At 40.3% G+C, this 144,179-nt stretch overlaps 7 protein-coding genes and 1 long non-coding RNA gene across 17 annotated transcripts; 2 read left to right on the top strand and 6 right to left on the bottom strand.

Annotated features, from left to right (window-relative positions):
• Positions 1-1,084: 1,084 nt before the first annotated feature.
• Positions 1,085-5,141, bottom strand: LOC120543892 (collagenase 3-like). Its single transcript, XM_039777258.1, has 10 exons — positions 4,983-5,141; positions 4,520-4,767; positions 3,802-3,950; positions 3,407-3,535; positions 3,153-3,314; positions 2,525-2,654; positions 2,278-2,411; positions 2,022-2,181; positions 1,797-1,900; positions 1,085-1,698 (listed from the first exon to the last, which is right to left on the bottom strand). The coding sequence occupies exons 1-10, from the start codon at positions 5,079-5,081 to the stop codon at positions 1,589-1,591; spliced, it is 1,425 nt and encodes a 474-aa protein (XP_039633192.1). The 5' UTR covers positions 5,082-5,141; the 3' UTR covers positions 1,085-1,588.
• A 2,501-nt stretch (positions 5,142-7,642) lies between these two features.
• On the bottom strand, positions 7,643-11,307 carry LOC120543889 (collagenase 3-like). Its single transcript, XM_039777251.1, has 10 exons — positions 11,150-11,307; positions 10,687-10,934; positions 10,449-10,597; positions 10,054-10,182; positions 9,800-9,961; positions 9,092-9,221; positions 8,846-8,979; positions 8,570-8,729; positions 8,358-8,461; positions 7,643-8,260 (listed from the first exon to the last, which is right to left on the bottom strand). Exons 1-10 carry the CDS (start codon positions 11,246-11,248, stop codon positions 8,151-8,153), a joined length of 1,425 nt encoding a protein of 474 aa, XP_039633185.1. The 5' UTR covers positions 11,249-11,307; the 3' UTR covers positions 7,643-8,150.
• A 2,380-nt stretch (positions 11,308-13,687) lies between these two features.
• Positions 13,688-29,847, bottom strand: LOC120543607 (collagenase 3-like). Its single transcript, XM_039776748.1, has 9 exons — positions 29,699-29,847; positions 28,579-28,727; positions 28,370-28,507; positions 27,424-27,585; positions 26,485-26,614; positions 26,212-26,348; positions 25,984-26,143; positions 19,178-19,278; positions 13,688-13,827 (listed from the first exon to the last, which is right to left on the bottom strand). The coding sequence occupies exons 1-9, from the start codon at positions 29,839-29,841 to the stop codon at positions 13,688-13,690; spliced, it is 1,260 nt and encodes a 419-aa protein (XP_039632682.1). The 5' UTR covers positions 29,842-29,847.
• A 14,731-nt stretch (positions 29,848-44,578) lies between these two features.
• On the bottom strand, positions 44,579-55,648 carry acer3 (alkaline ceramidase 3). The gene is made up of 11 exons (XM_039778152.1): positions 55,454-55,648; positions 52,382-52,492; positions 52,131-52,183; positions 51,875-51,927; positions 49,582-49,663; positions 49,433-49,468; positions 46,198-46,256; positions 45,971-46,072; positions 45,431-45,535; positions 45,299-45,344; positions 44,579-45,185 (listed from the first exon to the last, which is right to left on the bottom strand). The coding sequence occupies exons 1-11, from the start codon at positions 55,554-55,556 to the stop codon at positions 45,132-45,134; spliced, it is 804 nt and encodes a 267-aa protein (XP_039634086.1). The 5' UTR covers positions 55,557-55,648; the 3' UTR covers positions 44,579-45,131.
• Positions 55,649-57,717: 2,069 nt separating this feature from the next.
• Positions 57,718-64,451, bottom strand: serpinh1a (serpin peptidase inhibitor, clade H (heat shock protein 47), member 1a). Its single transcript, XM_039778679.1, has 5 exons — positions 64,284-64,451; positions 62,190-62,799; positions 61,998-62,096; positions 59,649-59,881; positions 57,718-58,794 (listed from the first exon to the last, which is right to left on the bottom strand). The coding sequence occupies exons 2-5, from the start codon at positions 62,785-62,787 to the stop codon at positions 58,492-58,494; spliced, it is 1,233 nt and encodes a 410-aa protein (XP_039634613.1). The 5' UTR covers positions 62,788-62,799; positions 64,284-64,451; the 3' UTR covers positions 57,718-58,491.
• A 13,368-nt stretch (positions 64,452-77,819) lies between these two features.
• Positions 77,820-118,920, top strand: gdpd5a (glycerophosphodiester phosphodiesterase domain containing 5a). Of its 5 annotated transcripts, none has more exons than XM_039777547.1 (17): positions 77,820-78,200; positions 88,017-88,191; positions 100,536-100,639; positions 100,877-100,970; positions 101,062-101,121; positions 101,202-101,300; positions 102,645-102,738; positions 102,924-103,069; positions 105,986-106,068; positions 106,776-106,926; positions 108,775-108,996; positions 109,569-109,714; positions 111,677-111,824; positions 112,236-112,318; positions 115,191-115,205; positions 115,465-115,577; positions 117,543-117,672. In XM_039777547.1, the coding sequence occupies exons 2-17, from the start codon at positions 88,075-88,077 to the stop codon at positions 117,632-117,634; spliced, it is 1,767 nt and encodes a 588-aa protein (XP_039633481.1). In that variant the 5' UTR covers positions 77,820-78,200; positions 88,017-88,074; the 3' UTR covers positions 117,635-117,672. The 5 variants fall into 5 exon arrangements, with proteins under 5 accessions (XP_039633481.1, XP_039633483.1, XP_039633480.1 ...); XM_039777546.1 differs by having other exon boundaries at positions 77,821-78,200; positions 108,775-109,005; positions 117,543-118,920; XM_039777545.1 differs by having other exon boundaries at positions 77,821-78,195; positions 108,775-109,005.
• Positions 118,921-120,717: 1,797 nt separating this feature from the next.
• samsn1b (SAM domain, SH3 domain and nuclear localisation signals 1b) lies at positions 120,718-142,664 on the bottom strand. 6 transcript variants are annotated; one of them, XM_039777993.1, is made up of 14 exons: positions 142,513-142,664; positions 137,316-137,453; positions 136,039-136,082; positions 135,854-135,894; positions 135,614-135,676; positions 135,274-135,356; positions 132,077-132,652; positions 127,367-127,444; positions 126,375-126,488; positions 123,758-123,971; positions 123,335-123,486; positions 122,617-122,817; positions 122,375-122,525; positions 120,718-120,990 (listed from the first exon to the last, which is right to left on the bottom strand). In XM_039777993.1, exons 1-14 carry the CDS (start codon positions 142,534-142,536, stop codon positions 120,797-120,799), a joined length of 2,073 nt encoding a protein of 690 aa, XP_039633927.1. In that variant the 5' UTR covers positions 142,537-142,664; the 3' UTR covers positions 120,718-120,796. The 6 variants fall into 6 exon arrangements, with proteins under 6 accessions (XP_039633927.1, XP_039633929.1, XP_039633926.1 ...); XM_039777995.1 differs by lacking the exon at positions 142,513-142,664 and adding an exon at positions 138,709-139,025 and having other exon boundaries at positions 123,758-123,890; positions 126,375-126,485; XM_039777992.1 differs by lacking the exon at positions 142,513-142,664 and adding an exon at positions 138,709-139,025 and having other exon boundaries at positions 126,375-126,485.
• Positions 125,481-127,498, top strand: LOC120544343. The gene is made up of 2 exons (XR_005636481.1): positions 125,481-125,775; positions 127,305-127,498. It is a non-coding gene; the product is annotated as an uncharacterized LOC120544343 (long non-coding RNA).
• Positions 142,665-144,179: the final 1,515 nt, after the last annotated feature.

Consider the following 144,179-nt stretch of genomic DNA (forward strand, 5'->3'; position numbering starts at 1 on the left):
CCATAAAGGCCAGATTTGTGCAGTATACGACTGATTGTTGTCCTATGGACAGAGTCTCCCACCTCAGCTGTAGATCTCTGCAGTTCATCCAGAGTGATCATGGGCCTCTTGGCTGCATCTCTGATCAGTCTTCTCATTGTATGAGCTGAAAGTTTAGAGGGACGGTCGGGTCTTCGTAGATTTGTAGTGGTCTGATACTCCTTCCATTTCAATATTATCGCTTGCACAGTGCTCCTTGGGATGTTTAAAGCTTGGGAAATCTTTTTGTATCCAAATCCGGCTTTAAACTTCTCCACAACAGTATCTCGGACCTGCCTGGTGTGTTCCTTGTTCTTCATGATGCTCTCTGCGCTTTAAACGGACCTCTGAGACTATCACAGAGCAGGTGCATTTATACGGAGACTTGATTACACACAGCTGGATTCTATTTATCATCATTAGTCATTTAGGTCAACATTGGATCATTCAGAGATCCTCACTGAACTTCTGGAGAGAGTTTGCTGCACTGAAAGTAAAGGGGCTGAATAATTTTGCCAGCCCACTTTTTCAGTTTTTTATTTGTTAAAAAAAAAACTAGCTATTCGTTGCTCATTCATTTAACAGTAAATGCCGTAAATGGGGCATTCTCGCCAGACCCCCCCAGGGTTTGGGCTGAATGTTTACAAATGTCTGGCTCTGCCCCTGCTCGAACCTCCTACTTTACCCCAGTGGAAAAATACATATCAATAATGTGTATGAGGAATATAAAGATGTATTTACAGAGCAATTCTGGGGATTACGAGGAAGAGGGGCCATCCTCTTCCACAGTCCAACTTGGCTTTATAAGATGTTCAGCATTGGCCCATGACTTTCCTAGCTCCCTTTGAAACAACTGTACAACGTGTACTTAGAGAAAAAGATTACAAAAGCCAATCTAGAAATGGACCCCATAAGGTTGCAGATGAAATACTGCACAGAAAATGTATATTACTGCATTTTTTTCAGATTTCTACTGATAAATTAAATGTCGGTGTGGTTGAGAAGTTGCCAAAGTAATATCATGGCAAACAGGATTGAACTGCATGCAAAATAAGAACAAAACAAAAATGTGTTAAAAAACCTTTATTTGCCAATTCATGGTGGCAATTTCTTTTCACTTTGTCCTATTTGTTTTTTTATATTTGTGTACAAACATACAATCATATGTGTTTTTACAGTGACGTACAAATCTGTGTAGACATGTGCAATTGTAACAATGTTAATATTTGAAAATACATTTACGTAACAAGTTCCACACACTACATTAAACACAAAAATAAAACAAAAACAAGAACAGTAATTAAATTATGACTATGGCATAAATAAACTTAGATAAAATAAAGTTAAACTAAATAAAAAAAAGCAATCGCTGACATCACAAAAATACCATTTTAAAAAACATATAAGGTGATGTTCTCAGGAAGGGCATATATCCAGTATGAACCCATACGTGTGTACAAATACAATTCTATATTATAAGGTATATTATTGCATATGCATGGACACTTTACTCTGTTTCCTTCATTCTCATTCAGAGTGGCTAAATAAACAGCTTGGCCAGTAAACTGCTCTAGAAGTTAGGGCAGCGCAGGAAGTAGCTGTTCCTCAGCACACGGAACAACCTCCCGGTGCTCAGGCTGTACTCAAACATGTACGATCCGCTGTAGATGTAAGTATAACCTGCAGAACAGAGACTCAATGTTAGTTCATCTGCAAAAAATATCTAATTTCAGTTGTTTTGACTTGGAATTCTCAGGTCAGCTTTGAATGTGACTCACCTTTGACCTGGAGAGCTGCAGTCACCTTGCCGGTCAGGCCGGAGAATGTCTGATCCACTGGCTTGGGGAATCCCTGGTCCATGGTCTTCTTGGCCTCATCATAACTGAGGAAACACAGACAATAATTAGACTGATTAAAAATTTGTAAACCATCTTGTAAAACATCATCACACCTACGTCACGTCACCTGAATTGATTTCACATCATCTGATCATTTGAACGCACCTGTAGTAAGAGGTGCCTACAAAGAACAGAGTCTTGGCAGATTCCACGTCATAGAGGGCCGCATCGATTTTCTTCACACTTGTGGGCAGACCAAAACTGGAAATTGGTTTAGGATAGCCTCTCACAAGATCATAGCCACTGAAAGCCCACACTCTCTGATCTGTATCGAGATCAAAAGAAAATAATTTTTTATATATGCATGTACATAAGATACAGTCTTGACAATGTTGTTAGATTAGATAAGGAGAACACATACCTCTAAAGAGAAGGACTCTGTCTGACTGTAGGCTTTCATAAGCAGCGTCGATGTGGGTGGGGGCTTTGGGCCAGAAGTTTGTGATGAGAGTTTGCTGAGGTGTATTGCTCTGAGGGTAGCTCCGCCAGAAGAAGCTGAGAACACACAAGAACATAAAGTAGTTTATAATTCATATTGTGTACAGAGAAAACACTCTTAACGGACTTCAGCATTCACATTTTTTTTTTCTACTGTATGTCTGCATTACTTGTCCTTGAAGAAGAGCATCTCTCCTCGCAGGGTGGCAACAGCATCCAGGACCAGGGTTGAATCACAGGCATCGGGGGTGGTGGGGGGCTGAGGTTTATTTATATCTCCATCCGTATCAGGGTTTGGACCTGGAGGTTAAATAAAATCAGAATCTCATTACAACAATGTCATAAAACCAAGTGTTATCAAGTGCTGTGTGTACAACAGGCTGTTCTTTTGAACCATTCGTGCATACAGCTATGAAAAGTAATGCACTGTAATTTGTATGTATTCCATGTATTTATTACTGTATGCACCATGTTGAGTGCTGCTGTATAAGACCACTCTGGTGAGACTTTCACCCAGGAAACGTGTGTTCGTGTCCCTGGAGTACTACTTAAGGGGACAGGTTTTGAAACCAAAACCACAGTCTTTTTTTCTAATCTGGACTACCGATTTGCAGTAACCTTTATGCAGATAAATTTAACTGGCCGCTAACCTTAATCGTCACGTGACCAGCCAGCAGTCATAATTTCGTAGGATATCAAACAAATTGGTGTGCATACATTTTCGTAGGATATGATACCAACCGGTTAATGAGAATGCGTTGCAAACAGGCATGGATGATCCAGCCAGTTAGTACTAACCATAGAGAGACTGGATGCCGTTGACATCATCCCGTGGCAGAACAAAGGTGTCTGGGTTATTGTATGAGTACACAGGGTACATGAGAGCACCAGGATCATCAGAGTGAGACAAGCCCAGGGAGTGGCCAAACTCATGGGCAGCCACCAGGAAGAGGACGTAGCCTACAGCAGGAAACACCGAAGTACAGGTTAGTTACAGCTCTCAAAACATACACTGACAGTAGCAGTTAGTGAACACAAGAGAACAAACTGACCGGTATTTGAGCGGAAAGTGAAGGCCTCATCATCATCAAAATGAGCATCTCCTCCAATGCCAGTGCCCGGGGCGAAGGCATGGGCAAGAGTGCCATCAGGGCCATCAAAGGGGTAATAATCACCATGTTCTGTTGACAAGAAATCATACTCATGTCAGGTTTTCCAAACCAAATAGAGCTACAAGCCGTGAATTAGTGTAAAAGAACGCAAATCAGAACGGGGTTTTTAAAATGCATCTTAGCGCTATTATTGATCAGCTGCCCAATGTGATACAAGACACAGCAAACACATGTAGTTACAGCATAGACGCTTTATGGGACGTCACAACCAATAACCTGAGCACAGAGAGAGTATATAACTGGGAAAGGAAAAGGAAAAGTTATTGAGCACTCACCTTGGCGACCAAAGGAGATCATGATGTCAGCGGTGCCACTTTGGATTCTTGTGAATCTCAGAGGAGTGACTTTGGCCCAAACCTGCAGCGCTTTCTCTATGGAGTCATCTACCTCTGACGCAGACATGTCAGGTGTGTAGTTCTCTATCCTGTAGGACAGAAAAGGGTTAGTTATGTTTAAATAATTAACGACATGTACTGCCTACATTAAAGGTGCCCTGCCACACGTATTTCATGACTTTGTGGTAATGTCTGAAGTTCTACCATGGACTCTGTAACATTTTTTGTTGAAAAAATGCCTTGGTTACCTTGTTTCAAGCCATTCTAGCGTGGTATAGAAAGCCTACAGGAAGACAGCTCAATTTATGCCAGTTCTCATTAATATTCAACAAGCTAAGCTGCTTGACTCTGATTGGCTAACAGCTAGCCAATGAGAGCCTGGCTATCAGCATCCTTTACCCAGCGCAACTGGGTGAGCTCATGAATAGTAATGAGCTCAGGCAACACCACGTCAGACTTTTGTAATTGGCCTGATTTCTCCGCTTATTTCTTTTCAGTGGCTAGAGCTGACAGAGGAGGTAGCAGTTCATTTTCACATTCACCACATAACACAAACACATATGGACCTAACAGATTTCAAAAAATGCAAGTAAAAACGGTTTTATATGGCAGGGCACCTTTAAGTTTCTCTCACACATTTTCTCTTCAGATCAGTCACCTGTAGGTAAGGCTGTTTTTCTCCCACTTGAGGTTACTTCCAAACGTGGAGAAACTGGCAATGTTGGTGTCTGGGACGCCACAGCGGGGCTTCTTCATCATCGTCATGGTGTCAGCATCCAGAGTCCCGGTGATATGGAGGCCAAAGAATCTCTGCATCTCACTCAGCTTCCTGCTCACCGCGCTGACCCCACGTCTGCTAGTGGGACCTTTCTCCTCTGTTAGGTTGAAGAATTTCTTCAGGTAGCTCTGTAAAAAAGAACAGGTGTTTGATACTTAAACATGCATCAGCTGCAGGATGTACATAATACGCTCTATATAGTAAGAAGAGATCTGTTTGTTAATATGCAGAACTGTTTACAGCAGCTTCCCACATTTTTTTCCTGTACAGCGTAACATTAAGATATCTGGATAAATTCAAGTTTCCACATGCTTGAAGAACAAGGCAAAGCAAGAATACATACCTCTGCAAAATCCTCATCTTGCCCAGTAACATGCGATATTGGCACGCAGTAAACTGCGACAGCCAGGCTCACTAGAATGCACAGATTGAAAGTCTTCATGTTTCGTTGAATACAACCTGTGTTTCTGAGCTGCAGGCAGCTGTTATAAAGGCTGAGGAGAGGGCGTGTTAAACAACTACGTCCTTGAATCAGAGACTCAATATTCCTTTTATGGATACGAGAGGAAGTTGTGCTTTGATTGCTCACCCAACAAAAAAGTTTCCCAAAACAAGACACTAATTAGGATACTTAACACATGTTGGTACGTGTAACAGACTATGCCTGGTGAAACTTTCATCAAATAAAGATTACATTACAACAATCTCATGAATGTGCAATAGGGTTAGGGGTTGTACTACTACTTGTACATCTTCTTCAGGGCCACTTATTTTTCACGAGTTCTCAGTTTTCTAACAGTCATATTGCTCATGGCTTCAAAAGATGAGGGGTATCTGGAAAATTTGTTTCACAAAAAATCTAATGAAAAACCAATAAAACATTGTTAAGTTGTATTTGGATCCAGATTTGCCTGAAATAGTTCATTTAACATTTGGTCAGAAAGATGCCTTATCTTAAAATGTTTCCATTTGTTGAGGAAGCTTGTGTAAAATGTTTAAAAGCTCCAGGACAGCTACTAAATGGAGCTGATGATGACATTGTTTTGTCAACCTTGAAAAATATGTTGGAATCTGCAAATTGATCATCAAGATGTGCAGAAAAACAAATCATATATTCCTGGTGTCATCTCCCAACCTTTCATTAAATGTAAAGTAGCCTAGTTATTAAAATAACAAAGAAATAATCAGAACCAAAGATATAACCCTCTTGGCAGTGATAACAGCTGAGAATGATCACTTTTTTTACATTACATTTTAGATACTTAAATATTGGAATAAACTCTCAAATGAACGATGATTAGGGTGTCAACATCTTAATCTGTGTTTTACTTCATCCCAAAGACCTGTATGCATTCTGAGCCACGCAGTCTTTTTAAAGTATCTCCTCTGAGAGGTTTGACAGAAATGCTTGCCATTTTGTACGTCTTTGACAATTCTTTTTCATATTTTGTTCAGGTGTTCTCTCATCAATAGGCTATACCTCTGACTCACAAAGTGTCTTCCCCAGCCCGCATGCTGTTGCTTCTGGTAAGACAGTGACGTGCTTTGTGACCAAACAGCGACATGTCGTGTCATGTCATTGTGAACAAAATGTGTGCTTATAGATGCCTACTGTAGAGTCATGTATTATGCTGTGCCATAATAATTATTCATTCATTCATTTGGGCCTAATCATATTTCCTACTGTAACTCCCCAAGTCAGTTTATTTTATAACATATTTATGGGTCTTTTACTGCATAAAAAACATATAGGGTCTTTCACTTGATGGAGGATCAATCAATCCAGATGTGTCTATCGTAATCTACAACCACTTTGTACATCAATGATGTGGAAAGCTACATTTTGGTCACTGTTACCCAATAGTGAATAAGGAGGAGGAGTAGTCTCTCTTGCAAATTGTCTCAGGTACATTGATCAACACCAGTATATGAAGACACTCAGAGAGAATGAATGTGTTGCAATAACAAGGCAACAATTCATGTTTTATAGATATACAAGAGAACATTGTCACAGTGCTGGTAGGATCACAGAGATATGTTTTATATGTTGTTAAGTGTCTTGAAATGGAGGTATCATCTAAAATGTTTAAAAAAGAAACTACACATCCAGCAGCAACATTTGAATAAAACAAATATTTGTAAGATTAAATTTAAAATAATACAAATACAAAAAATGTACTTTGATACAAGGCACAAATGCCATTATTACAACATGGTATTACACACTGAGGTACTGTAACACTTAAACAATGTCGTGGATTCATCAGTTACCCAATTTGGTATTGGGTACATTGTGGTTACTACTGAATCTAGGTGTTTTGTAACACTTTGTATACATATGGTTTGGATGAGTGTTATTCAAAGCGCAGTGAAGACAGAAGCTCTCAAAAGGCCGTAGAATTATCTCTGCCCAGTCTGTTTATCAGTAACTAATCCTTTGTGCTTGAGTCCTTCATTCAGTAACTAATCATTAAATAATCAGTAGTTCCTCATTCATTAGTCATTAATTTAACAGTAAATGCCATAAATGGGGCATTCCCGCCGGACCCCCGCAGGTTTGGGCTGAGCCCCGAATGTTTACAATGTCTGGCTCTGCCCCTGCTCGAACCTCCTACTTTACCCCAGTGGAAATATAAATATAAATAAAAGTGTATGAGGAATATAAAGATTTATTTATAGAAAAATTCTGAGGATTACGAGGAAGAGGGGCCATCCTCTTCCACAGCCCAACTTGGCTTTGTAAGATGTTCAGCATTGGCCCATGACTTTCATATAGCTCCCTTTGAAACAACTGTACAACGTGTACTTAGAGAAAAACATTTTTTTTTAAATGATCTAAAAATGGACCACATAAGGTTGCAGATGAAATACTGCACAGAAAATGTATATTACTGCATTTCTTTTCAGATTTCTACTGATAAATTAAATGTCAGTGTTGCGAAAGCAATATCATGGCAAACAGGATTGATCTGCATGCAAAATGAGAACAAAACATACTTAAAAATGTATTAAAAAACCTTTATTTGCCAAATCATGGTGGCAATTTCTTTTCACTTTGTCCTATTTGGTTGTTTTTTTATATTTGTGTACAAATATACAATCACGTTTCATCACAGTGACGTACAAATCTGTGTAGACATGTGCAATTGTAATAATGTTAATATTTGAAAATACATTTACGTAATATGCTCCAAAGTTCCAAACTTAAACTACATTAAATACAAAAATAAAACAGCAGTAATTAAAAGAGGACTATGACATAAATAAACTTAGATAAAATAAAGTTAAATTAAATGAAAAAAGCAATCGCTGACATCACAAAAATACCATTTTAAAAAACATATAAGGTGCTGTTCTCAGGAAGGGCATATGTCCAGTATGAACCCATACGTGTGTACAAATACAATTCTATATTTTAAGATATATTATTGCATAGGTATTGACAATTTAACTATGTTTCCTTCATTCTCATTCAGAGTGGCTAAATAAAAGGCTTCGCCAGTAAACTTCTCTAGAAGTTGGAGCAGCGCAGGAAGTAGCTGTTCCTCAGCACACGGAACAACCTCCCGGTGCTCAGGCTGTACTCAAACATGTACGATCCACTGTAGATGTAAGTATAACCTGCAGAACAGAGACTCAATGTTAGTTCATGTACAAAAAATTCTCATTTCAGTTGTTTTGACTTGGAATTCTCAGGTCAGCTTTGAATGTGACTCACCTTTGACCTGGAGAGCTGCAGTCACCTTGCTGGTCAGGCCGGAGAATGTCTCATCCAGTCGCTTGGGGAATCCCTGGTCCATGGTCTTCTTGGCCTCATCATAACTGAGGAAACACAGACAATAATTAGACTGATTAAAAATTTGTAAACCATCTTGTAAAATATCATCACACCTACGTCACCTGAATTCATTTCACATCATTTGAACGCACCTGTAGTAAGAGGTGCCTACAAAGAACAGAGTCTTGGCAGATTCCACGTCATAGAGGGCCGCATCGATTTTCTTCACACTTGTGGGCAGACCAAAACTGGAAATTGGTTTAGGATAGCCTCTCACAAGATCATAGCCACTGAAAGCCCACACTCTCCGACCTGTATCGAGATCAAAAGAAAATACTTTTTAATATATGCATGTACATAAGATACATAAGGTAGTCTTGACAATGTTGTCAGATTAGGAACCTCAGGTAGATAAGGAGAACACATACCTTTAAAGAGAAGGACACTGTCTGACTGTTGGCTTTCATAAGCAGCGTCGATGTGGGTGGGGGCTTCGGGCCAGAAGTTTGTGATGAGAGTTTGCTGAGGTGTATTGCTCTGAGGGTAGCTCCGCCAGAAGAAGCTGAGAACACACAAGAACATAAAGTAGTTTATAATTCATACTGTGTGCAGAGAAAACAGTCTTAATGGACTTCAGCATTCACATTTTTTTTTCTACTGTATGTCTGCATTACTTGTCCTTGAAGAAGAGCATCTCTCCTCGCAGGGTGGCGACAGCATCCAGGACCAGGGTTGAATCACAGGCATCGGGGGTGGTGGGGGGCTGAGGTTTATCTATATCTCCATCCGTATCAGGGTTTGGACCTGGAGGTTAAATAACATCAGAATCTCATTACAACAATGTCATAAAACCAAGTGTTATCAAGTGCTGTGTACAACAGGCTGTTCTTTTGAACCATTCGTGCATACAGCTATGAAAAGTAATGCACAGTAATGTATTCCATGTATTTATTATCATGTTGAGTGCTGCTGTATAAGACCGCTCTGGTGAGACTTTCACCCAGGAAACGTGTTCATGTCCCTGGAGTACTACTTAAGGCGACAGGTGTTTAAACCAAAACCACAGTCTTTTTTTCTAATCTGGACTAATTTTTTTGGTGCCGGAACTTAACTGACGTTAATATTTTGTTGGCTAAACTCAACTGCAACAGCCCCTGAAAGGACCGTCTCCTCACTGTTCCCTGTACCCAGCTTACAGTAACCTTTATGCAGATAAACTTAACTGGCCGCTAAACTTAATCGTCACGTGACCAGCCAGCAGTCGTAATTTCGTAGGATATCAAACAAATTGGTGTGCATACATTTTCGTAGGATATGATACAAACTGGTTAATGAGAATGCGTTGCAAACAGGCATGGATGATCCAGCCAGTTAGTACTAACCATAGAGAGACTGGATGCCGTTGACATCATCCCGTGGCAGAACAAAGGTGTCTGGGTTATTGTATGAGTACACAGGGTACATGAGAGCACCAGGATCATCAGAGTGAGACAAGCCCAGGGAGTGGCCAAACTCATGGGCAGCCACCAGGAAGAGGACGTAGCCTACAGCAGGAAACACAGAAGTACAGGTTAGTTACAGCTCTCAAAACATACACTGACAGTAGCAGTTAGTGAATACAAGAGAACAAACTGACCGGTATTTGAGCTGAAAGTGAAGGACTCATCATCATCAAAATGAGCATCTCCTCCAATGCCAGTGCCCGGGGCGAAGGCATGGGCAAGAGTGCCATCAGGGCCATCAAAGGGGTAAAAATCACCATGTTCTGTTGACAAGAAATCACACTCATGTCAGGTTTTCCAAACCAAATAGAGCTACAAGCCGTGAATTAGTGTAAAAGAACGCAAATCAGAACGGGGTTTTTAAAATGCATCTTAGCGCTATTATTGATCAGCTGCCCAATGTGATACAAGACACAGCAAACACATGTAGTTACAGCAAAGACACTTTATGGGACGTCACAACCAATAACCTGAGCACAGAGAGAGTATATAACTGGGAAAGACACAGGAAAAGTTATTGAGCACTCACCTTGGCGGCCAAAGGAGATCATGATGTCAGCGGTGCCACTGTGGATTCTTGTGAATCTCAGAGGAGTGACTTTGGCCCAAACCTGCAGCGCTTTCTCTATGGAGTCATCTACCTCTGGCGCAGACATGTCAGGTGTGTAGTTCTCTATCCTGTAGGACAGAAAAATATACTTAATAATTAACGACATGCACTGCCAACATTAAGTTTCTCTCACACATTTTCTCTTCAGATCAGTCACCTGTAGGTAAGGCTGTTTTTCTCCCACTTGAGGTTTCTGTCAAACGTGGAGAAACTGGCAATGTTGGTGTCTGGGACGCCACAGCGGGGCTTCTTCATCGTCGCAATGGTGTCAGCATCCAGCGTCCCGGTGATATGGAGGCCAAAGAATCTCTGCATCTCACTCAGCTTCCTGCTCACCGCGCTGACCCCTCGTCTGCTAGTGGGACCTTTCTCCTCTTTTAGGTTGAAGAATTTCTTCAGGTAGCTCTATAAAAAAGAACAGGAGTTTGATACTTAAACATGCATCAGCTGCAGGATGTACATAATACGCTCTATATAGTAAGAAGAGATCTGTTTGTTAATATGCAGAACTGTTTACAGCAGCTTCCCACATTTTTTTCCTGTACAGCGTAACATTAAGATATCTGGATAAATTCAAGTTTCCGCATGCTTGAAGAACAAGGCAAAGCAAGAATACATACCTCTGCAAAATCCTCATCTTGCCCAGTAACATGCGATATTGGCACGCAGTAAACTGCGACAGCCAGGCTCACTAGAATGCACAGATTGAAAGTCTTCATGTTTCGTTGAATACAACCTGTGTTTCTGAGCTGCAGGCAGCTGTTATAAAGGCTGAGGAGAGGGCGTGTTAAACAACTACGTCCTTGAATCAGAGACTCAATATTCCTTTTATGGATACGAGAGGAAGTTGTGCTTTGATTGCTCACCAACAAAAAAGTTTCCCAAAACAAGACACTAATTATGATGACATAACACATGACACTTATTTTGCACAAGTTCTCAGTTTTCTAACAGTCATATTGCTCATGGCTTCAAAAAATTAGGGGTATCTGGAAAATTTGTTTCACAAAAACATCTAATGAAAAAGCCAATATAACATTTAGAATTTGTATTTGGATCCAGATTTGCCTGAAATAGTTCATTTAACATTTGGTCAGAAAGATGCCTTATCTTAAAATGTTAAGAAATCTTTTTAAAAAATGCCCAAATTCCATTTGCTGAGGAAGCTTGTGTAATATGTTTATAAGCTCCAGGACAGCTACTAAATGGAGTTGATGATGACATTGTTTTTTCAACCTTTAAAAATATGTCGGAATCTGAAAATTGATCATCAAGATGTGCAAAGAAACAAATCATACAGTGGGGAGAACAAGTATTTGATACACTGCCGATTTTGCAGGTTTTCCTACTTACATAGCATCCCCAAAGAATGATGTTTCCATGGTGTTCTTAGGGTTGTACTCATCCTTCTTCTTCCTCCAAACATGGTGAGTGGAGTTTAGACCAAAAAGCTCTATTTTTGTCTCATCAGACCACATGTCCTTACTCAGCTCTCTGGTCTTGGCCATTGTGGAGAGGTTGGAGTCTGTTTGATTGAGTGTGTGGACAGGTGTCTTTTATGCAGGTATCGAGTTCAAACAAGTGCAGTACAGGTAATGAGTGGAGAACAGGAGGGCTTCTCAGAAAAACTAGCAGGTCTGTGAGAGCCGGAATTCTTACTGGTTGTTAGGTGATCAAATACTTATGTCATGCAATAAAATGCAAATTAATTATTTAAAAATAATACAATGTGATTTTCTGGACTTTTGTTTTAGATTCCGTCTCTCACAGTTGAAGTGTACCTATGATACAGACCTCTACATGCTTTGTAAGTAGGAAAACCTGCAAACTCTGCAGTGTATCAAATACTTGTTCTCCCCACTGTATATCCCTGGTGTCATCTCCCAACCTTCCATCAAATGTAAAGTAGCCTAGTTATTAAAATAACAAAGAAATAACCAGGACCCAATATATAACCCTCTTGGCAGTGATAACATCTGAGAATGAACACTTTATTTACATTACATTTTAGATACTTAAATATTGGAATAAAGTGTCAAATGAATGATGATTAGGGTGTCAACATCTTGATCTGTGTTTTAATTCATCCCAAAGACATGTATGCATTCTGAGCCATGCAGTCTTTTTAAAGGTCCAGTGTGTAACGTGTTTAGTTGTTCATTATCAAAATCTGTGTTGCCCATTCACAAACTTGTCCTTTTTCATTAATATTTACCTCCACCATCAATTCCAAGTATTCCTTTTGGCTTGAAATTTTACATTTGCATTCGCATGAACTGGGGTAGACGCTCCATATTCATGCTCATCTTGAAATACGTTAGCCGGTAAGGGACATACAGGACATACTGCTCCGCCGTTACCCTAAAGAACATTTTAAATTAAAAGTTCTGACACGTGGAGTACTATTATGCTGTGCCATAATAATTATTCATGAATTAATTTTGGCCTAATCCTATTTTCTACTGTAACTCCCCAAGTCAGTTTATTTTATAACATATTTGTGGGTGTTTTACTGCATAAAAAACATATAGGGTCTTTCACTTGATGGAGGATCTGCGTGCATTGGTTGGTGGTTATTTTCAATCCAGATGTGTCTATCGTAATCTACAACCACTTTGTACATCAATGATGTGGAAAGCTACATTTTGGTCACTGTTACCCAATAGTGAACTAGGAGGAGGAGTAGTCTCTCTTGCAAATTGTCTCAGGTACATTGATTAACACCATATATATAATAAAAAAGGCAACAATTCATGTTTTATAGATATACAAGAGAACATTGTCACAGTGCATATGTTTCATATGTTGTTAAGTGTCTTGAAATGGAGGTATCATCTAAGATGTAAAAAAAAAAAAAATAATACACATCCAGCAGCAACATTTGAATGAAACAAATATTTGTAAGATCAACTTTACAATCAAATACAACACAAAAATGTACTTTGATACAAGGTAAAAATGCCATTATTACAACACTGTATTACACACTGAGGTACTGTAACACAGGTTACTGAGGTACTGGATTCATCAGTTACCCAATTTGGTATTGGGTACATAGTGGTTATTACTGAATCTAGGAGTTTCGCAACACTTTGTATACACACACATCAAATACACAGCACCATCGGCTTCAAGCTACATGGTGTGCTTTCCTTTAATTATCTCCTCCCTGTCAGTATTTCATTGTCGTCATTCTTCTTGCATTCCAGCAGCTCATTAGCAGGGCCGGTGGACAAGACATGTTTGGAGTTGGAGTCGAATTTGTAGTGGATGTTTCCCTTAAAGAGGTGGACAACCCCTGTTGGGAATGAAGATTCATTATTGTGATACATAAAATGTACATTTTTGAGCTCAGTGCTCAAATTACATGGCCCTTAGTATGGTTGGGTATCGTTTGGGTTTTTTCCGATACCGGTGCTAAAACAATACTTTTAAAACGGTGCCGGTGCCTGAATGGTGCCTTAAAAAAATAGGGTAATATGGAATAGGGTATTTTACAATAATTTTGAATGCACCACAAAGCTTACTAGTTTAAAGTGAACTGTGTTTTTTTTTCCGAGAAAGGCAGCTGCACACTGCTTAACGTCCCGCTGTTGGAATCCTAATCCGAATCCGAATCCGAATCCGAATCCGAATCCTAATTGGCACCAAAATGAGGCTCCAAAATCCGCGTTGCTATTCGGTACGGTAAATACCGGTCGATTCTTGGTACCCAACCCTAGCCATTAGTGATCCATCAATCTGTTATGGACTAATACTAGCACCGATAAGGACCTTTTTAAATGGATCTAATAAAAAAGTTCTCTCAGGTTCAGTGGCAGGTTCGGATGAATGTTATTCACTGCGCAGTGGAGACAGAAGTTCTCAAGAAGCTGATGAATTCTCTCTGCCCAGGAAGAGTTTCTAGTAGAGATGCACCGATTACAACTTTCAAGGCCGATTCTGATTTCCAATTTTTCATTGAGTTTGACCAGCCGATACCGATTTTAGCCGATTCTGATAAAAAAAAATTCTAACCACTTTACAACACACACAAATATTTATTTTCTATCTTTTCTTTAATAGAAAATTTTACATTTTGCATAGAACATAGAAAATGTTTTGAATAGATAATCGATCACTATAAAATAGAACTATATAAATTATTCCTGGTGTGGGAAATTAACAAACATCCAAAGTGCAATGTTATGGAAGAACCATTTTTCACATCCAATATCCAACTACAAAAATTTGATATATTTAGCAAACTAAACTTCTGTATGTATGAAAACAGGGAAAACTACGGTGGCCGGGAAGTGCAATGCAACATTACAAAGAATGAAACACTTTTACATTTTGGAAAACAAATTTACATTTTGGAAAACAAAATAACATTTTGGAAAACAAATTTACATTTTGGAAAACAAAATAACATTTTGGAAACAAATTTAATTTGGAAAAAAATAAATTTTAGAAAAAATTTACATTTTGGAAAAAATAATTTTAGAAAAAAATTTACATTTTAGAAATTAATTTTGGAAAAAAATTTACATTTGAAAAAATAATTTTAGAAAAAATTTAATTTTGGAAAAAAAATAAATTTTAGAAAAAATTAATTTTGGAAAACAATAAATTTTGAAAATTTAATTTTAAAAAATTTAATTTTGGAAAAAAATAATTTTAGAAAAAATAATTTTAAATTAACAAGATAAACTTTTACCAGCAAAAAATTTACAAAACAGTTCGAAGGAGTAATACCGAGTTGAGGTTTTGTATAATGTCTTGACTCGAGTTATGGATCGAATCGTAATAGAGCCTTGGAACAACTCTTATAACTGTCTTGGGCGTTAATGATCAAGTAGAGTTAAGAATATACTATATGAAATGATGTTGTTTAAACAAACAAATTAATGTGTTATAAAGAATTTTATTATAATTTAAGTATGGTAAAATTACCCTTCTACTAAGGGTTTTTGTGTTAATGGCTCCTCCCCACTATGATTCATTTATTTCTGCATGTATTTATTTATTTAGCTTTAGTGTGTTTGTGTCACAGTCGAGTCCGCCAGACTCCCTTTAGAAACCTGTGATTTAAACTTCAGCAGGCTGTGACAGTCCTCGTAGTCTGGATCTGATTCTCCCGGGCTTCCCTTCCTCCAGGGGCCAGCAATACGCCTGGGTTCAGCTGCGTGGTGTGGTTTGGCTCCCAGGAATGGGCAGTGAGCTCCAGGTTGCAGCTGAGACGGACTCAGCCCCTGCTCCCGTGTCGTTTCCCTGTTTTTAATGTTTCCGTGTGTATATAAATCAAAACCCAATACTAACTTCATCCTATACTCCTCACAACTTGTCGTAAAACACCTCATACTCGTAGTGGTATTTTTCGAAGAATCATTTGTAAATTGTTTGGACTGGTAAAAGGTTTGATTTGTTATTTGTTTTAAAATGTAAATTTGTTAAAGTAATGTTTTAAAAGTAATTGTTTTCTAAAATTTTTTTGTTTTCAAAATGTAAATTTGTTTCTAAAATAATTTGTTTTAAAATTTTTTGTTTAATTTTTTGTTTAATTTTATTTTTAAAATGTATTTTGTTTTAAAATGTATTTGTTTTTAAACGTAAATTTGTTTTAAAATGTTTTTGTTTCCAAAATTAAATTTGTTTTCTAAAATTTATTTTGTTTTCAAAATGTAAATTTGTTTTCTAATTTTTGTTTAAATGTAATTTGTTTTCAAAGTAAATTGTTTTCCAAAATGTAAATTTGTCTCGAGCTTTGTAAAAGTGTTTCATTCTTTGTAATGTTGCATTGCACTTCCCGGCCACCGTAGAAAACAGGTAATGGCAATAAAATAATATATAAATAATAAATAATAAGATATTTCTCAAAACACACACAGGCCTTTTTGAACATCAACAGTAATGTTACCTGAAAACAGCGTGTAGTTCCTTTTTTTGCAATTTTGCTTTATGTGTCATTGTGCATAAATATGAACACTACCGTTGCTGTCAACAGGGTTATCTGCTAACGTTAACGATACCCTAGAGTGCCATTACCTGAAATAGATGATTTAACGTCACCGCTCATTTAACACACAGTTTAGCAACAAAACTAAACACTGAGGGAAGATTACTACGTTTTTAATGTTGGTTTTGAGCGGTATGCATCCCCACTAACCTGGAAAGCGTTTTAAACATTAACGTTAATACAGCGTGTCAGAGGAATACAGCGTCCTACAGCGGCCAGCGGGGCGTCAGAGGCAGAGGGACCACAGCGTTTGCTAACGTTAGCTTCTTGTCTCATCTGGGGTCTGATAAACAGTAAATTCATCAAAGTCAGGGTGCCCAACACTATTTTCCAATCAACTGTAGCTGTCATATTTCACTCAACCCGTGTAAGTGCGGTTTTTCTGTTTCCAGTTTTTCAGCCTCAGAGGGGAGAGAGAGAGAGAGCTGACTGTTCGCCTGAGATCAGTAGAGCAGACGGCTCTTCAGAGCCGTGTAAAATTACGACTTTATGACATTTCATAAACAGCTGATTAAGCAGCAGTGCGCCGCTGCTACATGCATATAGCGAAAACCCTGCATGTGCACGTGTGGTGCTGATGTTGCGCGATGTAAATCATGCGGCGCCTGAGTAAATTTGACTAGCATAAAATCGGCATATGTCAGACTGACCGGCAGGTCACCGGTCATGGCCGAATGAAGTGAAAATCAGCCAATTCCGGTCACCGGCCGGTCAATCGGTGCATCTCTAGTTTCTAGCCAGGGTTTTATACAGGAACCCTGTTACAGGAAACAACAGAATCAACTAAATCTGAGAAGACAGTCAACTCAAGTCTGCCTGAGTAGATTTGCATGGTCTCAATGCTGTCTGCTTCAACTGATCAAAAGTGTTTTGATTTGTTAATGTGTGAATTTCTTTTGGAGCCAACCTGGGTTTTAAATAAAATGTCTCCCTCACAGTGACCCAAAGTAAAATGCTTTGTTCTACTTTTTCAAGGTTGGGCTGGAAGTCATGTCAATATATATATACATACCAAAGTTTTAGAACACCCCAATTTTTCCAGGTTTTTATTGAAATTCATGCAGTTCAATGTCTTATTGTACTCTGAAATGAAATAATAGAACAAATGAACAATTTAAGTTAAAAAAGAAATCATGGAATCAATTTATAAACCAAAATGTATTCTACATTTTTGACTCATCAAAATAGCCCCCTTTGGCAGATATAACAGCTGAACACACTCGTGGCATTCTTTCTACAATGGAAATCAAATATTCTTCAGAAAGTTCTTCCCAGCTCTGTTGCAGAAGTTCCCATAAATGTGTGCCACTTATAGGTTGCTTTGCTTTCACTTTTCTGTCCAGTTCATCCCAAACCAGCTCAATGGGGTTTAAGTCTGGTGACTGTGCTGGCCACTCCATGTTTTTAAGCTTACCATCTTGTTCTTTTTTACTAAGGTAGTTCTGGCATAGCTTGGACTTATGTTATGGGTCATTATCTTGCTGTAGGATGAACCCCTGACCAACTAGGCCCATACCAGAGGGTACTGCATGGCGCTGCAAAATGCTGTGGTAGCCGTTTTGGTTCAGAGTGCCTTTTACTCATCACCGACCCTGGATCCAGCTAAACAGCCCCAGACCATCACGCTTCCTCCTCCATGTTTGACAGTTGATGTCACACACTGAGGAACCATCCTTTCGCCTACTCGACAGCGTACAAAAATCCTGCATGATGAACCGAAGATTTCAAATTTTGATTCATCAGTCCATAGCACCTTCTTCTCTCTTTTTCTTATTCTGACATCTTAGCAATGGCTTTCTTGCTGCAACTCGACCTATCAAACCTGCAGCTCGAAGTCTTCTCTTTCCAGTTGAAACTGACGCTTGCTTATTACGACCACTATTAAGCTTTGCTTGAAGCTGTTGTCCTGTGAGCCGCCTATCACGCAAGCTGTTGACTCTCAGAAACTTGTCTTCTGATTCTGTTTGGTTCTGCCAGACCTCTTCCTGTCAGAGTTTCCTCCAGTTTCTAAGTGCCTTTTGATGGTGAAGAATACTGTACTCACTGACACCTTGACTTTCTTCGCAATTTCTCTGTAGGAAAGACCAACGTTCTTAAGCGTCATGATGGTCTGTCTCTCTTCCATTTTGCCTTTTTCCCGCCATTTTTATAGCAACACACTACTTTCTGCAGTACAATACTGTTCAAATAATGCTCCCGAGGGTACGGTACCACAGTGTGTTCCAACAATACTTTTATACTAACAGAGGGGGTTGTAAATAATCCAGACAAGTGTGAACACCTGTGGGAATTGGTAGCACCAACTTTCAAAGCTGATCAACCTCTATTGCTGCAGAACAGCTTTACGTTGTTTACCCATTTCTTGTTCCCTGAAAAAGGCCTTTTGTAAAATACTGAAATGTACATTATTTTTCAGTTTTGGGTAACCTTAATTTTTTTTTAACATCCGGCAGTTCACCACTTACCTTTGTACCATTTCAAGCTATTCATTGGACTTGAACTGCTAAAATTTCAATAAAAAACAAAAAAATTGGGGTGTTCCAAAACTTTTGACCAGTAGTGTATGTACATACATTTCATTAAATGAAAGCATGTTGTTGAAATGCTATGCTATGAAACTAAAGGCAAAAATGGAAGGTGATGTAACTACCCTCATAGAAGACAGCCGCATCTATGGGAGTTGGAATCCCCGGCCACTGCTGCTCTATAAGTGTCGGTGATCCCTCCAACGTCTTCTGCTGCTCATTGTACCTACATATCAGACACACGGAAAACATGGTAAAGCTTTGTCTCTACGTTTTCCTCGTAGGTTACACTGTTGCAGGGCATACCACAGTGCATGTTGTGTCTAATGATGCCAGCAAAGTCACCCAGACTAATTAGCTTAAAACCCACATTGGATGAGACATAGAGTAGCAAAGCCAATGACAGTAAGCCATTCTGCTTCATGACATTTGTAAATTGTCATTACATCAAAACCTAAGGAAGTAGTCCAGGGGCATTACATTCTGTACAGCATATGACACCCTCTGTCCCTTGACCCCCAATTCAAAACTATAGATAGAGTCTAATCATATATGAAGAATATGGACTTGGAAAGAGGACGTACTACACAAACAAACGAGGCCCACCATTCACACAGATAGGAGAAAGAAAACCAACACACAATACAAGGAGGTATAGGCAGATTAAGATCCAAACATCTAAAATGAGAAACTGACAGGCTGGGGGGGAAGAGAGAGAGAGAGAGAGAGAGAGAGAGAGAGAGAGAGGTCCCAGGACGGCCGATGGTCCGAGTGAAAGAATTTTAGTGATCAGAATCTGAATCATTAATGTGCTAATCATAACAGAGGGTAGGATGACGTAACACCGAGATTATTTGTGAAATTACACAGTGGTCTGGAATTACTGTTACTGGTGTCTATGTTGAGCAGGGCCACTGACCAGCATCTCAGCTTTATCTGCGTCTAGGAGCAAAAAAATGATGTGACTTCCAGTCTGGTCTGGTTTACAACATAAGAGTTACTCATATTGCTAATGCAATATGACAGCAAATTTGAAAAGGACAAAATCTAAGACTGTTAGAATATAGATTTGTATTTGTTGTTGCTGATCTAAATACTTCACTGTCATTGAGCACATTTCAACAGACTAATGATGAAACAATAGAAAGAGGATGTTGTGGTTTTTAAGCTTTGGGGGCTGGTTGCCACACACACTGTGGGAACAAATCTTTTTTCTCAACGACAAATTACTGTTTGATTACAAATGTGTCACACTCATTTTGTGCCTGTAACCAAACTGACATGTAAATATTTTATATGCAATAACTACGTATACAAAATACAGTACTGTGCAAATATCGTAGGCAGGTGTGGAAAAAATGCTGTAAACTAAGAATGCTTTCAGAAATATAAAGAATGATTATTTATTTTTATCAATTTACAAAATGCAAAGTGAGGGACCAAAAAAAACATCTAAATCACATCAATATTTGGTGTTACTACCCTTTGCCTTCAAACCAGCATCAATTCAATTGCAAAAGGTCAGGGAACGTTGAGGATCGGCCAAGGAAACTTAGTGCAGCAGATGAAAAACACATCAAGCTTATTTCCCTTCGAAATCGGAAGATGTCCAGCAGTGCCATTAGCTCAGAACTGGCAGAAACCAGTGGGACCCAGGTACACCCATCTACTGTCCGGAGAAGTCTGGCCAGAAGTGGTCTTCATGGAAGCACGAAAACATAGGAACTGGGGTGCAGAAAAATGGCAGCAGATGCTCTGGACTGATGAGTCAAAATTAGAAATATTTGGCTGTAGCAGAAGGCAGGTTGTTCGCCGAAGGGCTGTAGAGTGGTACAATAATGAGTGTCTGCAGGCAACAGTGAAGCATAGTGGAGGTTCCTTGCAAATTTGGGGCTGCATTTCTGCAAATGGAATTGGAGATTTGGTCAGGATTAATGGTGTCCTCAATGCTGAGAAATACAGGCAGATACTTATCCATCATGCAATACCATCAGGGAGGCATACGATTGGCCCAAAATTTATTCTGCAGCAGGACAACGACCCCAAACATACAGCCAAGGTCATTAAGAACTATCTTCAGCGTAAAGAAGAACAAGAAGTCCTGGAAGTGATGGCATGGCCCCCCACAGAGCCCTGATCTCAGCATCACCGAGTCTGTCTGGGATAACATGAAGAGACAGAAGGATTTGAGGAAGCCTCCATCCACAGAAGATCTGTGGTTAGTTCTCCAAGATGTTGGGATTACCTTCCAGCTGAGTTCCTTCAAAAACTGTGTGCAAGTGTACCTCGAAGAATTGATGCTGTCTTGAAGGCAAATGGTGGTCACACCAAATATTAATTTGATTTAGAGTCCTCTTCTGTTCATTCACTGCATTTTGTTAATTGATGAAAATAAACTATTAACACTTCCATTTTTGAAAGCATTTAGTTTACAGCATTTTTTCATACCTGCCTAAAACATTAGCACAGTATTGTATGTGTCTATTCAATTTTGTACATATCTGAATTTAACAATAACAACGTTTTCACTCAGTTGTTATTACACACATCACACACAGGCCTGAATTACACACACAAACTCAGTACCTATACATGCACTAATGGAGAGATGTCAGAGTGAGGGCGCTGCCCACAGAAAGGCGCACCGAGCAGTTGGGGCTTCGGTGCTTTGCTCAAGAGCACCTTGGCAGTGCCCAGGAAGTGAACCTCTATCTTCTATTTTCTATATAATCTATTGATCATTTGAGAAATTACACAGTGGTCTGGAATTACTGTTACTGGTGTCTATGTCGAGAAGGGCCACTGACCAGCATCTCAGCTTTATCTGCGTCTAGGAGCAAAAAATGATGTGACTTCCAGTCTGGTCTGGTTTACAACATAAGAGTTACTCATAGTTCTAATGCAATATTAGAATCTTCCAAGAGCATTAAAGAACTGTGGCATTACAATAACAGTTAATGAACGATTCAATACATGACATTTATTTTTATAGTGCACCAGATGATGTTTTTCAAAGAAATAGTTTATATCTCATTATTATAGGCTTAATATTACTTGGGGGCTTTTAGCAAAGTATTGCCTGTTTATCTTTACTGAAGAGAGACTTTAGTTTAATCTATACAATTCGCCCATACATAAACCTGCTTACTCCCAGCTCTTCATCATTTTGATCACACACATAGGGCCCTATTTTAACGATCTAAGAGCACGGCGTGAAGCGCCTGGCGCAGGTGCGTTTAGGGCAGTGTTCGAGCTATACCGTGGCCTTCGGGGGAGCCCACTTTTTTTCCATGTGGGGGTCCGTGCGCTTGCGACTTACAATGACTTTTACAAAGATACATAACAGCTACAAGTGTATGCACTAAAGGATTTACCCTATTATACTTTATCGACAGGAGTAGATAGGTCAAATAGCAAACAGCCAGCCACAAATAGTCTTTAAATAAAGCATCAGGCTGTATTTGAGATTTCACATGAACAACGGTTAAAGCTACTCAGGCTACCGAAGAATACCAGAATTCCTCCATTCAATTACACCTTAGCGACGCACCCCAAGCTTCCATCCTTAACAAACAGCCATGTATATGGGCTCTTCCAGTCTCTCCACTGCTGGCTGTTCCAATTTAAAGGGAAAGAGAGGATCAAGAGGGGTTAGGATCATCTTCAGCCAGAGAGGACATTATTTCTTCAGCTTCTTCTTGCGTTGTCACCCCGGGGGGAGGTGTGCTAACAGGGCTTGCAGCAGGTGAATTAGTCGTGCTATTAACGTCATCGCTACACAATTTCTTAGTAAAACCAAAATTACTTAAACTGCCTTGTTTTCTTTTTGCCATGGCTATATGATGCTTACTGCAGAATGGATTTCAAGGATTTTGCCGCACGATTAATGGCCTCCAACGTTTATATTTTTTCTACGAATCTTTGAGTTAACATCTTCTTATATACTGTCTATGGTTAACATGAGTTGAATTTGCACCAAGCGCCGCCACGCCTTGATGCTCTAGCGACGAATAGCATTTATAGTTATCTTTATTGACGTGAATTAGGTTCAAATGCGCACCGCACCATGAATGATATTTTTGCAGTTTTACACATAATAATCCACGATGATCACATTACAAAAAACTGAAATTGCACGTCAAAATGACACATTGTCAATATTTTTAGAGACCCCCCAAAATTTCACAAATCGCGTTTTCAGGGGAGCCCATGTCTTATTAAGGGGAGCCAAGCTCCCCCTAGCTCCCCCGTAGTTTGCACCCTGGTTTAGGGCATGTATGAATCCACTTTTGCTAGTTTAACGGCGTGAAAAAAGGGTCCGTGTGGCAGGCGCATGGTTCAAAAGGGTTGTACTTAGTGTCTTAATTAATCATAGGTGTGTAACATGCAATAAACCAATCAGAGTGTCATCTCCCATTCCCTTTAAAAGCCAGGCGCGTTTGTACCTTGGCGCATTGCTATTATGAGGATTTGCTAAGCAGGAAGGAGAGACTTTCAGGGGAAGAAGCTGATCTGCTCGTGCGTGAAGTGAAAGCGCGCGAGACAGGGGCGGATCTACAGGGGGGCAAGGGGGGGCAGCTGCCCCCCCACTGTAGGGCCTTGCCCCCCCAGCTGCCCCCCTAACTTTGGCATTCAAAAAACTTTGCTTGTAAAACAAACTGCCACTATGTGCACAGGCTTCTTAAAACATTGAAACAAACAATTAATTTATATTAATTCATAATAAATAATAATTGTAGATGTAATCTTAGCCCCCTGCCCCTCAAATAGCTACGTCCCTGCATCAAACGTGCAGAGCAGCATTCGCACATTCAGGCTCGCACACAGCAAGTCTGCTGCCGTGTTGGGGCCCTGCATCCGGACAAAGACTGGAGCCGACTGAGCTGCCCCCCTCCCCGAGCCTCTCAAAGTGAAGTCTGTTTCCCAGGTGAAGTTAAAAACACGCGTTTCATCTGAAGTTAAATTTGTAATAATTATAATGTCTGCTAAAGGCCAGTCAGTATCAACAACAGCGGCGTATGTTAGCCAAAAGTCAAATTGCTCCCTCGTGGGTTGTAAAGCGCATTCTGCTGTTTGATTAGTTTGATTTCAGTAAAGACAAGAAGAGCATAATACAGAATATTACAAACTGGCATGTTTGAATTCATAACGTTTACAGAGGGTCGCCGTTTCGGTGAGTTACGTTACAACACACTACACAGTGCTTGCTGAGACCGATCATTTGTATATGATTAGTTAAGGAGTAGGCTACTATAAAATCCACTTCCTCTCACATATCACGGCAATACGGCTGCACAAATTAAACCAGGCAACATACTTTACTGTCAAACTGGGAAAACAACAAATACAACGGGATTAAGAAGGCTAGTCTAAACATAACTGATGTGTGCATGTAATAAATCTCGTCTGATGTTATGTTTTTAGGCTACTTATTAGCTACAGGGCCCCTACAGTGTAATGTAATACAAGAATAACAAGAGGTTTTTCACATCTTGACTTTTGCAGGCCAGAGTAGCTGGAGATATTAGCTGAAGCCTAAAAGTGGGGATATTGCCAGCCAAGAAAATCCTGAGTAGTGCACAGGAGGAAGAGGAGGAGGGAAATGAAGAAGGAGAAGACAGTAAACTGGAGAGACCAGGCAGGTCAGAGCAGGAGAAGACCACAGAAGGAGATGCAGAAATGAGTGAAAGAGAAGAGGGAAAGGAAGAATTGACAGTGAGGGATGAAGAGGAGGCTGCAGGTTCAGAGAGAGGGACAGAGGCAGAGAGTGATCAGGAGGATGAAGATGACAGAGAGGAAGAGGAGGCTGCAGTAACCCCTGGACCATATGGTTGGTTTATATTCTCCTTACATATAAATTGCAGTACAGTAACATAACATGTCCTGTGACATGATGTGTTTTCAGTTTTTGGCTATTTCCATTCTGTTGTATATTTTAGGGTTAGATATGTAAATATTTACATATACAACAACAGTTCACTCTTCTCAAGACACTTTACAGATAGAGTAGGTCTAGACCACACTCTTTAAGTTACAATGACCCAACAATTCTCCCAAGAGCAAGCATTTGGTGCAACAGAAACATCAGACATATCCAGGGTCTTGGTGGTCGCTGGTTACATACAGATGGATACAGATATAGAGAATTATGATTCATAATAATGGTAATTATAGTAACAAAAAAGATAATGGAACTATGAATAGAAATAATAGTTGTAGCAGTTTAGGGCGTAGCAGGGCGTTGCGGGGCGTAGTAGGGCATATCAGTTTATGTATGAGGGTCTCCATGTACCGTCTTCCCCTGCCACCCTACCAAGATCTCTTGCTACCCCTTTGCCCCCCCATGTAAAATTTTCTAGATCCGCCACTGGCGCGAGATCATATCATAATACTATTTCACATTGTAATATTTTTATTTTTAATCTCCTGTATGTTTGTGTGCTGCTGCATGTCCCTTTGTGTGTAACACGCATAGTGTGCGTGCGCTGTACACGAGCCTAGGCGCACTACTAATGCGCTGTTAAAATAACAATGAAATGCTGCGTCATTGACTTTAGACCAGGTTTTTGTTGGTCAATGGCGTTATCACTTTCCGTTGCCTCAAGATAGTAATACGCCAAGAATGCACCTGAACACACCTCCCTGTAAGCCCATGGGCGCGCAGATGGGCTATTTACACGACGTGGGCGCTGGACAGGAAATTGACAACTGCGTCGGTCTTAAACTAACAAAGACACTTGCGTCGGGCTTTGTACTGCGCTGCACCGGGTGCAAGATAGGGCCCATCATTTTTACCCCAATTGCTGTTAGCCATGCCCCATCCAAGACTAACAGAAAACATTCAATACAAGAGTGCAGCCAGCAGGCAGTTAGCTTAGCATAAAGACTGGAAGAAGGGGGAAGCTGTGGGAAACTGTCAGATCTCAAATACCTCCAACACTCATGGCCAGTGAAGAACACAGTGTAATGCTCATTTCTGAAGTGAAGAGCAGCATCTACAGATTTTATTCTGGAGGGGAAGCCCAAGTCTGAGATGTTTCTTGGAAAACCCTCCTCAAGATTGAACTGCCTCAGCACCCAGTATTGATGACCTGAAACAAAAACATTACTGTCTCACATTTACAGATACATTATATTTTAGGATATTACTTTATTTTACCTTTGAAAAACACGTTAACATTCCTCTCCACATTCTCATAGACAGCATCCAAGTAGGGAGGTACTGTGTCTTGCCACAGACTGCTACTCAGGGTGATTCCAATTTCATCAAACTGTGGATGTTTGCGCCACATAAATCTGAAAAGGCATAAAGTTATCTCAAAAACCTTTTTAAATTATTGTTTTGTCCAGTATCAAAGGAGACACCAGGTGAGAAGCAAGTCTGTCTGTCACCCTGCATGGTGTAGATATATGGTCTGGACAGTTCACTCACCTATCTTTGAAAAACAGGACCTCCTGTTGTAATTCTGTTACCGCATCAAAGGACAAATCTGGATCACATTTGTCAGGTGTTCTTGGAGGAGGTTGTTTTGAGAATAGTGAAGCAAAATTGGGACTGATACCTGCAGGCAACAGAAGTAAACAGTTTAGGACCCTGCCCTTTGAAATGTACCAGCTCAGTATATTCTCTTTAAAAAGAAGCTGCTGGAAGTGCAAGGATACTGTGATTCACACAAGTATATCATCTGCAAATAATTTAATCAATTCCAAACCAAAGCCTGCAGGAAGTAAAATTTGCATAACTTAGTTGGAACACATTTTATGATGAAGATAAACATTGATAACTACTGTACCTTTGAGTGTAGTGTGTGTTATGCTTACTATCAAACATGAATTATAGCAAAACTCTTGACAGAAACCATTTTACGCTCTGTGCCATTTTGATTATTCCTTCCTCCACATCTACATCTACTGAAATGCAAGAAAATATGACAGCAAATTTGAAAAGGTGAAAATCTAAGACTGTTAGAACTTAGATTTGTATTTGTTGTTGCTGATCCAAATACTACACTGTAATTGAGCACATTTCAACAGAATAATTATGAAACAATAGAAAGAGGATGTTGTGGTTTTTAAGCTTTGGGGGCTGGTTGCCACACCACTGCTGTGGGAACAAATCTTTTTGTGCATTCACACTCATTTTGTGCATGTAACTAAACTGACATGTAAATATTTTATATGCAATAACTATGTATCCAATATATGTGTGTATTCAATTTTGTACATTAGAGATAAGAATATCTGAATTTAGCACGTTACACGCTATCTCACAATGCAGTCACAGTGTATGACATGTATTACATTTTCTATTTGTCTGCTTTGGAAAATAATCAGCAACCTTTCTGAATCCAAGTGAATCTAGTTAACTCACCATACAGGTGTTGGACATCTTTCACATCGCGGAAGGAGAGCTGAAGTTCATAATTGGGGGCAAAGTTGTATGTTGGGTACATGATAGCTCCAGGGTCAGATGAGTGGGGCAGGCCAAGCGCATGGCCAAATTCATGGACTGCTACAGCAAATAGGTTGAAACCTAGAGCAAGAACACAAGCCTTGTGAGCGTTTTATGGCACAGAAAGGTTGTCATAATGCACAAAACTGTTTACATAAATGTCAGTGAGAGAAAAAAGGACTTCTCAATATAGAAATCAGTTCATCTGTCAGGACAGCAGGGGGCTGAGATGATTTTTGCCTTGGACGGAAAAAAGTGGTACGCTAAATGGGATATGGAAATGCCTTTGTCGATTAAGTTCTGATGAACAAACTTTTCATCGACATGACTGATTAGCTGTTTCCACTGTTGGTGCCGTCCAGGATATTCTTATAACGTGTCTTCGTCTCTGGACAGCATGAAACATGGCCAATACTGGCTGACATTAAAAAAAACTAAAAAAACTTGCACAATTGAACCAAATTCCTGTAGCCCTTCCTCCATTTTTCTCTCGTAAATGGGTAAGATGGCCAAGGTGATTGTTTTGTTTCCAGGTAGCAACATTTACTTCTTCTAGTCTGTTTACTGGATGATTACAGCCATGTGTAGCCTATAGCGCCAACTTCTGACTTCTGCTCCAAACAAGTTGTTGGAAGCGCCTAATTTGCATTTGTTTTTTGCGATTTCAAAATGTACAATTGATAATTGAATGGAAAACACAACTCCCTCACTCCCTCGTACTGTACCAGTACTAAATGTAGCCTGTCTTGAATGTCGTTTTTATATAATATCGTTTTTTTTAAATATATTTTAAATGTCCATGGTGAAAACGTTGTTTCGTTTCACTATATACAGTGTATATGTTTGAAATGACAATAAAACCCACTTGACTTGACTTGACTTGACTTAAGGCTCCAGTCTTCATCGGCATCAAAGTGCACGTCTCCACCAATACCAAACCCAGGCGGAAAGGCATGAGCCAGGATTCCTCCTGTGCCATCAAAAGGTGAGCCGTCCTCATGGTCTGCAACAAACAGTGCAGTTAATCATTACATTCAATAAATAATGTATGCCATGCGTTTCTTGAAAGCTCACCGCCACTGTGAAAGGAGATGACAATATCAGCCTCCTTCCTGCTCCGCTTGCGAAATTTTATTGGTGCAACATTGGACCAGAGCTTCCACGCTGCTCTGAAGACTTTGTTAACCTTCGAGGTTGGGATAGGGAGGTTGTAGCTAGCGATCCTGAGGATAGAAGATAGAATTTTACTACTACTTAATTCATCTTTACTAATCTGACATGGGACATCCCCGTCTCTGTTGGCTGCTGGGATGTCTATCTGTTTGTGTTCCATGTTTCAGACGCCAGTAGGTGTGGTCAAGTCATCAATTATTGGAGACACACCGGGCCCAGTGTTCTCCAGTATAAGAGCACACCCCATGTGTTGCACTTTGGGCTACAGAGGAGGGAAACGCTGTTCCCTATGCTCCACGCTCCCTGTGGTTTTTGTTTTCTTTACCACACAACACTCCACTTACTATTCCTTCATTCATGCATACACACTGACACCACTGACTTACTGACTGCCACACTTTGCCAACAGTTGTTTTTTTTAAGTCGAAAATAAATTAATGGTACCTTTGCTGCAGCTTTGTGTCATCTTCTGGTTATTTTTGTCGTTAGGGTTTTGAGCTGACCTTGACAGACACACTTAGTGGGGTAGAATAATGTACTTGCCATGCTGGTGGCATGGGTCTTTGGATGGCAATGTCCTTCTGTTGGTCGGTCAGTCGGTCAGCACTTTGGTCCAGACTAAAATATCTCAAAAAATATTAAATGGATGGCCATGGAATTGTGTACAGACATTCATGGTCCTCAGAGGACGAATCGTACTGACTTTGGTCATTTTCTCTGACTGCTAACATTACGTTCATTAGGTTCACATTTGTGGTATTGAGTGAAAAGTCGACAACTATTGAATGGATTGCCATGAAATTTGGTACACACATTCATGACCACCTCATAATGAATTGTAATAAGCAACATCATCAGGTCAGATTTTTTAATTCGTCCAAAGCTTTTACTATGACCAAATAGCTGCAAAACTAATAACACTCCCTCCAGCCTCAGCTGTAGAGCTGTTTTCAGTGCTAATTAGTAAATGTTAACTAAGATGGTGAACATGGAAAAGCCCTGCTTCCTGATCATTCCTAACCTGTAGCTGAGGGTGCTCTTCTTCCAGCGAATTGTCTCTCCAAATGGTTCCACGTCTGACAGACCACAGCGCGGCCTCTTCATAACTGCCAGAGTCTCATTGGTCAGCTCTCCACTTGGAAGCAAACCAAAGAAGCGCTGCATCTTCCGGACCTTATCACAGAGTCTAGTCGTCCAATCAGATTCTACATCACGTATGTCTGCAGTCCTCTTCTGTCTCTCTGACCTGGGCTTGTAGCCATAGAAGTCCTGTAGATATTGCTGGAGAAGATAATTCAGTGAGCATGCCATGCATTACTGCAGTCAGCTGAAAGGATATGCATGTATGGAGAGCTGATGTACACCATTCAAATGCTAAACACTGTGCCTTCACCAACTGTATTTTGGCCTAAGCCAATTCAGTGCCTTATCCTGAAGCCAGTTTAAAGATCTGATGACTGGAGTGATGTGATCCACTCTTGTGGTCTCAGTGAGGACTCAGCAGCAGCGTTCTGAATCAGCTGTTGTCTGATCTGATCTACTTTTCTTATTGCTGCTGAGACATGAGTCCTTATAATACTTAATATATTCCTTAGGTGATATAAGGCGGATTTAGTAATTGTCTAAATATGGATGTTTAAATGTAGGTCTGTGCCATACTGTACCTGTCCCTGCGCAATGACCCCTCTATAAATGCATGTGTGTGGTCTGGTATCTAAAGTCCCTTTCACACATGGACCGCAAACCCTAACTTCTCTATAGGCATTACCACCATTACACAAATGTCCTAATCAGTTGGACCGGACATTAAACAGACTTTACCCTCTCAGATCCCCGAGTCTGTGTAATGTCTGATTGAGCCCATGTGTGAATAGAGCCGCTCGTTGTGCGAAGTATTCACAGTGAGTGAGTGGCCGTGTTGATGGCATTTTTATCATGCGGCTCGAAAAACCGGCAACTGCCTTGTTAAACTTGCCTTGTGTTGACTGACAATTAAAGGTCCCATGGCATGAAAATTTCTTTTTTTAACACTAATATGAGTTCCCCCAGCCTGCCTATGGTCCCCAATTGGCTAGAAATGGTGACAGGTGTATCCTGCTCTGACTTTGAGAAAATGAAAGCTCAGATGAGCTGTTCTGGAATCTTGCTTGTTATGAGGTCATAACAAGCGAGGTTACATCCCCTTTCTCTGCTTTGCCCGCTCAGAGAATTTGGCCAACCAATGAGAGAGAGAGAGAGAGAGAGAGAGAGAGAGAGAGAGAGAGAGAGAGAGAGAGAGAGAGAGAGACATTATGGCTTTCAAACGAGCAAAGTGGCAGTTGGTCAAGGCCACACCCCCACCCTCCACCTTGCCCCTCCCTCTCTTCCTCAATAGCTACAGACACAGAAATGGCACATCCTAAGGAAAGCTCATTGTGGGACTGGCTCTAGTGTCTGTAATTCTGCACCAAGGCTGAATTTCAGGAAAGAGACTTCAGATACAGTATTAGGGGACCACTAAGGTCTATATAAAAGAGACTTCAGATACAGTATTAGGGGACCACTAAGGTCTATATAAAAGAGACTTCAGATACAGTATTAGGGGATCACTAAGGTCTATATAAAAGAGACTTCAGATACAGTATTAGGGGACCACTAAGGTCTATATAAAAGAGACTTCAGATACAGTATTAGGGGACCACTAAGGTCTATATAAAAGAGACTTCAGATACAGTATTAGGGGACCACTAAGGTCTATATAAAAGAGACTTCAGATACAGTATTAGGGGACCACTAAGGTCTATATAAAAGAGACTTCAGATACAGTATTAGGGGATCACTAAGGTCTATATAAAAGAGACTTCAGATACAGTATTAGGGGACCACTAAGGTCTATATAAAAGAGACTTCAGATACAGTATTAGGGGACCACTAAGGTCTATATAAAAGAGACTTCAGATACAGTATTAGGGGACCACTAAGGTCTATATAAAAGAGACTTCAGATAAAAGAGACTTCAGATACAGTATTAGGGGACCACTAAGGTCTATATAAAAGCATCCAAAAAGCACCATGTCATCGGACCTTTAAAGCATTTTTCTTTTTTGTTCTTTTCTGTCTCATGTTAAGCACTTTGATTTGCTTGTTAAAAATAAACTTGCCTTACCTTGCCACACATTAAACATTCCAAACATTTCTCAAACCTTCAATAATAGTACAGTGCACAAACGTTGCTGTACTGTAATTGTATACATACATGCATGTGGTATGTATGTCAGTGGTATGTAATTGCAGGTGTCCATAGTTGGTTTACAGATACTGTAGCCTCTGACTTATAGGATCACTGCAGCTCTATAGATATGTGTACTTATCTCCATGGCCAGATATTTATGTAAGACTTCTGTGAAGTGATGAGATTGATTGTGTACATGAACTCAAAGTTTTTTTTAATAAAATGTAATACAGACATAACAAAGCACAGCCACAAGTATTATTGTTAAAGGTCTATCTAAGGTCACCAGTAGCTGTCCACATACTGATACACCCTTCAGTTTAAAGCAGATACCAATATGTTTAGACAATATATATAATGTACCAAAAATATAGTTCTAATAAACAAAAAAATACTTTTTAGAGAAGTATCATAGGGTATCATTATTGGTATCTATACTGAACAAAATTATAAAAGCAACACCTTTGTTTTTGCCACCATTTTCATGAGCTAAACTCAAAGATCAAAGACTTTTTTCTATGTACACAAAAGGCCTATTTCTCTCAAATATTGTTCACAAATCTGTCTAAATCTGTGTTAGTGAGCCCTTCTTTGCTGAGAAAATCCATCCACCTCACAGGTGTGGCATATCAAGATGCTGATTAGACAGCATGATTATTGCACAGGTGTGCCTTAGGTTGGCCACAAGAAAAGGCCACTCTAAAATGTGCAGTTTTACTGTATTAAAGGGGGTCCGTCAGTATCTGGTGTTAGGTTTGGGTTAAAACGCAGCGCCCAGGATGGGTGCTACGAGGGGCATGGGCACAAGGGGACCACTGGTGTGAATAAAACACTTTAAATAACTCCTTAAAAAACTGGGTTCGGTTATATAAAAAAAGAGGGGGCTGTTTAAAAGACGGCCAGATATTAAAAGAAGGTTAAAAGAACCACTGGACAGGAAGGACAGCGGGAAATTAAAAACTTTAAATAAAAGGTCAACTCCACAACTACCCTGGTATCTCTCCTAGATAAATAACAAAGTAAATACATAAAATAAATAAATATACACACATATATATATATATATATATATATATATATATATATATATATATACATACATACATACATACATACATACATACATGCATACATATATATATATACACATATACACATATATATATACACATACATACATATACATACATTCACACACATACATACATACACACACATACACATACATATACATTCACACACACATATACACACATATACATAGAGTTACGTAATGAATGAATAAATAAATAAAAAGCCCGGCGTCCCAATACAAAATAAATTCTATCCTAATATTAAAAAAATCTTTAAAGGGGTCATAAATACTGTCTGAGTTACTTGCCCTTGAGGTTAAGAAAATAAATATACACATACCATTAAAAGTTAGTAATAAGTGCTATATTTAAAAGTGCTTTAAGAAGTACCACACAATAAATAACCATAAATAATTTAAAATACATCATAGAATAAAACCACACTGTTAGTAAAAATGCATCAAACCAATGGCATGTGTATCATTATGTTAAAATCTTGAGGCAAGCAATTCAATTTGTAATAAGAATAAAACAATAATAATAAGTTAGGGTTCATCCGTGAAGAGAACACCTCTCCAAAGTGCCGGACGCCATCGAGCATTTGCCCACTCAAGTCGGTTACGACGACAAACTGCAGTTAGGTTGAGAGAGAGAGAGAGAGAGAGAGAGAGAGAGAGAGAGAGAGATATGAATACTAACCCTAACCCTAGCACCAGATACTGACTGGTTTTCGGACCCCCTGGATCCCCCCAATACAGTAAAACTGCACATTTTAGAGTGGCCTTTTATTGTGGCCAGCCTAAGGCACACCTGTGCAATAATCATGCTGTCCAATCAGAGATATGCCACACCTGTGAGGTGGATGGATTTTATTTTGATCAAGATCATTCCATCATCAAGTTGACATTAAGCACAGTGTAATGCAGTCATGAAATATGTTTTACTTGGCAAATAACAGTGTCTGTGTGGCTGTGGTTGCTCACATATTTTGACTCCTGTTTTATCTTCCGACTTAAAAACCTGTCACCACAAGAATACAGCTGGCTCTGTTACCGCCTTCTTGATAAGCGAGTCTAGTCAGACTGATGCTGGAGCCAAGTGGCAGACACTCAGACGGAGAGCTCCTGAACAGTCATTAATGCGTCACATTAAACTTCAGTTGAGTTATATAACTTAGTTATAAATCTTTCTTTTCCTGTTTTCACATCGTAAGAAATCAAAGTTGTGTATTATAATATAATAATTATAATAAAATGATTAAGCAGCTGTCATATGTTTTCTTAACTTCCAGCAGAACAAGTCTCAAGAACTCATCACTGATAGATGATTGAAACTGATAGATTTTACAAGGTGCAATTTTATCACTAATACACAAAATTCATATATATATATATATATATATATATATATATATAGAATTTTGTGTATTAGTGATCGAAACCTGTTTTTTTTCTCATACTATGTTGGAGTAGAGTTTACAGAATGACTGGAGATATTTCCCCAGTAATATTACTTTTGCTCCATTGATTTGCCTGTCCAACCAGAGAGAAAAAAGTTGAAGTTATTTTGAAACTTATTATTATTTTAGTGCTGGATTTGAACCTGATTTGCTCCACTGTTAAAACCAAAACCAGAGGGAAAATAACAATAACAACAATGAAAAGAAAATGAATTTTACTTCTAGAGAAATGTCTTTCGATGTAAAATTAGAGACGTTTTTCTTTCAGTATTCCTTTTATGTGTGTATATCCCCACATAAACATTTCTACGCTTTATTTTAGCCTGCCATGAACTTCCGAAAGCTGTAGAACAGGATCTCTGTCACCATATGAACACAGATCCTATCAGTGGGTCAACAATATGGTTAAGCTTTTAGGGAAATCTTCAGCACTTAGCTGAACTAACAAATCACAGCCATTCCTGAGCAAAGCTCCACTCAGGTCAAGTTAGTGGAGCTATAAAGCTGTCCAGAGTCCACTCCCATGAATAAAGCAACACTATCCCAGCTAAGAGACCTGCAAATGTAGCTGGCTGTAAATCATACAGGGGTCATATATCATCCCATGTATGAACTGGTAAATACCTCTGCAAACTCCTGGTCAGCTTCAGATGGTCCAGCACAGGGTTGGGTAGGCAGGTCTGCGGTCCGGAGAGGCAAGGCTGTGACAGGAGGGTGGCTGGGTGTCAGAAGGGTCAGAAGACTCAGCCAGAGCATGTTCATGGTTGACAGGCAGACTCGCAGCAAGTCAGCCAGTGTCTGACATGTGCAGCTACTGATCCAGCTGCAGTGGGGACCAGCTGTTAATTATGACTGAGTGCTCCTGTCCCAACAAGAAAAGCAAGGTGGAAACAGCTTTTCTTTTATGTCTCTCCAAAGAAACACCATATACATTCTCAGATTAGGAAAACAGTCCTAACTGGCACAAAATTCAGAAAGATTTCTGGTCTTCTTCAAGGTTTAGGAGAAACATTTGCTCAACATTGCTACAATGTAGGACACTGTCCCTGTATCCTGCAGGGTTCATGGGAGACAATGACGAAGTACATTATCATGTCTACTCTGCAAAAACAACTCCTTTCATTTCACACTTGTATGAAAACATACATTGAATCACATTTTCAAACATGCCAATTTAGGATCTGCTGTGCATCCTTTAATTGCATCTCAAAAATAACATTTTCTCAGCACTATATGAGATAGAAGGAATCAACACAAATTGATTATGCATGTACAGTGTTGTGGCCAAAAAGCTCAGACCAAGCAGACCAACAAAAAAGAAAGCATTTCAGTTATTGAAACCAACTGTAATGTTATGTGTCATTTCTGTTGTTGACGTAAAGTATAGCTATGGTGCATGGATTTGTATATTTGAAATGTCACAGTCATTCCAAATAGTTCCCAATTTCACGCGGCTTATATATGATCATTGTACCTTATGAAATTGTATTTAATGATACATTGATGACGTGTGAAATAAACGTGTATAAACGTATACAGTGTCATTTTATGATGGCGAATAATAGAGGCGTTAAAAACATAGACAGGCACTCTGGTTTGCAACCCACACACATACATTAATTATTGTATTTAGCTGTCTGCAAGGTGAAAAACTGTCAGGGCTGGGGAATAGCAGGCTTGGACCCAAAGTACAGAATGTGGAGGCGAGGAGGCAGCAGGCAGAGTTAGAAGATCTATTAAACAAAAAGGGCTGACATCCAAAGGAATCCTGAGGCAGGCAGTTAACTCCAGAATCACACAAATTCAATTCAATTTTATTTATAGTATCAAATCATAACACGAGTTATCTCGAGACACTTTACAGAGAGTAGGCCTAGACCACACTCTATAATTTACAAAGCCCCAACGATTACAGTAATTCCCTCAAGAGCAAGCAGTGCGACAGTGGCGAGGAAAAACTCCCTCTTGGGAAGAAACCTGGGACAGACCCAGGCTCTTGGTAGGCGGTGTCTGACGGTGCCGGTTGGGGATGTGATGAACAGTGGCAATAATAGTCACATTAATAATATGAACAGATCCAAATGAAACGAAAGATCCAAACCAAAAACCAAAGCACGCTGGTGGAGAACTCAAAAACTCACAACCACTGGGAAGGATCAACGCAGGGAGAAACGACGACGAACCGACAAGCGACAAAGAAAGCTCGGAGACTAAATACACGAGGTAACGAGGGTAGTAACGAGGGACAGGTGACATGAGGGCTGAGGTGAGACACATCAGGGCGGGGCAGACAATCACAGAGGCGGGAAAACACACAAGGCAGGAAGTAAAATCAGACCTGACACAGGAGAAACAGAGAGACTACAAAATAAAACAGGAAATGGAAGCATGAGACAGTACATAACAAGGAAACAGGGAATGAATAACACAATAAAACAAGGAAAACTGCAACTGAAAACCACAACCATGACAAAAACAATATAACTGATTTATTGTGCTGCATCCTTTCATTCTTTCTTTCTTTCTTTCTCTCTCTCTTTTCTGCCAAATGAGGTAGGTCTCGCCACATTCTGCTTCATGATGAATCATGCACAGGTTGAAGAAGCTGACATGTCACTGGAATTGTACCTTGTACGATTTCATGTGATGTGACAAATGCATTACTAATACTCTGGTGCAGTTCTTTGTACAAGCTCTCCTAATAGACAGGTGTGCGCACCATTGCAGTAGTTGACCATCACCACAGGACGATGAGCACTGAAATCTCAATTTCAATCTCAAGAGCAAAAAAATCTGTATTAGTAAATGAAACCAAAGTAGGTAGGAAGTAGACTTAATTAGCATTAAGAAAATAAAGCTCAGCTACACGTAACCCTTCTACGTTGTATGTCTTCACTTGCATTGTAAAAACTGCCAACAACTAACGCTGGAAGCTAAAGTGCAATTATAGAAGAGAAACAAAGATACATTAAAGTGCTCATATTCTGCTCATTTTCAGGTTCATAATTGTATTTAGAGGTTGTATCAGAATAGGTTTACATGGTTTAATAAAAAATAAAAATAAACATATTTTGTTGTACTACATATTGCTGCAGCTCCTCTTTTCACCCTGTGTGTTGAGCTCTCTGTGAGAGTGAGGCTTCACACGTCTATTACATCTTAGTTGCAGTGACGTCAGAACCAGCAGCCTTTGCTTAGGTCAGCCTCTTCAGCAACTCGAGCATTCCCAACCTGAGTCATCTCAGACTGCATGTGTTTTACAGCTTGGGCACCAAACTGAACTGGACCAAAACCAAAATGTGTCAGTGAATACAACTAACGCTGAGTCAGAGGAAGTGGGAACACTGACAAAAACCTGCTAATGATAGCCCTCAATGAATCAGTTTATTTTTCACATGAAATTGTTACAACTCCAGTGAGCTGTAATCCCATCAGCTCCTTCAACTTGTGCATGATTCATCACAGCCAGGGGTGTCGGACTGGGTGGGTTGGGGGAGGATGGAAGGGGACTGAGTGCCCAGGGCCATCATGTGAGGAGGGCCCAAAAAAATATGCTAAGATGAACAGCTGTGGATGCGGGCAGGGGCCCGTAGAGAATGCCTTTCTACAGGGCCCAGAATATTGTGCTACGCGCCTGATCACAGCGCCCCCATTTAAGATCCTCGTGGCCTGAGGGTAGAAGCTCTTCCTGAGGACTCCATCACACACAGCTTGACACTGACTCATAACAGACTGGATTGGATCAAACCCTCCTTTTGTCAGTATGAGGTGGAAATGCCAAATAATTTCTGACTAACCAGACAACTTTTAAACAGATTTAAGTATTGCATTAAACAGTTCCATAAATGTTTAACAGAAAGAACAGTAACGAGTTGTTCAGATGCCAGACAATTGAAGAAAGAAGGGGATTTTTACGGCTTGGTAAGCCCATTATTAAGGAGGTACTTTCTTCCTTTTCTCAATAAACCAATAAAGTTGTGTTGTTGGGAAGTCCATAAAGCTGTGCCAAGAGTGAAACGTGTGTGTGTTTGTGTGTGCGTGCGTGCGTGCGTGCGTCCGTGCGTGTGTTTTGCAAAGGTTTGAGCCAGAGCTCTGTGTTTTGAGTTTATGACAGTTTATGATCTCTGTTAAGTTCAGGATTCCTGCCTCTGCTGCTCTGATCGACACCGTTGGTGTTTGTATACTACAGTATGTACAGTATGCTAAGCCTGACGGATGTGTGTACAGCAAAATGACATCATCTGGATCACTGACTGACAGGATCTGTTTCTACAGCACACCGAATACCCAAATCATGTGTAAAAAGAAGGCGTTTGTGTTCATACAGGGACTGGCGAGAACATGACATTTCTTGAACATTCAGCATCGGCTGCCTTTACATAACACTGTCTATGTTACCCAGAGAGGAATGTGTTGAAGCCTGTGGATGTTGGAAAGATTCTTTTTAAGAATAATTTTTTGGGCATTTCCGGCCTTTATTTTGACAGGACAGCTGAAGACATGAAAGGGGAGAGAGAGAGAGGAAGCGCACGCAAAGGGCCACAGGTGGTCCGGACGACGCCCTCTGCGTCGAGGAGTGAACCTCTATATATGGGCGCCCGCTCTACCAACTGAGCTATCCGGGCGCACATGTCAGAATTATCCTTTTCTAAACTTGCTCTTTTTTTACCATACAAATATGTCAACAAAAACAAGTGTTTTGAAAGCCAGATGAGGATTTGATTACAACTATTGTAAATGTGTTGATTGTACTGATCTGACAAGTCCTCAGTTGACAAACCAGTATTAGCAATGGGCAGAAGTCCACATCATAGAATACATTGTATTCTAACCCTAACAACATACAAATAACACACTTAGATACTTATATAATATAGAGATACTATTGATATTCACCAACAAAAAAAAAGACAGAGTCAAACCAATATAAAACATGGACATGCAGGAACACAAAATACAATACAAAACAAACAAAAAACACATAAAACTAAACTATGACACAGGATGAAATCACAAATATGAAATAACTATAAATAATATTATTTCCATAGAGGTCCAGGCCACAACACAGACTGATGTGAAAGTTGGGACATACAGAGTTAATTTGAGTAGATACAGAATTCATACAAATTGTACATTTTTTAATAAAAGTATATTCATCCCGTCCTTCCATTTCATTAAATTAAAGGTTTTTATAGCTGATTTAAAAAACTGTAACAGATTCTAAGTATATCATGTCATCTGGTAATCTGTTGCAATTTTAGCCCCACACATTAAAAAGGATTTAGATCCAAAAGAGCCATATCTATTCATTTTGGCTGAATGTTAACTGTGCCTATATGGTATACTACTTGGTCTCTAGTACAGTCAAGCACCTGCATATAGTCTGGTGCCTGGCTGTTTGGGCATTTATACAGATTACCTGCTGCTAAATACTGAACCCTGTTAGCAATGTTTTTGGTGATTTAAGGTCAGACACTGCAGACAAAAGCACTGTTTTTCATATAGGCCTACTGGTCAATGTTGAGATTTTGGGCTATTCTGCTTTCATAAGATGTCTCGTTCCAGACTAGTGGAAAGAAAACAACCCAAATACACATTTTGGTGTATTTTCTCAAAATGAGTTCTGAGCTAGAAATATCCACTTACATTCATCACCAAACTTTCCAGTTTTATTCTTATCTATATATTGAAGGTTTTTACAGAAGGATTTGTTCATATATGAGGCTATCCACAGCCTGATTTATACAACATTTTATCCCTAAAAACATGGGAGAAAAATGTATTTTGTTATGGCTGTTGACAGTATTTTATGATTTATGGAGTGATAAAAAGAGATATCCAAAACCCCCTCTGTAAAAACCTTTGACTCTAATATGTCAACAAAATGAAACAAGAATTTTGTACCAATTCATCCAATGTTCACATTTCTGTTCTGGAAATGTATGCATATTAGCACATATTTAATTAGATAATGCCTAATTTGCACATTTAAACATACCATTTCAGAAAACTGGTAATACAAAAAAGAATTGTCTTAATGTTAGTAATGAACTGTAGAAGTGCCATGGTGATATCTATTAGTTAATCTACCTGTAGTGGCTTGCCTGGGCTCTTTTATTGTAATCAAAGATGTAATATATCATCTTAAACAGGTATGTCAAAAACCAAACCAGACCGTGAGGTTTGAAACTTAATAAACATATAAAATAAGTATCAAAATGATCATTACTGTCAATATGCCCAGTCCTTGTGACACGTTTGTGAGCTGTCTTTGTCTCAACATGCTCGACTGCACATACAGCAGCACAGACAGCATACACACACACCGTCATCACCTCTGAAGCCTGCGGGCAGCTCCTGGTGTACGAACCCAAGTAACTAACAAAGGACTCAGGGACCACAGGAGCATATCAGTAACTAAATGCTTGAATGAAAAGTCCAGGTGATGCACATTTTGAGCTCTGTCTAACACAAACAAGTAGTTTCAGCTTGGAACAAGCCTTCTGCGGGCTGTGATTGTTATGGTCTACACTACAGTGATGCAAAATACAGTGACGCAAAATACAGTTCCTCAATGTCTGCATGGGTTGGGTTACACTGTTGAGTCAGTGGGTTTCACAGTAGTGCTGAATGTCATAATGTGATGTTTGGTCACACTCAGTGACGACACATGAAGCACTGTCATTTTAGCCCAGGTGAATGTCCTACATCTTTTCTCTAAAGCTCTGTCGTTAAAACCTTACTCTTGAGAAATATCTGAATCCACTCTACAAATGGAAGCCATTAAATGACCGCCACACTCTGGAGTTGCATGACTCAATCCAAACCCCTAACAAAAGATTAGCTGTGACAGGATGCACTAGAAACTGTTGATAAAGAATTAAGGAGTGGCATGTTAGTATTGCAATGGTTATTGACACTACAGCCTTCATGTCCTAAACTGCATACTTTTATTATACACACTGGGTGTGTGTCGTGAGTGTGCGTGGCGTTTCTGTTGCATCTCAGCTGCGTGGATTTTTCTATGTCTTTACACACCAGAAACGTGTCTGAGTCAGCGCTGCTGCTGCTAGCCTTGTCTAGACACATGGATGTTTCCCATTGATTTACTGCCCTCAAGCAGTAGTATACTTCATGTTAAACATAAATATATACTGATCTGATAACAGCAAAGAGGTCGGCAGTATTGACAACATAATAGGCTACAGAATAGGTGCAATATTTGAAAATCAATTTTTTTTTTATTACATTTATATCAAAACCTAGAGACTTTCAAACATCATGTCATTTATTAATATGTATTAGTGTCTAAATGACGTATAAGCATCTTTTCCTATTCTATTTTGCCTGGAAACGCTTCCAACACGCTTGCGTGTCGCGTGAAAAATAGGCATCGGTACTATTTCTAGCGTGCATGCCTTTTCGGCGTGGCTCAAGCGTGTCACGCAGGCAGCGTGTAAGCTCTAACCTGTTAACATGGGAGCCGAAATAAAAACGGACGCCACGCAGCTGACACGCTCGCGCGACGCAGCCAGTGTGTAGCCGGCCTAAGTGGCACCTTCCAAAAATCAAAACATGTTATACACATGAAGTGAAATACAGTGTATGGCTTCAGAAAGGATTAAGACAAAGTAAAGTTCTTCTGTAGACAAATAGCTTGACACATGTTCTTTTATTTGACAATACAGGACATCAATAAAGACTGGCACATGAACAAAGTTCAAAAGAAATGATAACAGTTTGCTCCTCTGGCCTCAACACATTAATGTTTTTTTGTTTTTTTTCTTTTTTAACTTAAAGCTACAGTTGCAGTTAGGAACAACCTAACAAATTAAGATTCAGGTGCAGACTTTGCATTCGAAGCCGGTATTGTGTGTCCTGATGCGTTAACTGCTTAGAACCAGGGGAAGGGCAGCCTGCACAACACAAGGGACAGTTGGGAATGGTTTTGTTTATCACGAACATCAAGGCCACTTGGATTACTTGGGACTGCAACGATAACATTAAGGCACCCTCTTTGACAACTGCTCACCTCTACCGATGAGCAGGGATTTCAAAAAAACAACATACATTGAAGATTCCACACAGACATTTGAACAATGTTAATACTTATCTTTCATACATTGTGCTTATGAATGTGTGTAATACTGGGTTCACGCAATTGTTATACCCAAGCATATGAGAGTTAGTGGCATAGCGTGTATGCATAATGAACTATGGATGGGTAATGTGTTGTTTCAGGGGATAATCCAGCACACAGCAGTTCGGGAGGCCACACACACATATGTCCATACAACCATTATGTTGTGCATCTTCCAACAAGTTATTTCAAGCTCCAGGTTCTTTTGTTACCATTACATGTCCACAATTTTACAGCAGCAAAAAAACAAATTGCAAATAAAAAGCCCTTCATTTCACACCACAGATCCAGTACATGAGAACTGATTCAAAGATCCGAAGAGTTCTACAGTAGTTAGCTAGTAGTTCCTCCATCCACAATATGTTTGGCAATGTCTGAAATAAGCTGGAAAGGTATGCCACCTAGTGGTTGTATCATAAACTGTTACTTAAAGATATTCCCTACAGGTGTCATTTGACTATTTGACCTTGATGCCATGGTGTTAATAAATGAAACTAAAAAAGGGACTACTAAATGAGAGTGGGATTAATCAAATGTAGTAGCATAGTAGGTTCAATATCTGTAGATAAAGAGTCTACTCTTGACTGAAATTGAGTATTTTTCTATTAAGGGAGGGCACTTAACTACCAATACTGTTCTCCAGTGACAACAGGTGGAGGTTCAGTGCAGCGATGCAGGAGGACAAAATAACTGCCTGTGACTTGTTCCCATAACCTTCAGCTTACGAGCCTGAAATGAGTTAGACGTTTTCCATTTATTCACTTGGTCCTTGGAGTGAATGTTAACAATTACAAATAGAAAACCCTCCAAGCTTGCGCACACATCAGTCGCAAGTTGGTCCGATACATGATGTTTCTGCATGTTTGCATTATTTGTGCCTATCAGAGCCTCCAAATGCTGGTCACCCCCCCAACAAATGGGTTTCTTAAAAGGAACACACCGACTTATTGGGAATTTAGCTTATTCACCGTAACCCCCAGAGTAATACAAGTCGATACATACCCTTCTCATCTCCGTGCGTGCTGTAAGGCTGTCTGACGGCTCCAGTGGCATCAGCCCATCACAGAACATGCAGGTGAATGGTTCCAGTAATCCTACTGAGTCGAATAAAATGCGCTATCGATAGTCCTATTTACATGTTGTGATTTAGAGTACATGCGGTAACAAAAAAACGTAACATGAGACACAGCCGCCTTCTAACCGTAAACAAACCGGGAACTATATTCTCAGGCGGAAGAATATAGTACTTGGGCGGAGTCATTAATCGCAGCAAGACTGTCTGAGAATATAGTTCCCGGTTTGTTTACTGTTAGGAGATGGCTGTGTCTCATGTTACGTTGTTTTTTGTACACGCTGTGAATCTACAAATCACAACATGTAAATAGGAACATGTTGGCGTTATTTTGTCACTTTTGTCACAATTCGGAGCAGTAGGCTAGTTGGAACCAGTTAACTGCAGGATCTGTGCTGGGCTAAGCTAAGGCTGGAGCCGTCAGACAGCGTTACAGCACGCACGGAGATGAGAAGGGTATGTATCGACTTGTCTAACTCTGGGGGTTACGGTGAATAAGCTAAATTCCCAATAAGTCGGCATGTTCCTTTAACATAACGCACCCTGATGGAGGCTTTAGCTGTGGTTGTAAAAGTTTAGACCTTCGCAGAGCACACATTTGTGTGCAGCATTGCTTTAAAGACTGAAAGTGTTTCTGTCTACAGAAACTTGAGCTTTCAAAAGTGGTTCAAATTGCTTTGCAGGAAAAATGTTAACCCTGTCCTAAACAAAATTTAAATTCAGTGCAATAATAAAAGCAACATTATGACCATTGGATCTCTTGCTTGATTATAACGAGGTAAAACAGTAACATGTTTCACACATTTCATTACTTTTTTTTAAATCCCAGAGCAACTTTGGCACTGATAGAAAAATAAATTAATAATTCCAGTTGTGGCATATTTTGATAGGAACATTTCAAGTAATGGAGATGCAGCCATATGTAAAAGCAAATAACAAAACAAAAAAAACTACTTAAAAGGGATAGGACAACACTGTGTTTTAAGTATTGTAAGCTAAAGTCTTAGTTAGACTTTAGTTTAGGGATCTATTTAAATATCTTTAGGCTTAGGAGATTCAAATATCTACAGAATGAAATACAATTAATATGCTAGTAGAAATTTTGGAATAATTACTTTCCCTTTTCCCAAACCCTAATTAAGATAACACCCATACCCCCTTCAACATTTACAGCTGCAGTGGACTACATCATATTTGCATTGAAAATGAATGAGCAAATAAAATCATTACACTTCAATAAGATTACAGAAAAGCTAGTCTAATAACTTATGATTAATGAAAAGAAAATCTTCCATTTCTTTAAACTGTACTCAGTGCTATACTGTTTAGTAAATCCCCACAGTGCAGAACCAAAGGGTCCCTGGGGTGGTGCCTTGGGGTGCACCTGTGCCCTAGCTGTGGGCTGATTGCGCAGCAGTAGGCATTGGCAGGTCCCTGTGCCGATGGTGTCTGGATATGGCTGTCCCCATCCTTCAGTTGGTCTCCATCCCTTCATTTCAACTCGTCTTCTGTGGTTCGATGTGCAATGTAGGCCAAACTCCACAAAGAAACTGAATAAAGTTAGGATAAGACAGGACAAATAGTTAAATTAATGAACAAATACATTAATGAATGCAATTACATAAAAGCTATAATATATACAAAGGCTAAGGGCTAGACATACCTTTACATTTGGTCTGTACTTGAGGTAGGTTGACCTGATCTGCAGGCTAAAAGAAGATGACCCTTAGATTTAGATGGGAATGAACATGTCTCATCACAATTAAACTCACTTTGGCTGTCTCCAGGAGCTTACCTAAGAAGTATGTGCAGGTAGGATCCAAGGCCTGTGAAGATATGCCACCAGGCATGGAACTGTGTTACTACTCCAACACCAGAGGGCAGCGTTTGTCTACTGGCTCTGAGGGACCAAAAAAAGTGTTGACCCGACAACTTCAATTAATAACAAAAAATAGTATCTCCAACAGTATGGGATTCTCCAGAAGAGGATGCTAAAAAATTGTCTTTATAAATGTTTTATTTTCTAAATGTTTGTACTTTTAGATACAAAATATAAAGTTATTCCACAGTAAATGAGAGGATACATTTCCAGGGATTGACATGACTTTGAGTTTGCCTGACTTCACCTTGACATGAGAAAAATGATTTACAATATTGTTGTGATGTCACATAAAAGGTTAATGTCCCTGTCACTGTTTAAGTGAACATTTTCCACACCACTGCTTTTAAAAAGGAAGATAACGAACTTTGCTCTCAGGATTCCAAAATTAGGCAAGTTAATACATAATAATAAAAACATTATTAATAATAATATTTGTCCAATGCTAATACTCACCTTAATGTGTCACAGAATATGTTGTCAATGTTCCACAGTAGGAACCCAAACAAAAAGATTCCTAAGGAGGTGTAACACAGCGGTCTGAGCCATGGGTACACCCTGACATTGAAACCAAAACCACATGGAAAGCCTTTAGCAAGTGGTTACTTCATTGAATTTAATGAACAACCATTCCTTAGATATGTTAATATTTTTTATTTTAACAGTCATCTTGGCAAACTTACCATGTAACGATGAAGACAGATCGCATCACTAGGCAAGCTACTAGAGCACCATACATGACCTAAAAGAAGACACAATTATTTATTTGGCTTTGAAACACAGCAAGGGCTTGTGGAGCAAGACAAATACAATTTTTGACTACTAAATATTTAAAAATGTTCATCAACACATTGAGCTCTGGTGACTACCAATTGCTGAATTCCAGGCGGCCTAAACTCTACATTGAGATTATTGATTACATAACCTGCTAATACGGTCTGCTGCCATAGCAAAGTTGCAAGGTTTTCTCTCGAATGTTTCTATTAAACCTTTCCTTTCGAGTGTGATGCTCATTTACTGCCAGTCACTTTTAGAGCTATATACTTTTATTTATTTTTTACAGGATAAATGCTTTTAACTATTTACTTTTTTTACTTTTACCTATTCAGGTATAACAATTCTTAAAATGAAACAATATTTTGAATGAAGCTAAAAGGGATGGGATTCACTGTGCTAGATAACAGTAAACACGCACGTTCTATATCCATCTGTTGCTTTGTTACATTCCACAAATCCACATAAATGAGGAAACTCAACACAAACGGCTACAGGCATTCAGTACAATCTCATAAAAAAAGTAGAACACTACTCATACTTAAGTTGCCATTTGAACCCCACTCTATGTACTGGTTTACTGTGCTCCAACTGGGGCATTATCAGTCTCACTATGAGCCACCATAGAGCAGTGTGATCAGTAAACAAAGCCTGTTCCAAAGAGTAAACAAAGGCAGCTTTGTCACATTGTCCTTAAAGTGCTGACACACCAAGGAGATCGGCGGCCATCGGTCCAACTTAGGCCAACGGAGAGAGTCCGTCACCCTAGTTTTTGCGGTGTGTAACGCACCGTCGCTACACGTCGACCCTTTTTTTTTGGCCAATTCAACATTCAATTGGCACCTGAGACGTCAGTGAGAGGAATCCATCTGATTGACTATTCAACTTAAGGAGATTAGTGCACGTGAAGAAAAAAGGTAGTCAGGAAAACAAGTAAACGACTGTGAGGGCACACACAGAAGGGTCTTCTCATTTTTCATCTTGATCTGATCAATCCAATACATGATATGGCTGTAAAACTGGCCAAAAATGGCATTCCAATATTACTTCTAAAAAAGAAACATAGGTTTGAACTATTCAGGTATCTATTTTTGCCAATGCCCATGAGAGGGCAAACGTACAATGAGATACATAACTACTCGAGTAAGTCTATGTATTTTAAAATAAACATATATTTTTACAAGATCTAGTTGTAGGTATCATAGCAACGGTTTGTATATCCGGTTTCCCTTTTTGAATGACTAATCGATTACTGCCAGCACGGAGAGTTATTTCCTCTCACGCAGGCGTAGAGATGGCCCGATACCATTTTTTGCTTCCCGATACTGATTCTGATACCTGAACTTGCGTATCGGCCGATACCGATACTGATCCGATACCAGTGTGTCATATATTTTATTATGTTTTAACAACTCTATACTAGTACTATCCCTGTATGGATGTGATGTGATTTCTATCTTTGTTGTCTGTCTGGCTCAGGTTAAACTCTTTGTGAAACATGAACAAACACAATGAATGCCGTAGAACTTGCTTTTTTTATCCAGTTTGACAGTCAGTTATAATGGAAAAAGAACAAATAAACTACTTTAACGTAGATTTTCTTTAAGGCTTTATTATGTGGTATCGGATCGGTGCATAAATTCCAGTACTTCCCATTACCGATACTAGCGTTTTAGGCAGCATCGGAAGCGATACCGATACTGGTATCGGTATCGGAACATCTCTACGCAGGCGCAGATCATGTGGTAGATGGCCGCCGGCTGTAGTCTGTGCGGTGTGTTCAAGTGCAACTTTTTGGCAAAGACACAAGCGATGTGAGGCGACGCCACAGTTGGCCTTCACTGTCACTGTCTGCCTGGTGATTCAGCAGCTTTACTGTTGTAAAGCAACGCATAGACAATGTGAGACCCTAAATACGTACAGATAAACTCTGGGTATAACAGAAGTGGCTGAGCATATCTTCAAGTGTTTATACAATATGTTTACTGTATTTGTTTAGGGTTATGAGATTTTTCTTCTTCTTGGCAACAAATTATATATTTTTGATCCCACAGTTGAGGATTCAGTGCTCAGTCTAGACCCTAGTATCTGTGTGTTTTTGTTTTTTTTAAATGCTACACCTTAATAAACATTTAACTGATCATCAGCAAACAGTAACATAACAGGTGTTGCAGAATTTTGCTTTGGTATGAAATGCTTCTTTATGTTTAACAACCAGCAAGCACCAAACTCAGCGACTACGTTTACAAGCTGTCAATTTTCGGGTTATGGTCGGGTTAAGGTCACTATTCGGGTTTCTGAAACATTCGGAATAACCCGTTTACATGCGTGAGCAGAGAGAGTTACTCCTGTATACATGGAATTTGTAATCAAATGGCAATATCCCGACGTAAACGGGCGGCCACGGTTAGCGTCTGGACGTAGCCTACGGACAACCTTAAGACGCAATAACTTTTCGGTCATCTTCTTATAAATCTCCCTATCTCGGTACTTTCTGCCGTCAACAAAAGACATTATATTCATGGTTTTCACCACACTAATAAAGAAATTGGTTTCCTCCTCGCTCCAAAAGTGTGGTGCTGTGCTGCGTCTCGCCATGTTTACCTCTACTTCTTGTTTACTTCCGGTATACTGCGCGCAGGTTTTCTGCATTGACATATATATATATATATATATATATATATAACTATATTATTATAGTATATAATTATTATTATAACTATGTTTTCTGGCGCATACAAGAAGTTCCTCTACTCAAAAGACCAAGATTCCTTGCGAATAGTACATGCACAGAACACAAATCAATGTTCCTTTTGATGGGGATATGCCGATACGCGTTTACATGACCAAAATTTCGGGTTAGAAAAGGGGTAACCCAGGGATCATATTCGGGTTTTTAAAAACCGGAATATGAGCATATTCGGGTTTTTGCAGGTGTTTACATGGCCGTGTGCGACCGGGTTATTGCTAATATTCCGGTTTTGAACGGGTTATTGGGTGCATGTAAACGTAGTCCGTGTTGCATGCTGTCTTGGCAAACCCAATGTTTACACAAAGTAATACATGACTTAAGGCACACTGAGCCCTAATAGCAAACACTGAGCAATCTGAGCCAGCTGAGCATGACACCGAGCACTCCCTTACCTGATGAAAGACTGGCTCCTTCCACTGTAAGTATACCTGCAAGGATAAAAAAAACACAAACTACTCAAGAGGATATGATGGATTGTATGCCTTATTTACATTATTGTTCAAACTAAATGATCACTGTTATAGTGAAAATGGATACTCACCACAGTGACTGAGACACTGAAGATCAATAACAATGCAATCAGAAATAAACTGATGCTCTTCTCTTGTTTAAAACACTCATATCTGAAAAAAAGAAGCACATGTGTTTATATTTATGTCCAGCTTGGATAACCATAAAGAATCAAAAAAGAGAATAACAGAAGGTTAACGTGTAACTAAGTTTCTCCTCTTAAGACTATCCTAACCCTGATTGGAACATGTTTTGAAGTGGTCTGGAGTTGGAGAGATAGTCTCTCCATTCAGAGAACCTTGGGCTACACATGTAACCTTCTATTCTCTATCGTCTCTCGACTAGGTCTGTCGCTGTTATTGCATTACCGCAGTGTCCCGTCACGCCCACAATACAGTCAAGCTTATTACCGCATCACTACTGTTTTGTTTTGTTACTGTCAATATACAGTGTTCAGTAAACCGTGTAATACGGCCGTGACAGCCCTACTCTCCACCCTACATGTTCCATATGTACGGGGACACTGAAAGACACACCTCGACCCACCAGAGTGCTCACCCATGTGCAGCGATGAAGGAACTTTTTATTAATATACATTATGTATACACCCATGGCCTAGGTGCAAGGTTGCACTAATGCATAGCTTAGATGCTCAGATGTGTGGATGACACCACCTAAAGACACACTTCCCCCAGCACGTCACCCTGTGTAAAGTTAACTGGCTACTCTTACCAACAGCTGTCCCTGGATTGAAACAGCTCTTGCATTCTTTCGAGCATGGCATCCATCATTTTAGTGTTCCTGCTTGGGCTGCTCTGCTTTCCCAAGACGGAATTGGAGGGGAACACCAAGGCCCGTAAAGTATGATCTACAGGAGGCAGTGGTTCATAGGCCTGTCACGATAGTCAATAAATCAATTAATCGCACGATAAAAAAAATGAGCTCGATAATTTTTCCGGCCGCGATAATTTCCATTTGCATGCTTGTTTGTTTTTCTCGTCTCTCTCTACCAAAGAGACTGGAGGACCACTCGGTTCCTTAGCGTAACGAGGAGTGAACCCTCTTGTCAGTCGCATGGTCTTTGTGGGGGCGGGACTCCTGGCGGAGAGAGAGAGACAGAAAACGCTAGTTGAGAGTTGGGGCAGGGTTTTCCGCAGCACTTTGCAGTTAAGGCGCTGTCAAAAAACTAAAAAGTATATGAGCAATATCAACCGTGTTACTCGGCGTCCCGTTTTTCTCCCTTTCATTCCAAAGCACACAGCTGACAACCTGCAGGTGGAGGCGGTGGAGACAGGCTCGGACATACAAGCGGTTTCAGGAAAGTGGCTGCATGTGTCCGACAATGATCAGAGCATTAACGGTACAAGCCTACAGCTGTCCACGGACACAAAGTGTGTGTGTGTGTGTGTGTGTGTGTGTGTGTGTGTGTGTGTGTGTGTGGGCCCGCCCCCACGAAGCTCAGACCTGCAGAGGAGCAGAAGCCGCACCTTCGCCAAAATGAAGACTGAAAAACAGAACTATTTTGGCACAGACATTTACTCGCCGTGTGGCAGATAGCCATATAGATAGATAGATTAAATTTATTAATTATATATTATTTAAATTTAATATTTTGTGTTAAATAATTGTAAAATGTAGTACAGAGTCTGTAGTCTATTGCACAAACACTCGAGGAATGCAGCAAACTTTTGACAGCCAGTAGGCTATGAATTGCCTGGGAGAACATGCGTGTCACAAACGGCAATTCCACAACTGTACATCAGCATGAAAGACGACATACTAAAGGAGATCAAAGACATATTGTGGATATTTAAAATGTCTTCCAGTTCCAGTGTTAAATATTCTTTAGAAATAAAAGTGTATTGATCTTTGAAAAAGTGTACCTGCATTATTATGCCATTATCATTAGATGCAAATTGGTCTCTCAACGACGATATTATCGTTTATCGCAATAATTTCTGGGACAATTTATCGTCCAGCAAAATTTGTTATCGTGACAGGCCTAGTGGTTCACAGCCAATTCTCTCCCAATCATGCTAACCATCTTCATAGACATGATCAGTGATGAGCATCAAATGGTTTAACAGTTAAACAAGCTGTAGAATGTGGAAGATATACTCATATCCTTTTAGAATCAATAGTACCATCGCATACAGTACACTCTACAGCCACAATAAGAAAATACACTGCTTTCTTGGAATGGATCAAGCGATCAGTAAGGAATTTGATGGTTCATTTAACAGCCAAAATCCCACTAAATATGTTTTCAGTGACCATCAGTCAAGGCTTCAACAGCAATAAATCCAAAAGGTTGAGCCACTTACAGACAGTAGACAAAGATGCATGTACTGTAAATCATTGGCAACTCGTCCAGTAACTGCAAATGAGAATACAAAGAAAAGATATATTAATTCATCACTATAGGATTACATTACATTTCCCAAAGAAACAAATCTGATTCATGCAGTTTCAGCAAGAAATTGATATCCAAAATCAAAAACTCTCAGCGGTCACCCCGTCATGATTATGTACCCACTTTTTGCTGACATATTAACATTTCAATGTAACACTGTAGCCCACCTGCATCTCATATAGCAGCGTCATGTGGAAGCACCAGGAACCAACACCAACAGCTGGGCGATGCACAGACAACCCCATAAAACATTAAAACTAAAAGTCAGGACATTCTCAATGTGATTGACGGCATCAGCAGTACACTGTACAAATGGAAAGTCTGTTGTCAATAACTACGATAAGTAAACAAGAGCTGTGTTTGCTTCATTATTGTCACTAATCTAGAGCTAGGTCATTTGTGGTTTTAACAGACTAACCTGCCAGTCCGAGGAAAGAGCAGACGTAGCGAAACTCAAGGCCATCTCGAAACGTCTGGATGGCCCCACAAATAGGAGGAAGAATCATAATCAAGTTGCTGACAGTGTTCCCTGTTCGAAAAGACAACATAGACAAATTAGAGCCAGGGGCGTAGCACAAAATTCTGTAGAAAGGCATTCTCTATGGGCCCCTCCCCGCATCCACAGCTATTCATTGTAGCATCTTTTTGGGCCCTCCTCACATGAGGGCCCTGGGTACTCAGTCCCCAGAAGACATTAATCTGTGTAACATCTGAGCATCTTTGAATGATCACCTCTGTGATTGGGTGACATGACAGCAGTGGGAGTTCTGTGGGACAGCCCGGGTTACATGTTGTCATTATTATAACCTGCATGAATGGTATCTTTTTACAGAAACCTGATCACTGCACTAGGAATTCATGCACATGTGACTGCTGCTATGTTTGCTGCCACCATACGTGAATTTTCTATTTAATTACATAGCATACACATATAACACAGCAATGATATGCCCCTCCCCCTCTCACACTGAGTGAGCAGTGAGCAGGACCAGAGAACGGGCAAGGTGGGTAACGCATTGCCATGAGTCCATGAGGCTAATGTCTGATTACTCCACATTGTCATTGTGATATTTTGTGATGACATTCTGATTCTGTCAGGTAAATATAGTAGTACAATGTCTTCCTCTGATGTAGAAGTAGCCTACGCTGTAAGTCAGTAGTAGGGTATACAGGGGAGTTGCATGTGAAGTGGTTTGGGGGTATTTCTGTAAGTAAGTTTGGGGTACAATTTGGTTTTGAAGAATTCTACAAGCAGCAATACCACAGGCCAAGCAATCGGTCCGTTCCAAACAGGCACATTTTCAACGGGCACTGCACTAGTTAAAAAAATGACACAAAATGAATCAGCAACTATTTTGATTGACTAATCATTTCAGTCATTTTTCAAGTAGTATCTAATAATTCCAAATACTCAAATGTGTCAATTTGCAACTTTTTTAGTCTTACATTGTAGTAAATTGAATATTATTGGCGTTGTGTTGCAGTTGTCACCGCATAGCAAGAGGGTTTGGGGTTCTAATTGTGTTGCTTGTTTGTAATGTTGTTATTTTCATTTATTTGTAAGAGATTAGTTTATTAATTCTACCCTATAAAGTGGCCTATGGTTGAGCTGGAGTCAGTGTTCCTGCCTTAAGCCATTGCTGTGTACTTACTGTACAGTTAGTACATCATCAGGCCCAAAGTGAACCTGATAAAACAGAGGTCAACACTGATCCTGATGTTGAACTTTCTGGGCGTGATGATGTACAAACAATTGGGCTTACCAGGATGTTAAGTAGTTTGAAAACTAATACTGCTTTATCTGCAGGTGTCTGATAAAAGACAAGGTGTTTCCACAAGTCCTTAGTTCATAATGTGTGGACTTTGGTTACTGATAATAAATCCACACACCAAGATTACTACAGCAAGCGAGTGGTTTGTTTTTCCACATTTCAATGAAAGCTGCAATCACATGAATGTGATGAGACCCCTGACCCGAGATACGTTTTATCCTTTATGACCTCCCTTTGTGTCTGCTTTCTGTCGTCACCATGTGCTGATGTTTTAAAAAAAGAGAGATAATTCACAAAAGCACAGATTAACAATGCCACATTCCAGCCATTGTAACCTGAATCAATGTTTAAATGCCAAACAAATCTCCTGCGGCAAAAAAAGCTAGACCAACGTGTGTCATTTGTGCAAACAAAAGCTTCAACTGTCAGTATCCTTGATATGCGGCATTCACACCAGGGCCAATGTTTAGGAACGTTTCAATGAAATGAATACAGTATGCTAAATACAGTAGACCTACAACATGTAATCCACAACTTACTTTTTAGGACAATAAAATGAAGTGTGTATCACTACAAAAGCCTCTTGGTGTGGACTCAACTCTGACCCACTTGGCTTCAGTTTACCTTGGACTAGGCTGATGCTGTTGCATCACTTAGTACCCTGAACACCACTGACAATAAGACAACAGCATCTGGAAGGTCCCCTAACATACAGTGAAAATTGTACTTGAAAGAGTTTACATTGTTTCTACAATGAATCTGTGAGGTAGGCCAAATTAATTTATGAATTCTGCAAACTAGAGTAGAATATTGGATTTATATCCGAATAACAAGTTTGGCAGGTATTAATTGAAAAAGGCTTGCTTTGCATTACAACTCTTTTGAATACATTCCCTTGTTATCACTTCCACAAGTTTAAATTGCCTGCACAATAATGAGTAACCTCAAAGTACTATTTTCAGTTAAATGTTTGTCCTATCTTGTTTGGCCAAATACTTTTGAAGGAATGCATGTGTCACTGCATGTCAGAAAAAGCTGACGTCTCATTTTCAGCATGGAGTCCTGCTGACATGAACAGTTTGACACTAACAATCTTTAAATCTAAGATAATGGGTCCCGAGGAACCTGTTGTTATCGTTAGACAAAGCAACGAGGCGCCCTGATAGTGTGGAGGAAATGTTTCAAGTTTCAAGTGTTGCCTTTGAATGACTAGCTAGTCTCACATTGCTAGACCTACCTACTAGTGATTGCACCTTGTAAAGGGAAACATTTAAGTCCACGTTCCATAGTCGATACAAATGAGAGCATATGGGGAATACTGTTAAACTGTGATGTGTCTATGATGACGTTCGCTAACACTTGATCGTGCGGAATAATAACATAGCTAACGTTACAGTAAAGCTGTAGCTATGCAAAACAGCTGAACGGGTTGACTAACGTTACAGCTTTTCTTTTTCCTCATTAACGTTACAGCTCTAGCTAATAACGTTAGTTGTTAACATGCCGTATGAGCTAGCTAAACATTTATCAGCCGAGCTAACACGATAACATAAATCACTAGCTACTTAATGTTTACGTTATTCAGTAGCGACTGTACGTACCATGGGGGTACGTGACGTTACACAGTATGGCTGTGTCCTCCCCCCCAAACGTCTCCTTAAACGAACCACAAAATTGACAATTTTCAGGAAAAAGCGACGTAATTATATTTCACTTACAAAATTCCGCAATGTAAAATGAGGCAACATAATTTTCTTCGCACCAGTCCAGCGTTGAGGTCGGCCGCCCCCAGTATCCCTGCCTGTCTGCCGAGGGAGCCATGATGGAAGAGCAGGAGGCTGTTGGTACTAACGGATTTGTAGTCCCATCACAGCACGAGCAGTCCTCGCACGAGTCGACCCCTCCTCCTTACGAGCGATGGGAAGACAATAAGTCCAGTAAGACTGCAGCAACCGTTGTTATACTAGCTAGCTAAACTACAGATAACAGTGAAAGGGTTGTGCATTTCACTCATATTGATTTCACTACTGCCTAGTACCGTTAGCAGTTAGCACTAAAGAAAAGTGTAAGGCTATATTCAGCTATATTTCAAGCTTGTATCATTCTAAATGCAGATTATGGGTACAATTTAGGAAGGTTTTTATTTTATTTTTTATGCTAAACTTAACTCAACCCTATGTAACTGTGCAATACATGTACATTTAAGAATCCTGAATGCTGTGTAATTTGAAATATTTTATGTTTTATTTAGTTTTATATATGAGTTACACTTATGCGATGTTTAGTGTCTAGGGGTTTAGTGTCCCCTGGTGACATAGCCTATTGTTATTAGTGCATACCCTACTAAAGTAGCATAATTACAACTGAAAAACCTTAATGGTTCTTTTTCTGCCTAGCCTACATTAGGTATCCGTTTATGAAGCAACCAATAGCCGAAATAAAATAGTTTCAGTTTAGTACTTTATTGCCATGTGAGCAATAATTTGACAGAATTGTCTCTCAGACAAAAGAGGAACACAGGACAAATAAGCCTACATCATCACAATACAGTCAAGTGGACACAAAAAAACAGGATGTAGACCTATTCAAGTGATACAAACAACAGGATATGAGAAAAAAAGCTCAATATATATAGTCAGTTTGTTGAATTATAAAATGAAGGATTGCTTTATAAGCGTTAACTCTGAAGCAGTCCTGCATGTCATGTCCCTTTATCTCCTTATCACCCTGTTGCAAGAAACTGCATTCACTACTTTGTTTTGGGGAGGTTAGGTACAAGACTGTATACATCGCAAACATAGCCACCTCCACCATATCTCTACAGTTGGCTGAGTCATCAATAAACATCTACAGCTCTTATGAGTCTTTCTTCAAGTAATGCAGTTTAAGTATGCACTATAATCACCAGGCTTTGGATAGTGATGCCTTAATGTTAACAGCATATTTTCAAGGGAAATAAACACTTAAAAGAAGCACCTCCTTTTATTACATACAGGACTCAACCTCTTCCAACTGTAGAATAATGTACGTGTTTCACTTGAGTCCTAGGAATGTCTTGCATTACAGTTATTTTGAATGTATAGTAATCGAGGCATTTCTAACAAATACATATTATTTCTAAGAAAAAATGTTGCAGAGCAATTTGCCAACTGTATTGGATTTTACTAAGATTTCACTTAATGCTGTAACTCATAATTTATAGTGTTATTATCTTTTTTACCCATTATGTACCCATAATTAACAGTGTTGAACCTCTGAACAGTATATTTGTAGCAATGTAAAGGCACATAAGTACATTTTATGTCTACCATAGTTCCCCCTTTTTAATTTTTATGATTAAATACAACTATTTAGATTGCACATTCTTTATGTACTGCTCCAATAAATATATCATTATTGATTGTTGTATAAATTATACAATTTGTCCACTATATGGAAGACAATTTTCTGTAATAAATCCATATACCCTCTAGGTGGTGTGATACTCCACACTACACTACTAGCTCTTTTCGTTAATTTATGAAATGAATCGCTCATTATTGACTGTTTTTCTAGAAGTTTTGTCTCTGAACCTAATGCAAACACTAATGAGGGAGCTTTGATGATGTTGCTTTTAGCAAGTGCTTTTCTCATTGGACCAGCTGCAGAACCCATCTGGATGCACCAAAATATTTAGTTTTGTCTGCGTATTTACAGTTTAATTTGCAATGTTTACCATAAAGTGTATACCTTTGCAACTCTATCACATTCCTTGCTGAAGTAGGGCTGCCCAGGAGGTCACACAATCACTCTGTGGAATTTCCCCATGTTATTCAGCTGGAAAATCCCACTAGAGGCCTGGGCTCAAAAGACCTGCCCAAGGCTAAACTTCTATGGCAAACAGACAACAGACAGATCAAGACTGGCTGAATGAGTCAGAGTCTTCTAATACATGAAAGTAAATGTCAGCAGCAAATATCAAAAAATCTAATTGACAATGTTGTTTGGTTTTTCTCACACTTTTATTGCAAAATAATTGGAAAATTTCTAACAGTCTAAAACCATATTTTGAAATTGTCAAATCATGTGTGCACACATTGTATCATAGATAGTTCTTATTAAATCAGCCATAATTTGGTTTGTTTGCCAGTGCAGATCAGTGCATTCAGGGAGGGTCAATAATAAGAAAAACAGCAATGTAGCCTTTTGGTTAAAAATATATATGCTTGTGGTGGAAAGCAGTGCAAATGATGGGCAAACAATTGTGAAGATCCTTTGAGTTAACAAATTGAAAGCAGCCGTGCTTGACAAACTAAAACGTATTGTTAAATTAAACAACAGGCACCATAAAATCTCTACAAAAGTAAGATTGTTGTACACCTTTTACAAAGACTGTTAAGACTTGTCAACAGAAACCTTTTTTGTGCTGGCACAGGTATTGTCTTCCTGCATTTACATTTTAGGCATTAATCAGGGAAATTATACTTAATGTAAGTCTTAAGTCCATAATGTGATCTGCCAATGCAAAAAGAAGCCACATAGTGATATCAAATAATCTTCAAGTTAAAAAGGAAGGGTGTGCACAATGCGTTGCTCACTAAAACACAGGATAAAATGTTTAAACACATCTCTTCAGCCGTGTATTGTGGAATGCTGTTGGCATGTGAGGTAAAGGAATGCACTCGTGCGATATGACACCTGCATTTGCACTTCTCTCGGCATATTGCAATAGAAAATTTACACTCACACACGCATTCAGCCTGTTAACTTAATGTGGTTACAATTCATCTCTCATCTTATCGCCCTTTGGCCTAACCATCCTGCCAATGAACAGGATGGAGTTTGTTTTCTGGTCCTTCACTAGGAAGATGAAAGGGTGGTCGGCGTAGAACAGTTTAGGGTTTTTCAGCTTGTCTGTGCTGAAGACGCTCATGTCCATTTCGTTGCCATCAGTTCCCCATTCCAAGGCAGAGGCGTGGAACACACTGGCCAGGTAGAGACCCTTCTTCCCGGAGATCTTGGACAAGTCAGCTTTGGATTTGTCCACAGCCTCTGTCAGGCCCAACTCCCCAAGGCTTTTCTAAATAGGAGCAGAACATTAAGATGAGAATCAGATTATATAAAAGTAGTTGAAGTTAAGACTGAGGTAGTTGAATTTCACTCATTTTGGCCGGTTGTCCGTTACCTTCCTCTTTCTTTGTGTAGCCATTTTAAACTTTGGTGGATTTGTGAGGACTATGGTTAACTGCTCCTCAGATCTCTGCAGGGTAAATCCAGACAGCTAGTTAGACTATCTGTCCAATCTGAGTTTTCTGTTGCACGACTAAAACTACTTTTGAATGTACACATATTCCACCAAAACAAGTTCCTTCCCAAGGCTATTTTGCAGCGGCAAAGAAATGCCAATAAACCAGAGCACATTTTTCTCCCATCCTGGAATGCTATGTGGACTAGCCAGACCCTCCTTCGCAGCCCTGTGAAGGAAAGTCTGGCAAAGTGAGTGTAGCATTCAGTGATGGGAGAAAAACGTGCTCTGGTTTATTGTCATATCTTAAAACCAATCACAAGTGTCTTGGGCGGAGCTAGGCGCCAGACAGATCAACGGTACCTCTGCAAAATAGCCTCGGGAAGGAACTTGTTTTGGTGGAACATGTGTACGTTCAAAAGTTGTTTTAGTCGTGCAACAGAAAACTCAGATTGGACAGATAGTCTAGCTAGCTGTCTGGATTTACCCTGCAGAGATCTGAGGAGCAGTTAACCATAGTCCTCATAAATCCACTGCAGTTTAGAATGCCAACACAAAGAAAGAGGAAGGTGAGGGAAATAAGGGACATCCTGCGGAATTTTCGGCGGCACCTGAACAATCCCGGAAATGAAACTTTGTGGATACAGACTAAGACTGAGGTGTCATTTTTAGTCTCTTGCATCTTTTACCTGCAGGTTGTGACTGACTTCCATGCTGACTTTGGGCAGAGACACGGCTATTGCTGTCTGTTGCAGCTTGCCCATCCACGTATCCAGCTGCTTCTTGGTCAGCATCTTCTCCACTCTGTCCAGAGGTTCCGTATGGTAAGGCATGATGAACACCACAGTGGACTTCTTATGAGCCAGAGGCATGCTCAGGATATTTAACTTATTGGTCGTGTCATCATAGAAGCCATAGAGACCTGGGGAAACAAATGAAATGTATTACAAATATTAACAATCTCTGCCTTATAATACACTTTAGGGAAGCTCTTAACTTTCTCCCTGTCCTATACCACAGGTATGTTTATTGCGTTACAAGTTACATTTAGTATTGCAGAGACACCTATCAAACCAACACAGGGCTTGAATAAGGATGAATGTAAAGCTGTCATGAAGCAGCTGTTGTTTCTATGAGCAACACGTAGAGTATTCTGAAAGTAATTGTTCAAAATTGTGGGAAATATCCTGCTTTGTTTTCTTGTCGGATTAAATGAGACGATTCATAGCGCTCTCGTGTCAGTGTGTTAATATAAAGCTGGAGCTGGTTAGCTTGGATATTTTAAACAAGGGGAATTAGCTAGCAAAATAACACAGCTTAATAATTAACACTTTATATCCGGACAAAAATGTAGAATGACAGTTGGTCACTTTACGCATGTTCTTGTCATTCTGCTTCATCTTTTCATCTATAAGATGCATATGTTTGCATTGTGGAATTGTTAGCAGAAAGTAGAGCACATGCCATGGACTCTCCTAATTTTGTTCCATTTTAGGAATTTGGGCACTATTTTATCAAGCCCTGATGTTTGACCTGCAATGATCTCGGGAAATCATATTTACTAAAAACAAAAACATAGAATGAACAACAATATTTGATTAAAATACCATTTAGTGAGGTTATATTGCTAAACTGGATTTTTGTTATTTTGTATTATTACAGGTGTCAATATGATTGTAAAAATGAAGTTGTTTTACTTTTGGAACAGAACCTGAAAGCTCCAGTTTCACTCTGGCTCTCTATATAGTTATATTTATATAGCACAGATACTTTTTTGACATGAATTTGGACATTCAAAATGGCAAGTGATAAATATATTGTATATACGGAGGGATTTCTGACATAGGCCATTAAGTTAGTGCTCAGAGCCCAGAAATAGTCCAGCACGTCAGTAACCCACCATAAGAAAGACAATTTGTTGTTTTACAGTTCAGCATATTTCCCACAATGTTGATCTGTTCCTTTAAGTGTCACAAATGTTGCTTCTGAACATACTAACAAAGAGTTTCTGCGGGGGCCTTAAAAAGTCTTAAAGTGCTCATATTATGCTCATTTTCAAGTTCATAATTGTATTTAGAGGTTATATCAGAATAGGTTTACATGGTTTAATTTTCGAAAAACACCATATTTTTGTTGTACTGCACATTGCTGCAGCTCCTCTTTTCACCCTGTGTGTTGAGCTCTCTGTTTTAGCTACAGAGTGAGGCATCTCACTTCTGTTCCATCTTTGTTGGGAGTTGCACATGCTCAGTACCTAGGTAAGGACTACTAGCCAGTCAGAAGCGAAGAAGCAGAGTATGAGGGCGTGTCCTGACAGTAGCTACTGTAGGTAATGACTACTAGCCAGTCAGAAGCAGAGTATGAGGGCGTGCCATGCTAGCAGCTAGGCGAGCATTATAACGTGTGTTACAAAGTGACCACGTTTGTCTCTGAAGTAAAAGCTGGACTACTATAGAGCTGTTTGGGAACAGTGTTTTCTGTTGGAGATGGTAAGTCCCTTTGGGGGGGACTTTGGGCTTTTTCACTTAGTAAACCTATAACATACACAAAAATATATATATAACACAATAAAGGAAAGGGAAAAAGCCAAAAAGCATAATATGAACACTTTAAATTCACTGAAGTATTGTGGTGTAGTTCTTAAATAATTTTAAACAGGTCTTAAATTTCCTACGTCCATGCAACGCTACCTCTAAGGCTCATTAGCATGTTTTGTTTGATTCTGTGGTGTTGTAGTTTTTTTCTTTCGCTAGTCCAAATATAACAGCTTACATTGCAGCCAATCAGCTTTTGTGTTATTGCAGTGAGTCTCTTTCAGATTGTACCACTGTCATAAACATGGCTCTAACCTGTGTTCAGTACACAGCAATGTTCAATTTGAAAAAAAGAACTTCCTTTTTGCGTTTTTGTTGTTGTTGTTTGACGTCGTGATATAGGTCTTGAATTTCATTCATATTCGTCTCAAAAAGGTCTTAAAAAGTCTGAAATAAACTTGTTGAAACCTACAGACACCCCTCAACAGGACTGTCTCGACCTACCGGTGCGGTGCATCATCTGTACTGAAACAGTGTAGCTACGGGACACCATGAAGCCACGGTTGTCCACCATCTTATGATGGAACTGCTCATCCCAGTGAGCTGTGAGAAATAAAAAAAAAAAAAAAAACAATTCATTTTGAGAAAAACGTAAAGTAATATTACTGCACATACCCAGGTTTTGTACACACTCACGTTTGAAAAACATAGCATTGATGATCATGGCCCCGTCGGTCTTTTCTACATCCTTGGTGACCTCGGGCAGTTTGCCATCAGTAGAACTGGCCGCCCACTCGTTGATGGAGCTCACCGCGCTCTTCTTATCGCTGAAGTTGATCTTGGAGTGGTCACAATTATAGTGCTTCTTGCTGCTCTTGACAAAATCTTCCACAAAGGTGACCGAGCTGGGTCCATACAGGCGGTTGCTAATCTTCCAGGTGACGTTGCGGGTCTTTGGGTCGCTCACCTCAGTCAGGAGCTCGGCCAGACCAGCGTGCAGCTGCTCATCTTTAACCTTAGCTGCATTCAGAATGCTTTTTACCTGAGAGGCGGTGGAGGCTTTGCCCCCGAGAGCCACCAGACCCAGAGAGGAAGCCACTACTACAGGGGAAAAGAGGATGTTTTCTACATCTTTTTCCTTAGCAATGTTCTGGTAGAGACCAAAAGCCAACTCGGCACTGTTGTCAGCCAGGATGGTGGCGTGGTTACTCAGCACTTTGTCTGGTGAAGCCGAGGTGGCAGCTGAAGCTGAAGTGGCCACGAGGACCAGGGCTACCAGGTTTGTCACCCACATCTCTGTGTAGTGCTACTCAGAGAAAACAGAAGACATGAAGACAAACATTAGTCAATAATGTAATCTACTGGCCAAAGGAGAGAGACAAAGTCTTGCCTGGGTTGATGTTTGTTCCGTTTCAGTTTGAAATATCTTGTTCACCTTACTTTTTTTAAACTCAGGGAGACAATTTTGCAGCATATTTAGGGTTTACTCTGCCTGTTTTTAAGTATAATAATAGGGGAGTTGGGTTAGCCAGTATCATTCAAATGACATCTCTCCCAGTAGACCTTAAGGCAAGACTTACATAACAGCCACGTAGGCAGCTGCAGGATGTAATTAGGCTGAAATAATGCCCAGCTGGGTCTGGGTTCTTCATGTCTTGGCAACACAAAAGATTTAAGAATTCAAAAATGTTCTATAGAGGAATACGTCTTGTTGATGCTGATCGGTTACAGGTGGGATTGGAAGAAGTGACGACGTGCTGACACACATGCAACAAATGTCAGGTTTTTACTCCAGTCCACGTATGTAGAGGGGATGTGTGCTTCCAGAAGGTTCTGTGCATACGGCCAGTTACGGTTATAGAGTTACAGTAGGGTCTTTTAAACTCTAAAAATCTGTTTGTGTGCTGACAGATGATTAGGACAAGTATCAGCCTCTTTATAAAATGCATTAAGAAAACCACCATCTACTTAAAAGAGATGGATGGTATTCATCAAGAGTCTCCTCTCAGCAGCTTCCTAGACATTTTTTACAGGCTCACACAAGCCCACACAGAAAGATGGAGCGATATCTGAACTCCATGTGCATGATAGAGATCACTTTTTTTTTTAAAAGGCTTAGAGTTTACATTTTTTTTGTCTAGGCTACAATACCGTATAAGTATGGTCTTAGCGCTTTTTAAAATAAGTACTTGAAGATGAATCTTTCCTGTTTTGCAAGTTCAGAACAGAATAAATAGGGATACATGAATCAAATGCTGCTGATGTGATCTAAATAGCATTCATAAAGAGCTGCATGTGACATTTTGAAATCAGTAAATGTGTATGTTCTGCAGCTACGAATAGTTATTCTAACTGGACATGAGACTTTGAATGAATGAATGAATGATGAGAAATTCTCTTGTGCAGTTTTAATGCTCAAGAGGCACTGTGTATATCATCACTCAAATGAATATATGTTTTTTTTATCGTTGTGTAATACTGCAATAAGTACACAAAGAAAAGAGACATGTCACAGATGTATTAGGGTAAAAAGTTGCAGCCAACTCCCTAAATGTCTAAACTCTCATGCATTTCTAATACTTTGACATTTTCTTCAACTTATTTTAATTTTTTTAAACCTATCCAACAACACACATGAACCACACTGATTATATCTACAATGGAATCTTAAGCCGCATATCACAGATCTGACTTTGTGGCCTCTTTTCACATGCCTGGGCATTTCCCACCGGTTGAACACTACACTGCAAACTCTCCCTTCCCCCCTTACTCCCAGTACTTTCATCTTACCTTATTAGCCTCTTTCAATAATTCAGATGGTTACCCTCAAGCTGCTCGCAAATAGATCCCCCAGCGCTGACCTCCTCTATGTAAAGTTACCGTATGTAATGGTCAGAAACAGAGTTGTCTGAGACAGCTGCAGTAAAATCTCTGCACTGGAATCTTCCATCCAGGCCAGTCCCGCCCATAGTATTCAGGGGACAACAATCCTCCCCCTCCAGGTCCTAAAGCCTGAAATTGTAGTCCAGTTGGATCACTCAGCCCCCTACCAGTCAGTGACCCATAATAAAGTTAGCCCTCATTACTTTTACTAATTATGGCTGCGCTTCAAAACATACAAGGGAAAAATTCCCTTTAGTATTTCATCAGTATTTCCCTCAGCTCATCCAATTAAATAATCAAGATAGTTGTATTTGGGATACACAAAGTAAAGGTGTTATCACTTTTTTGTCCCAGATTCACTGTATTAAAGGAACACTCCAGTGATTCATCAGGGTTATTTTTTCAGACTTTAAAAAGCTCCTCAAGAGCCACAGAAAACATTTTACAGCTGTTTTCCCGTGCTTAAATTGCCCATATTATGAAAAAAATCACTTTTTCTGGGATTTGGGGTGTTTTTTTGTGTCTCTGGTGCCTCCACACGCATACAAACTTGGAAAAAAAAAACATCCATGCTGTTTTGAGTGAGATACGGTTTCTGAATGTCCTCCCTTCAGTCTCTTCAGTCAAAATCTGCAGGGCTTTCTACATCATTAGCCCCCTCGTTCTCAATGGCAAAACCCTGCTACAACACACACAAGCTCACCATAATCTACAAAAGAACTACTTCCATGTCCCTGTTCTGCAGGTATTCCACGTAAAGTTGGAAGTGCGCCCTCGTTTAGAAGAAGTCTAAATCTAATCCTGCCTTGTACTGACTGAAGTTGGAGAAACAGCTAGCTAGCTGATGTGAGCCTTACCTAGCTACTGCGCATGTGCAACTCTCAACAAAGATGGAACAGAAGTGAGATGTCTCACTCTGTAGCTAAAACAGAGAGCTCAACACACAGGGTGAAAAGAGGAGCTGCAGCAATGTGCAGTACAACAAAAATATGGTGTTTTCTGAAAATTAAACCATGTAAACCTATTCTGATTATAACCTCTAAATACAATTATGAACCTGAAAATGAGCAGAATATGGTCGCTTTAATAGTACTCTCCGGGATGAGTAAACTGAGCTTCATGTGTGACTCTGCAGGGCATCAGGTCACATGATGCGTGTTAGCCGCACAGCCCCATCACCAGGAGAACCAACAGTAAACTGCAGGAGACAACATGATGTTCTTTGAAACCATAGCAGTCCATCTGACAATCACACAAATGAAACATGACCTCGAGCTACATGTCTGATACCTCAGTGTTACATAACAAAAAAGTGCTAATGTGTCAGTTTAGCGGTTCGGTCGGATTGTGGTAAGCACCCTTCTGACACAAATGTGGTGAACTTGGCAGCAACAGTATGTTTAGTCCCTAGAGAGGCAGACAGGATCTGGTGTTTTTTTTTTTTTTCTGCCTGATTCTTCCTGGTAACTGTATCAGCACCCTTATTGTCTTAAGCCTGTGGGAGTTTGACTCAAGCTCTCCATAACAACAGGGAGCTCCAAAGGCAAACTCGCTAGTTCAGCAACTTTTGCAGCTATATTCAGTAGTATAGAAACCTTTTACTTATTACTTTTAAATATGTATGCATATGGATTCTTGACAAAGGGAATATGGGAACTCCCTTTGTGAAAAGAGTATGGGAACTGAATTCTCTGGTTGCATATTTTCCCATGAATGCTTCCTTCTCTTCTTCCTGGTGGTATGTGCATCCCCCCCCCCGCTTGGGGAGTGGTGTTTATATGTGATCAGGCAGCAGGAAGTTACAGAAGAAGCGGATGCACGTCCGCTTTAACACTGCCTCTGTTACAGTAAATCAAGTTAAATTTATTTATACATGTATAGCCCAACATCACAGATCACAAAGGGCCTTTACAATCTGTACAACATGCAACACTCTCTATCCCTAGTCCCTCATTTTGAATAAGGAAAACTCCACCCTAAGAAGTGGAATAAACCTCAGGAAGAGCAACTGACATAACAATAGTACAGTATACACAATCCACATGACAAAAACATACATAGAATGTGAACATATCGTCAGAAAGTCAGAAAAGGTTTTCTTGCCACAATAAGTACACTTATGTGGAATTTGCCTTGGTGAAAGGGGCATACATAAACAAACAAACAAACATATTAAACATTAATATGAAATAAACAATAAATACAGAAAAACAAATATATACATACAGAGTAACTGTTGCAAGAAAATAAGAGGCTGAATGGGTTGAGTGCAAAATTTGCAAAGAATATATAGTAATAATTGATATCAGAATCAGAAATACTTTAATAATCCCAGGGGGAAATTATTTTCGTTACCACTCCAGATATACAAACAACAAATAAAAACAACATATATTATCAATACTTTAAACATATATAATAAAAACAAATATACAGTAATAATATATAAAATATGAAATGTACAGCGATAATGTGCAAATAGTGCAATAAAAAAGAGAAAATGAATTGTCTGTTGAGAATAAAAAAAGAGAAAATGAATTGTCTGTTGAGAATATATGAAGAAGATGGATCCGGTATTATGTCAGGCAGCTTCTAGGTGTGAGGAGAGGACACACAATCACACAGGACGCAAAACTAAAGCACATAATTCACACAGATAAGAGAATGAAACAAAAACACAACAACACAACAACAGAATTGCACACTGCCCGTTGTATGAGACACGAGGAGGACAGCTGATGGTCCAGCACAGGGGTAGTTACTGTAAAAGAGATTGCGATGCAGTGGCCTTCAGAAAGCAGGATAAAGAGGATATAAAAATTATACATTGAGACTGAGAATGGCCCGCCAACTGGTTAATGAAAGAATGCACATTTCATTGAAAGTTAAAGCAGTAGGTTTGAATTTTGAGTTTGGATTTAAAGGCCTCAACACAATCAGACTGATGTCTACAGGGAGGTTATTCCAGAAGAAGAGGGCACGATAGGAAAAGGCCCTGTGGCCTGCTGACAGACAGGAGCCCTGTATTCTGAGAGCGGAGAGTCCTGATTGGACGAGAGTCCTGATTGGGAAGGGACATTTACAATTTTGTGAGTCATCAGAAGTTTATCTGGCTTGGATCGGTTGCCAATGAAGGGAAGTTAAAACTTATGTAATATGGTCACATTTTCTAATTTTAGTTAAAGTGCTCATATTATGTGGTTTGGCTTTTTTCCTTTCCTTTATTGTGTTTTATATCTTTTTTGTGCACCTTATAGGTTTACAAAGTGAAAAAGCCCAAAGTCCCCCCCAAAGGGACTTACCATCTCCAACAGAAAACACTGTTCACCAACTGCTCCAAACAGCTCTATAGTAGTCCAGCCTTTACTTCAGAGACAAACATGGTCACTTTGGAACACACGTTATAATGCTCGCCTAGCTGCTAGATGGCACGCCCTCATACTCTGCTTCTGACTGGCTAGTAGTCCTTACCTAGGTACTGTCAGGGAACGCCCTCATACTCTGCTTCTGACTGGCTAGTAGTCATTACCTAGGTACTGTCACGGCACGCCCTCATACTCTGCTTCTGACTGGCTAGTAGTCCTTACCTAGGTACTGTCACGGCACGCCCTCATACTCTGCTTCTGCCTGGCTAGTAGTCCTTACCTAGGTACTGTCACGGCACACCCTCATACTCTGCTTCTGACTGGCTAGTAGTCCTTACCTAGGTACTGTCAGGGCACGCCTTCATACTCTGCTTCTGACTGGCTAGTAGTCCTCATACGCTGCTTCTGACTGGCTAGTAGTCCTTACCTAGCTACTGTCAGGGCACGCCCTCATACTGTGCTTCTGACTGGCTAGCAGAGATGCTCACAAGTCTCTGAGCTAGAGTCCAAGTCAAGTCTCAAGTCTCTGAGCTAGAGTCCAAGTCAAGTCTCAAGTCTCTTGTGGTTATAATAAGTGTTGCATCACGTACAGCGACCTATCCAGGCTGCTTAGAACACTGCATAGCTATATATAAGGAATTCAAAGCATGTAATGTTTTATTATGACTCCTTTATCTATCAGTATACAGTATCAGCTTTGATTTTGGTATATAATCAGTGTAAACAGACTATTGCAACATGACAAAAACACCAAGAATGCTTTACTTTTAAGTTAATATCTGTATTTTGTTTCTATTCTTGTAGCTTGAACATACAGTACAGTACAGGCCAAAAATTGAGGTTCTGAAGAAAAAGGACTCCCTTGTCTGTCGATAAATTATAATAAAAGGCCTTGGCTCCTATTGTGCTGTCTCTGTGGGCCCATAAGACCAAATATAGAAAATGTTATAACTCACAACACTAAAATTGACATACTCCTATTTAGTGCAAAACTGCAAAACAGCACAGTGTAGCTAAATGCAAAACACTATTGCAACCAAATGAAATTTTTAACACACTACAGTGCACTTCCTTATGATAGAGAATCCTCAATTATTTGTTATTTACTTAGTGGCAGATCCATGTAATGTGCACTGCCTATACAACTAATCATACCTTATAAACTACTGTAAGTCAACACATCCCAGACTCTCAAACCAGTGTAACGTTATGACTAAATGAAACTGTAATTATTGTTATATGATCAACAATAATCCTGTAACCTGTTTGCAGACAACGTTAATAATTAACGTGATGGCAGACAGCGGCACGTAAATGATTAACGTAACGTTAATCGACCACCACATGTTTGGCAATTAAACAAACGCTCATTTATATTTGATAAGGAAGACAGTCGGAGTTAACCTCCCGTAACGTTAGGTCATAGCTAAAGCAAGAAGCAAGCTAACGGTAGATGGTCAATGCTGAGCTCAACATGTTTACTCACCTATCAGGGTGCGTTTTCAGATGCCTGATAAAATTAGATGTGGTTGAGCCAGAATCTTTTACCGTGATACCACATATTTTGCATTGAGCGCTTCTTTTGTTTGGGCCGTCTTGTTTAAAGTTTTTGAACCCAAAGCTTACAAAGATGTGTGTCATTTGGACAAGGCTTTATGTTCTGATCCTTGCAGGTTATGTTAAAGTGCTCATATTATGCTTTTGGGCTTTTTTCCTTTCCTTTATTGTGTTATATATCTTTTTGTGCACGTTATAAGTTTACAAAGTGAAAAAGCCCAAAGTCCCCCCCAAAGGGACTTACCATCTCCAACAGAAAACACTGTTCACCAACTGCTCCAAACAGCTCTGTTGTAGTCCAGCCTTTACTTCAGAGACAGACGTGGTCACTTTGGAACACACGTTATAATGCTCGCCTAGCTGCTAGCATGGCAGGCCCTCATACTCTGCTTCTGACTGGCTAGTAGTCCTTACCTAGGTACTGTCAGGGCACGCCCTCATACTCTGCTTCTGACTGGCTAGTAGTCCTTACCTAATTACTGTCAGGGCACGCCCTCATACTCTGCTTCTGACTGGCTAGTAGTCCTTACCTAGGTACTGTCAGGGTACGCCCTCATACTCTGCTTATTCGCTTCTGACTGGCTAGTAGTCCTTACCTAGGTACTGCACATGTGCAACTCCCAACAAAGATGGAACAGAAGTGAGATGTCTCACTCTGTAGCTAAAACAGAGAGCTCAACACACAGGGTGAAAAGAGGAGCTGCAGCAATGTGCAGTACAACAAATATATGGTGTTTTTTGAAAATGAAACCATGTAAACCTATTATGGTACAACCTTTAAATACAATTATGAACCTGAAAATGAGCAGAATATGAGTACGTTAAGATTCTTGCTGCAGCATTCTGAACCATCTGAAGACTTTAGTAAAAGCTTGCGGCAGGCCTGGCAGGAAAACATTCCAGTCTGGATGATACAGGCTTGAATTACAATCTCTGCATCAGCCGTTGATAAAAAAGATCTGATTTGAGCTATGTTGCGTCAGTGAAAGAGGGATGTGCTGATAAAAACAAAGGGTTGTATCGCACGTAACACCTTGGTTCTTAACTGTTGAACTTTGGGATATCACACAGATGTCTAGAGTTACTGCTATGTGATCAAACTGGTGTCTATGCCGAGCACGGCCAATGACCAGCATATCAGTTTTATCTCAGTTCAGGAGCAAGAAAGCACTTAACATCCAGTCTTTCACAGCAGACATAATTATGAATCTGTTATTATAGAAATGCAGCAATAGTTTAGTATGTTGTTTTGTCTTTCTGCCATACATTAGTAAGATGTACAGTAAGTCTTAAGAGGTAGGCTATACAAAACCAGATTTGATATATCTTCAGTAGAATTTCTGTTAGTCTGATTAATTAAAGTGACTTTATCTCTGTTTCTGTAACATCATGATTTGCAAATCCGCCATAGACCAGGACATTCATTTAATGACCAGTGATTTGAATTCACTGTTGCAATATTTGCAACTACGTAACTATCATCTTACCCAGATATTATATGATGTAATAGCTCAGAGGGAAAGATATTAATCAGATTTGATTTTGTTTCTTACTTTTGTTAGTAAGTAAGTTTTTAAGTCTGTTCCACAAAACACTGTACAATTCTAGCAATGCGAGAGTGTGCTAGATAACCTGATGTTATGTCTCTGTTGTTCTGTGTTTTGACTACAGGAAGTACAGGCATCATTTTGTAAAGGAGTACTCCACGATCATTTGGTTCTGCTCTTGATCAAAGTTGAGTGGCTTGAAAGAAACCCATTTTAAAAATCCTGCCTGTTTTTCCCTCGTATAGGTCAAGCTCCCAAAACTAAAAGTTCTTTCAAACTCCATGATGACCCAGTGTAGCCTAGAAATCTAGACGCACCCTAGAGGCAGCAAATGTAATTTGCAGTCAGGGGGTCTAGCAACTCTCTGTTGGCTTGCGAGCTGGAAAAACCAAACTCTGGTCAGGCCAATCACATCGTGTCTAGAGTCTGCTGGGAACAGCGGTCTTCTGGAAGAATTGGAGTTAAGCTTTTCTTTGAGAAAAGAACAAAGAACGGCACTGAAATCATTCTTAAAAAAGGAAGATGTGTTTGAAAGTTGAATCTATCAACTAGCGTTGCTCTGGTTGGTTGTAGAGCTATCCTATTGCGTGCAGAGGGAATTTGAAAGACAACTGTTTATCCCGCCCCTCGGATTGAGCCCTGCCAATGGGGAGTTCCCAGACCCAACATCTTGATGTGGGTCTGGCTTGTCAGGCTAGACCCAGTGTGTAACACAGGCTTTCCCACAGTAACCCTGATGACATCATTATCCCCAAGGCACATGTTCATTTATTAATCTAATATTGCATATACATTTCGTGAAAGGTTTGTTGCAATGCTTCTCTGATTTAATGTTCAAACACTCAAGAGTCAAACCGTGTTGTGTATGTATTATAAGGTTGTAGTATAGTAGTATAGTATACTGTAGTGTAATGTTTAGTGTTATTAAAATGAACATTAGAAAAATGCATTTTGAATCCTTGCTTTCATGTGTGGTTTAATACATTCTTGTCTGGTGTGTTTACATAACTTTTGATTGGTAATAACAGCTTTTGATTTAACTTGATTGCTGTGTAATGACAGCCCACATATTTCATTATGACTTCCTCTTCCTGACATATCTCTGAATGAACTCCCCAAAGGGTTCAGTCTTTCCCCACAGTCTTCATTCATGTATTCACTGTTTTTGGCCTACATTTAAGCCTTCCACCGAGCCTTTTCTGTGCATTTTAATCTAAAGTTCATTTGAATTCACTCTAAATCAAATACCTTATTTTTGGTACAGCAGTGTCTGGCTCCAGTTTCTCTGAGTCTTTATCTGAGCATTGCTTCACACAGAAGAACTACAATACCCAGATATAACAAATTAATTTAGAATTATGTCCATGTTCACATCTTTGGCTTTTCTCACAATCACTCAAAAGAGAGACAAGTAACCAACAGTACAGCAGGCGTCCAGGCACCCTCTGCTGGCTGACATACTGACTGTCTGAGCACTGGTAGTACTTCCTACGACCACTAGAAGTCGACAAAAAGCTGACATAAAAACAGGAAGCAAAAGAGCATTGTCTTTTTACTGCTGTTGGTACTGGTGCTACTACTAGGTTACTGTTACTAAGATAAGATAGATTTTTATTATCCCGAAGGAAATTTGTCTTGGACAAACAAACACTATCTGCTGTTTAATGAATTCAACACGACATAGTGCATACATACATACACATATACATAAAATACACAGGCTGTTGCATCACTCTGCATGGACATGCTCATGTTGCATGGAGAGACTGCCACTGGCCAACAAAATTGCACACTGCCCGCTGTACAACACATCACAATCATACTATCACCACCACGGCCACCTTCACTATCATCATCATCATACTTGATTTACACCAAGCAATGAAATTACCTTAGCAACACTGTGGTGAGTTGAATTGCAAGTAGGCTACACATTTCAATTCATTTCAATTCATTCGTGTATGCATGTGTTTTTCCCACTAACAAACCACAGGACCAGTGTTGAGTAAAATAAAGTTGTCACAGTGCTGATTTTAATAACCATGTATGTTTTATGCTTTAAGTAATAAATTGTATGCTGCAACCGGGTTATGAAAATAGGAATGAATCTATATAACTGCTGATGTCGAGACTGATTTGGTTATCACAGTCACCACCTTTTGTCTCTGTAAACAATAGTCAAAGACAGACCCTTCCTTTCCCCCTCTCTTCCTGTCTCTTGCAGATAGATTAGATTAAAACCAACTATTATCATATCTTATAAAGAGAAACCTTCTGCTACACAGCAGGAAATAACCTTCTGCTTCCTTCAGTCTCCAACCTCCTGGTGCCTTAGTCTGGGTTAGGACAATAGAATTTTAATTCATGTAAACTTGTAAGACTTAACATCTGCATGATAGAACCTATTGATCTGTGGGTGCAAATGACCCCTAGGGGGCAGAGTTTAGAGCATGTCCTTCCTAATTGGACAGCGAAGAAACCAACAAGATGCGTCCAACCTGTCACCATGCCAACAAAGAGCCTATGAGGAAGGCTCTTACTCACGAAGGAGAAAAGTAACCGCTCCTGGGATTGGAGGAATAAAGCAGGGGGCCGACAGGGGTTCGGGGCGAAATAGATGTGGGAACTTTAGGGTTAAGCAACTATTTTCAAGGCCCGCTGCAGCGTAATTCTCTGTATTTTGACTTATCATTTTTATTAATAAATCTTTGTGTTAACCCTCCATTTGGACCCCAGCCTCTCCTTCTTCAGAGATTCTGAAACACGTAAATTCTCAACACCAGCATGCATTTCACCTGTTAGAGAAGTTCTAGTTGAGGGACCGTCTCCCTGCCACTGCTAAATAGTGTGGGATTAAATGGATCTGACGTAATGAGCCCAGGCCAGGGGTTAATCTCTGACTGCTGGGCCTGGAATAGATCTCTTACAAGACCTTACTCATCTGCTCTACCTTTGTGCCAGGTTTTGGTCATGCAAGGGCGTAACTTTGGGTTCAACATTGGGGGTTGATATGCTTAAAGTTTTGAGCATATCAAACACTTAAATTCCTGCATTGTGGTGAATTTTTCTGGACAGTTTTGATTATTGGGATGGTTGTAACCCCCATCCCCCCTGTGAATAAATGCATACCCCCTATGTGGTAATGCAAGGCCTCTATGGGTCTTGTACTGGGAAGTACAACCAAGTGTTAATTATTACAACAACCAATCAAAATGCCTAAATATGATAAATATGAGAGCCTTTTTCTGACCACCTATAGGCCTTTGAAAAGCGTTCATAGCTGTTGTCTGCTCCGTGGAAACTCTCCATCATAGTGTGCGACTCCATAAAGCCCATCCAAAACCTCTTCACCTCCGCCCTTGTAGTTCGGCTTGGGACATTCCAGGAAACACTAACATTTCCTAGAGATGGGGCCAATGCCGACCCTCCATGGCGACTTCAGCATCCCCCGCCCCCCACCCACAGAGAAGTTTAATTAAATTATTTCTCTCTTATCCCCCTTTGATCTCTCCTTCCTGAAATATCCAGCCACACTTGAAACTGGCACTTGATTTCACCCCTCTCAACTCCAGCACACGAGACACTGTATCGAGTATCATGTCCAAAATGGGACAAACAAGGCTGGAGACAGCCAACAGGAAGAGGGACAAATCTCAGATCTCCTCCAGATAACTTCTCATACGTCACTTCTCTTCTCTCCTGTCTACATCTCTCCCCTCTGTTTCAGCTGTCTTATCCGCCTGCAATTTTAATATCCGTAATGTCAAATTGACTGCGTAACATTTATGTCTGCAGAAAGGACTGAAACTGAATTTCGATGCCCCCTATGTTTGCAGTGATGTTTCCTCACGCTGCATTAACCATACATTTTATCAAGTGAGTCTTAAAATCTTGTGAAAATACCGAACAAGAATATGGTATGGGGATTGGAAAACTGTCACATGTCCATACTGTTTGATACAAGTAGACCGTGTCTCTAGAAAGAAAATCCTATCTTATTTCTACAATGTTCCTGAAGGAAAGGAAGCTGTGTTTAGAATACATTTACAAATGAGTTCTTCACTTTATTTAAGAATAGCATTGATTCAAAGTGAGCCATCAACCTGTACAAATTGACTTTTTTTATTTATTTTTTTTGCAGCGGGATTATTTTAAACAAATCAATAGCTTTTGAATTTGATACCTTCAACAGAAAAAATTAAATGATAAAATATATATATATATGGTACCCTTTATAAGGATGTGTGCATTGGAACTGGAAGGTGTCAGTAATTATTAATAAACCATTTACTAATGATTTGTGGAGGAGTTATAAGTCATTAATAAGAACACGTTTGGGGTTGGCAGGTTGTGATAAATTCCTTTGGCTGGTGTCCGTCCTCTCTATTTTTGTAGCAATTTAATTATTAATGTTGGTTATCCGTTAATAAATGCTTACTCAGTCATTAGTACGTGGGTTTTATACCGGATGCCCTGCAGCTCTTTTTCCAGAGGGTAAGTGGCCATATGCCAAACAGAGGGATTTACTGTTGTACACGTTTACTCATCAGGATAAACCCCTTGAGATAAACCATCTCGTCTCCGAGGGGGGGTCCTACCATACAACACCGACACAAGTGAGTAACAAGAACCTAAACAAAGACATTAAAGTAATAGGAAAGACAAAATTGTACAGACACACTACGGTCAATGTCAACATCAGAAAGAGAGAAAGAAGAGTACATTGAAACAAGTACAATTTACATTAGATAAAGAAGACAAACCGCTTTTAAACGTGAAATTATGTTAAGGCGCAATGGCTTTTCGGACAGTAAGAATGCAGTAGTGTGCAGAGTTACTTTAATGATATAGCCCCGAGATCTTCAACAGGGGGTCCAGGACTCTGAGGGGGTCCTCAGAGGCAATGCACTGGGGGTTAATATGTAAGCAAATATACATAAACATGAGTCCAACATATTATTAGCAAAGATAAATCGTTTAACGTTGATGACAGGCTTATTGGCCTGTAGGTAAGGTAGCCACTAAGGTCGCCATCCACAGATACAGTTAGGGCCTTTTTATGGTTCTGCGGGCAAAATTACGAATCCCACTATGGCCACGCCAAGACCCACTTGGCGTGGCCATAGTGGTCGATTGGTTGGGGTTAGGCATTTGACCTCGAGTGGTTAAGGTTAGGATAGCCGATTGGTCAGGGGATAGGACCTGAACAAATCAGGTTACGTTACCTTGCGTAAGCATGGACGCCTGGCCAATAGTAGCTATTGAAGGGCGGGTCTCGGCGTGGCCATAGTGAAACAAAACATTGCGTTCTGCGGAGGCTCCACGCAGAGCTTTCGCCGTAGCCTACGTAAGTGGCCTGGTGTGCGCTGGTGTGTGCGTCAAGCCACCGTGTGTGTGTAGGGGGGAGTGTGTTAGCGAGGGAGAAGTGAGAGAGTGAGGGTGATTATCTTCGGAGGGAGTAGTGACTCTAGAGTCCTAGTAAGAGAAACAAAGTGTCTCCCCTGTTCTTTCTGACCACGGTGGGAAATCTGGAGCAGGAAAAGTTAACCCTCTCCTTGATCTCATGTTGTTGAAGACTGGTTCCTGGTTCTCCGAGAAGGAGAACCAGGAAATGAGTCGGGGGAAATGCAACGCTACCAAGACACGACCGAGGGGTGCGTTGCCACGACATGTAGTTACATTTTTCGAGAGGTGCACGTCAGGCTACAGCGTAGAGTCCGGCGTAGACGCAGAGGTATAAAATGGCCTTTAGGCTTAAGGATTTACTGTGAAACATCTATCTTTAACATTAAAACATGATGTATAAATATGTGAATGTCAATATACTGTATATTTTAATAGCTTAGTGTTGTATGCATCACAAAAAGGCCACCCTACATATTATTGTAGGCCTAGTTTAATACGCAACTCAATTTCATACAATATGTAGTATATAGTATATATGAGACTCTGTCTCTCTTTCAGCTAAGGGGTCCTTGGCCTAAAACATGTTGAAGACATCCTGAAGAGTCCAAAAGGAGAGGATAGCTGGAATGTAAAGAATGTACATTTAAAGCCGAGTTTCAGCAAATTAATGATTTAATGATCATTCATTAGCCATTCATTCGTAATGAATAAAACCTATAGTTATCATTTACAGTACAGGCCAAAAGTTTGGACACACCTTCTCATTCAATGTGTTTCTTTATTTTCATGACCATTTACATTGTAGATTCTCACTGAAGGCATCAAAACTATGAATGAACACATATGGAATTATGTACTTAACAGAAAAGTGTGAAATAACTGAAAACATGTCTTATATTTTAGATTCCTCAAAGTAGCCACCCTTTGCTTTTTTTGATAACTCTGCAAACCCTTGGTGTTCTCTCAATGAGCTTCATGAGGTAGTCACCTGAAATGGTTTTCACTTCACAGGTGTGCTTTGTCAGGGTTAATTAGTGGGATTTTTCCCCCTTATTAATAAAAAAACAAAGGGTGGCTACTTTGAGGAATCTAAAATATAAGACATGTTTTCAGTTATTTCACACTTTTTTTGTTAAGTACATAATTCCATATGTGTTCATTCATAGTTTTGATGCCTTCAGTGATAATCTACAATGTAAATAGTCATGAAAATAAAAAGGAAACGCATTGAATGAGGTGTGTCCAAACTTTTGGCCTGTACTATATAAACCCTTTATAAAGTGTGCATTGTTAGAACGTGGCATTGACATATTTTTGTTGTGCTTAATGATACTACTCGAGTAGTATCATTATCATGATCATGATCATTCATTGCAGAAAAAAACTACAAACAGCGTTACGACCATGTCCACCTGCAGAAGGACAACTGCAGGTCCATTTACCTGCGACAGAGACACCACGCACGCTGTAAAAAAGTACACACGAGTTGGCCCTGCGGTCGGTCCAAACCAAACGCTCAGATGGAGTATTTTTTGCAGTGTGCAGCTCCGCGCAGCTCCGCCCACTCCGTGTCAGACGGATTACAGCTTTGAACTCTTCTATGAACACTGACAGTACGTCTTAATTCAAGAGGAAACTATCCCACGAGTTATTATTACAACATTCACGATTTTAAAAAAAAACGTCCGGCGCGTTGCGTTGCGGTTCGCTGTCGGAGTAGCCTACCCCAGGACAGGAGGCCGATGTGTGCCATCGGTCCGCCTCCCACGGCCGCTCAAAGTTACTTTAGAGACTTGTATGAATCCGTAAAGTCCAACAGTGAAGAGACGACATTATGTCAACATCCATGGAAATAACTGATTAACCGAGAGCTTCTGACGCTCCCAACACTGTCCAAGGATTTAAAAAAGAAAAAAGAAATAAAAAAAAAAGGCTGTCGTGGAGGTAAGGTACGTGTTTGTGCGCACTTTATCGGATTATCTTGATATAATCTGAGTTAACTGTCACAATCGATGTGTCATGTTTGTGGAATTAAGTTGAGTGATCTGTCCTCACTGGGTGCGTTTTTGTGTGTGAATGCATTGTTTTTCTTTTTACGACACTCTTTCATAGTTTTCAGTTGTTACAACTGTTATAGCCAATCTCCGCACAGGCTGTTATGACTGTCTAATGACCCCCTACTGTCTCCAAAAGGGCGCATAGGCTACATTGTGATACTGTAGACCTGAAAGATTGCAGAACATGTTACATGTTTTTCATGTGTTCTTCTGCATGGTGGTTGATTGACAGTTGTGAAATAAGTGAAACTGAATGTGTTTGCTGAGCAGCTTTAGTGACACCTGCTGCAGAAAGAAATAGTATTAGGTACAAATACAGACATGCGATATCAATGTTTGGAAACACAAAATCATCAAAAAAATGGTTACACTGGCACACACTGAACTGGGTGACTTTCATCGGACTCCATTTCCCATCATGCATTCAACTTAACAACTGGATAATGAGACCTTTTTTTCTGGCATGATAAACACTGAACTGATGAGGTAGATATTAGGGCTGTGTATTGGCAAGAATCTGGAGATACGATGCTTATCACGATACATGGGTCACAATTCAATATATTGCAATATATTTCAATACGGTAAGGCGATATATTGGGTTTTTTTAAGTATAATTTTAGAAAACCTAATATTTAAAAAAGACATCATGTTCATAAAAGTCAAAGAAGTTTACTTAAGGTAAACAATTCAGTACACAGAAAATCAAACTGGCAGTTTGGGATTGTGGTTCCCAGGTTCTTAGTGAGCTAATTTGTATATGCTAAAGTAGGCAAGTTCAGCCATAGCTACATTGTTAGCTTCTAACAAAAAGTCAGGCACTGTTAGGCACTGCTAGGCACTGTTAGGCACTGTTAGGCACTGTTAGGCAAAGACACTAGTGGTGCGTCTCAGCATAGCCATCTAGTAGTAGGGGCTTTAAACACAACATAAACGTGAACCACTGTCTTACATGAATATTTTTGAACATTTAAAAAAGAAAAACAGAATCGATATTGTCTTTTTGAAAATCGATACAGTATTGCAAAATAAAATATCGCGATACTCAAGTGTATCGATTTTTTCTTACACACCTAGCAGATATGTAGAGGCTCTTCGGTTCATTTAACGATTACTGAAAATATGAACTAGTCATTTTCTACTGCATATAATCCAGTTGTCCCCATAAACATAGTTGACTGAATGCTATATGTAATGAATGTATTTCAGTGTTTGTGGAAGACTTAGGTGCACGTATTTGGCGGGGAGATGGGATCTTACCCTAAGAAAATGTTAGTTTTTTTTAATATAAAATAAAATAAAAAGCAATTTCACATCATTTTGGTCCATTATCATTCCCATATATGTGTCTAAAACGTTGATAGAGCAAATAATGAATAAATAACAATCATACAGCTTAAAGACAGAACTTCCACTGGGGGGCCGACAACCCTCATATTGATGTTACATTCATTCGGCTTAGGTTGGCTGCTCTGCCTAAAGCTTGATTTAATACTTCGGCGTAAAATCTACACCGTTGCTACGTACATAGGTACGTGGAGACACAAACCTACGCCGGACCCTACGCCGTAGCCTGACGCGCACCTCTCGATAAATGTAACTACACGTCGCAGCGACGCACGTCGTTTGGCCGTGGCTTGGTAGCGTTGCATTTCCCCAGACTCATTTGCTGGTTCTCCTTCTCTGATGTCACTACCCGATGTGAGTCGAGTGCAGATGTCAGTCGCGCATATGTAGTTGCGCATAACGCCAAGGGATCCGGATCCGGCAAACGTTTTAGCTATCTATGATTGTTTGATTGCTAACGTTCAAGCTCAAAACTCCATTCAAGTGACAGCCTTTGTTGTGTTTGATTGCTAACTTGTAGCCGGCAGTGAACGAACTTCGTTATGTAGGTCCATTTTTATTGTATTGACATTACAGAAGTCTCCCGTTAGCAGGTTCTGGTAGGCTACTTCAGCCTCTAATCTAGAACTGACATCAGGCATCATGCCGTGAAAATGTGATGCCTTACGCTAAATAATAAATTACTGCTATGTAATGTACCTACAGTATCTCATTATTCTGTGGCTAACAGCAAAACAGATCTGCGTGAAGTCGCAAAGTGACACATGCGCAACTCACATCTGCACTCGACTCACATCGGGTAGTGACAACATGAAATCAAGGTGAGAGTTAACTTTTCCTGCTACAGATTTCCCACCGTGGTCAGAAAGCACTAGCCTGGTCCTCTGGTTCTCAGCCACTCCCTCTGTTCGCTGATTGGACCGGTAAAGATTGGCTAAAGATTGAGCGGAAGTACATAGGAGGGCGGAGCCAGGCTAAGAAAGCAAAGGGTACACTCTTCGTTTCTCTCACCATGACTCTAGATTCGGCACTCGCTGCGAAGCTAATCGCCGGCACTCTCTCACTTTCTCCCTCGCTCTATCACACACTCCCCACACACACACACACACATGCCGGCTCGACGCACACACTAACGTAGTACAAACATCAGGTCACTTACGTAGGCTACGGTGAAAGCTCTGTGTGGCGCCTCCGCAGAACCATAAATCAAGCTTAAAAGCCTTATAATGGTAGAGAAAACGCTATATTTAAAGGCTGAGTTATTGACCTGTAGTGGGTTTCTTGAAGTCTTCGACAAACAAGTTGTGATGTCACCGTCTTTGCAAAGCAAATTAATGAAGCTTTAATCACATTGGTCTCCACCTTTTGTCCTCTCACATCTGATTTGAAGAAGGCATGTCTGACTCCCAATTATCATCTGTGTCTGTACCCCGGCCTTCCTGCAGCGCCGCTCACTGCATCTGCCAGACTAATATCACCTTTAATAAATCAGAGGTTGCTTTCAGAACTGGCAGGTGTTGCTTGGCTAATAATGTGCAGCCAGGCAGGAGGACAGGGTGGAACTTTAACAAGCAGAAGCTCGCGTCTTATGACCAATGATGGATGTAGTTTAGCACAGAGAAAACATCAACATTTCGGGAAATAAAGTCATTGGCTTCAACAGCAACTTTGTTTCCACTCCGTGCCCTTTTACTCCTGCGGGGAAATGCAATGAGCGCGTGGCACTAATGGAAACTCTATTTTTGGCTAAATCCACTGAAATATTAAGGATACTATTAATGCATGCATATATAAATTTCATGAAGGAGTGAACGATGGAAGCCTGGAAAGATGCGACAGTGACCGAGATAAAAGGCTAATAATAGACGCATATGGCAGATTTGGCTGACACTTAGTGGATTATTGTATTATTATTCAATGAGCACATAAATCTATCTCCACTGACAACTTGGACACAGTGAGGTGCCTGAACCAGGGTACTTCTGGCAGTTGGCAAGGCGGTGAGGAGAGTAGTGAAGGCCTCTCCGGTAGATGGCAGGTTCGTGAGAGGGAAGTGGTCTAAAGCCAGCTGAGTGTGAGGCCAGCTGGAAGCCCCACAAGAGAGAGCTTTGTCGTAGGCTGAGCACAGGTGAACCTGGTTGAGTAATATTTGGACAGCTTGCTCCACAAAGTTGCAAGGTGCTGGTTGTAAATGCAACAATTAGGGGTGGGTGTGTGTGTGTGATTCACGTACGTGTGATTTATTTTGCGACTATTTTTAAGATTGATTTTTTTCCCTATCAATATTTTATATTTATTGTTTTACCAATGATTCCCCTAAATATGTTCTGTTTATGTGGAAGCGCTGATCATCATATCTGTTTCTAGCAAAACGGACAGAAAAGAAGAACATAACATGGATTCTCTGCAGAAAATGCAGAGAATCCATGTTATGTTCTTCTTTACAAATGAAATAAATGTTAGACTGACTGACTGACTGACTGACTTTTGATCTGCATTCTTCTTAGAAAAATCTGTTTTTAGAAATGCCTCATGAGATATTGTCTCTAGAAGTGTATTATTCAACTTTTGTTTTTGTTAAAGAAGGAAAAGAAAATCGCAGTACTCAATACTATTGAATCGCAATACTTCTAGAATCGCAATACAAATCAAATCGGCGCCCATGCATCGTGAAATCATCAAATTGGGACTAAAGCGTATCGTCCCAGCCCTAGCGACAATGACAGACTCAAAGTTCTTGTCCAGAAAATGAGGAGAGACTATACTGTACACAGCATGAAACGGAAGCTAAAAGACACAGTATAAAATGCATCAAAAATGAACAGCACACTACACCCAGGAGTCCAGTCAACAGCACAGTCCCTGCTACTGTACACCACAAAAACAGCTGACACGGCTGACTCCCTACAACCCATATACTGTAGGACATTTCATAAACAACGTTGAACTTGTACTACTACTAATGTGCATTTCCATCAGGTCAATGCAGGCTCATTCAAACTCGCGTTCATTGAGGTCAAAAGCTTCTGCGTCTGGTGTTCTCAGAATTGCCTGTGTGTGGTTGCGCACAGTGGTTTCCCTGCAAATACCACCAGTTGTGTTGAAAGACATTCCTTCAAAGGCCACGGTAGTTTAGGCAGCACATATTTTATTAGCAGATTCATCTTTTCTGTCAAATGTTGATGGAAGTCCTGCATCGGGAATACTTAGGAATAATACTAACTAAATATAATATAAATAAGAAGTTGGATTTGGTTCCTATTTTGTGTTGCAACAAGCATTGCCTTTGTTCTTTGCACAGCTCCGCTCCATCAAAAACTTGACTACTGACTAGCATGGCATTAACGCTGATGTCAGACAGAGACTTGTAGGCCATCAATCAAATCAGCTGTATTCCCTTTAGTCCAGTTTACACCCACTGGGAAAGAAAGATAAAATATGGGAAGACAAATCTTTAATGGTTGCATCCTTTCTTAATACATATTGTACCAGACATCATTTATGTGGAGTAATGTCCAGTTCACTCGGTAAAGAAGCTTGAAATCACACAGGAATAGAGGACTGAAGCATCTCAATCCTGACTGGGCCTAGTTTACCTCATGATGACCACAGCTCTTCTACGGTAGCACCATGGTAGAGAGCCACAATGAGACAATAGGCTAACCTGGCTGGAATAAGGCCCATGTGATTTCAGCTCCAGTTGGCTCTTGTTTGACGATGGAGTCAGGATGTGAATGCTGGGAATCTGCCAACTCCTCTGAATTTAGGAGAAGGCTTCCTCAGGCCTGGGAGTTCCCATATAATAACCAGTCAACAGTGAAAGGATTCAAATCTGCATGGTGGACGCATGACAATTTCCCCCTTTTGAAGATTGTTGTATAGATTTGGCAGTGGATCCTAAACAAACTTTCACACTTATCCCCTGGGAACACCTGAATAGGAAACACAACTTAAGTACTGTACAGCACGCCACACACAATACCCAACACAATTGTATTGTATTTTCCTGCAACTATGGAGTACATATACAGTTAGACAGATAGCATGCAGTTGCTTTCAATTATGTTATTCTTTTAAAGGTTTTTAAGTAATTAGAGCAGTTTCTGTCAGACAGTAAAAAGACCCTGACACACCAGGGAGACGGTCGGCTGTCAGCCAAAGTTGGGCCGATGGTAAACGTCCATCGCTTTAATTTTTGCAGTGTTTTTGTTTTGTTGAATCGGCGTCAGAGCTGTCGGTCAGAGGAATCACTCTGATTGTTCAGATTAAGCGAATCAGTGCACGAGAAGAAAAACGGAAGTGACGGAAGCAAGCAAACGACTTAAGTCAACACACAGAAGGCACACACAGAGGACTCTTTTCATTTTGCATCATTACGTTCATCTGTTCTGATCAATCCAATACATGACAGGGCTGTCAAAATTGTTCATAAATGACGTCTGAATATTCCTTTGAATTTTGGTATGACATGGAAACTGAGTGTTAGCGGTAAAAAAGACGCAGCCAGACAAATTTAGCATGTTGGTATTTCTCTGCTCAGCGATAAGGACAAAGGAGCAGTTTGTTTTGTTAAGGACCGTTGACAAGGTTACATGCTCTTATCTACCGCCACAGTATCTGGCTGAGACATTGCTGTTCATTGCCGCCTTTTCTGTTCAGTTGGAGATAGTGTTTTTTCTGTCTAGAAAAACCTCATCTTCATGGTCCAGTCCAGGAAATTAACCATGGTCATGGCAGGAGTTACAGTGGGGCCCACAGAGCCATATGGCTCTGTTTTCTTAAGTGGTGTGAGGATCATGGGTGGGCTTGTGAAATGTCCCCACTAGGCAACCATCTGCAGTAATACAGTGCCTTGCGAAAGTATTCGGCCCCCTTGAACTTTTCGACCTTTTGCCACATTTCAGGCCTCAAACATAAAGAAATAAAACTGTAATTTTTTGTGAAGAATCAACAACAAGTGGGACACAATCATGAAGTGGAACGAAATTTCTTTGATATTTCAACCTTTTAAACAAATAAAAAACTGAAATATTGGGCGTGCAAAATTATTCAGCCCCCTTAAGTTAATACTTTGTAGCGCCACCTTTTGCTGCGATTACAGCTGTAAGTCGCTTGGGGTATGTCTCTATCAGTTTTGCACATCGAGAGACTGACATTTTTGCCCATTCCTCCTTGCAAAACAGCTCAAGCTCAGTGAGGTTGGATGGAGAGCGTTTGTGAACAGCAGTTTTCAGTTCTTTCCACAGATTCTCGATTGGATTCAGGTCTGGACTTTGACTTGGCCATTCTAACACCTGGATATGTTTATTTGTGAACCATTCCATTGTAGATTTTGCTTTATGTTTTGGATCATTGTCTTGTTGGAAGACTAATCTTCGTCCCAGTCTCAGGTCTTTTGCAGACTCCATCAGGTTTTCTTCCAGAATGGTCCTGTATTTGGCTCCATCCATCTTCCCATCAATTTTAACCATCTTCCCTGTCCCTGCTGAAGAAAAGCAGGCCCAAACCATGATGCTGCCACCACCATGTTTGACAGTGGGGATGGTGTGTTCAGGGTGATGAGCTGTGTTGCTTTTACGCCAAACATAACGTTTTGCATTGTTGCCAAAAAGTTCGATTTTGGTTTCATCTGACCACAGCACCTTCTTCCACATGTTTGGTGTGTCTCCCATGTGGCTTTTGGCAAACTTTAAACGACACTTTTAATGGATATCTTTAAGAAATGGCTTTCTTCTTGCCACTCTTCCATAAAGGCCAGATTTGTGCAGTATACAACTGATTGTTGTCCTATGGACAGAGTCTCCCACCTCAGCTGTAGATCTCTGCAGTTCATCCAGAGTGATCATGGGCCTCTTGGCTGCATCTCTGATCAGTCTTCTCCTTGTATGAGCTGAAAGTTTAGAGGGATGGCCGGGTCTTCGTAGATTTGCAGTGGTCTGACACTCCTTCCATTTCAATATTATCGCTTGCACAGTGCTCCTTGGGATGTTTAAAACTTGGGAAATCTTTTTGTATCCAAATCCGGCTTTAAACTTCTCCACAACAGTATCTCGGACCTGCCTGGTGTGTTCCTTGTTCTTCATGATGCTCTCTGCGCTTTACACGGACCTCTGAGACTATCACAGAACAGATGCATTTATACGGAGACTTGATTACACACAGCTGGATTCTATTTATCATCATTAGTCATTTAGGTCAACATTGGATCATTCAGAGATCCTCACTGAACTTCTGGAGAGAGTTTGCTGCACTGAAAGTAAAGGGGCTGAATAATTTTGCACCCCACTTTTTCAGTTTTTTATTTGTTAAAAAAGTTTGAAATAGCCAATGAATTTCGTTCCACTTCATAATTGGGACCCACTTGTTGTTGATTCTTCACAAAAAATTACAGTTTTATATCTTTATGTTTGAGGCCTGAAATGTGGCAAAAGGTCGAAACGTTCAAGGGGGCCGAATACTTTCGCAAGGCACTGTATGTGCTGGACCAAAGCAGTAGTCTCACTGAATAAGGAGGCCTCATGTTTTTTGACACTGTGCTATCGTCGATCTGACTATAACCTCAAGGGTGTATGTATGTAAAAATCCACCAACAGTGGATTCAAACTTGAAATGCGGCCGAAAATAAGGACATACGGCGGATTTTCCAGCGCTAACAGGGCAATGCTGGAAGTGGAAGGTCGAGGATATAGACTATCAGCCAGGTAACCCGACAATGAATGAAGTTCACTAAATTCAAACTAAAAAAGACCAATATTCTACAGCCATGCTATCAGCTCTGAGGCTGTACTTGGGCACAGCAGTGCTTTGAGCTAAAAGCTAACAACTATCAGCATACTAACATGCTCACAGTGACAATGCTTACATGCTGATGTTTAGGTTATATTTACCAGGTTCACCATCTTTGTTAAGTGTGTTAGCATGCTAACATTTGATAAACACAATGTACAGCTGACGCTGATGGCTAATTGGACAATGCTAATATCTGTAGGAAATTGCATGGCAATCCATGCAATAGTTGTCAAGGTATTGAAAATAGAACCAAAAATAGCATCCTCTTGGGACCATGAATTCCGGTACAATTTCTTTCAGCCATCCGACCATTATTCCCTATGCGTACTGTTGCCATTGCAAAGAACTGTGAACATTGTAGTGGGTTAACTTCCGCATAAACCTCCGTATAAACCGACTTGCGGCAAGTCATGGACTCACTGAGGTAGTACGAAGCATGGACAGGCGTCTTTTTTGCACTATGTCCATTGCCTTGCTGCCAGAGAGGAATTGAGGATTGCTGGATTTAATTGCTTCAACAAGAGACAGACAAAAGGAAAAGGCCGGCTTATTGTGGACGGTTGGGCAAGTTCTCAAACTAGGGAGGGTGACACACTTATCAGCCCCGCTGACGTGTGTTGTCACCATGACAACTAACAAAAAATGCCATTTTCTCTTGAACTGATGTCAAATGACCACGGCAACCATTTCAGTGTCTGTTCTACTTTCATTCTATTCCATAATACTGTGTCACCATGGACCAAAGAGGTAGAATCGCATTGCCATCCATAGAGCCATGCACATAAAAAATGCAATGATCCTTTAAAAGTCAACATTATCTTAGGATCTGTCACTTACCCCGGTCACCAAGGTTGTTTTTTTTAAACAATATGGTCCTAATGGCCACATGCTTAGACTGGGAGCTTGTTCCCAGTATCCAACATTATTAGAAGAGATAATATAAATAACACATACACAAACTACAATTATGCTATTCCATACGCTACTCCATACAAAAATAATGCTAAAATTAGAGTAAAAATAGAGCAATAATGGTCCCTGAAAACAAGGCACAGCAGCATCTCTTCCAGAGAGCCACGGAAAATAATAGCTCCTGTGCCAAGACATTTTTACCTGCCACCAAGGCAACACGCTTCTCTCTGAGGCAGAAGTGAGTTTAAGGGGCAACACGCTGACTCCATCTTACTCTTTCCATTTCACTGATGCTCTTCTTGTTAAAGGATTGAGTCATACCCAGAGATAGATGCTGCCTACCTGCCGATGCCTATTTTCTACAGTCATAAATCCTTAGATTGGTAATCGTTTACTCAGTGACTGTACAGCATGTACCTTATTATTACCTCTGTCCCCAGACATGACTCACTATTGAATAGTGTGTTGACTTCCTCCCCCATGTGTTGTAACTCCAAACAAGGCCCAGGACTGTCAAACATATTCATGGTGTTTTGTGAAAATATACCTCAGCAACATGACGTGTCATGGCATGTCTATGAAAAATGTAATTGTATGTACAAAGACAGAGCTAATTATCGGAGAGCTTGTTCTGTTTGGTGACACTTTGATTTTCTTCAGGGTTCCCAGTCCTGTGTGGGATGTTAACAGACTGGTGGCGCGTTGAGGCTGAAGGAGCATGGTGAAACACCAACCCTTACAGGTCTACGAGAAACAGGTCTTTGTGTCCTTCGTCACTGGGATCTATGGTTGCCGCTGGAAACGCTACCAGCGTTCCCAAGAGGACAGCTCCAGGGTAAGGCTAAACATTAAGTGATAATATGTGATGGTAATATATTTATATAAAATTCAAATGTGACTTGCTTGGTATGCTAATAAATACCTTTGTATTACTGTCACAACCTCATTGTATTACTGTAGTACTATGATTGTATGTAGATGCAAGTTGTTGCAGATGGATGATCAAATCATAGATCTTTGATTAAAGCTGGTTACTGTCGATTTTTTATGTACTAGTGCAACTATTTTAGTACCATTAGAATAATTCTTTCAATACTTTTTTTACAAAACCCATTTCATTGAAGAAAAGAAGCCAAAGGTCTCAAATATTAAACGTTTAAGCAGCCGTACGAGAACTTTGCTGTGTCCTGGGTGAAAGTTTGTTTGACCCATCCATCCTTCTCCCTAAGCAGACTTTGAGACAGGGCTGAAGAAAAATACATAAAAAAAAACAACAACAGCAGACACAGCATAGCGTACCAGCTGGTAGCATGCAGCTAGAGACAAAAGGTCATTTTAGCTTACCGGTAGCCTGCAGCTTGACTTTTCCAGACACCATGGCTACTGCTAGAGTCGGAGATGATGGAGAAACAACCAAACAGGGAAATCTGTTTTCCCTGAAGTGTGGCAACATTTTGCCTTCCCAGTGAGTGAGTTCAGGTTCAGGTTACTTTATTGGTACCCGTAGGTAAACTAGGTTTACAGTCTAAGAGGCACGACATCCTTAAAACTTTGTAGACCACCACATAACGTGCAACACATAAAACATTAAAACATGTAAAACAGACAGTATAACATGGATAAAAAACAGTACCACATTACTTGTAAACAAACAGCAAAGGTAAAGCATGTGGGCTCCATGGTGCCTTCATGTGCACCTTGTTAAACTAATAGTGCATTAAATTGCACTTCATAATCTCGGAACAAATTCAAACGAATTTAATTACAATTATTACAATACAAATTAAATGAATCGTGACCTTAAAAGCAAAAGTCAAATCTAATTGTAGATTTGCAGAATTTTGATACTCCTAGTTCTTAAATGAAGCTTAAGCCATAGTATTTACAGTGCATCTTATAAATGCAAGTGCTGTTTTAGTTATAACCTGGCTTACAACTCAGACATCAGCCTGTTGGAGAGTTGCAGCAAAAAGGATAAGAACAAAAACCTTGATTTGCTAAGAGAAAGTGTGTGTACATCTACTGTATTTATGCACATCCTGGTAACCTGTGATAAAAGCTTACAGTCTGAACATTCTTATCTCTCTTTCCATGTATTCTTAGTTATGCAGGGTTCTCGTAAATGTATGTAAAGAAAGTAGATTCAGTAAAGTGTGTGTGGCCATCATTTTACTGTACATAGTGTGCAGCAGAGCAAAACAGAGGCTGATAATGAGACAACACAATCCAGCTGACACTGCAACCTGATCGCACCTCAGAAATAAATTAGCTATTTTGCATTTAGTGGTTCTGAAGCCCAGAAAATAGATTTGGCTCAGGCTTTGTGAAAGGCCAAACAAGACTACACAACAGTAACTGAAAAGTGCAACGTACATGCAGAACGTTGCACTTTCCCTTAGTTCATTCCTTAGCCACCATGCCTTGTATTGTACATTACAAAAAACACACTGAAAATAAAAGCCTGTATATTAAGATAATATATATATTTTTTAACAAGAGTTCAAAAAGATGTTGGGAAGTGTCAAAGAGCATTTTTTTTCAAAATCAAAACTAACTATTAATCCACTTAAACACTAAAAACTGATAATATCTCAGCCTAACCTTTGTTTATCTTTCCACAGTGTTCGTAAGGCATCTAATCAATGTGTAGCTTCATTCGTTTGAGCTTTTCTTAAGTAATTATTAAGGTATTTTAGAAATTAAATGATTTAGAATAGATTTGTTTTAATCAGAAAGGTTGTTTCTAAAACTAATCCATTAAAAGTTGATGTCAACCCATTTCTTTTTTTTTTTACTGAATTCCTAAGTGGCTTCTAGACCGAGCCCTAGTAACTGGGGAAAACGATCCTTATAATAAAGCAAGTAACAGACACAGTGCAGTGTTTGGATGTATAAAGCAGAGCCAGACACCCAGCTGTGTTGGAAACCCACTGGGCAGCCACAGCTACTGCTGCTGGATGTCTTCTTTATCACAAAGAGCCAGTGGCTCTTCCGTAAATTAGTCCATTTACTGAATGTGTGAGGCGAGCACTGATGGTGGGTTGACCAAGAGGAGAAAATACAAGCACACAGCTGCCTCTTTCCCCTCTCTGTCTCCATTTGCAAAGCTGAATGTAGTCAAACACACAGTGCAAGCACATAAGCAGATAGGTTAGCATTCATGCACTGAAATGCTGTCTGATTACACTGCAACACAGTGATGTTTTATTACTAGGAACAGTCCTTTATTAGTAAGAACTAGGGCTGGGCGACATCACAATATAAATCGACAAAACAATATAAAATCTATCATATATAGAGTATTTTTCTATATCATTTCTATCGCGATGTCAAAGATGTGTGTCATTTGGACAAGGCTTTTACGTTCTGATCCTTGCAGGTTATGTTAAAGAGCTCATATTATGCTTTTGGGCTTTTTCCCTTTCCTTTATTGTGTTATATATCTTTTTGTGCACGTTATAGGGTTACAAAGTGAAAAAGCCCAAAGTCCCCCCCAAAGGGACTTACCATCTCCAACAGAAAACACTGTTCACCAACTGCTCCAAACAGCTCTATAGTAGTCCAGCCTTTACTTCAGAGACCAACATGGTCACTTTGGAACACACGTTATAATGCTCGCCTAGCTGCTAGATGGCACGCCCTCATACTCTGCTTCTGACTGGCTAGTAGTCCTTACCTAGGTACTGTCAGGGTACGCCCTCATACTCTGCTTCTGACTGGCTAGTAGTCCTTACCTAGGTACTGTCAGGGAACGCCTTCATACTCTGCTTCTGACTGGCAAGTAGTCCTTACCTAGGTACTGTCAGGGTACGCCCTCATACTCTGCTTCTGACTGGCTAGTAGTCCTTACCTAGGTACTGTCAGGGCACACCCTCATACTCTGCTTCTGACTGGCTAGTAGTCCTTACCTAGGTACTGTCAGGGCACACCCTCATACTCTGCTTCTGACTGGCAAGTAGTCCTTACCTAGGTACTGTCAGGGCACGCCCTCATACTCTGCTTCTTCGCTTCTGACTGGCTAGTAGTCCTTACCTAGCTACTGCAAATGAGCATAATATGTGCACTTTAACTTGCACTAAAGTTAATAAAGTTAATAAAATTAGAAAATACTCAATGCTCAGTCGCTGTGAATTCTTAGGACAATGACCTGCTCTAGTCACACATGGGCTCAAACGGACATTTCACATACTTTGTACTAGAGAGCTTGCAGGGTAAAGTCTGTTTAATGTCCGGTCCAACTGATTTGGATATTTGAGTTCTCACTTACAGCTTCTCCAGGTAATGTCTAGATAATGTCAGGTTTGCAGTGCATGTAAAGGGGCTAAAGTTAGCAACTAACTGGTGAAGAAAGTGGAACATTTACCTCTTGGCCAGAAATTTACTCCAAATGAACGCTAATATTGCTCTGTGTCTGCGTTAATAGGCAACTGTCCGCTAACATATTTGCCACATCGACTTGATAAGGTGATCATATCTCAGTCTGGTGTTTAGAGTTTGTTGTGCAGTGGCCAAAAACAAATTAATGCAGGTTAAAAAAGATTTGTAATATGTTACCTTACCATGAATTATGTATTGGCTGTTTTCGTCTATCAACCCATTCATATTTCTTTTTATTTCTGTCCTAGCATATGTTAGACATACTGTATATCTATTCAACATTTTGACCATGCAACATGCAAAATATGACTCACATATACATTTTAATTTCCATAGTGAACCACTTGTATAATCCATGGTTGAACTCTATTATTCAAGTTCCACTTTGTTCTACCATTGCACATGTCAATTTTACATGTAACACACCTTATATTTGAAAACCTGTATACAGCATACACCCATGTGTACTTGCTCTCTCAGGATGCATGTTCAGCTGACACTGACCTTGTCTGAAACAGGCCATTGTGTGCCGTATTTATCAGCAGAAAAAAGGAGGAGGGAGTGGTTTGTCATAAGGTGAAGTCAGCACAGAGATCAGGATTTATGAGCGTTGTCAGAAGTGGGGTACCAGCAGTTCCAATTCGAGCGATGGAGAAACCTTTGAAGGCCATGTAGCACTCAGGGAAAAGTGTCAGATATCACACGGCTCCCCTGACAACGACTTGTACTGCACAGTGAGAGTGGCCTGCTTAAGCTTGGAAAATATGATTTGGAGGCAACTAGCGCAGTTCAATAAATGGATGAAATATAAGACAGCATGACGAACCCTAAGACATCTTTTCAAATGTCCTTTTCAAGCACAGATATAACATTTTGTAGCTCCTTTTCACCTCTAAAATGTTTAACTGGTATTATAATTGATGTTCAGGCGAATATCCCTTCCATTTCTCTGGTTGCATTACGCCATTCAAGCAGATGGTGCAAAGAAATCAGCAGAACTGCCTTTATTAGATTTAACGGTTTTATACATTAATTTGATGAAAATCTGTTTTTGTCTTTAGTATGTTAGGCTTTTTATCTCTCAATTTCCACAGGATTTACAATATCGCAAACTGTATTTGTTACTTTAATATAGAGTTGCATTCACTGTGACAGAAACTGTATCTGTTATGGTTCTGTAGAATGGATTCAGATGAACGGTTAACTCAGGTATATTTATTAAAAAAAAAAGTCAAAGTCAGCAAGCAGGAGAACTGAGGAGTCACGGTGGGAAGTGGGCAGACCGGTGAGAGGTTCCCAGTACACAACGGACCTTTTTCACAGCAGACAGTTTGACAGCTGAAATTGATAACCTTAACGATGGCTCAATTCCATCAATTGTCCCAGTAAGCTATTACAGTGATGGTGCGTTCTTTTTGTCTTGTAATCACGACTATTAGCTTGAGCGTGACGTCACATCCGGGTCGAAAAACGAATAACCGCGGGTTGTTGCATTCTTTTTGTCACACAATACTACGAGTCGGAGAAAAGATGGATTTTTGTAACATTTTTAGTAACATTTAGGATTCTATTCACCCAGTTATTGACATATTACACACATATATTTCACAGTTTGATACATGAAAATTACGTTTTGATTAACGTTAACGTTAGGCTACTGCTCTGCTTTCTGCTCAAGACTCGGCTTAAAGCCATTGTTGTCATATAGCAACCGAGCGTCTCTAGCCAATTTCAGCTGCACAAGCTACAAAATAACTAATCAGGCGGTATTTAACTCCTAATAAGACTGTAGCGACATGTCTATAGGTAGCAGTATACAGCGCTATGTTTAACTCCTAATAAGACTGTAGAGACATGTCTATAGGTAGCAGTATACAGCGCTATGTTTAACTCCTAATAAGACTGTAGAGACATGCCTATAGGTAGCAGTATACAGCGCTATGTTTAACTCCTAATAAGACTGTAGCGACATGTCTATAGGTAGCAGTATACAGCGCTATGTTTAACTCCTAATAAGACTGTAGCGACATGCCTATAGGTAGCAGTATACAGCGCTATGTTTAACTCCTAATAAGACTGTAGCGACATGTCTATAGGTAGCAGTATACAGCGCTATGTTTAACTCCTAATAAGACTGTAGAGACATGTCTATAGGTAGCAGTATACAGCGCTATGTTTAACTCCTAATAAGACTGTAGAGACATGTCTATAGGTAGCAGTATACAGCGCTATGTTTAACTCCTAATAAGACTGTAGAGACATGCCTATAGGTAGCAGTATACAGCGCTATGTTTAACTCCTAATAAGACTGTAGCGATCGCCTATAGGTAGCAGTATACAGCGCATGTTTAACTCCTAATAAGACTGTAGCGACATGCCTATAGGTAGCAGTATACAGCGCTATGTTTAACTCCTAATAAGACTGTAGCGACATGCCTATAGGTAGCAGTATACAGCGCCATGTTTAACTCCTAATAAGACTGTAGCGACATGCCTATAGGTAGCAGTATACAGCGCTATGTTTAACTCCTAATAAGACTGTAGAGACATGCCTATAGGTAGCGTATACAGCGCCATGTTTAACTTCTAATAAGACTGTAGCGACATGCCTATAGGTAGCAGTATACAGCGCCTATGTTTAACTCCTAATAAGACTGTAGCGACATGTCTATAGGTAGCAGTATACAGCGCCATGTTTAACTCCTAATAAGACTGTAGTGACATGCCTATAGGTAGCAGTATACAGCGCCATGTTTAACTCCTAATAAGACTGTAGAGACATGCCTATAGGTAGCAGTATACAGCGTATAGTTTAACTCCTAATAAGACTGTAGAGACATGCCTATAGGTAGCAGTATACAGCGCTATGTGTACGACTTCTTCATTTGGTTACAACAAAGACAAAAGTGCTTAAAATTGTAGATAACCACAATGTTTACTACGTGTGATGCACGACGTAGCCATCTTTGAAAGTGAGCTCGGGGTCCTCTGAGTTCAGACGACTTGACGAGTCGTAAATACGACCTCGGGGGCGTTCTTTTTGCAACTTCCGGGTCGTAACTCCGGAAAACAACTCGTAAAACGACTTCGGTGGACAAAAAGAACGCACCATCAGTCAGCATGCACAATACCAGGGCCTCTCCTAAGTGGAATGCAGCCATCATTAATGCTTTTGAATACACCTGTGCTTTTCCTACTATGACATGTCAACATGTCTGCCGTGCAGCGTGTTCCAGAACACGGCTCTGAGCAGGCAGGCAGCGCCTTAAACACAGGTGGTGAACTAGAGCAAGGCAGAGACACAGAAATGTTAGCCACTAGGACCAGGCCGTAGCGTTGGGAACTGACTAACTGTTCCACTGGCTGGTTTTATTACTGGAACGAGCCACAGGTGTGAGACACTGCAGGTGATAATCAGCCAGAAGAGGGGGAGCCAGAGCAACACGCCCTCAATCACACACACTTACAGATCATGACGGACAGAGGCTCGATCTCGTCAACCTTATTTAATAGCTCCTCGACTCCTCGGTCCTCAGGAAGTTATTCTGTCCCTCCTCGATGAAGGCCGTCTCAAAGCTCTTGTTTCTGCCCTGAGGAGCGAGCATCGAGGAGCCGTGCAGCTGAAAGCCGTTGTTAACTCCGCCCTTACAGCCGACGAATTCATGTGACGCTTCAGAGGAAAGGACGTCTCATCTACCTAAAAACACATTTGCTCGTTGCCTCTCTCCTCCCGTGATTTCCTCGGTGGGAGGGAGTAAGACGCGAGGAAGGGAGGCAAGTGGAGGACTCGGGGAGGCAATTTAAGCAACATGAGACGCAGCGAGAGACAGCAGGGAAGGGAAAAAGGGGAAACGTGAGGAAAGTGGAGGTGGCAAGGCCAAATCATGACAGTTACCCATACTGCCCACCTTCATTCAGAGGTATCCCTGCTGCTGGAGGCAGGACAGACAGCCTCACTGGAGCAGCTGTGGATTGAAAGTCTTGCTAAAGGGAGTTTTGACAGCAGCTACTGAGGAGCAGGCTTCTCCTCTTCACAATTTTCTTCACCAAGGAGATTCTCTCAGCCAGGGATTACTTGACCTGTTAGTCACAACCTTGCTCCGACCCTAGTCGTAACCCTGCCTGAAAGTGGAATCCTAATCTACCAAACAGCCGGTCTCTGGAGGATGCATACTATAGAGCTCACAAGCGTGTTTCCAGAAACAAAACTCCCATTAATTTTCTCCATAAGGGTTTTGATAATGAGCTTTAATGTCTAAACCATCTAAGGTAGGGATGCACCGAATATTCGGCCACCGAAAATTTTCGGCCGAAAATGGCCCAAAAGGGCATTTTCGGTTTCGGCCGAAATACCTTTATCACCGAAACAATACGGCCGAAAATGTTGTGATGACGCAAACAGAAACCGCGACCTGCACGTGTGTCAGTACCCGATCCATTCCACCTGCAAAGCGTCTCCTAGGTAAAGAGGTTGAGACGGACCACGGAGTGAAAACAATGAAAAGTGCTCTTAGAGTCTGTCAGCACACGTTTCAGTGAGATCTGTTCGGATCCTCTGCACTTCATCGCGACTGTACTTGATCCGCGTTATAAAGACCATTACTTGGATGCGGAAATAAAGCAGGGCGCACGAGAAATGATCCAGGCCGCCATGGAGACGGAGAACCCGCGTGGAGACGGAGCGCGCACGGAGCAGCGCCCAGCGCAGGAGGAGATCAGAGCGCAGAAAAAAAGACTTGTCTCGCTGCACCAGATGAGGGGCATGCACCCTCGTTGTCTGATATGTTCAGTGAAATCCTGCAAGAAAGTGCCTCAATTATTAATAATAATAATAATAATAATAATAATAATAATAATAATAATAATAATAACAATAGGTAAGCTATTCTGTTCTTAGGCTACTGTATACTGTATGTGACTATCAGATTGTAGCCATATTTCTGCTATTTTTTTAATTAAACTTTAATATTAATTTATACAATTGCAATGCCTTGATTTTAGTAAAGTTAGTACACAGTCATAGCCATAAATGCAATGGTACTAATAATTGGCTTAATTTCTTTCGGTGTTTCGGTTTCGGTTTTTGGTCTTGGTTTCCTCTTTTTTCGGTTTTCGGTTTCGGCCAAGAATTTTCATTTCGGTGCATCACTAATCTAAGGTAGACTGACTACAAGCTACGAGATTGTGAAACGAAGGTTTCTGCTCCTTAAGAAGCTACAAGTCCGTATGAAATCAGAATAGTTTTAAGAAAAACGTGTTTTATTCACAATGTCATGGTGAAATAATACACTACCCACAATCCTAAGCGTAACAGCGATGTCTCTGATTGGTTGAGCTCGCGGTTACCATGGAAATGTTCACGTCACCCACAAATGGCTATAGCGAGCTGCTGCCATTGAAGTCTATGATCGTTTCCGTATGTTTGTAAGTGTTGTTCCTTTGCCTTTGCGTTTTCAAAATGTTATTTTGCGCCGAATCAAATGTTTTATGGTCACGATTCATCTCGTAGCTGGTTGGCTTGGTTCCAGGCTTAAAACTCTTTATATAAGCATTTAATGAAATGTCAATGGAGATATTGAAGGGTGAAAATCACTTCCGGAACCAGAGCTATTCAAAAAGTGGCTCACTGTTGAGCTCTATAGATAGAGGAGAATACATTTTAAAAAATCTGGAATTTGGTTAATTATTCTGGGAAAAGTTGGGTTTCCTAGGGTGATTTTTCAGAAATACTGTGAACTACACTTTGTTGTGTTCAGCCGTTTCCCTCCATTGCAAGCCCACTTAGAGTGAAAACCACAATGTAGAAATCTTCATAATAACTAGGGCGGAATCATATAAGTCACACGTTTTGGCAGGTGGTCTTGACTATAAAAAAAACCATGAAATGTGGGTAGATGGAAAATGCTGTGTTTCTTTGAATATAAAAGTGACTCATATCCAGGACACTTCCACACAATTGTGTAAATTGACCTCCAGGTAGCTGCGATACCAATTATAAAACGGCCACTGGTACTTGTCGCATTCCCACCTCTAGTGCCATGTTGCTACTGGCTGCATCATGTTAGAAGACCCTTTACAAGTCGCTCTGTGTAGACTCAACTGCTTCATCCGTGCAGCCATTTGCACTTTACCTGCACACACATCTAATTATCTCCCAACATAAGCCCCTGCAAATGGTGAGTCCAGGCACGGTGTTGCAAAGCTGATTAATGCTCAACAGGATCTGTTGACTGGCCTATCATACTTTACACCTCCCCTCACATGGCATTAGCTCCTAATCCTGTTAACTACTGAAGGGAAGAGTCCTTGAATGCTGCACACACTCTGTAAACACTTATGCATATGCTACTGTAAACCTCTTGTTTTTGTCTTTTTAATAGCATGTGGGAATGACAGGAAGTCCTTATTAGCAGAATGTTATGACAAAATAGTAGAGCTGGATAGTTAGCCTGATAAATGCTAGTCACCATGAATGAACAGACACAGAAAAAAGCTCCACTCACAGAATCTCAAATAGAGCTGCACCGATTACAACTTTCTAGGCCAATTCTGATTTCCGATTTTCTTTGAGTTAGGCCAGCCGATACCAATTTTAGCCGATTCCGATTTCATTTTTTCTAACCACTTTACAGCGCACACAAATATTTATTTTCTATCTTTTCTTTAATAGAACATTTTGCACAGAACATAGAAATTTTTTTGAACAGATAATGGATCACTATAAAATAGAACTATATAAATGACTCCTGGTGTGGGAAATTCACACACATCTAAAGTGCAATGTTAGAACCATTTCCTTCTTTTCACATCCAATATCCCACTAAAGAAATTTGATTTTGGTTTTTGGTGTCGTCCCTCCACGCCCTACTTTTTCCTTGCAGGTGTTGCATATTGCAAACTTATCTTCTGCACACACGCTGAAGAATTTCCAAACAGCTGACATGTTGCAGGTTAATTCACGAGGTTCCCTACGTGTGCGAGAATAGCGCGGACACGCGCTTCACACCGCGAGCGGGTACACGCAACACATGGTGGAAAAAGTTGAGAGAAAGGAATAAAAGAGACTGTGCTGTCGCTTCCGTGTGTGCGTGCTTCCTTGAGAACTGTAACTCGTATAACTTCTGTTGTCAGTTAATTGTAGCGTTGACCGGCATGAAATCGCCATATGTCAGACTGACCTGCCGGTCGCCGTTCATGGCCAAGCAAGCGAAAACCGGCCAATTCCGGTCACCGGCCGGTCTATCGGTGCATCTCTAATCTCAAACCAAGAAAACATCCAAGGGAATATCTTAGTACACCATAGTAATGATCACATATCATTACATACAAGTTTTTTTTTAAAAAAAAAAGAGGGAGGGAAAAAAATCCTTTTTACTTTTTTTTTTTTTTTTTTTTGGGGATTTTTTTTTTTTCTTTTTAAAAAATTAAAAGGGGTTTTTTTTATTTTTTTTTTTTTTTTATTTTGTCAGCCAAACTAAAAGTTAATCTCCACCCTTCTTAATATTGTAAAATTAAAATAAAGTATTATAAAAATCTGTACGATTGGAAATTTGGCTGTGTGATGCTAGTACCTAGTAAGCTGTATTAGTATTTTTGGGCTATTTGGGGACCGCAGAAACAAGCTGTAAGCACCACATTGATATATTGTAACCCTATAAAGTTGATATAACATGTTAGCAAACAGCCTAATTACAGCAGTTAGAGAGCAACATTAGCATTCATTTGGAATAGTGTGACCAGTCTGACCAACTGGTAAATGTAAGTCCAATATTCACTCTCCTTTAAGCTCTGGGTTTGGTCTCCACCTAATCCTGAAGGAAATATCTGGCTTTTTAACAGCTAAATGCTATCCACCAGCTAGTCGCTAACTCGTCTGTTAGGTGTGTGTTGCCGGGCGAGTAAAGCAGATATATATATATATATATATATATATATATATATATATATATATATATATATATATATATATATATATATGCAGGGTGCGATTTGTGAAAAAAACAGAGGAGGGGATGTTTTTGATCATGCACAACAAAACAAAACGTGCAAGAATTAAATCACCCTTCCAATACCATGGATATAGTGCCACTCGACCAGCCATGCCAAAACACTTATTTATGAACTTTAATATCCAATGGAAAATAATCTCAAAATGAAATGTGACAACATGTGTCAACATGAAACACAGCCCTTTCAAGCCGGAGAGCACTTCACGTCACGTCAAAAACAAAATACTTTCAGCCAGGAAACACTTGTTCATTCCTCGGGAGTGTTTTAATCCAAACCACAATCTTTTTCCTAGACTTAACTAGTCGTTTTGGTGTCTAAAGTTAACTGCCATCGCCGCATGATGCTCACTTTTTCTGGCTAAACTCCACTACCACGGCCTCTAAAAGGAGCGTCATCTGGCGGTGCCTGTAGCCGGCTCACAGTCACCTGTTGGCGGCAAAAACAACTGCCGCTGGTAGCCTGCGTCCCGGAGCGCTGTATCAGCTAAACACAACCAGCAACTGCCGCTCGGATTTGATCTTTCGATGGCACTATGGACTGGTCACATTACCGCGCTTTAGTTAGTTTAAAATACTTCTATTTAAGGTATATAATATATTATCTATTGCTGAAGTAGCATTGATCACTTTGAGGGGGGGAGGGATACATATTGTCCTCACTGGGGATAAAAATGTTTCAGCAGAGGCAGGGATATGTTGACCAGAAATGGGGAAATCCCACACATCCCCCATTTATTACCTTTTCAGTGTAATAAATGAAAATGTAAACTGATGCTTGTGCTTTCCTTCACAGTGGGAGTGTGCATGGTTCATCATCCTATGCAGTTCTTTCTTCCTGCTCCTCTTTTGGACCTACTTCTGGTTGGTGGCTCAAAATGATTTCAACGAGTTCAACTGGTGAGTCATGTGATTGTAAGCTGTTTGTGACAAGCTTTTGGAACTAGTTCAGTTGAGGTTGTGAACAGTAAGGTGCTGACCTTACCACAGCAGGGTGGCAGCCAGCACCCATCATGTGTATAGTGATTTCATGGTGTTACCGGGCTGCATAGTCTTAAGCAAAGTTTTCTTTTTTAGAGAAGAATTAGTTTCGCCATCCGTATAGATCAGTCAAACCCTAACCTGTTCACACTCCAGGTCAGTATACAACCGCTCTGGAGAATGGAGGGACGAGACCATCCCCATCCTCACATCCACCACCGTGGGATTCAGCTACATCACATTCCTAATGGTAACTTTTTAAAACCCCCAATTTTTTTTTTTTTAAACTTGCTTATTGCAAGGTTATAATATAACAGGCTGCATATGGGTTTCTTTTTCAGATTTTAGCACTTTTCCATATATCCCTGGGCCAGCAGATGAACCTCTACTGGGTTCACAAGGTGCTGTGATTTACATCTTACATCAATGGCCATGGATTTGCTCCACGCACACTTTTAAAAAATAATATCTCTCTCTACAGATTGGAGTGTTGGCTACGTTGATCACCACCATCTCTGGCGTCGTCACTGTTGATGACATATGGGGGGATGAGTGGGACATCCTGCTTGTGTCACTGCAGGTTGGTCTCGAAGCAGGATGACATGAGTGTGCAGTACGCTTACTGCATGTTTTATTTTTGCTGTTGTGTTTTTACCTGTTTGGTTCTCCACGTTTTGACTGAAATTACATACAGTGTACAATAATGACAGTTAAAGGGAGGTGTAATAAATTGCAATTTCCTCAATTGATCATTTAATTGAGTGATTTAAAGTGACATAGTGGGGTGTTACTGCTCAAAAATACAACATGTCAGCACTTCAGGGTCGGCAAACTTTTTAATATAAAGTGACATTTTAAAATGTTAATCATTGTGCCAGATCAGCATTAAGCCTGCCATCCTCTACCTAGCCCGCTCAGGCAGTGTTATTTTTTTTAATCTTTATTCTGTGAAGAAGGCAATGAGTAGCCAATCAGAGGCAGAGTAAGGCGAAAATGTGGATGGAGGGAAAAAGACAATCAGACCATAAACAACAGGCTGTGCTCCGTCAATGGCTGTGAAAGAGGTCATTTCGCATGCAGATTGGAACATTTCCAAAAAACTCTTTCGCACCCGTATTGTGCCATTGGTTGAGCTACAATGCTTTCCTTAAGGTCACTGTCCCTCGATTTAGCTGATATTAGTTTTTTTGAGGTTAGATCCTTCAATTATTCACATTTTTACTTATTGTTGCTTACTATGCAAACTCGTTTATGTTTTGACAAACTTAAAGGAATAGTTTGGGGAAATATTTGTTATATATTTGTTGCCAAAAGTTACATGAGAAGATTGATACCACTCTCATATATGTCCATTAAATATGAAGCAACAGCCAGTTAGCTTAGCATAGCATAAAGAAGTTAAGTCACTGCTCCATGCCAAGACACACATAACGCCTCGTAAAACAACAACGTAGCGAGCTTTTATGGTGTCGGTAGGCAGACTATTTTCCTTCCTACTGAGCCAGGCTAGCTGTTTCCATCCTGCTTTCATCCTTTAGCTAAGCTAAGGTAGCCAGCTGCTGGACGTAGGGCCTAGCTTATTAAACATACAGATATAAGAGTGGTATCAATCCGTTTGCTACGGTACTCTAAATCTCTCTGTCCAAACTGGCATTAATGACAATTAGAACTAAACTTTGGCTTGTGAATATTAGCAATGATAAAGCTTCCGGCCTGAAAATAGCTACTGAATCACTGCAAAGTGAATTAATCTTACCACCAACATACTGATCAACAACCACATCAACCCCTTGTACAGCACACACATATGTTTTTGTTCTTCATACCTACCTATTTTTGACATACGTATTCATTATCTATATGCACTAAAGTTTGTACTCTGTGTAAGTAACCACCAATTAACACATTTGTGTTTTGTTACCAGTCCACAGCACCTTTCCTGCACCTTGGAGCCCTGGCAACAGTCACAGCTATCAGCTGGTTGGTAGCTGGATACGTGGTCCGCAGAGAGAGATCCAGTAAGTGTGAGCTGGTATCATATGATTTTATATAAGTAGGCGCCTTACCCTCGGGTACTCCGAAAAGATCACCACTTCTATTCATCACCACAGACAAAGCTAAACAGTTCTTGTCATAATGAGTAAATGAGATGAGGTGAAGATGAATAAAGTGACCCTTCAACCCCCTTACTCCTCCCTCTTAGATTTCCACGTGATGGTGTTGCTGATCTACATCGTCATCCTCCTGGCTCTCTATTTGGCACCGCTCACGTTCACCTGCCCCTGCATCATGGACCGCCACAGCCTCAGACCGCGACCAGACATCATTGGTCGACGCGGAGCTCCTATGGTGAGTTGGTGCTTTGCCAGACATTGCTGTCTGATCCAGCTAATTGTTCTGTGGGCAGAACAAGTCACCGCAGAGGCCTGTCAGCAGTGTTGGGGAGTACCTAGGTACATGTAAGTAGAGCTGTAACAATTCCAAGTTTTGCTGCACAATTAATTGTCTCAGAAATAATTGCGATTAACAATATAATTGTCTCTTTCAGTTAAAAAACAAAACAAAAACATTTTTATTTATTTATTCCTTTTAAACAAATTAAAGTTTTAAAATTTCAAATTAAATGTTTTGGTTATATCACTGTTATGTGACCCAGATAATGTAGAGAATGTGTAATAACACAAGTACACAGCCTATGAAGTAAACAACAGCTCTTTATTATCATAAAACATTTTTCTAACTGTATCCCCCCCTTGTCATTTTTGTTGCTATGAACGTAAATAGGGTCAAGTGCCAACAGCTATAAATAAAAATATATAGTCAATTCAATTCAACAACTTTAATAATCCCACAAGGGGCAATTAGTTAGCTAATGTTAGCAATTTATTGTGGTTTAAAAAAGAAATCACGATTATGTAAAAAAAACTGACAATTAGACACCTACTTAATAATTGTTACAGGCCTACATGTAACGTCGTTATGTAATTTGCTTACAAAATAAAGGTAACTGTAATCTGTTACAGTTGGGAATCCGTTACTGGGAGAGAAAGAAAAGTGTAATTAAATTACAGGTGTACAGATTACATTGGGGGTTACATCTGAATATTTTCTGTAAAAAGCTAGGCTATATGTTGAATAATATCAGTTTTGTTGCTTTGCATGTTTTTCACGTGCACAATGTCTTTTTTCGCCACATCCAGTCGCAGCACTTTGATGCTATTCTGATGCTTTCGATTGGTTCTCCTGTTTGAATTTGCAGCACCACAGCCATCATTAGAAATTTAGAAAAGTAATTAAATTAGATAAATTACATTACTTTGATGAAGCACTTGAAATAGTTACACTACTATTACATTATACAAACAATTAAATAGGATAACTTGTAATCGGTAATCTATTACATTTCCAAAGTAACCTTCCCAACACTACCTGTCCGGTGTCACCTTTTTAATGTTTATAATCCTCCTGATGGGTCAATTCATTTGTTTTATGTTCCTAAGTACATAGACTGAATGTGTGCGCGTATGAGTCTGCACTACAGTGTATTCCAATACAGTACATGAACCTACTGCTATCAGGCTCAGTGAGCATGAGAGGCAACAACACACTGAACTGTCATTTCACAGCTGGGAAAGCAAATGCCGTTCCACATGACTAGCTATAAACAACTGTACAGTGATGTTCAGAGCTGTGATTCCCTGCCCTCTGAAGGCAAACACACTCCTGCACACGCACAGTATACACATACACACAAATCACACACAAAAAACCCACCTGGTTTTCACCTCTCTGCAATGTACCTCAGCTGTGTGAAGGTCTTAAAATAAATCTCAGATGTGCCTATGCATATTTTTATGACTAAAAACATCAACACAGGCATTATTCAGATATTACTATGTTTGCATGAAGTCCATACTTCATATAACATATATGTACAGTACATACCTATGATGATGGACAGAGATTTTATATACTTGGACACAATCACTGACTGATCACCCGCAGCTATAAACAGATGATTGAATAAAGCTGAAATAGCATTGAAAACACTATTCAAAGACCACGCATTATCAGAAATATGGAGATGAATTCATTGGACATCAGAGTTTTTTTGTATTTCATCTGTTACATCTATTGGGAATTGTGTTGTAATGTGTTCTTAACATTGCAGAACATAGAAACAGTAAAGTTCTGAAAAAGAGTTAAAGGTTGTCACAAAATATAAGCGGAAAATACAGCACCAAAAACAACCTGTGTTCTTTAAGCTTTTGTTTTATGAGTTTGTTGAAGAAAATGAACCTAATTTTGATTATTTTCAAAGGAATGAAATTTGATTGACTTGATTGCTATTTCAGCTTTATTCAATCATCTGTTTATAGCTGTGTCTACTAGACACAGACAGATACTTAATATATATACTTAAGATATAACTTAAATATTGAGAGTAGACACTGTCTACTCTCAGTATTTATATTGAAAGCAATATCCTGAAATTTGATTCTTAAATTTGTGATTTAAAGGCAGCTTAACCTGGATTTCCACCTGAGCAAGAGCTGATATGGCAGCCACTGCTACTCTGCTAAGCTAGCTAGCTAGTAGTTTAGCTAGGTTTTTTCTCCTTCATGATAGGATTAGTCATGTTAAATAACAAATACAATAACCAAGGTTTTGGTTTATCGACATTTTTCAATAACACAAAACAACTAGGGAAGTAAATGTACTTTTAGTTTTAGCAAAAGCTAGCCATAGCTCCTCAGCTAGCGTTCACTCGCTAACGTTACAGCTCTCTTGCTTTAGACTAGTTGGCTGTTAATCTTAGTTGGTTTCACTCTATTTTTGAGTTACCATGAAGTTTTTAATGAAATTACACATTTCTATGGCATAATACATTTTGATATTGTTAAAAGATGCTAAATCATTCTTTTGACCAAATGTGTAGTTACTGCATTTTGGAGGTGCAGTATTGTAGCCCATTGGTAATGCTGATTCTCTCTTTAAAAAAGGTTTACGCTTAAACCCTGAATACATAAGTTGTGTTAAAAGTTCTTTTGCCATAAAGAATTTTGATAAACAAAATGTGTGGTAGTAGATATGCATGCTAAAGAACCACTGTACCTTTTAGGTTTCACTTTTAATAATTTCCCACAAATGTATTTTCAATAAATCGTGCTTTTCTATTTAAATGGTCTTTTATAATTCTACCACTTCCCGTGTATGTGTGTTTTTTACACACAGTGGCTGACAGTAGTCTCTCCTCTGCTCTAGCTGGCCCCAGAAAACACCATGGTGTCCTTTAACCGAGCCCTGCAGCATGGAGCCAGCTCCCTGGAGGCAGACGTCACCATCAGGTTATTAACCACACATTAATAACATTTTTAATTCTGGGTTATTTATATTGAATGACTTGAGTGTGCTCTGAAGTTCCACATATAGATCCCATACCTGAGATATAGGTTGTATGGTAGAAAGTTAAACATTTCCGTTTAATGAGAGAGATGCAGCTACATATTGCCATGTGAGGTGATTATCAGCACATTTATGTTTTTTACTGAGTTTTGATGTCAGATTATAGGGCTGCACGACATGAGACAATATTATTTTGACTGACATTGCAATTGCAACATCATTCATGATATCGGTGGGAATGATCATTTTTGCATCATTATTCCCATTTTCATTGAAAAATATTTAAATATATATATATTTTTTAAATAATTATAGTGTGATTTTTGCGAGGATCTGTTCCAAAAAAAAAATATCTATTTAGTCTGTAGGATAGGATTTGTAGGCTGGTACGTCTCTGGAGCACCACAATACTTCATTCAAAATGGTTTGACACATTCTTTGACTTTAACAAATATTGCACCCCGACCTGCGATTTGGATATTGCACTAGTCCATATTGCAATATTGATAAAATTGCAATTAATTATGCAGCCCTATTAGATTATTATTATATTTCCTTTTACCAAAGTATATATATATATATATATATTGAATCATAATTGAAATTCTAAAGTAGGCTACAAATTTTTCGACTATTTCGTCTCTCCCAGTGTGGACGGCGTTCCCTTCCTTATGCGAGACCGCACGTTGAGACGGACCACAGACGTCAGTAAGGTCTTCCCAGCCAGACAGTATGACGATGCCTCTTTCTTCAACTGGACAGAGATTCGCTCTCTAAACGCAGGCCAGTGGTTTTTGGAGGTACGGAAATCCACTTCACCTCAACTCACCCTGACTCGTTCACCCAGATTCAATCACAGCTATACAATGACCCCCCCCGCCCCCACATCATTCACCATCTTCTGTTACTACAACAAAAGTCCTTTAGGAATATAAAATCTTTCAGTTTCTGAGGGATTCCTGGAGAAGTATTGTGCAGGACAAAATTGTCCTCCAGTCAGGGACGGACTGGGGCTAAAAACCAGCCCTGGACTTTCTCCCAAATAGGCCCATCATCCGGCGATTCGCCCGTGCGCCACAGACACTAGCCAGGATGTCTTGATACTATGCCACAATACTGTAGCCTATCAGACAAGGTATTCACAGCAAGTAACATCTCAAAACCAATGATGAGAATTGGGGTTGTGTTTATTAATGAAACCTCAGCCTTCAAATAAAACTAAAAATGTACAATGCCATTACATCTGCATTGAAAATAAAATACAAATAATGAAATGTCACTGGCTACAGAAACCCCAAATTACACAAACTTGTAATTATAACACAGTACAGAGTATTACTGACAACACTTTCAGAGATAAAGTAGGCTACTTGCTGTACCTGAACATGGGGATTAGATATTCTGTAGGCCTATACCAAAACTACACTGAGAGTGTTAGTTACTATATACTATAACTATTCAAATATAAATGTATATGTGTTGCTTTGTGTTAAAGTATTAGCATTGAATAACCTATTTAATATTTTCTCAATGTCATATTACACTTTTGATTCATATTAAGGCTGTGAAATGATGAAAATGACTAGGCCCTATCAATTCTGTCTGTGAAGCTTTCACAAACAACCACCAGGTCTTTGCCAGTTCCACAATAGTAAACACAAATATGAAAGACAAAGAAAAACTGCACTCTGATGAAAGACAGACAGAAAGTGCAAGCTAGGATTTTTTGGTTAAACTTTTGGTTACATTTGGTGAATCATTTAGCCCCCTTCCCTGTTTGTTAGCACGTTTAGAGTGGTACCAATGCATGCCTGATGTTTTCCCGTTTAATTTAATACCATAGTCTTCATCCTAGCAGCAAAACTGAGCTCACTACAACCTCTCATATACAACCAAGTGAAATAAACCAAGTGAGATTATTTTCCAACGCGTTTAATGTTTCAAATTAACCTAACAGAAAATATTAAATACGTTAAGTTTGACAGCACTAAATGGCACGATCATTTTCATAATCATGATGCACACTCATGTTGAGCTGACTATATGCAATTCGCTAAGACAGGGATAAAGGCAGCCTATAAGTTTCCTGCTCCTGGAACTTACCAGTATTGCTGATGTGAAATTAACTCACGTCTAATGATGTAGGCTGACTCTTCTTCAGTTTTATTTTTACACGTAGCATATAAATGATTGTATTTGCGCCCCCTGCTGTTGGCTGTTAATATCGCTTCAATAGACCTTTTTTTTTGTTGGTTGGCAGTCCGTCCCTGCCTCCACTGGTGAAATTGTATTTAGAATATGATGCAAAAAAGTGCAGTAGAAATGAATTTGCTTCTCCAGTAATGACCACTGCAAACTTTTTAAAGTGGCCTATTATTGCAGTGAAACAGTGCTGATTTTGAGGATGAAGGTGACCAAATCCTCAGAGGTCAATGTTTGTAAAGGAGATAAGTGTGCGCATGCTTTGATTTGTTTTTTTCAGTAGATAGTGCTGCACAGAAAAGTTTAAATCTAATATCTAAAAGGTAAAACAATGCACAAATTAGGTAAGCATATACTTCATTTAGAATATGCTATACAGACCACTATCTCCTATACAGAAGGACATAGTGTATGTTACGTCTCTGTGTCTGCCTCTCTGCTGCCAGAGTGACCCCTACTGGACAGTAGAAACCCTGACAGCGAGGGACCGCAGCAGAATAGGCAACCAGACGGTCTGCAGTCTGGTGGAAATGCTGCGTCTGGCGGCCAGGGCCAACAGCTCGGCACTGCTCGACATCCGCAAGCCTCCACCCGAGCACCCGCGCTACCGGAGTTGGTTCATGGACACGCTGTGGGCCGTGCAGAAAGCAGGGATTTCCCAGAAGAGGGTGAGGACTGTAGGTCTCCTCCATAATATTCCTTTAATTACTTAAATGTGCTGCTTGTAGTACTGTAACCCCAGTAAATCACGAGTACATAAACAATTGTCACTAAAGTTGACCTATAGGGGTGGGAAAAATATTCGACAATCAATTCTTTTCCCTAGAATCGATATTTTTTAAATGTATTGTTACTAACAATTAACCTTAAAATGTTCTGTTTTATACGCTACCACTACATTATATAAGTTTCCAGCAAAACAGAGCGAAGGCAGAAAATCCTTTTTGTGTACTTCTTTACAAATTACATAAATGTCAGACTGACTGACTGACATGTGATGTGCGTTCTTCTTAGAGAACAATTGCAAATCCATTTATCGTGAAAGAATCGAATCGGGACAAAAGCATATCGTCCCAGCCCTATTGTCCTACTTTGTTTGCTGTAATGATTGTATACCAAAGAAAACCAGATTCTGCAAGTAGCACATTTTGACCATAACAAGTGTCACATCTCTGGATACGAAGCACACACTGTATTCTGTCTGACCAGGTTCTGTCCATGTCACATGTGTTTGTGCCAGGTGACGTGGACCCCCGACACGGACAGGGGGAGGGTGCGAGGGCTTCAGCAGACGGCAAACGAGAAGCTGTCGGTGGAAGAGATCAGGCAGAGGGGAATAACAAGCCTGACCCTCCACTACAGCAAGGCCAGCCACAAAGACATACAGTAAGAGCAAGCGTCTACTACTGCTAGGCAACACGGGAACGCCTTCTTTGTTTGTTGCTTCAAGCACGATCTGAAAAGAAGAACAAGTGGTGTCATTTTGACTTAATTCTCATGAAAATATTGTGGATATTTACTTTTTAGTAAATTATAATCTAACTTTACTACAACTAGACCCACATCAAGATGTTGGGTCTGGGAACTTACCATTGACAGGGCTCAATCCGAGGGGCAGGATAAACGGTTTGTCTTTCAAATTCCCCTCTGCACGCAATAGGATAGCGCTACAACCAGGCAGAGCAACGAAGAAGGTAGCGGAGCTAGTTGATAGATTAAACTTTTGCCGCATCTGGTCGACAAAACTCCGAAAAAAATAAATAAAAAAATTCCTTTTTTAAGAATTTCACTGCCGTTCTTTGTTCTTTTCTCAAAGAAAAGCTGAACTCCAAGTATTCCACAGCCGCGGCCAAAGACCGCTGTTTGCCAGCAGCAGCAGCCATCTTCTTTGTTTTCAAGTAGCAGGGAATTCCCTGTCGCAACTCTGCCGTCATGTTAAGCCCGCCCACCGACTCTATGCACGATGTGATTGGCCTGACTAGAGTTTGGTTTTTCCAGCTCGCAAGCCAGCGGAGAGTTGCTTGATGACCCAAATTACATTTGCTGCCGCTAGGGTGCATCTAGATGTCTAGGCTACTATTTCTGGACTGACGTTAAATGTCGTCCATGTTCCCGTTCAAGTAATGTGTTTTCTTGGCTGCTGCCCATTGTCTTGGGCTGGAGCTGCCTGAGTGGATGTGGAAAAGGTAAGGAGGTAAACAAGTATGGGAACCATTTCAAGTCCAATCTCTTCCTAAGGAGAAGAGATGTGATATGAAAAGGAAGCTCCACTGATTTAGACATTAAGGTCTGTTTGCAGGTGTTGGGGAGTACTATAGCATATGTGGGGTAAAAAAACTGTTATAAAGCCTTTAGTGTCTCCAGAGGGAGCTGGGGGAAAATCACATAAATGTCCTCAAGTGGTGTCACCTGGGTCAGCATCGCTTGGGTCTGAGGACTAAAAATGGAAAAGAATCCGGGGGTGTGGAGTAAGAAGGAAGTGAGTGTACCAGTCTCCATCTCTGCTTGAGGCTAGCAAGCATCAGCAAACGACCCCACAATTTCAAATAATAATTAAAGGTGCCGTAGGTAGGATTGTGAAGATCCAGGATTTAGCCAAAAAAATGTGAACATCAAAAACTTCTCAGTCCCTCCCCCCTTTCTGCTAAAGCCCAAAACGGTCTCCTAAGCCCACAAGGGAGAATGAATGCATGTGCATGAGCAGTGATTGAATCGCAGTTAGACACCCCGGGCCCTGATTGGTGCATCTGAACTGGGAGCGGTGGATTTTTGCAAATCACACTACAGGGTGTAGGTGGAGCCAGAGGAGCCGGATTTCTTTTTTATTATTACCTGCTTCATGTAGTTCTACTGGAGCATAGGGTCAGTTTCAGCAAATATGACAGAAAGTTAGTTTTATAAGTCTTACCTACTGCACCTTTAATTAATAATCACTTTTTTCCCAAGTGAGCCCCGTCTGCTTCAACCTAATGACAAAAGTCAAAACTGACTGAAACTGTTTCAACTTTGGCAGAAAATTAAACCCCATTACTCATAGCGACAAGTTGAAAAAAACATTCTGGGCCTGTATTGCATATATATATATTTATATATATATATATATATTAAAGTACATAACCAACATTCAAACAGTGTAATTCACTGTTATGATCCTTTAAAGACATTCGCCTTCATCAGGGACACAGAGCGTTGTAGCATCTGTAGGGGAAATACTTTTCACAGTTCATTTCTGATGCACAAAACATTTTCAAGTGACAATATTTTCTGTGCTGTGAGGATCCGAGCAGTGAAAGGGAGAGGTTATTTTTTTTTTCTCTCAGTGTTGAAATGTATTTTTCCTTTCCCCAGGGAGTATCTGGCCAACAATGTGAGTGTGACTGTCTACCCAGTGAATGATCCCTGGCTCCTCTCCGTTCTGTGGTGTAGTGGGGTGCCTTCTGTGTCCTCTGATGCCCCCCAAGTCCTCCGAAAGGTGCCTTACCCCATCTGGCTCATGGTAAACAGCTCTCCTCTCTCTATCTCTCATCTGACTCCACACACACACACACACACACACACACACACACGGACAGACAGGGTCACACAGCGAGACGAGAGGACAGCAGGAGAGAGGACAGAGACTGACGAGGGCCCAGCAAGACTCGGGGGCAAGGACGCAGAGAAATATTAGGGAGCGCAGCGGCAGACTGGAGCTCAGCATGGCGTTGGAGAACAACAGGACCCTGGGAAAGTGTCGGAGACAGGTTGAGACAAGGGCACGGATCCCGAACTGAAAAAGCAGCTGCCTCGCCGGCCTTCGCCTTAGTCAGGGCCTTGTGTTGGCGTCAGGACACACGCTTGTTAATGGGGACCTCCGGTGGCGTTGACTGGAAACTACTTTTCTTTTCTTTTTTTCCTTCTCTTGCAGAGTCAGAACGCTTACAACTTCATCTGGATCACTTCAGACCTGGTCTCCCTCGCCGTAGTCATAGGGATCTTCTGTTTTCAGAAGTAAGTACAGTTTGGACAGTCAACATGCTGAAAGTAACATAAAACTACTATACAGCACACAGCCTTCATGCATAAGCACCAAAAAAAACTTAGCAAACAGAAATGTATGGAATACTTATTTTGATTCATCTTTGCATTTTAGTTCATAACATACATAAAAACGTGTTTACTTTATGGTACTTCATTTGTGACCAGAGGGTCGGGACCATAGACTGTAAAAAAAACTACTAGAGGTGTACTTTTTGAGGTATGTGTACATGGAGGGGGTGGGGTTTATGACCTATACTGCAGCCAGCCACCAGGGGGCGGCCATGATGCTTTGGCTTCACTTATACAGTCTATGCATCAACCCCTGGTTGGGAATCCCAAAAGTGGTCACAAGATGATTAAAGGAATAGGAAAGATGAAAACATATACAGCTACACATCAAGTTCTGTTTATTTGTTCTGTTTATTTATTCTGTTTATTTGGTCTCTTCAGGACTGTGAAAATGATTCAAATAAAACAAAGATAAATTATTATGAATTGGTTGACTTATAGCCGAGACACACCAACCAGACGGCCGACCGTCGACAGAAAAGCCAGTCGAGATGATCAGTCGGGTCCCCGAGGTCCAAAAAAACTGCCTCGGAACACACTGAGGCGACACCGGCTTGAGAAACCTAATACGTCTCCATAGCAGCAGGCGGCGCTACTCTGTATTGTTGCCCAAGAAATAAAAACCAGCAGCTGATTGGACGAACGCGTCACATGGGTTTGTTTTCTCCGGAAATTCAAAGCCAGACTGTCATGGCGGCTCGTTCAGAATACGATCTCATATTGTACTAAAATAGTTCACTGAAACATGTTTCTGAAAACATTTTAAGAGAGAAATAGGCCGTGCAGTTGCTGAATCTTCATTTCAGATCAACAAAGGTCAGTTTAAAAGATTTTCGTCCGATTTTGAGAGACTCTAGTCACGCTCATTCCGCTCGCCATTTCCGGGTGAGTCCCGACTGCACCGTCTCCGACTGAACATGTCAGGTCGGCCAAAATGAACGCCGACAGCCCCCCAGACGGACGACGGCACGGGACACACCGAACAGACTCGAGTCACCGACCTCGCCATAGTGTCCAACGGCTGATTATCGGCCCCGTGTGTCCCGGCCTTTAGTCACAGTCGTTAGACCTGTGCAACCCGGTTGCAAGTACACATTGCTTTGTTTTTCGGGGTCACAAGGCCAAAAGGTTGGAAACCAGTGATTTAGTTCATGGATCCGTATAGGGTCAGTTCACCTGAATTACAGAAAAATGAAACTCACTCACCTCTAGTGGTTCAGATTACACCCAACACCACATACTGTAATGCAATATTTATTCGTAATAAATTTCACACAGTATTGAAACATTACATTGACTTTCTACATCAGCGTGTCTTTCTAGAAACAATGTCCCTTTTATTCTAGTGAATTTACTGGACACACAGTCACCACCTTCATTCAGTGTTGAGTATCTCCAAACCTGGACAAATGTTTTTTTTGTTTTATTGTTTTTGGGTGAACTGACCTTTTTTTTTTTTTTTATTTATTTTTTTTTTTTTAATCTGGATGTCTCTCTATGCTTCTCTGTCAGTGACAGCCGTAGCCGGAGGCATTATGTTTTCGGGGGGGGGGTGGCCCGTCCCGTCCCATTCTCACGATCGCGATATCTAGAGCTGTAACAATTCCAAATTTTGCCACAATTAATGGTCTCAGAAATAATTGCAATTAACAATATAATTGTCTCTTTCAGTCAAATTTAAAAATATTTATTTCTAATTCTTCTTATTTATTACTGTTTCAACATATTCAAGTTTTGAATGAATCCCAGGATACATCTTTTGGTTTTATATCATATAATAATAATAACACAAATAACACAACTAACACAAATGACTTATTATCATAATATCATTCTTTATAACTGTGTCTACCCTTATCATTTTTGTTGCTATGAACGTGTATAGGGTCAAGTGCAAACAACTAACAATTTAAATAATAATACAAATATACAGTCTGACCAATATTCACTTCACACACATATAACATTTTGGCATATCTAAACTAAATCCACAAGTACCAGTCATACGCCTTAATACCTTAGCTAATATCAGCAATTAATTGCGGTTAAACAGCGCGATTATGTAAAAGAAAAAATGGGCAATGAGAAAAAAAGGTCACTGTGGCCTCGCATAACATTTTTTGGTTCAGAACTCAAAAATGACGTTATTATGACAAAATACACTAAACATATTATATGAAATGGCTTCAAAGTATTCACTTCATATATGATATGAGTCTGGACGGACGTTGATGTAAACTGCGACTTGCCTTGTTGGTGGAGGAATACACCCGCGAGAAGGTAGTTCTAGTTTTCATACAAGTTAATAATTTAACATATTCATCTGCTCTAGTGAACACAGTCAGGCATTTATGACATTTATAACATACATTATAACATTTATTTAGTACATTTACTGTATCACTTAAGTATGTCTTCCATCAGATATGTTTTAAATGTTGTTAGGAGCAGCACATATCTAAATATATTAACAGCGCTGTTGTGGGTCTCCTGTGTCTGCACAGTGTTAACACCAGCCTCTGAATCTGATTGGACCTGAGCTGAGCTATGGCGTCTTCTACGCTGACTGCACTCTCTCTTTCATATCTATTTCATTTGTCTTTTTTTCCTACTGTCTTTTTTTTCTTCTGACTTGTTTCCATGGTTCTCCTCCATGCTATAACCCGTCTTTGTCCTCTCTGTCCTCTCTTTCTCCTTTGACATTTGTTTCTTTGTCCTGTGCTCTGCCTGATCTGCATGCAACCTTCCTCCGCTGCCCCCTGGCATCTGTCAGCTATCATGTAATCAGGTAACTGCTGCGACTGCCCTGGCCTCCTTCTCCGTCCTCCTTGTGCATTTTCTGCCCGACACCCAGGGGCCGATTCCTTTCTTTCTTTCACTTTACTTCTATATCAATGCACATTTCATTCCATGTATGTATAAGTTTATGTGTATCCGTATCTTGAAGGCCGAGTCTGGCACAATTATTATTGAGTTGTATGATTTAATTACAAATCCTTGCCTCCACGTGCTTGTAAAAGTTTGTATATCTGTGTGTGCTGTGACAGATGGAGGATGAGCGGGATGCAGAACTATAACCCAGAACAGATTATGCTGAGCGCCGTGACGCGTCGGTCCAGTCGGGACGTCAACATCATGAAGGAGAAGCTCATATTCTCAGGTGCAGCTTTGACTACATTCACACCTTGGAAATAAATGTTTCAGGTTGTAACTGGACAGAACAAAGGAGCATAACATCCAGATGGCAATACAGTGATGAGACTTTGAGGTTCTTAAAGAGATATTTTGAATCCAGCTCTGTGTCATGGCAGTCTGTGCAGATGAACGGTGTGTGGCTTCCCCCCCCCGTGGCCGCAGTGCATAGAGCTCCCAGCTGAGCCGAGCAGCCGAGGGTCTGCTGAAATCTGCCGGATGACGCAAAATGCCTCACGGAGTGTTCGCCGAGATCTGCGTTGTTTTGCATCATCCGGCAGATTTCAGCATACCTCGGCTGCTCCAAGCTCTGTGTACTAGCACCACGGAGGGAAACTAAACACCATTCATCTAAACACTGCCCACACAAACATGACACAGAGCTGGATTCAATCCTCTTCTATACTACTTGTGTCCTTATGCGGAAGTACAGACTGTAATTACCGCAACAACCCTATCGCCAGCAGAAAAACTCCAAGTGACGCGTTTTGTGTGGAGTTTTTCTGCTGGCGATAGGGCTGTTGAGTTTTTATGCTGTCCTGAGAGTAGGGAGATCTGGGCACTGGTAAGATCGACGGAAGTTTAACATAGTTCATTTACACATAGTCTCGCATTGCCTTCCTCCGCAGCGCTGCGGAGGAAGGTCTGGCTAGTCCACATAGCATTCTGGGATGGGAGAAAAACGTGTTCTGGTTTATTGGCATTTCTTTAAACCAATCACAATCGCCTTGGGCAGCGCCAAACACAATCTGAATTTGAAAATTGCCTCTGCAAAATAGCGTTGGGAAGGAACTTGTTTTGGTGGAACATGTGTAACGTTCAAAAGTAGTTTTAGTCGTGCAACAGAAAACTCAGATTGGACAGATAGTCTAGCTAGCTGTCTGGATTTACCCTGCAGAGATCTGAGGAGCTGTTAACCATAGTCCTCAGAAATCCACCGCAGTTTTAAGTTGGCCAACACAAAAAAAGAGGAAGGTAACGGACACCCGGCCAAAATGAGGGACACCCGGCGATATTTCCGGCAGCACTGGAGCAATCCCGGAAGTAGAACGTCATCAATATAGTATCCACAATAATACCAACCATTAATATGATACAAAGTTGGTTGAATTTTGGCAAATTATCCCTTTGAGTAAACATTCACAAGCCGCCAGGTTGTAGGCATATGTGTCCACCCCATGAAAAAAAACCAACACACAGTAAACCCTTAACCCAGATGTGATGCCCACTCATCATAATACCTTAGTGTATCCCACTGCTCCCCATGATCTACTGCGCAGCAGCAGGCCAGTTGTTGGAGGCAATGCATCAAGAAGGTGGTAACAAGTAATAATAATCAACAGAAATGAAGGATTTGAAGTGTATGACGTGCTGGATTCTGCTATAACATTGTTATTATTCATTATGATCCCCCTTTTTTAAATGATTTATTACTTTATTCTTCTTTCTTTCCATTTTTTCTCATCTTCTTTCCTGCACATAGCTGCATAAATATAATATATAATATCCTTTATTTATACATTTTAGAAATACATTTCTTCCAGTGTTTTCTGATAAACTTTCACACTGCGGTCCTAACGGACACTTGGGGTACATGCATCACGCATTTAGGCACTTATCGCAGTGACTTTCACACCTGGGTCCAACAAGGAAGTGCACGCAAGTTTAATGATACTACCACTTGGGGGTGCCAAAATTTGACATTTCGAAATTATTCACATGGGAGCTTTTACTGTACTTACATGCACCTCTTTAAACAGTGCTCAGTGGAAAACAGATGGTATATTATATAAATACCAGCTGTTAATGTAATCCAACTAAGTCATTTCCAGCTATGTCAAGTACATTATATCAACATATTAAAATGTGTTAAATGTGTTCATTGAAGAGGCTACAGCATCATCCATATTCTCTTTTCTGCCATCTTTTTCAGAACTCAACAACGGGCTCAGCAGTACAGAGGAGCTTTCTCTGTATCCTGAGAATGGTTATGCCAGGTACTCTGATGGCGGCGTCTCTGACTGAACGAAACGCACCGCCGCAGCTGGCAGATCTCGGATGTTAGTTTGATTTCAGAGACTTTACAGACTGGACGTTATTCCAGGGTAACTGATCTATCCGTCAACTTAACTTAACCCAGAAGTTATGACAGCATGGATACCAAATCGTGTCTAAAGTATTTGGCCTATTGATTCGTCAGATTTTAAAATAACCCATTATTCACTTGCTGATATGCAAATTTGATGTATTCAATGTATGTATGTAATATCATTTTGTACGTATTTCTTTCCATAATACTGCATAATACTGCCAGTCTTAGCCACATTCCCTTGAAAATAGTTCACCATTTACCTTCAGAGTTGCTGTTAAAAGTCATTTTTTCGCTTTCAGTGTTATAAATTGGTGTGCAAAAGTTTCAAATACTGTCAATGGGAACGCATGGCTGATGTGTCTACGTTGTCATCGCCTAAGGCGTAAGCTGACCAATGAGCAAACGTCTCATGATGAGTCAGATGGCATTTCCTACTGAACTGAATCCGCTGACCAGGTGAAACCGAAATTTGTCTTTCTCAAAACATTTGTTTGAATCATAACTTTAAATCATCATCATATGACATTTTCATGTATAAACATGACTTCGACATTATTACCAGCTAAATGTGGTGATGTGCGTGGTGGTAGGGCCAAAAGTCTGTTTGACTACCATGAGAAAAAAATCTTTGTTCAGTCTGTTTGCTTGAGTGACCTTCTCAAAAGTTATATTTGAGGCAATACAGGCTGTAATCTTGTATTTTTCCATGTCATGTTTGTTTTCTAACATAGGAAATGGGCTGTGTAGTGTTCTGTATTATAAACGAATGTAAATATGAGTTGTTTTTAAATTTTTTTCAATGGTTTGGACATATCAATTGTATATTTTTTTTGTTTTCATTTATTACCATCAAGACTGATGTCCTCTTGTCAGTGCGAAGGACTGATTAGATTAGGGCCAAAGTGAAAACTTCTTTTCTTTCAGTTTTCATGGGATGAAGGGGTTTTGGGGGATTTTGAGAGTATATTGTGATCAATGTTCTAATCTTTTTTTTTGCCTCTTTTCTGTCATGCCATGATTGATTTACTATATAGTCATATTAGCTATTACGACTTTCACATGGCTGCCTTTTTTGTTAAATGAATGGACTGGTAGAATAGTGTAGGATATTCTTTGTCTTTTAGTTTAATAGTAGGGGTACAAATTTCAAGTTAGAACTACACTTTTAGCCGCAGACATGTTGACTGTTCAATAAAAGTGATCTTTTCTCTGTGAAAAATGTGCAGTTTGTCTTTTGTGGACGATTTGTAACAATTACATCCAAATGTAGATACTCAAAATGGAAATAAAAATCTTGGATTCTCTTACAATAGGTCAAAAGACTGAGCTACTTTTGTCCAGACTGAAGTATCTCAACAACTACTGGATGGATTTAAATTTTGTACAAAGACTTATGGTCTCTAGAGGATGAATGAATTCTAGTGACTTTGGTGAACCTCTGTCTTTTCCTCACAGCCTACAATGTAAGAAGATCAGTTAAGAAGGCAAAAAGGTACTACGGGAAGAAAGTGGAACTGCAATTCCCGGAGGACAGCCCCAGATGCATGTGTCAAGGACTGAGAACTATGACAGATTACAAGCTCACCTCTACTATTTGTCAAGTGCTGATGCATCTATAGCAAGTGAGCTAAACACATTTTATGCTCGCTTTACGGCCATCAGCAGCCAGCAAACAAAAGCAGCTGAAGCAGAGGTTAATGCATGGGTGGGTGCACCTCTCACACCCATCTTCCTTTTTTGAGGATTTCCGTTACCTTTTGCTTTCCTGAGTTTCTCTTGCACGACTAAAACAACTTTTGAACGTACACACGTTCCACTGAGGCTATTTTGCAGCGCCACCGTGGCTCTGTGCGTTGCTTAGCACCGGCCATGATGATTGTGATTGGTTTAAAGAAATGCCAATAAACCAGAGCATGTTTTTCTCCCATCCCGGAATGCTGTGTGGACTAGCCAGACCCTCCGTCGTAGTGCTGTGGAGATAGGTCTGGCAATGCAAGACTATGTCTCACATGGAAAAGAAGGAAGCTATGTGAGATTGCTGTTCATTGACTATAGTTCAGGGTTTTACAGCATAGTTTCCTCCAGGCTGGTCATAATTAAACACCTCACTGTGCATGTGGATCCTTGACTTCCTGGCAGGCAGACCTCAGGTGGTGAGGGTGGGCAGGCACACCTCTTCCACCCTCATCCTTGACAACGGAGCACCCCAAGGCTGTGTTCTGAGTCCCCTGCTGTACTCCCTGTATACACATGACTGTTAAGCCACTTTCGTCTTCATACACACACAATCATCAAGTTTGCTGATGACACAGCTGTGGTGGACCTTATCACAGACAACTAGGAAAAGGCCTAGGCTACCTGAAAGACGTAGAGGACCGGACCCGCTGATGTCAGGACAACTAACCTGCAAATGAATGTCAGCAAGACTAAAGAGACGATAGTGGATTTTGGGAAGAGTAGGGATGGAACTACGCCCCCGTAAATATCAACGGGTCCTCGTGGAGAGGGTGGACAGCTTCAAGTACCTTGGTGTCCACATCGCTGAGGGTCTGACCTGGGCGCTGTATACTGACTCAGTGGTGAGAAAGGCAAGATAGAGAGATAGTTTGACCTCAGATGTCAGATGAAATGTCAGGTTCCCTCTCAAACACTGAGCAATTTCTAGCCCTGCAATATTGAGAGCATCCTGACGGGGGACATCACTGCCTGGTACAGAAACAGCACCGAACAGGACTGCAAAGCCCTGCAGAGAGTGTTTCGCTCAGATACACCAGGCCAGCACCGAGAGGATCAGGAGGAGCTTCTACCCTCAGGCCACTGGGATCCAGAATGAGGACACTGCCTTAGACTGCACAAGTTGAAGGAGTTGATGGAATTACATTTCACTGGAATTGTACGTCGTACAATCAGGAAATAAAAGAGCATCCTTCAACGTATAGACACATACAGTAGTATTACTAAGAGTTGAGGATAAGCAGTGGTAAAGGCTCATTGTACATAATAAGAAATGACGCTGTTGCAAGAAATACATTTTTTTTTATTCACAAGTCATCTCAACAGCAGCATAAAGATTACAACAGATTATAAAGACATTCTCATGAAGCTGCGGTCTGAGCTGGTAGAGGGTATTCACAGAGAAAGTGAAGGTCTGTGTCCTCTGCGCTGTTGTCGGGGCTGTCAGATGGCATGTGGCAGCCGGAGTCTCTTGGGCAGTTGTTCATATCTGCCTTTGTGTTCTCGCTGAGGGTCTCGGCCTCCTGATTGGCTTCATTCTCCAACTGACGATTAGCTGTGAAGCAGAGAAGACGGCTTGGTTGGATGTACTGTCCCAGAGTTGCATGGATGAGCAAGTAATCCTTTACAGCTAGTATTCCTGTGCAGTAAGGCTCAACGGCCTGTGTTTCTGCAGCCACTATCTTTGTGTTTCCTGCTCTATTCTCAGTAACATTCGTTGGGGTTATCCTGTTATCCTTAACCTCTTTAGTACCGGGACTTACAATCTTCGTTCTCAGGATCTTTTCATTCTGTCTGTTCCAAAGGTTAGAACTGAGCTGGAGAAAAAAAGGCCTTTAAGTTTGCTGCTCCCTCTACATGGAACAAGTTACATAAATCCATGAAACTTACTGAACTAGTCTCATTGGTCGCTTTTAAGAGGATGTTATTTGACTTTGAGGCAGCCACATCTGGCTGTAGATGTTTTACCTGATGTGTTTGGGATTCTGGTTGACTTTGAGGGATTTGCTGTATCAGTTGTTTTATGTTTTTAGTGTTTTTGTGTATTTTGTATTTGCATGTACTGTATGTGTGGTTGTACTGCTGCCTGCCTTGGCCAGGACACTCTTGAAAAAGAGATTTTTAATCTCAACGAGTTTCTTCCTGGTTAAATAAAGGTTAATAAAATAAATAAAATAATTTAGCTGTGGCCCGCATACCCTCCCAGGAGTATCTATTTGAGGTGCAATGTCATTTGTCCCTAGGGCTGGGCAATTTATCGATATTATAACCACATCGATATATTAGAGTAGATATCGCCTTCAATTTTGGATATCGTTATCTCTTGTTTTACAGGCTGCATTACAGTAACGTGATGTCATTTTCTAAACTAACCAGAGTGTTCTAGCTGTTCTGTTATTTGCCTTTACCCACTTAGTCATTGTATCCCTATTAATGGGGATTATTTATCAAAACTCTGATTGTGCAGACTGATCTCATAAAGTGGCGTATGTATGACACGCCAATTCGTATGCCATTTTGGCGTGTTATCAAGACGCATAATCGCTTTTAACATACACACGTGGTGTGTATGTTTACATCCGTTGTATACAACGTAAACATACACGTGGATAGCTCAAATGCATACAGATAACACGCCATTTGGCTTTAGTAAAGTGGCATGCATGTTTACGCAAAGTCATGATGCCATGTTGCAGAGTGTTAATATTTTGCGAAAGCACCAAAAGTCAACCCTACAATATCGTCGCAATATCGACATTGATGTTGTTGGTTAAAAAAAAAGTCATGATATTTGATTTTCTCCATGTCGCCCAGCTCTACTCTTTTTATTTCCGAATCTTAACATCGCCGCATGTATTTTTTGCGGTTTTATCATGTCACAAAATGTGCGTGACGACACTATCCTTGGATGAGCTTTTTCTCTGCTTCCCACTACTCACAGCGCATTTGCTGCAGGGAGTCGACAGCGTCGAGCAGGCGATGCCTGTGCTCTGGATCAGTCACATTCAGCTCCGTCAGGTGGTGCTCCCTCAGCCTCATCAAGTCATCTACTGTTTGGTAGCCGTTCAGCTGTAAGGACGAGAAATGCTCCTGGGGAAGCAAGTGGAAAAAGAAACATTCAGGAACACCCTCTTGCATGGAAGATGATTGTTGCTACGTGAAACTCCACAAGACAAAATACCTCCAAACTGAGGCGCTTTAAAACTTCCTGGGCAGTTGATTTGTGTCTCACTCTGTGGGTTTGTGTCTCCTTGTGTGTGTCAGGACTCTTCTCTGTTAGCACATCCACATAAATGAACTTGAAATTTCCCACTCTGCCGTTAAGCATGCCTGTCCATATTCCCATGGGGGGCTTGGCGATTATGTCAATCACATCTCCCACCTGAAGGAAAGGTTAGTTTAGTTTAATTACATTTATTTGACTGGGAGCACGTACAAAATACACCAAATTCATAGACAGAGAAGAGCTTGTACCAGATTGAACTTCTTTCCATCTGTGCTCACTGCCTGGGCAGTAGACACACACACTATTACTACTAATACAATGAACACACACACAAGTTCAAAATACAGTAAAAACAAAATGCTTTATAGCTTTCATATTTCTGTTAGCAGCCACTAAGACAAAAATCACAGGAAAAATCTTAGGCATCACTAAAGTCAGTAGGATACATCATCTTGGGACTATTAATGTATGTACACAGTTTCATTGCAATCTATGAAATGGTTGTTGAAATATATGAAATTCTGGACCAAGGTGCTGCACCAATCAGACCGACTAGCAAAGCCATTCATAGAGCCAGGCAGCGACCATGGCCCCAGTATAATACAGTTATAGTAATGCCATCCTACAGTTAGTTTACTGTATTTCCATTTGCTTTCCAGACTTCTTTATGTACCTTGAGTTTGAGGGATTCTGTGTCATATGGACTTGGCACAAAGTCTGTATGGACTTTAGCTCTGCCACAGAACTGTCTTCTTGACAAAAGATCATCCTCCAGCCTGAGACTGTCTCTGTTACTGGAGCAGCCCGACCCACTGGTGACTCCACCTGGGGATCAGCAGACAAACAAGAGGGTTCAATAAAGGGGCAAGCTAATTACTGCGATCAATTCTAATCGAGCCATCCACATGTCAATAATAAGAGCGCCCAAATCTGAGTCGAGGGTTTAGTTTTTGATTTGTCAGAGGTTAGTGTAGCTCTACAAATTAGTGCATCTAACGGGAAGTAACAGGATACAGGAGTGTACAAGCAAGGGTTGCATAATTCATCAGCTCGTGGTGTAAAGAGTACACTTGGCTCTGTGCCTGAAGGTGCTTACTTGAGGAGCTTTGTCCACTTTGGAGGCTGTAGAGGCTTTCCAGAGAGTTACTGGACCGCCTGTGTCCTTTACTATAGGGTCGCCCTCCACCAACTTCCCTCTTCTCTGCTTCGTCTTTCTGTGTGTTTCCAGTCTGCACAGTAAAAACACCAGGTGACATTTGCATTCTGCCGCATATGCTTCTGGTTCCCTCCCTGTCATTTGTTATCTTCCGCTACAGGCGAAGAAAAAAAGAAGGTTAACCAACCAGAAAGCTGAGTCAGGGCCCTACAGTAAGCTGCCGTGTTTGATTCCTCATGTGAACAGCGCACTATCCCAGTTTATGCTGGAACACGCAGCTCCTCTGGTAAGCAAAATACTTAATCCTGCAAGAGTCGCCTTGCTTTTTATAGCTGAGAGCTAGGATGTGTGTGGCGAGCATAATCCCCAGCTACCTGTGCTCAGCTTGTAACTTCCTCTTCCTGTACAGGGACTATCACACCATGGACCGTGGACCATATTTGCATCATGCGTGTGCAGTTTGTGAAGTGCATAGCTGTGGATAGACTGCACTTAAACTTCACAGCTATGCAGCTTATAAAATATACGATCTGATTTAATTGGGTTTTGTAATTGTGAGGCAGACTCTTCTATAGCGAGCGGTGCCTGGGAATAATTTGTTTGAATAAACAGCATCCGTATCACCTGATAATAAAGAGGACAATTTAACCGGCCACATGCACACACTGATTATATACATAAACATAACACAGTGAACCAGTGCCAGTGAGCTGTCATAGTATGGCAGTTTTATCACTTAATAGTTTGATGGGAATCACATTGAAGATATCTTTCATGATCTCTCATTTATTTATGATATCTATAATAATGTTTTGACTAGTCAACGCCTGAGTTTAGGAAATCTTACATTACATTTTGAGTCCTCACAATTTGGTCACAATAATGGTACAAAACATTATAAGCTTAACAAATGCACACAGGAACTAATGCGTCAGTCGCAATGAGTTAATGCAGATGTATCATGAATTTGTGTAGTCCATTACAGTAAGCAACGATCACGTCACTATGAGTTTATGTGATTGGTAAACACATAATAGATCATCAAATGCAAACATGTTGCAGACATGTTGCTGGGCCGACTGACCGCCATCCCTACAGCCGCACAGCTAGCATGGATACAATATGATCATCATTTAGCCACACTTTTTCTTACAAATATGACAAACAAAGACCTTTGGGTCATGCAGCAACATGTAGATGTTTGCATCTGACAAGTTTGATAAAAAATCCATGAGAATAACTACTGTTCTGCTTTCAGAGCGGCTGATCGCACGCATCCCTGTCTCCTCTGTAACTGGATTCCAGCTGATTTGCCGGCATATAAATACATAAATATATAAAGTAACTGAGTTAATATCCATTAATTATGATCCATTAAGTGTTAACTAATTACATAACTTCAAAGTGACTCGATCAATTCTTAATGGTGAGCAACATAAATCATCATTACACATGCATTATAGTATGACAGCTCATTTACTGACACTGATCCACGCCAGGGCCCCTTCACTGCCATTTGCCATCCATCTACCAGATGCCCTCTAACTTCACTTCCTTTCCCTATCACCTGACTGCCCTACACACCTGTTCCCACTTCCCTCATCTGCTCTGCAGTTGCCTGGCCTTCCCTCCTCACCTGCATCTCATTCCCTCATCAGCCTCCCACTACACTACATGTACCTGCCCAGTTCCAGTCCTTTCACTGCAAGACCATCAAAGTTGCCGTGTGCCCTGATTTGTTTTCAAGCCACCAGAACCTCAACCTCACTTAGATCTTGTACCTGCCTGCCTGCCTGTAGTTTTCCCTGCCATCCTGTGGCTTCAACTTCTGTTTGGACTTCGCTTGCTGTCCTGGTACCTAAGTGGTGGAACGAGCTCTTCATTGACGTCAGGACAGCAGAAAGTCTACACATCTTCTGCCGCAGGCTAAAAACCCATCTCTTCTGACTGCACCTTAGGTATGTAGATGATTGCTACAAAAAAATTGTAGTTTGGCTTATTTGAAGCTAATGCACTTCTATGTGATTCTTGCTGCTGAATTTGTACCTTCATGGTTGAATGCACTTAGCAGAAGTCGCTTTGGATAAAAACATCAGCTAATTGTAATGTAATGGACTTGCTATCTATCCATGTAGCTAAGCTTTTGTATCTTTTTTATTTTTTTTTGTGAATAAATTACTGAACTGTCCCTGTCTCTATTTGGGTCTTTCCCTCGTTGCACACCTGCTGTGACTCATGCCTCATATTCATATAGTTGCGTTGATGTACTTTGCAGCTGTAGTCATTTAAAACATAAGGTGGCAGAACATCCACATGCATGTTGGATCTGTCAGTTTAGTGCCAGTTTGAACGGTCTTTGGTGTAAAGCCCTGTCTGTAAAATGGCAAATGATAGTCTGATTGATAGTTTGCAGTCTGGTGGAGCAGGCGTGGGCCTGACAGTTGTGTCTGCTTGGTAACCGGTGTTATTTTGTTAGGTGTGAAGCACAGCAAATTCAGTGTGCAAAGAACTTAAAACTGGATGTATAAACCTAAGCTTTGTAGAGTGCATGACATACAGTGATGGCTGTCAACATTTTCTCAGGCGGGGCCTTGGCGTGCTTCCTGTCCCTGTGTGATGAGGTCTCCCTCCTCTGCAGCCTCAGTTTGGTTGGATCGCAACTCTGCTCCTGCTTTAAAAAACAAAACTCACTGTAAACGGGGACGGATTCATTTTTAAGTGGGCTGGCAGAGGGGGGGGACCAATAATCGGTCAGGAATATACAGCATAGAAAATATGCTTAGAAATACAGGAAATATTGGAAAGGATATAACCCAAAGTAATTCTGCTAAATCAAACCTCACATAAAATATCAAATTGCATACATTATCCCTTTCATTGTTAATTTCACTTTTTATATTAACAAATTGTAAATACAAATACAGTACACATTTTCTATATAGGCTCATGCTGCGTTCCAGACACAATTTTTACCCCGTAAGTTAGGACTTCAAGTCACGACTCACAACTTGGTAGCGTTCCAGGCAAAGTCACGACAAACTCTTCTAACTAGCGTCAGCTAGCGGCTACCTAATGTTGACGTTAGCTAGCGCTAGCTAATACTAGCAATTTGTAGTTTGACATATTTTGGGCTTCATCTAATAAACATAACCTGTAGTAGTACACAATCGTATGTGTATTGTTTTGATTAAAATGTGCGGAATTACTTTACGTTGCCTATCTGTACAGCATCAACAGGGGTCGCCATTGTTGTTTGTGTGTGACGTCAAAAACTGTAAATGGGAGTACAACCATCTGGCACAAATTCACGAGTAGTGAGTGACAGGATTTGACTGCAATTCCAGGGCACTTTCACGGGTAGAAAGTTGTGAAAACACGAGAGGGGCATTCCAGGTAACACATGACTGTAAATAAAGGGTTTGCCCACAACTGCCAAATAAACATGCTGTACATTTTCTGTCTAAACATCAGATTTGGTGTGTTGCAGTGGTGTCAAAGTAAAATTCCTCGATGGACCAACCAGCAGATGGAGGAGCTTGGTTCTCTTACCGGAGCGCTTCCATTATCCCGTGGTTTCATCAAAGGCGAGGGCTGTCTGCAGGCTTCAAATCTCCCAAATCTGGTCAACTGTTTGGGTAAAAGAGATTAAAATGTGTTTTGTGGTGACAGATGGGCACATTATCTGCGTGCATGTGTGCGTTCTCCCTGTGAGCCCACAACATAAACAGTATGTGTTTTTATTCCCTGTTTGATTTGTGTTGGAATTAGGTTAAACCCTGGCAGCCATACAGTTCTTAGATGTGATGTATTTTATTTTTTTCATATCCAGAGTCAAAATATTGTGGCTTGTATATGAATGATAACGTTGCACTGATCTTGTACTATTGACTGTTATGTTAAGAAAAATATGATTTCAGTATCCTGTGAGGGGGAGGTTGCTTACCTACCATGTTATTTTTGTCAATATGTATAAAGTATTCTACCCTGCTTAATAATTTGTATAATCTGCTGATCTATATTCTTTAAGTGGCTACAGTATGGGCGCAATGAGTTATTTTCTTACTTGTTTGCCATTAGCTTCTGTTAGCGGTCATTCAGCTCTGCCCTCAGAACATCTGTTACACTGACTCTTGGCTCAATACCAACATTGGCCGTTAGTGAACTGAGGCCTCACTGTCATGCACTGAGTGGTTAGATAAGAGCATCTCTAAATACCATTGTCCTCGATTTACACAATTATTTCTGTAGTGCTTTTTCAGCCATATTAATACAGATTCAGAGTTTTGGGGTTTCTCTGTGACACATGCAATCATGTGCTCTGATGCGTAGCGTGGAGTCTAATTTCAACCAGTGATTGATCTTATTCTTAATTCCACCCCAAGCGAAGGGGAGAGAGGAATCTCAGTCACTGGGTGCTGAGCTGAAGGATAACTGGTTGAGATTTGTGATAAAGAGGAAGGCACTGAATAGGAGACAGAGTTAGTGCATGCTGTTCTAGTCCCCAGGGATTTGTAATACCATAAAGAAGCTGCTCTGCGCTGACCCCTTGATGACATCAGACTGTCACTCTTGAGACAGTCACATTTACTCCGTTCTACAGTATATCGACACATTTCATTTCCAGGATTGCTCCGGTGCTGCTAGAAATTCCGCCGGATGTCCCTCATTTCAGCTGGATGCTCGCCACCTTCCTCTTTGTTTATGTTGGCATTTTAAACTCCGGAGGGTTTCTGAGGACTATGGTTAACTGCTCCTCAGATCTCTGCAGGGTAAATCCAGACAGCTAGCTAGACTATCTGTCCAATCTGAGTTTTCTGTTGCACAACTAAAACTGCTTTTGAATGTACACATGTTCCACCAAAACCAGTTCCTTCCCGAGGCTATTTTGCAGAGGCACCGTGGCTCTGGCCACCCAACATGATTGTGGTTTGTTTAAAGAAATTCCAATAAACCAGAGTACGTTTATCTGCTGTGTGGACTAGCCAGACTCTCCTCCACCGCGCTGTGGAGGAAGGTCTGGCAATGCGAGACTACATTTACTCTGAATCTTGCAGTAATAAATATATGAAATGCATGCACGTTACAGTGGATTACTTTTCGTAGCTATATGTGTGAATGTTTCATGAGAAGAGCCTGACTTAAGTGATGTCACTTGAGTTATTTTCTCAGGCCTGACAAAGCGCACCAAAGTGGACTGACCCTGCAGCACTCCTCCATGCATGAGCCTCTCATGTACCTGTCCTACATATCCCTGATGTTTAACTCTGAAGCTGCTGCTCACTTCCTGCTTACCAAACTCCATCTCTTAGGGATATCAATAGTTTCATTTAGAGAAATCCTCTTCATTTTCCAGTTTCAGCAGGCTGGTCAAAATGCTTCCATTACAGCCTTGTGTAACTGTTTTTGTTTTCATATGATTGTGATATTAAGTAGCAGTTTAGGACGCATTAGCGGCGCTAACTGAGGCTGAAAATGAAACTAAGCTGTGAAATGTTTGCTTCAGTACCCTAAAAGCAATGAAAAACCAAGTATTAGCTGGAAATTTCAATTACAGCTCAGTTAGTCTAAATGTTCTCTAAAGAGCTCTGATGTGCAATTAGAAAGTCAGGCCCTGTGAAGCCCACTTTAACGGTACTTTGGAGAACTGGGAGCAGGCTAAAGACTGCAGCTAAATGCTGGTTTCTACTGTACTTTGGCACAAAATGTGCTTAAAATGTCAATGGTGGAAGTATTTAGATCCTTTGCTTAAGTAACGCTTCCAATGTTTTTTCTTACAGTGTGGTACTTAAGTGAAAGTGTATATGTATATACCTATCATCAGGAAAATGTACTTAAAGTAGTAAAAGTACTCTGAGAAAGGGAAAAATCCTCACATTTTAGAATCTGGAAATGAAACCTATTATCTATCTATTAAATCTAATAATATAATAATAATCTATTAAATCAAATAAGATTAATCTGCTAATCATTTCAGCTGTACTTGTAGGCCGTTATATTGTTGGCTAGTTTAATTTATTCAAATCGTATTGTGTTTTGTAAGCAAAAATGTTCATTTGTAAAGTAACAAATAACTAAAGCTGTCTGATAATTGTAGGGGATTAAAAAGTGCAATATTTCTCTCTGAAATGTAGCCACGTAGAAGCAGAAAGTGGCATGAAAAGACTCAAGTAAAGTTCAAGTACCTCAAATCTGTTGTGTTTTATGTACTTCGATCATGTTGCTTTGCAGGACTAGACTATGCACGGTGTCCAAGACAAATTTCCCAGTGATGGGACTAATAAAGTATAAAAGTAAAAAAAAAGTAAAGTAAATCTGACTTAAGTACAGTACATGAGTAAATGTACTTAGTTACATTCCACTACTGTAAATTATAAAATCTATATGAACATAAGAAGAATTGCTGTAAACAAACCAGGTCATCAGCCTCAATTAGTTTGTGCTCTTTTACCACTCAGGTCCCTCTTCACAGGGAACGCATTGCTTCCCACAAAACTTCAAGAATGCTCACGGGCTTACTTTTGAAATTGAGATCAAGTTTTGTAGCAACAATAGCTGGCAGACGGCGTGAATAGTTTGGCATTTATGGGAAATAGACTTTACACACATATTCACACATGTCCCCTGCCCCGCACACAACACACAACCCTTACAACCACATTTGTAATCTGTGATAGTTTGTATCTGTTCTGTCTTGTGTACCTGTTTTTGTCTCTTATGACTGAATAAAAAGTAAGAAAGTGTGGAACTGCACCGTAGACAATGAATTGGGGAAGATGTTATAGATGACACTGAGAGCACCCAGGGAAATGTTCTGAGTAAGCCTGTTTTTATGAACCATTCACTCAAAGCTATGAAAAGTGAAGCGACTGTAATGTGTAAGCATTCAGTTATTTTTTTTGTTTTTTTGTTGTTGCTGTAGTCACTACATTGACGGCCGCTGTGTAAGAACGCAGCTGGCCATGTAGGAAGGAGGTTAGGGTGGATGTGTGATCTTTAACATAAAGGACTTTCAAGCCAGAGAGTCCTGGGGAAAACCAAAGCCTTTCACCCAGGAAATGTGTGTTCCTTAGGAGTGTTTTGACAAGCCATGATCTTTTTCCTTATCTCAACTAGTCGTTATGGTGCCTAATCTTAACTTTCATCGCAGCAAATCGCTCCTATTTTGAAGACTAAATTGAACCGTAATGTCCGCCGAAACGACCGGCAGCTCACAGTGCTTTGTACACGACTCAAAGTCCCCTATTTATGGGTAACTGAACCATCAACTACTGCTGATGCAACGGAGGTCTGTAGCTAGCGTCACGAAGCTCTGTAGCGGCTTTAAAAACCTTAAATGGACTATATTTATATAGCGCTTTTCTGGTCTTAGCAACCACTCAAAGCACTTTTAAATAGTACAGGAACCATTCACCGTTCATACACATTCATCCACTGTGGCCGAGGCTGCCGTACAAGGTGCCAACTGCTCATCAGATAAACATTCACACACATTTACAGCAATTTGGGGTTCAGTGTCTTGCCCAAGGACACTTCCTGCAGGGCCAGGAATGGAACAACCAACCTTCTGATTGGTAGGCGTCCACTCTACCACCTGAGCCACAGCCGCCCAAAACTAGCAACTGCCGCTCGAAGTCATGGAGCTCGTAGCCAGCCGGCGTCGCATGACCAGCCGGCCATCTCCTAATTTCCTAGGATATCATGTTTTGGTGTGCATACATTTTCGTACGATATCATACAGACCCGTTCATGACAACGCGTCTGTCCGAGTATGCTATATGGGTACATCACAACTGGGAACGCTACAATAGAATAAAGGGAACCAAACGCTGAGAAGCGTTGTTTTTTTTTCGCTCTTGACAGGAAGACAACACAAGGGTTAAACCAATCAAAATTGTCTTGGGCAGTGCTAAGCGCCGGATGGAGCCACGGCGCCACTGCAAAATAGCCTCGGGAAGGAACTTGTTTTGGTGGAACACGTGTACGTTCAAAGGTTGTTTTAGTCGTTCAACAGAAAACTCCGATTGGACAGATAGTCTAGCTAGCTGTCTGGATTTACCCTGCAGAGATCTGAGGAGCAGTTAACCATAGTCCTCACAAATCCACCGGAGGTTAGAACGCCAACGCAAAGGAAGTGGAAGGACATCCGGCCGAAAAGTGACATCCGGTGGAATTTCCGGCGGCACCTGAACAACACCGGAACTGGAACGTCGCGGATATAGACTAGATGGAAGGTAATGACGCCAAGGTACTGTGTCTTACGGTGTTCTGTGAGAGATGCAGATCCGTGTTGGAGCGCATCATTTGTTTAGGAGACAGATCGGGCTGTTTGCTGTCCAGCTCCTGTATCAAACTCTCAAAGCGATCCCATTCTGTGGTCCGGGGCAGCGACCAGGTGCCGCCACACCCCGACAGTTCATGTCCAGGTTGGTGACATGTGTGGTAGAAGGGAGTCCAGGGCTGCGGACACTCGAATGGGTTCCACCGATAATTTCCAAGCCGCGGGCCCCAAACTCCTTCCTCTTCTGAATCTTTACGGACATCTTTGGCCTGTTGTTGCTGCTGTGGTGATGGGGCCGTTTCAGAGGGCTTCTTCTCGGTTCTCCTCCCCAGGCCGATGCACGTTAGCACTGGATTGTTGTTACTCAACAAATCCGATCTGAATGCAGCTTCCTGAGCAGGTTGAGGAACGTGGCCCTCACCGTTATTCTCGGAGGTCCTCTTGCCTCCTCCCGCTCCACTCCGATGTCCCGTCTTTGTTTGCACCAGGTTCTGTAACTTCTTTAGTCTTCCCGTGGTGTGTATGGATTCTGCTGTGTCAGCTGCAGTTTCAGCACTCTGCAATAAAGAAACAAGATGAGCATTCTGTGCAGTGTACTGCACACACTGAAATGCTTCTGCATTACAAAACAGAGGAATATATTAGAAGAATCTTATACAGATTATGTATATAAAACGGTTCAAAGTAACTCCATCAAGCAGTTCCAACAGTAAAATGCTGCTTACTTATATAACACATTTAAAAAAAAAAATTAACCAGTTCTCGAATACTTAAAGGTCCCATGGCATGAAAATTTCGCTTGAGTTTTTTTTTTTTTTTTTTTAAACATTAATATGAGTTCCCCCAGCCTGCCTATGGTCCCCCAGTGGCTAGAAATGGTGATAGGTGTAAACCGAGCCCTGGGTATCCTGCTCTGCCTTTGAGAAAATGAAAGCTCAGATGGGCCGATCTGGAATCTCCTCCTTATGAGGTCATAAGGAGCAAGGTTACCTCCCCTTTCTCTGCTTTGCCCGCCCAGAGAATTTGGCCCACCCAAGAGACATCTTGGTAGTTGGTCAAGGCCACACATACAGAGATTTATTTATTTATTATTATTATTATTATTATTATTATTATTATTATTATTATTATTATTATTATTATTACAGAGATTTGGAGCAGCCACTGAAACAGCTCGATCACCTTATTTCTTAACCTGGAACTGGGATCATCGAGGAACATTTGGGCGGGGGGGGGCGGGGGGGGACGGGGGGAGGAGCAGCAAAAAAAAAAAAAAAAAAAAAATAAAAAATAAAAAAAAAACAGACGGGGGGGGGGAGTTGGGGGGGAAATTAAAAACTTTTTTTTTTTTTTTTTTATTTTTTGTTGGGGGGGGGGGGGGGGGGTTTTTTTTTTCTCTTTTTTTTTTTTTTTGGGGCTAATATTTGTAATGGTTTTTTAACCCCGTGTAAAGTAAAGGATCTGAACTTCTACCACTTAAATGTTACACTACTAGCCAAATCTTCCAAAACATGCGGTGTTCCCTTCAAAATCTAATGCTCAAATAAAAAGTCACCTCTTCATGCTGGTACTGCCTCAGCATTTGTTCCCTGCTGTGTGGTTTGAGATTGCTGTCCCGTCCCTATCTCAAACTATCAGCTGTTGGCATGAAAAGCATCAAACCGTACAAAATCAAAGTGTTCTAAAAAACACAGACCTATAGATATAAAAGGGGCCTTATAAAGCAGATTAAAGATTATAAAGCAGATTAAAGTGAACCACTGTGGATCTGATCTGGCTGACATACAAATGTCCTCCCTCAGGTTTACTTCACATTTCCTTTTTACCCTCTGTTACCTCCGTCCATGTCACATAAACATAGGAAGTGAGTTAACTTTGAAATTCCTTTTTTTTTTTTTTTTTTATAAAAAAAAAAAAAAAAAAAAAAAAAAAAAAAACAAAAAAAGGGGGAAAACATTTTTTTTTTTTTTTTTTTGTCATTGTACAGATGCTGTACTGTAATATAATCTATTCTGTGTTTCTCCCGGTTAGCCTACATAAGCAGAGTGTGGAAGATGAGCACAGATAGACATGTCTATGCGGCACACGCGGACATATAGGTACGGATTACAAAAGACTGAACAGCTTTGCAAATAAGTATCATTACTTTACATATTGAGAAATATGTAAAATATAATCTGTCCAAGGTGAAAAGATCTGTGTGTGCTCAGTTCAGGTCTGGTATACTGCCTCTCCATATTGAAATGCTCGATGGTGTTTTTTTTTATTTTTTATTTTTTTTTTAAGCCCCCAACGTCAACTTCAAGGCAGCACTGCGACCGTCGACTTAAGACACCTAACCTTAACCCTGACCCTAACCATTGCATAATCCTAGTGCCTTTCAGGCAGCGCTGCCTAGAAGACAACGTTGGGGGCTTAAAACAGCAAACACCTATTGAAAAAGGAGATTGGTCGGGCACCAGTGAGGAAGACGGACTGATATGTGATCTCAATGAAATTGAAAATGGAAGTTAATTTTGCTTTGTATTGCCCATATTATCTTAAGACTTAAGATTGCAATTATTTAACAAAGTTGAAGTGAAAGAGATGAGGCAGGATATAGATCTGTTAGCTTGGTTGTTTGAACATAAAATGTTTTTATTTGCAGACTTTTTAGAACACGCATTGGGCTAAAAGAGAGACCGCTTTTATATTTTGTGTCTGTAGTTTTGTGTAAGAGGTGTTTGGCTCGAGTTGGACAATTTATGGGTTGCACTGTCGTGTTCTGGCTGCTGTGGTATGTTTTATTTGTTCTTTGCTTTGTGCAAAGTGCAGTATGTTGTGTGTGAACAGTGGACTGGAAGCTGTTGAATTAATTACTGTTCTTTTGGTGTCATGTAATTCCTTGTGGGATGAGACACTTAATGGCATGACCCATATCAATCATATTATTCAGTCATTTCTGGCGCTAAAGTGTGAACGACGAGATCTTCTCATTTGTTTCAAGTGTGAATAATGTAGCTTGTAGCTACCGTATTGCTCTGTATGCACTGGCTCCAATCCAAAATGTGATTTTTATAAATTTTTTTATTTTGAGAATATATAGATAGGGCTACTTCAAACATGGATACTGTACTATATTCATCATAATGTGGCTCTCCTGGGGAGTTACACCTGCTGTGAGGGTGACTGGTCTTACCTGAGCCTGTAGATGGGTCTGTGTCTCCTTCACTCTGTCCTCTCTTGTCCACATGCTGCTCTGACACGGGCCTTTACACATCTCTGTAAGATCATCAATCCACCATGCTTTATTTCCTCCTCATTCACATATTGTCAAACCTACAAATGTCATTAGCACTGATCCTATATATGAGGTAAATAAAGCATGCTAGTCTGACCATTACAATTAAACTTATTTTTTCTTCTTTAATCTGGCTTCCTTCAGCTGTCATACACTCTGATTAAGTTCTCTGATATCTGATCTGACATAATTTCCAACTTCAGTGCACCGTTTTGCTCAGGTAGACCTATTTCTTTACCTTTCATTTGTTGAGAGAAGTCCTTCTTGTCTCTTGATGACATACAGCAGGTATAATGGATGTCTGCAACAGACAAGGTGGAGGGGAAGGAGAAGCAGGTGTGACTGTACACAGAGAGGTTCAACATGTAAGATCAAGAGGAGTAACGGGAGCCTGAAGTTACTTTGCATGAAGTGTGAAGAAAAAGCAACAAATGATTTGAATTATGAACATCAGTGACTGTGATCATTTCATACCAACCTAATGTTTCATTGTCCAAGGGTGATGTTGGCACACATGACCTAAAATGACAAATATTTAAATTTCCTTATGGGAAATAAGTTGATTCTGATAAGTGAAATACAAACAAGGCTAAAGAAAGTCTAACATTTTTTAAGAAGTGCCCTCTTAAAAATGACTGTACAAAATGAACAGAACTCTCATACCTTCTGTTATTCTTCTTTACTTTTACTGTACTCTGTGGTCGGTCCTTGGGGGAACAAAGACATACACAACTTAAAAAAAATAATAATAATAATAATAATAATAATAATAATAATAATAATAATAATAATAATAAATTTAAAAAAATAGGTCCATTAGCATTTAGCCATCTGATCTGGACTTCTGCACTGGCTGTGCCATTTTTAGCCATGCTAGCTCAATGAATTGCAATGTCTGGCTGTCATTTCAACCATTAGGTCCAGACTGAAATATCTCAGCAATCATTTGATGGATTGGCATCAAATTTGGCGCAGATACCCAGGAAGCTGAGAAGCTTCATCCCCAAGACTTTGGTGATCCCCTCACTTTTCGTCTATTGCCACCAGCAGTTTAAAGATTTCACTTAAGCCGAGAAATATTGCCATCTATAAGATGAGAAGGGCACAAAATGTGGTCGACGTTTACGAGTCCTGGTGAATCGAATTTAGTGATCCTCTGACTTTTCCTCTAGCGCCACCAGGAGGTTCACATTTAGGGTTTTGAGTGGATTATCTCAACAATTGTTGGATCTTTGGAACTTCACATCTAGTGACCTCATCAGGTCAAAACTAGGCGCCGTGCTACCCCTGGCGTCACGCACCGCTCAGATTTGCCGCTTTGCGCTGCACTCAAAGTTCAAATTATTTCAACTTTGATTTAGTTGCCGCTGACCTTTCGAAAGCACAACTAATGAGATAACAGCTGTTGTTACCTAGCAATGGGAAATAGCTTCCTTGCCGCCCTCGGTAACGATTACTTGCGCTGCTCTTTGCTCTCTGTGCTTTGCTCTGCGCCCTACCAAGCGGTGCTTAGAGAGCAAATCACTTATGTGTAGGCGGCTTAAGAGAGGTGATCTATAACGGCGAGCATGCCCGGTCATCACCACAGTTACAGCTCTCTCTGGTTTCCAGAGGTTGACCCTTGGTTTTGTGCAGAGCCGGCTTTCATCCTGTATCACACAGACTTCGCTCAAGTCTTGGTCTGAATGAACGTACAGTCTCGCTTTGCCAGACCCTCCTCCACAGCGCTGTGGAGGAGGGTCTGGCTAGTCCACACAGCATTCCGGGATGGGAGAAAAACGTGCTCGGGTTTATTGGCATTTCTTTAAATCAATCACAATTGTCATTGGGCGGCGCTAAGCGCCGAGCGGTGCCACGGTGCCGCTGCAAAATAGCCTAATAGAGCAATCCCGGAAGTGTAACGTCGTGGATACAGACCAAAATGAACATAATAATCTTACAGAATGGATGGATGGATCTGAGCCGCCCCATTCAGTCTTACACCTGTAGAGAGAAGGGCTGCCCTGGTACTTGGGATGAACGTCCCGGACGAGTGTTTGGCTGTGGGGTGGTTCGTATATGCTCTCTGTGGAGCCCTCCTGGAGAGAAAGAAAACAGTCTGCATGGTGACAGCAGCCTAGTTTAAATACTACAGTACACTGATTGGCTCTGTTCAAACTCCTAGACTAAATATATCCTAGTGTTGAGGCTCATCAAGGAGGAGTTGTCCTGAATCAATCATCAGCCCGACTACACAATACAAAATCCATGAAAAGCCTTCCAGTACATCTGAGAGAGGCGAGCATGTCTTCTAATCTAATGGTCTGGCATCTACACCGCATGGTGTAATTATTCTGCATGTACAGCTCGTCACTCAAACGCGTACAATCAATATTCGTCACACTTTGGTGTGCTTTTTGTCTTGAGCTGGTCAAAATGTCTGGCCATGTGAGACGAAAATGCTGGATTATGTATTGTGTGAGAAGCACTGGGAGCAGTATGTTATAATGGATTCAAACTGAGCTCCAAGTCCTTGGGAACGTCTGATGATCAAACCCAGAGAAGATACAGATTTCATTTATAATAGCTCTACCTTGTTCAAGTGCAGTGTCAAATTAAGTTTTAATGGCATGGAAAGAAACATTCTACCATAATACACATATTACACGTGTTTTTAAGGCTCTTCTGATATTATGTTGTGGACTAAATGTTTTAAAATGTGATAGTTTTTAGGTAAAAAAAAAAAATCTAGATCATAAAGAAGGGCAATAAAATGTAGCCTAATACACTAATATAATTAACCAATTAAAGTATATGTATTCAAACATTTTACAGGTAAATCCTTGCTATAAACTCTGACTCAGGCCAATTAAACTCTGCTTCTGATTCAATCTAGAGATGTTATGATACCGATACAGTATCTGAAAAGCCTCCGATACACCTAAAATCCTGGTACCGGTCTCTGAAAGTACTCGAGTTTATGCACCGCTACCATGTTATTTAGCCCCGAAAAAAAATCTACTTTAAAGTAGTTTTGTTTGTTCTTTTTCCGTTACGACTGACTGTCAAACTGGAAAATAAAATAAAGTTCTACGGCGTTGATTGTTTGTGTTTGTTCATGTTTCACAAAGAGTTTAACCTGAGCCAGGCCGTATAACAAAAATAGAAATCATATCACATCCATACAGGGATAGTAGCATACAGCTGTGTGTGTATATATGACACACTGGTAGTGGATTGGTACACGGTATCGGCTGAGTTCAGGTATCAGAATAGGTATCTGGAAGCAAAAAAATGGTATTGTGTGTGTGTGTGTGTGTGTGTGTGTGTGTGTGTGTGGTTTTTCAACCATACCTGATAAGACCAGATATTTAAATGTGTCATCGTTTAAGAGTAGCAGAAGATCTTGTGGCGTTGTCACAGTTTTGAGTCGATGAGGCTGACGGCATTTTGCCCCGTTTGGGTGTTGTGTGCTAACTTTAGGATCTTACCTCAGAGTAAAGCCCCAAATCTGGCACTGAGTGGAAGAGGAGTGTGGTATTACGTAACAGCTACTGCTATAAATTGTCGTTAACAATCAAACTGAACATATGCAGCAGTGTTACAGCTGTGGGTGCAGCGGTGGCCTAAAGGTTAGAGAAGAGAGCTGTCGGTTCAATCCCCAGACCGACAGGATAAATCCTGGGTGGGGAAAGTGAAAGAGCAGCGCTTGTCCCCTTCCTCATTACCACCACTGAGGTGCCCTTGAGAAAGGCCCTTAACCCCCCCAACCGCTCCAGTGGAGCTGCTCAGTGGCCAGCAGATCAGACTGTGGTTGTACCGGGCAGCTTCCAGGTATGGATGTGGAACTGTGTGAATGTGAGCGTGTTCCTGCAAAAGAGAGGCTTCCTCTCAGTGAACCTTCCCTGAATGAATAAATAAAGGTTAAAAAATGGTGATAATAATAATCATGAAATCACACTCAATTAGCATTGATTCTCTTTGTGTTATATTTCATTATCGTTCATTATTGTTGAGTGTGTCACCAATCAGACCAATAAGACCAATCGGATGCATGTTTCTCTGAATCGTTGTCGAACTATATGACTATTTCTATGAACATTAAGTCAGTTGTTTACATGGCTATAGTCATTTGTCATTGCGTTGGCACAAAAAGCATTGAGAAAGCCTCGCAGATCAAAATAGTTTGCATTTATTTGCTTTTGAATCCTATATTTCTCAAATGCAATTACATGTTCACTGTGTAAATCCCTATACATGCAAAATGGAGCAACCAACAATCACAATAACCTGTCACATATATTAGATTTGTTGTAAAAGTTTTCAGATGAATAAACTTCCTCACAATTTAGAGCAACCAAATACAAACCGGTGACAGGTGAGGATATCACAGCAGGTTGTTGTAAGGGGGTGGGGGCCGGGACTGCGTCATGCCAAAAGATTTTTCCCTTGTTGCATTGCAAAGGAGGATATCAGGTGTGATCAGAGGTGTGTGTGTATATAAAGTACTAAACCCATACTTGAGTAAAAGTACAAGTGCTCTATCAAAAAAGTGACTTAAGTAGAAGTACTAAAGTATTCAACAAATTTTGTACTTAAGCATTGCAAGTAGTTTATTTTAAAATGTACTACTCAAGTACTAAAAGTAAAAGTACAAGTATTATGTAGTTATTAAAGAAAGCAGTCAAATTTGGAATATCCTATTATTGGAGTTCAACATTTTACTTAAGGCAGTCACAAGCTGTACATTGCTGGATATGAAGGAAGTTTCTGAAATAAACCCCAAAAGGTACATTAATGTCACAGCTGTTATAACTACTATTATCTGATATAATAGTGGGTTTTTAATCTCTTATTAACAAATACTGAAATAAATGTGTGAACAGGAAAGTTAGCAAGCTAGCAAAATACAGATGAACTATAGCAGCTTCACAGCACAGGGTCAAACGGTTAACGTTCAGGACTCACTGCAGACTCCAACAACTCAGGAATAGATTACTCTGCTGCAACAATAGCTTATAGAAAGAGTACAGACTTACATCGTCTCTGACTTCTAAACGGGCAACCATAATGAAAAGAAACCTGACGCGATCTCTGATTTCTTACGTAAATTACGTAATTAGCGTACCTAGCCTAACCTGCCCAGTCTCCGTAGCGTGAGGCATTCACAACAGTAACGAGTAACGATGCAGCACATAAAAATTCTATCAGAGTAAAAGTATTAAACTCATCGAAAATATGTACTCAAGTAAAAGTGGAAGTAGGAGAAAAAAATACTACTCCAGTAGAGTACAGATACAGCCTTTTAGTACTTAAGTACAGTAGTGAAAGTTCTACTTCGTCACTATACAGCTCTGGGTGTGATATCGATAAAATGTTGTGGCCAGACAGAGGAGAGATTGGATGACCCATGAGGTCGATATATTATATATTTACCGAATATTTTCTTCTTTTTTTCCATATCTTTAACAACATATCCTGCTCATTTTGTTGTCTTATATCTTTTTCTCTGTCCGAGCTTCCTTGTTGTATTTGTGGTTGGCTGGTGTGTAAATACAATGAGAAAATATAGTGTATACAATAGCTACTATTGAGCTGCCTAAATATACAATGTTAGCAGCTGGACAATATGACAGAGTGGGTAATTATCACCCTTTTAGAGTACACTGTCATTAGACAAGATGTCTTTGCATTTTGACTGTCCGGGTCTACCAGACATGTCCAAAGTCCGGCCCAGGTGCCAATCTCGGCCCGGGGGCCAATCCCAGTCCGCGGCCAGATTTCATACGGCCCGCAGCCTCAGTTTGTAAAAGACTAGAGCAAGAATCATATTTTGTAAGCTTAAATGTTAAAAAAAAAAAAACCTTTTCATTACCCATAATAAGTCATGTTTAAAATGAACATGAGGTTAAGATATTTATCAACTTCAAGTTTAAGGTATTCCATAAGGAATCTGTAGTCAGTCCAGTTATCTGACTACAGATGTCAAAGTAAGGCACAAATGTTTTGTGTTTTTTAGATTTGTTCATGCCTGGATTGATTTGGTTACATTAACATTTAAAAAAAAAAAACTGATTATTGTGACAATGAAAATAAAAATTGTTATAGGTCAGTGCATTTGTATGTAACTTTTCTTGTTAAAAAAAAAAAACACATAGTCAGAAGGGACCACTGGCCCCCGGGCATCTTCACATTATCAAATCTCAAACTTAAAAAAATAAATAAAATTGCACACCCCTGGTCTAAGCCATGATAAAGGAACCTTTTGTTTTGATGGCAATGATTTATTCATTGATGGATTTATTTACATTAGCTGATTTGAGTAATCACCTTTTTCAGGTCACGTAGTGATGTGCTGAATGTACCACGTGCCTTGAGTTTTGGAAATTGAAAGTTTGTTTAAGTAAATGTGCCAAAACCATTGAGAAAAACTGTAATCCTTCCTAACATCTCTAAGAAATTCAGGAATGAGTACTGCACTACATTGACTATGATTAGTAGGGCTGCGTTAAAGTTATCGATTCTCCGATTTAAAATCGATCTTTGTCGGAGTGATCTGATATGGATTTATGAAATCCTGAAATTGATCTTTTTAATACAGCCTTTATAACCCACCACAAACGTTCCGCAGGTCAATCCTTAATGTTAACCTTAACCTGGTGCATTATAAAAAGTATTTGAGGGTTGCTTCTCGCTTGAACAATTTACAGCATAAGTTCTTTGACAATCTGTTTATATATCCAAGCTAAATTGGTATTGTAACTGAAATGTCCCTAAGCTAATTAATATCGAATTGGCCATACCCAGCCCTAATGATTATGTCACGTTAGCAGGATTATTATACCATTTATATATGATTAATTACACTAATAAGAAGCGATTACATATACAGTTGTAAGTATGCAGGAAAAAACCCAAGCACAGCAAAGGAAGAGTACCATCGTACGGGACCCAATGAATCTTACAAAGAGGGAAAGTTGTTTGCAGTTTTGTCTCGTTCCCCAGAGAGACCGTTTCAGATCCTTGTCAACACTAATAACCTCAGCAGTCGCTCCCACAGCGGCACGCCGAGTTTCCTCTGGCGGCAGGGACTAAACGAGTGCTCCGGATACACACAGACCTAACAACAAAATGTACAGCAGTTGTGGAAGATCTTACCAGTGTGAAGCAGAACAGATTCATGTTTGCAGGTCCGTGCCAAAGAAGAGGCAGCGCACTGTGGCCTCTGAGAAGCGTAAACACACTTTCTCTCACACACACACACACACACACACCACCCTCCCGCTCAAACACCCACACACACACATACACATACACATACACGCTGAACCCTAACACACCCCTGTGATGCAAAAGCTCACGCAGCCCCCGTGCTGTCCGCAGCCCAATGGCCTAATCCTAGTTTCAAATCCCTGACCTAATCCAATAGATGCGGTGAGCCAGCGCTGTCCAACAGGGGCCTCAGGAGGAGCCAGGCCACCCGTGACAACAAGACAATAAACACAGGCTGGCTTTGTTTGGCATGTGTCTGAAATGATTATGAATCATGATAATGACCTGATGGAGATTAAGTAATCCCTAAGTGAGGTTAGAAAAAAAAGCATACAAATATCCTTTTTAAGGTTTTGGTCACATGTTATGGAATGTGTTTGGTACGTGTCTGACGGGACATGATGAAGCCAAGGTTTGCATAATACAGTTTGTACTACAGGAATACTTTTAATCCTACGTTTTTCCATTGACTCTAAATGTATGTGATGGTTTGACAGTTAGAATAAATGCATTGCATTATGATGAATGAACTGATAGATAGATAGATAGATAGATAGATAGATAGATAGATAGATAGATAGGAATTTAAAGTTGACGAGGCGATTTTTCTCACGATTTCTTTAGCAGAATGAGCTGCAGACAAATGCCTGAAAAATATTGCTTTATATAAACTGTGCAAATAAACATTGTATTTTATTTTAAATAACAATTAATAATAATAATAATAATAATAATAATAATAATAATTTGGATTTTTAAAACCAATCCCACTTCAAAATAAAGTGAATAGAAAAAAGTATCTTCCTATAAATAAGCTACAGTAAGAACACATAGTGACATCTGAAGTCAAACCAGTGGAATCAAAAGTAGATTAGACTGTTTAAAAAAATTGCATTGTGATTCATTTTTTTTATCTAAACCGGTTGTAATATTTACACATTCATATAATTTTTTTTTTTAACAGACTCACGATGCATCGTTACATTCCTATTAGACAGACAGATAATATTTTGTCTCGCTTTGCCAGACCTTCCTCCACAGCGCTGCGGATGTTAGTCCACACAGCATTCTGGGATGGGAGAAAAACCTGCTCTGGTTTATTGGCATTTCTTTAAACCAATCACAATCGTCATTGGGCGGTGCTAAGCAACGCACAGAGCCACGGTGGCGCTGCAAAATAGCCTCGGGAAGGAACTTGTTTTGGTGGAACGTGTGTACGTTCAAAAGTAGTTTTAGTCGTGCAACAGAAAACTCCGATTGGACAGATAGTCTAGCTAGCTGTCTGGATTTACCCTGCAGAGATCTGAGGAGCAGTTAACCATAGTCCTCACAAATCCACCGGAGGTTAGAACGCCAACACAAAGGAAGACGAAGGTAACGAACATCCGGCCGAAAAGGAGAGACATCGGGGGAATTTCCAGCGGCATCGGAGCAATCCTGGAAGTGGAATTTCATGGATATAGACTAGATAATATCTATCTCGCAGTATTCGGAACATGAAGCTGTTCTTTTACTAGAGGTACTTCAGGAAATGTCTGTGTTTCACTCAAATC

The sequence above is a fragment of the Perca fluviatilis genome, chromosome 16 (assembly GCF_010015445.1).
Source record: "Perca fluviatilis chromosome 16, GENO_Pfluv_1.0, whole genome shotgun sequence".
NCBI lineage: Eukaryota > Metazoa > Chordata > Actinopteri > Perciformes > Percidae > Perca > Perca fluviatilis.

Excerpts from the sequence above, each read along its gene's own strand:
- LOC120543892 (XM_039777258.1), bottom strand. The coding sequence starts at position 5,081 with ATGAAGACTTTCAATCTGTGCATTCTAGTGAGCCTGGCTGTCGCAGTT. Across the intron at positions 3,315-3,406 it reads CACTTTCCGCTCAAATACCG|GCTACGTCCTCTTCCTGGTG; the intron begins GTCAGTTTGTTC and ends TTCCTGCTGTAG. Across the intron at positions 1,901-2,021 it reads GTAGGCACCTCTTACTACAG|TTATGATGAGGCCAAGAAGA; the intron begins GTGCGTTCAAAT and ends GTGTTTCCTCAG.
- LOC120543889 (XM_039777251.1), bottom strand. The coding sequence starts at position 11,248 with ATGAAGACTTTCAATCTGTGCATTCTAGTGAGCCTGGCTGTCGCAGTT. Across the intron at positions 9,962-10,053 it reads CACTTTCAGCTCAAATACCG|GCTACGTCCTCTTCCTGGTG; the intron begins GTCAGTTTGTTC and ends TTCCTGCTGTAG. Across the intron at positions 8,462-8,569 it reads GTAGGCACCTCTTACTACAG|TTATGATGAGGCCAAGAAGA; the intron begins GTGCGTTCAAAT and ends GTGTTTCCTCAG.
- LOC120543607 (XM_039776748.1), bottom strand. The coding sequence starts at position 29,841 with ATGCAGCGCTTCTTTGGTTTGCTTCCAAGTGGAGAGCTGACCAATGAG. Across the intron at positions 26,349-26,484 it reads GTCCTGTTTTTCAAAGATAG|ATTTATGTGGCGCAAACATC; the intron begins GTGAGTGAACTG and ends ATGCCTTTTCAG. Across the intron at positions 13,828-19,177 it reads TGCGGCTGTCTTCTATGAGG|GGGTTGTCCACCTCTTTAAG; the intron begins GTAGTTACATCA and ends CATTCCCAACAG.
- acer3 (XM_039778152.1), bottom strand. The coding sequence starts at position 55,556 with ATGGCTCCCTCGGCAGACAGGCAGGGATACTGGGGGCGGCCGACCTCA. Across the intron at positions 52,184-52,381 it reads CTCTTTCCTCGGACTGGCAG|CTGTTGGTGTTGGTTCCTGG; the intron begins GTTAGTCTGTTA and ends TGCATCGCCCAG. Across the intron at positions 46,073-46,197 it reads TCTGTCTTCATCGTTACATG|GGTGTACCCATGGCTCAGAC; the intron begins GTAAGTTTGCCA and ends TTTCAATGTCAG.
- serpinh1a (XM_039778679.1), bottom strand. The coding sequence starts at position 62,787 with ATGTGGGTGACAAACCTGGTAGCCCTGGTCCTCGTGGCCACTTCAGCT. Across the intron at positions 62,097-62,189 it reads CAATGCTATGTTTTTCAAAC|CTCACTGGGATGAGCAGTTC; the intron begins GTGAGTGTGTAC and ends TATTTCTCACAG. Across the intron at positions 59,882-61,997 it reads ACAGATGATGCACCGCACCG|GTCTCTATGGCTTCTATGAT; the intron begins GTAGGTCGAGAC and ends TTGTTTCCCCAG.
- gdpd5a (XM_039777546.1), top strand. The coding sequence starts at position 88,075 with ATGGTGAAACACCAACCCTTACAGGTCTACGAGAAACAGGTCTTTGTG. Across the intron at positions 100,640-100,876 it reads GATTTCAACGAGTTCAACTG|GTCAGTATACAACCGCTCTG; the intron begins GTGAGTCATGTG and ends TTCACACTCCAG. Across the intron at positions 101,122-101,201 it reads ACCTCTACTGGGTTCACAAG|ATTGGAGTGTTGGCTACGTT; the intron begins GTGCTGTGATTT and ends CTCTCTCTACAG.
- samsn1b (XM_039777991.1), bottom strand. The coding sequence starts at position 138,738 with ATGACACATTTAAATATCTGGTCTTATCAG. Across the intron at positions 127,445-132,076 it reads TGCATCTCTCACAGAACACC|TTGACCAGATTTGGGAGATT; the intron begins GTAAGACACAGT and ends TTACCCAAACAG. Across the intron at positions 120,991-122,374 it reads CTCCCTGCAGCAAATGCGCT|CTAATCGTCAGTTGGAGAAT; the intron begins GTGAGTAGTGGG and ends TCTGCTTCACAG.